The 121,896-nt window shown below is 39.0% G+C and overlaps 1 protein-coding gene across 2 annotated transcripts; it reads right to left on the bottom strand.

The window, feature by feature from the left end:
- Positions 1 to 21,929: 21,929 nt before the first annotated feature.
- On the bottom strand, positions 21,930 to 106,294 carry ATG5 (autophagy related 5). 2 transcript variants are annotated; one of them, XM_075046701.1, is made up of 8 exons: positions 106,213 to 106,294; positions 105,128 to 105,288; positions 97,920 to 98,047; positions 90,401 to 90,479; positions 84,313 to 84,475; positions 70,220 to 70,314; positions 48,697 to 48,814; positions 21,930 to 24,022 (listed from the first exon to the last, which is right to left on the bottom strand). In XM_075046701.1, the coding sequence occupies exons 2-8, from the start codon at positions 105,233 to 105,235 to the stop codon at positions 23,886 to 23,888; spliced, it is 828 nt and encodes a 275-aa protein (XP_074902802.1). In that variant the 5' UTR covers positions 105,236 to 105,288; positions 106,213 to 106,294; the 3' UTR covers positions 21,930 to 23,885. The 2 variants fall into 2 exon arrangements, with proteins under 2 accessions (XP_074902802.1, XP_074902803.1); XM_075046702.1 differs by lacking the exon at positions 105,128 to 105,288 and having other exon boundaries at positions 106,213 to 106,281.
- Positions 106,295 to 121,896: the final 15,602 nt, after the last annotated feature.

Here is a 121,896-nt window from a genome sequence, read left to right on the forward strand (position 1 = left end):
GGGCAACACGGTACAGGCCCTTCTGCTGTCTAGAGCAGGATTATCCCTATTCTGCTAGCGAGCACCCGACAGAGAGGCAGGCTGAGGAGCGAAGGGTGCAGACCATACTGGAGGCACAGTGCTTTCTAATCTCCTTCAAAATCTCAGCTACTTGCCCAAATTAAGGAGGCCAGAAAACAAGGGCCCTCCCTGACCCTCAAACTCACCCTCCTGAAGCAGCATGCACCCCTGCAAAACACTCTAAGAGCCTTGTCAGATATGAACATCCCAAATCTCAGTCCTTTGCCACTGGCCTCCTGCCCGCCAACTCCCTCTGCGCCTGTTAGCCACAGGGGAACACCTCAACCCCATGTGAGTCTGACTCCAAAAATACATTCAGGGATGGACCCAGCCACAGAGTTCAGCTACAGGTTCTCATTTCCCCCAGATTTCGGGTATTTAAGTCTGGGAATGCCTGTTGATGCCATTCCTAATGGATTTCTTTTTTTGAAATTAATTTTCAATGTAATTGTTTAGATTGATCTGAACACTAAGGGAGTGGTGTGCATCTACACAGAGGAAGGTATCCAAGTTTAAGCTTATCTTAAAAGACAGACTTTTTTTTTTTTTTTAATCTAGAACTTTCAGTACTTCAAGGCCAGAGCTAAGTTTTGTGGCAAGGACAGGGACCCAGGAGCCAAGACAGCTGGGTTCTGGTTTTGGTACCTCCACTAACTGGTAGCGAGGTCTGGAACAAGTCAGTTGACCTTCCCATACAACGCCCGACTCATTCGTAGAATAGGTACAAGACTGGTGCAAGTTGTGGTGTAAGACTAATATTTGTACCTTGTTTTGAGATCCTCTGATATGTAACAGCATGTATTTTTGTTGTTCGTAGAGAGAACAAGTTGTTTGTAGTCCTATCGGCAATATTGTAATATTTAGAAGTCCTCACTTATGGGCTACGACTACCCTGAACGCAACAAAAACTCTCTCTGCCCCAAGAAGCTTACAAACGAAGCACTACTAAAAACCCAAAAAACCACAGTGGCTAGGTGCAGAGCTTAAATTTCCATTTTCTCTCAGCATTTTCCCACGAGGGGATTGCATGTGAGAGCACACAACAGAGAGTCAGATCACGCCCGGTTCGGTTGCTCTGGCATGCCATTTGGCAATACAAGAATGACATAAATTAAAGTGAAACCTCTTCACCTCAGCCTAAGTGAAAATGTGAAGAGCAAGGGGGGTGAGGAGGAAGGGGGGATATTGATCCATATCTACTCAACAGTCAGACCAGTGGTGTGGTGGCAACAAAAGACATGCCTTTGCTTTTTCAGTAACTAATAATCTATAGAGAACCATTTCCTTTTCTGCTGTTAAGATAACACATTCGCCACCTCAGCTGCATGCAAATAATTCGTGCCTCTGCTTAACTAATTTACCTCTCCAGTGCAGACAGAAGGGCAGAAACCTCCCACCAGCATCGACCGATGTGCAACACTGAAAAAGGAGCCAGCTCACCCAGAACTTTCTGAAATGTTTAAATCGTTAGAGGAGAACTGCACCAAACGCTCTGCAGGAGAGACATGGCTTCATGAGATTAGATGGGTTATTTTTTCTGGTCTTCGGTCCTGCCTCTGACCCACATGTGGGTTGCAGGCTAGAACTGACATTATCCAAAGAAAAGCATTTGATATCTCTGTACATAGACCACAGCTGGTCAACAACTCATCCCAGATTTAAACACAATGTATTAGCTCTCATCTGTTGCCAGAAACATTACACGCTAGTAAAAGCCCAGGACCCAGAAGTGTGCTGAAACTGAGTGGGCCTTCACTTCACATTGCCTGGAAACAAACAGGTATCAGGTTGGACATGTGTCTGTATCTGATGGAAACCTTGTTCTAATCAAAACACTGATGCTACTCTCACTCGCTCGCATACGCACACCTCTCTCCCTGCATTAACGCAACGCAAGCAAGGTTGCAATGTCAAGCACCAAAAAGTTATGAAATGCCAGAATTAATTAAGCTTGTCCACACGTAAGCTTCAGGAGCAGTCCTTGCTTGCAGGATCACACACTGGTTTTCCCACAGGACTTTTACCTCGCTCAGCACACAAGGTGGGAGATGTCTGTCCTGCATGGGATGGGGCAGGGATGCCCTCCCTCTCCTCCTGACTCCATTGCTGGCCACACGGCTCTGGCCTTTGTGCTCCCACCCCACTCTCCAGCTGCGGCCAGTCGCTCCTCAGTGCTTTTGGTGGGCCCATCGGAAGGACGGCTGAAGGCTTCACCTTTGTCACTCAGCATCCTTGTGGGGGAGGAAGGTGGTATCCCTATGCATGACAGAAAAAGAAACAAAATTCAGGAGTTGCAAGTCAAATATTCTATTTGGGTGCCCGGATTTTCCAGGGCAGTTTATCCCAACTGAAGCATAATTTGACTATAGCATAGCTTATCCTAGCTTCAGGGGTCACTGTGGATCCTCAACACCTTCAAGCCGAGCACCTGAAACCTGAGAGTACTATACTTCACAGCCTGTGAAAAGTCGGATTAAGAGACTTGCTCCATGCTATGCACAACTGCTTGGGTAACAGCCAGTGAAAAACATGTTTCCCCTAGGCAGCACCCAGCTCCCTGGCTGAGACAACCCATCCATCTACCCCACCCCTTTCAACAGAGACCACCACCAAGGTGTGGGGTGTAGAGATTAGAGTCTCCTTTAGTTCCCAGTGCCAAAGGCCATGGGGAAAGGTAACATGCATCCTGTAAAGACCACGTTGTTATGCACATCCATAGGGGCCTGACTCAGCCTTAATTCTGGCTTTTCTCAGCCTCCGAGTGTCCGAGCTTGCCACCTCGGTGCTGTTCTCACAGGCTGCCTGGGCAAGCTCCCGGGTTTTGGAACGCACATGCAGTGGCAAGATTTGTCCTGCTCCATGGCTGGCCTGCGGTACATCAGTACAGTGCAGCAGGATCAGCGTTTTCCATGAATCAAGCCGCCAGCTCTGCTGCCAGGAGCAGCCTGTCACCCGTTATGTAGACTAGCATGGGTGGGTGGTGAGCCCCACGCTCTTTCTCTCCATTTCTGTTACCTTTCTCATCCTCCCCTTCCCAGCTCCCTGCCGGTGTTGCCAGCCTTGCCAGAACGCTGGCCACAGGGGAAGGTGGCCACTGGCTTCTTCAGCCTCCCCAGAGGGAGACTGTCTGGTGGAGGGAAGCAGTGAAACGCTGCCTTCTCTTTGGAAAACCTGGTGCCTTCTAAGTGAGGGGACCTATGCAATTAAGGTCAAGGGTGAGACGAAACAGTAAGAGGAAAAAAAAAAAAAAAAAAAAAAAAAAGAACATCTTTTCACAGTCCGTAGATGCAAAGTGAAACTATTTTGATAGATTCAGCTCTCCCACGTTGAAAGGCCCAGAGTTTCTCATCTCTGACTTTATTCTGAGGCATGAAATTTCACCCATGACTTGACAAACTATAACATCCACAATGCTTTGTGGCTCCTCAGAAGCCTGCTGCCACCCTGCCAAAGCTCACCTTTAGCGTTTTGCTGGGTTGATATTGCCAAATTATTCCCTTTTTTAGGGTTTCCCTTATTTTGACACATCTTTCTTTGCTAATACTTCTCCCTGGAGCTGAAAATCCAGTGATGTGGAGCTGGTGCTCTTGTTAGCACAGTGATGTCTCCATGGCTGGACACAGGCAGCCAGGGAAGAAAATAACTGGGCCTACACTAGCAAAGTGTCCCGTTTACTGGCAAGTGATCACCACCAGCTTTCCCGTGGATGCTGAAAAAATTGCTAGGCTGCTAATGTATACAAGAGCCATCTGCCTTCAGCCTCCTCATAGGGACTCACCTAGTTCAGCAGAGGGCAGATCCAGTTTGGCAGCCTGATTTTGGACAGTCTTCATCCACAACCCACGTAGTGGACATTTAAATCAAGACTGGTTTATGCAGAAGAATTTTAAATGTAGAGAACTGTGTTTAAGCATGATCTTATGAAAGCTCAGTCACATGCTTGACTTACTGAAGTTAGTGCAAAGGGATAATAATTCTATATTCTGCCTTTGAAAAGATGCAGTGGTTTTGCTCTATTCTGTTTTAGTAAAAAAACAATCTAACCACAGAGATGAAGGAATCTGTAAATGTTTCAGTCTGGACTGAGCATCTTTCAAAAGGAAATGGTCTACCTCAATTAAGTTGCAGAGGGGTTCAAAGGAGTGGAGGACACTCAGTAGTTTGTATCATACAAGGAAACAATCAAGGATTAAAAATCTATTATTCTGGGATTACTGTATGAATTTTCCTCCTAGCATTATGAAAGGTTTCTGTTTCCATGTTCACAGATCATCTTCTACAATGTTGTCTAAATACGTAGTACCTCATCCACTTGCTGTCACCATTGTCGCACCTTTGATTCAGGGGAGGTAAGAAGATAGGTCAAAAAAGAGGTAGCAGGTGATTGTACCACCTGTGAAATATTCATGCCTAATATGTTGTTTGCCAGAGTTGATGCTCAGATACTTAAGATATGTTTCCTGATTACTTCTCTTTCTCCCTCAAGGCAATTTCTTCTTTATCGTTTCTGTATCATCTTGGTCAGTTTTGGCACTGACATGTGTAGGAGCCCGTATATGCTCTGCCCTGTTTCAGGGATAACTAATGTACCTCTCTAGAATGATTTTAAAAAGCCAGGAACAGGGAAGAACAAAAACAAAAGCCAAATGAGATGCTTTAGAGACCTTTTGTCCTGGTACACGTAGGAATTAAATTGTGTTTGTCTCCTCTCCCTGCTCCAAAGACAGAGGTGGCATTAACAATGCAGAGCACATCTCTCTTCAAGCTCTCTTGCAGCTTTTAAAACATAGAGAGCAAATGGCAGATTTACCTTTCATCTCCTTTTGAAACTTAAGTTAGGCCTTATTGGTAACAAGTGAAATTAAACTGGTTGTTGCTGTTTAACTTCTCTGTGCTATTTCCTCACATGAATTAGTCATGATCAACTCTCCTTGGCAGTTGTCCTTACAAAAAACAGAACAGAGAGAAGGGTTAAGCACTCCCATACAATTTACCCAACAAATTTGTCATACCCCTTATATAGAGTTGTCCCTCCAGTTCTGCCTGTTCCCTAACATATCTGGCAGTTTGAACAATGTTGGCAATATTTGAGCAATTAGGCATTCCAAGTGGAAAGGTTAATATACCTTACCCTCAAATGCAGGGTGTGTTTTGTCTTGTGCCTTCAACCATCCTTGATGAGCATCGATTGCACAACAGCTGTGAAGTAGGAAGGTCTTCTTTCAATTTCGGTATGGCCTGGATTGTTTTGGTTTAGTAAAAGGCCAGTAGTCCAATGACTAGGATGGGACAAACACACCTCGACGTGAGTGCTATTGAGGCAGATCACAAAGAGGGAACTTCGTTGCTGTTACCACTATCCAAGCGTTAAATGCTTTGGTCATATTGGCACTGGTGCAAAACCAGGTAAAAGATAACCCATAAAAGAAACCCCTCTGATGGAGCTTGGAGTAGGATTCTCTGATTTGTGGTTTATTCCCCGCTTTTTTGGTTGAGCAGCATTCAGATCTCGGTTTCTTTTTTGGCCAGTTCTCAGAGACAGCCTTCTGAGAACAGTGGTTCAAGTCCAGTGGGAAGCTCTGCGCGGGAGCTGGCAGGGCCAGAGAAGTCCTGCAGCCTTGCGCCGCGCGGGACCTGCAAGACTGCAGTCCACCAGGACAGGGACAAAACTGCCTCCTGAGCCAGCCAGCCCAGGAGACGACATCCTCAGCCCAAACCATCGCCGAGATGGAAGAGCAAGCACGCGTTGCAAACGCCAGCCCCACAGAGGAGCAGCCCAGGTCGCCGGGAGGCCACCAGCTGCCGGACCAGGTGCCACAGCCCTCCTCGGCCGGCAGCAGGGCACACCCAGCGGCCAGCCTGCCCGCCCTGCCCGGCAGGGATGCTTGGCTGCATAGTCAGGACCTGGCTTAAGTAAGAAAAACAAATGTAAGCAGCAGAGAAGGAAGTTCTGCAGGTCGCGGCCCCCACCGGTGCTGCCCACCCACCCTGAGCCTTCACAGGAGGTCCGGGGCACGGGTGGATGAAGGTGGTCAGGTCTGAGACGCCCGGCTGCCCCCTCCTGCAAGACCTGGATGGGTGTGAACGACCCAACCTGTGCTTGGGTGCTCCTGCAAGGCCCCACAAACCTCACCGGGGTCTCTCATGCGGCAGCCCTGTACTGGTAAAAACTGCTGAGAATTGGGCACTCGGCCTCTCCACTTGTGGCTGGCGGTATTTCTCTGGCTGGGTGATGTTGATGTTCGTAATGAAGCTTTGGCAGAGAAAAAGAGACATGTTGTAACGATTAGCAGACTTCACATTTAGAATTTATCTCAGAAAAGGACAAAGGATAACTCGTCTCGATGGGGTTTTTGTGCAAGTTTGGGTCTACACTTTCCATTGTAACACCAGTCCTGGCCTTCACCATTGTCTTCCTCTTACCCAGAAAAACTTGATCATGAAAATAATGTTAGCTAGAAAATAATGGAACTGATAAGTCATTGCAGGCACATGTGTGTCTCATTATACATCAGTTCGGTTTCACTATATATTTTACACTATGTAACATAAATTTCACTATGCGCCACAAGTATTTCAATATGTGATAGTCAGAAAGTGGCAGTTTACACTAAAAGTTTCAGTATGTGGTAGGATATTTCAAATACTATAAATTCTCCTTTTAAATGAAATGCCCTGTGTAGATTAGTAAGAAATGCAGTTGGTTTAGTTTACCCAATGTGGTTTTCTTTCAGAACAGTATTTAGTACTGTGCTGTTCAATTACCATGTTTATTTTTATCATACATATTAATGGATGATTAAGTGAAAATTCATTAAACATACACCACACAGGACTCGGGCAACCCGAGTTCCGTTTCTTAGATCTTTTACCTCAACTCAACTTATACCATATTAACAAACACACTATATTTACAAAGACTATATTAATGAACAAAATAAGCTTTTCTGTGTGAGGCTTGTTATAGGTTTGGGTTTTTTTAAATGAATTCTCTTTGAGCAAGTAAAATTTGAGGGACCTGAAATCCCCTGTAAGGGTGAATTGTTAAAGCAAGGAGCAGGTATATCAAGGATCTGCACTGAATCACCATTTATTGCAGATGATCACTATTTCAGATGTAACCAGCAGCAGAGGAATCTGTACGGCCAGCATTGTGCTGCTAATCATGGCTTTGAATCTGTTGATCAGTTGACCCTACAAGTATCATGTTAATCAGGCCTTTTGCTAGCAAACCCCATCCCAGTTGCTGAAAAGGGGTATTCACTGTGACACTACTACACCAAAAAGCTCTGTCGTATATTAAGAGTTACCAGGTCATCATATTTTCACGTGACATCCCTCAGTGCCAGAGGGTACATATTACCTTTGAAAGATACTTGCCACGAACTAAGACCATATCAAAAACACTCACATGGCTTAGTAAAACCAAGGCACATCTGCAGCAAGGACCATCTCCTGCAACCTTGCACAAAGCTATACTAATGCTTCCAGACTGGCGCAGCAAAGCAATTTTGCCACATCCAGTACCCACCATCAGAACTGCAGAAAGAAGAAAAAACATTAGGCTAAGTTGTGGTTATGAGCTCTCCCTCATTCTCTTCTCCTCTAAATGCAAGCTACACCAAGAACAGCTCCATGCAAAGCTCTGTTTTATTCAAAAAACAGCCTCAGCAGAGAGCACAGGGCAACGCTGAACTCCAGCCGAAGAGAGGAACATCAGCCAGTTACCTCTGCTCTGGCTTCTGCCCCTCAACATATAATCACACAAATAATTTTCTAGCAATTTTTAATGGATAATTTCAAAATGCTAATGATCTGTACTCAAGTTCAGTGTTTAGGCCTCATCTACCCTGCCTCGCACTCCAAAGACAAAGGGTGACCCTGCACTGGCGTGACTCTGGGCAAGCCACTTACAGAGTTACAAAGGCCCTGGATTAATTAGAAACTGGGTCTTTAATGTAACTCCTTGCCCCATCACAGGCCTAGCAGACCTCGCTGGCTCCCTGCCAAATAGTTCAAGCACCTATTAACCAAGGAAAAGTTAAAGAGCTTGGGTTGTAACATGCTGGATTTCAGCCCAGCAGTTTCAAATCTCCTAACCCGCAAGAGCAGCTTATCTATGCTTGGAGGTCAGACCTCAACAAAGCCCTGTTAACAGGTGCGTGCTGGCACAAACTCAAACATTTGGCTCTTTGGATTACAGCAATTTCTTGGTTTCTTACAAGTGGGGCAAAAAGGGCCATCAGAGCGGCCAGTGACACACTCGGGGCTGGCCTGAGTCTGCTTATGCTAATTTATTTGGCAAAACATGTCACCATGAGTGCTTCCTTAGCTCACAGGAGCCGGAACTGAGTGCATCCAGTATACAGCTTGGCTACCCTGCTCTTCCAAAATCTAAACCCAAGACGCACAGTACTCCTTGTTTGTAGTTTCTACCTACCGTAAGAAACAAATTCTGCCAGAGACACACCACAAAGCAAAGCTCATGAGCTGCGTCAGATGTTTCCCAGTGACTGGGCTGAAGGAAATGGGAATGTTTGTGTCAGACGTGAGGCATGGGGACAGTCTGGAGAGCGGCGATTACTGCTTTCCTCCCAGACAGGGGCTGGGTGCAATGGGAGCTGCCTTCCTGTGCCCAGCCTGAAACCTTAACTGTGAGTTTCCCCACGTGCCTCCTTCGAGGCAACTTGAGAGCAGCCCTGCTGTCTGCCAGAGCGTCCCTGCGTTAGACCGGATAAAACGCGGGCTCATCTCTCCATTTGATAGGATATTTGGGATGTAAGGTTTTTAAGCACACGTCTGCTTTCCAGCATGACCAAACCTGAACTGTTCCTGTTCCTGTTTAAGAAAAAGAGAAGAGACAACAGCGCAAACTCTCCCATATTCACTTACTCCCATGTTAGATCTGGGCTGAGATATATACAAAGCAATGTATTTATGCCCTAGATTCCACTGCCGATACTGCCAACAAAAGCTAAATTACAATGATTTTCCTGTAGTCAGGTTGGTAGTCCAACAAGTTTTGGAAGGAGGGAAATATATTACACACATCCTCCAAGTCATCTCCTAAGCACTGTCAGGCTATAATTTTAGCTTACTCTTATTACTGATCATGTATAATTGATGTTGAGCCATCCTTTAGCCACCATGAAAGTTACATTATCTAAGCTGTTGCATTACTTTCACTAACTTGTCCAAAGTTTTTAGTATTTCTTGACTGAAAAGGCAGAACAGCAATGAAAGTTCACAAAATATATACCAACTCATTTATCAAATCCAAACCTTTTCATTTGACCTAATTAAGTTTCACTTGTAGGCTAAACCACATGATTTCAGGAAAAGAAATTGCAGTATAGCTTGCAGTGTTCGCTGTTGTGATTTCAGAAGCAGTTGGCATTGGCTTAAAGACCGCAGTTTTGTGTGTACTAATAACATTTAACAAAGGACTTTTCCATCTTTGCTGAGTGAAGAAGTAGGACCATTCATAGTGTGTAATTAAGCTGTTGAGTTTCCGTTGTTTTGAATGTGACCTACCTTTTTTCCTCTTTACTCAGCTATGGCTGAAGCTAATATCTGTTCATCAAAATCCTTCTGTTTTGAATCAACGCATCTCCATCTATGCAAATCTGAGAGGGGAAATGCTCACAATGCAGTTCATATTCCTGATAGCTGAAACATTCCCATGGAACATCTCTGCCATGTTTGCATTGTACGGACATTTCTCTGTTTGAAGTCAACTTCTACAAGTTTTCACACAGAAAATTTTCATCAGCCTCATTTCCTCCAGCTTTAGCAGCAAAACATTATCATCAGCATGCAATAGGCAAGAATCTTGCAAAGTGACACCTTAAAGAATAAAATTTGATAAAAAGGTTGTCTTGGCATGGTGTGAAAATTTTCCACATCAGCAGCTTCCTGCATTCTTTTCCGTTGATTTTTTTTCAAATCAGCCTTTCTTTCTTTCTAAAAAAAGAACAAGCATTGGTGCTTCTTTTAGCTCTGATTCATAACAACTGAAGATTTCAACAACATGCCGTGGCAAAGAGTATTCTGCTGAACTTACGGAAAGAAAAAGACCAGTTAGACCAAACCTTCTCATTCATTGCTGCAAGTCCCTGCCTCTAACTGATGTTCTCTTCAGGACAGGAGGAGCAGCTTTGCTTTGCTGGTAAGATTGCTTGAGAGTTTTGATGGGAAAAAGGCCTTTCCTCGATGTTTGTACTGTGGCTTTTATGCTGTGAGACATAGAACAACTGCAAAATTCAGCATCTGTTGAATTCTGCCTGTGTGGACAGGGAGGCATTTCTCTGTTCTGGAATTGGGGTTTGCAATACTGTTTACAAGGATGGCAAAAACCCCAGCTTTCGTTTCCAAAATACTCCGCAAATACAGAAGAAAGCCATGAATGAGACTCAGAGGTCACTTTTGCATCTTAAGCAAGACAGCCGAATAAAAAGAAACAGCTTGTTGATTTAAAGGAGTGCTGTACTCCTCTGCAGTAGTACAATGCATTTTACCTTCTGGACAACTGCAGAAAATGAACAAATCATTTGTTTAATGCTGGATTTATATACCTAAATATCTGCTGGTTGCCATTTCCTGTAAGCATAGGATAACGCTGAGGATAACACAAACTTTATTCTACCACAGTAAGAGAAAACAGCAGTCGAAAAGAGGGCAGTACAGAAAGGTGTACTGTAATCTGCAGTTGTCTTCTGAAGTTGGCATATTTAATCATTTCCTCATGTTTTATTTTTTAATTTTTAAATTTTAACATCCCATTATTTTCACAGAGCTGGCAGATCCAAAGAGTTGGAGAGGAACAGACCAAATCAAAATAACTTCTTACACGCAGAAGCATCAGAGGATGCCGCAATCCCAGAATGTGTTTAGGAAACTCAAGAGCTGGGGGAGGTTTCTGCTACGTGGGTCTTACGCCTGGGATTAGGCACTGAGGCACAGCCTTCAGAAAGGACATTGCTCAAAAGGAACAAACCAATGCTGGCGTAAAGGAACCTCACTGGTCTGGACAAATCCCGAAACATCGCAGCCCATGCAAAAACCAAGCATTATAAGTAAAAGTACTTTGAGTTCATTCCCAACAAGTGCCATCACAGATTAGATCCACACCTTCCTTGGGAATTGACATTTGACATTTACATTTATCCCTCAACTGCTTCTGTGGAAATAATCAAGAACACCAAAATGAAACTCTGGAATCAACCCAGATCCTCTCTGCAATCCAACTAGGCATATCCTAAACCCTGGGTGTCAGGAGAGGGAAGCCACACTGTCTTTTTCTTGTTCAGATAGCAATACCCCAGAGCATACTGAAAGCAATTATTTCCATCTGCCACACACAACCCAGAAACCTGAAATTTTTCTGCTAGTAGAAATCTAATATATCAGTGAGTAGCCAGAAGCAACATACTGCTTGCTTTTGTGAATGGTCACGATGTTCTGGAGATGCCAAAAGTGCAGTTCACTGTTCTGCTATGCCTCGTAGGGTGAATGTTCAGTCCTGGTCTCCAGACTGACTAGCATATCAAGCAACAGGTGGTAGAGAACAGAAGTACATAAAATGCTGACCCATTGCAGAAATTACTCTTTTCTTTCAGTCTGCAGTTGAAAAGTATTAGACTAGTCAATTTTTCCCCTTCTTTTGAGGAAAAGCTGGTAGCGACCCAATTAACTACTTGCAGAAAGAGAACTGCTTTAAGATTATGAAGTTCTTTGTGCAAACAGCCACTGTGTGTAATAAAAAGTAATTTCAGGATAAACATGTAGGACTTCAGTAGGTACAAACATCAATTCAAGTAGGGCAGTTGCCATAGTTCAGCCCACAAAATCCCCAGATGTTTATCCAGTCACCGATATTGAGATTATTGACCACTATGGACAAGAGCAGAGATGTCACTCCATCAATGCACCAGCACCCCCCCCCCCCATTCCTATATATCTGACTTTTAAGCTGCTGCATCCACATGTCTGCACTATCCACCCCCCCTTCCAAGAGGAGCACAGTGTTGGGTGGGGAGGAGAAGGGAAAGGGAAACTAGCTGTAGGCATCATTTCTGTAGCCTTTTAAGCCCTAACTATTTGATAAAACCAGGACAAGTTCAATCTCTTTATGATCAACTTCTGCAAAACACTCCAGGAAAAGCAAAGCGTTATTACCTGAAGGCACAACTTAACCTTTGAACAGCGTAACAATTTTCTTCTTAACCATAAATATAGGACTACATAGAACCATCTCTGTCTTCCATAGCTTGGCGAATAGCTATGAATGTTGTATCTTGATTAAAAGGACAACTAAGCTGATTCCCAATCATTATAAACTATTGAGAAGTAAGCATGCTGAAGAGGGAAACAGATGACCTTTCTTCAAATGACATGAATGAAGCCTGGTACCTGGCTCTCTGTAGCCAGGCATAGGCTCTGGATGCACCCAAATTGTCAGTCACCCAAGCTACATGGTGTGACCAGCCAATCCTCAGCAGTTAAGACTCAGTCCCATGCACAGAAGATGAGCTCAGATCAAGTTACCTGGCAAAGAGCAAGTTGCTGGTTTAGCAGGACTAGCAGAATTTTAAATAGAAGATGAGATCACATACTTTTTTTGAGAGAAGAGTCTCAGTAGCAAACACATAAAGCAAAGCTCTCATGTTTGCTAGAAAAGAGATTTTAACTGATGAAAAATCTGCAGTTACTAAACTTGTCACAGTATTCGCCATGAATTTCTCAATAACTGAGAAGTGGACTGGCTAGAAGCAGACAGGCTAGGCAGGCACTCTCCCATTGTTAAAATAATTGGGATGTCTCAAGATTGTCAATTAAGATAACAAACCAACTCTTGTGGTCTGATCTTGTTGAAATATTTTGGATATTCTCTGTTTCTGACAGTCCAAGGAATTCTATTATTTTGTTTGACAAAAGAGGCAAAACCAATAGATCTGCATGATGAATCCCCATATAATCACCCTCCAAGTCAGATCAAAGAGGAGCTTTGTCTCAGACTGCAATATTCACCCCCCCCCCCCCTTATTTATTGGGAGCTGCATTTGCCAGACACAACATTTTCCAGAAGCAAAAGTAAGATCCAGAATCTAAAATACTAGGAATGCCGCTTCCCTCTAACCATACATACTAACCTCATCCTTATCAAAGCAGTCAAGAAAATCTGAGGGTGCTGCATTGTTTTAGTTCAAATTAAACACGCCAAGCAAAAGATTTTAAAGATTTTATTTATGAGATGTGAAAAAGTTGCCTTCTACTCTCCAAACCATAGTGCTAAATACCAAAGACACTGTGAAAGGGGCGCCTCTATTATTCAAAAAATATTTGTGTGCTTTTGGTAGATTAATTGCATTTAACATTTTGGTTAAACACACAAACAAGCACAGCTTTTTGTTGCTGCTTCAAATGAAGCCAGAAAGAGAACAAAAGGCATTCAACTGAACCAATTTAGGTTTATAAACATATTAATTTTAAGAGCGCTATGTGTACACTTAAAATGAATTTAAAGCAGTCAACCTTTGCAGTACGATGCCCAGTTTCACTATATCCAAATAATCCATAAATCCAGATGCAAGTTGTCACAGACACTTCTTTGGAGAGCTTGCGAAGTTAAAAGTCAATGTTTCCTATTAATTAATAATTGTTTTCAGCTGTTTTGGCAAGTGATTAAAACAAAGTGTCTGCCTTTAATGTTACAATATAAAAGTTTTCTTCTTTAGAGGCCTAAGTGCCAAGCGGGAATTACCTCATTTGCAGGAAGGTGTCATATGTGATTGCTTGGAACATTTGTAAGCAAATAAGATGAACAGATATTGTACCTGCCGGTGCAATGATTTCCATACCGTGTCCATTAAAATTACCCACTGAGCAGTTTCAGAGGAACATCAGCTGAGATAATGAAAACAATACTTCTCATGTTAATGGAGTACCATACCATGAAAGAGTCATCCCATAAAGAAACTGTACAGGCTGTGCATCATTTACTAAACTGTGCCATCTTGTGAATTCAATATCACACGCCCTTTAAACTTTGCACTGCAAAGCATGATAGCACCTGTCCCTTCTGAGCTCCAAACCATCACCAAGATATTACTGACAGGCTTGCTCAACGTATCAGCGGATGGTTCAACATAATCGCAGTTCTGAGCAGCGCTTGTTCCACAGCAGGATTAAACTCAGTTTTGAGAAGGACCTTCTGCCAGAAGTAGCCTTCTAAACAATGTCTTTTATTCCCAAACTTCTGCCAATTCATTCCCCCAGTAAAACTGAAATTACAGTTCTCCTGGAAGCCAAATTTCCACATCTCTGCAGAGGAAGGACAGCAGATTTCACAGCACGAGCTGAGAAACTGCTTGCAAAGTGGAAGGTACTGACATCAATATAAGCAGCAGTAAATTCCCTAGTTATCTGCCCTATCTGAACACGAGACAGTGGAAGGTACTGACATCAATATAAGCAGCAGTAAGTTCCCTAGTTATCTGCCCTATCTGAACACGAGACAACTCATTGAGAAACCTTTCTCTTCTGCTGCATCAAGAAGCTTGTGAAGTGATGCAAAGTGCAGGATTTGAGCTCCTCTCTTTCTGGTACATCACGGGAGTTGCTGCTAGCTCCTCCTAGCTCTTGGCTTCTGCCTCTAGTTTTAAAAACTTTTAGGATGTTCTTCATTTTTTGAGGTAGGATCTTTTTAGCCTAGATAGCACACTTTATCTCTGCAAGGCAATGAATCCAGATAAAGCTGCAGACTGTGCTGAGCAAGCAACAATGCGGCTGTGCTCGGGGAGTGTATCAGTGACAGAAGAACAAGACTCAGGTTTATGTCAGCTCTTATTTTGGGAAAGGAGATTTTTCCACCAGTACACCACCTTTACTACACAATCTGAATGGCAGAGGGATACTTCAGCGCTCCAGGCAAACAGTGACCCACCAAAACACTCAGCAGAAAGACAGCATAAGCAGGAGCGTTCTCTTGTTCCGGTGATCCCATTTGCCATTGCAAAATAAACTCAAATAATTCTCGAGAAATTTCCAGCCATACCATTCACGCTTAATCATATCTCACTGCACAGTGACATTAAATAAAAATCCCAGGCACTGATTTGCTTCAAATAATTAGCACCAATGCTAGTCAACAAAATGATCCCCGTCCTAAGGTTACTTCAAATCCCTGAAAACCGTTTGATATAAATAACAAAACCACTCAGAAGAAATCCTGCAGGTAAAGACGAACAGTCAGATTCATTACTATTGGGTCAAGATGCATGTGTGGATACAGAGCATCTGGCAAATCCACAGTAATTATTCATTCTCACGTTCTCCCTCCCCAGCCAACGCCAGAGAAAGCACCCTGCTGCTCTCACAGACACGAGCAACCTGTTTACCCTGGGACAACAGGAGGTAAAAGTTCCCTATCTCGGGGCAGCTCTGAAAAGCTGACGCCCTTGTTTATTATGTGGCAACTGCGGCACATGCCCATACGTTAAGATGTTAAGGATCTTCTCCTTTATCGATGGTATCCACATTCATTTCAGCGTAGCAGCTCACAACACATTAGGATCAAAGCAGAACACCTAAATATGCTACAGTTCATTTCAAGCATATATTATATTAAAGATGAAGAATGTGGTTTTATCCCATCCAGACAATACCTTGCAGCAAAGATCTATTTGCTGATGCTGCACACTCGATGCCTTTGATTATTTCGGCATCTTCTAATGATGAAGAATAAACTCCCTTTAAAAAATAAACATTTTTTTCTTGAGCTCTTAAGCCTCCTGATACCATCAAATGGCATTTTGGAATAGGAGCCGCATGTGGTTTCGAAGCACTGTTAATTGCCTGCAGTGACACAAGCAAGGATTGACTTGGGCACGGGCAGGGGGAGGGGAGTTGTGCAATAGGCCTCTTCCATATGCCATCACACAATCTCGATTAGGTTTGCTTTTTCAAAGTATACAGAAAGCTGGTTACACAGACACAGCAAAACAAGTGTGAACGAAGGTAGGTATCAGCCTTTGTGGATACTTTAATTTACTTGAGTGCCAATTTTTAAAGATAATTTAATTTACACCCTGCGTTATCTTGCTGGAAACTTTCATAGTTACCATGGACCAAGTCTCTGCTAGAGGTGTGGCTCAAAAACTTGAAAGACCTAAATTTCAGAGCCCCCTGAAACGACAGCTGAAGAATTAATCATTACGCCCAGTAGCTATAGTTCACCTGCTTCGTTGTTCAAAGCATACAACAGAAAGGGAAGGGCTGCATTATAGAAAATCATGGCATCTAGTCTGGGGGAGGGAGGGAAGAGTGCGAGTAGCTAGTCTTCAGAGAACTGAAATATTTTGCCCCATGCCTCCAAAAGAATCCAACATGATTTATGGAGACCAGAGGGGATACAACTCCTGCTGTACCTCCCTGAGGAAGCCAATTGCAGCAGAACCCTACAATGCATTCAAGTTTCAGTAAGAGATAAAATAAAGACCAAATAGTTCCTCTTATTGGCATATTAATTAAAAGCACGCAATATATTTCAAGGAAATTGTAAGCTGACCCATTAGGATTGTGCCCTCTTACCACTGAAATAATTGAACACACAACCAGAAGTAGGACATCACTAGTTTCACTAAAAACTGACATGGTGATTTCTTAGTGAAGGACATCGGAACAATAAATGAAGCTGATTTTTTTAAAATTGCCACTATGGCTATTGTTCCAGTGATTTCTTCAACAGCTGTCAAGTATAAATTTATAGAAAATAAAACAAAACTGGATGGTTTGCATAAGGAAGCAGATCCCCCAAACTGGCAGAGAAGCTGCCTGGGTGGTTCAGCAAAAACATGCCTTAGCAGAAAGGTAGAAGTCCTTGTGTGTCTTCCTATTGAAAGGTATCAAGATGTAAAGTGCAGAAATGCTGATGATTAAAAATGACACATCCTCTTTCTACTGCCTATACAGCCTGATTATGAATAGTGACATATTTTTCTACAACCAACCCCAATATAATGGAATCTTATTCTGACTGGAAAATGAAACAGAAAAGGCTTGTGACCAAAACTGGGTTTGGTATTTATTACACACGTTGAAAATATATTCTGCTGTTCCATACGAAACATTCATAACAGTATAAAGTAAAACTTCAGAACCATGAAACAGTAATTTTCATGACACAAAGGCCCTTGAGTGACTCCATCATGTGTTCCCTGAGTAAAAAAGCAATGCCGATAATTCGGTTTTCCACAACACAACGCATTAAAAGAGTAACGTGAAGTGCTTGTGCAACCCGCGTCGCCATTTTGTGCAGGACCTCCCCATTCCCTGCAGTGGAAGGAGGCCCGGGCCTAGGGCCTGCTGCAGAGGAAGCAGCTCTGAAACACTTTTTGTAAATAAAGGCCTTCTTAAGCAAGGTGCTAAAACAGCAAAGTGAAACACACCCTCTCGAGTGTAGTGGTTGCTCCAAGGAGAAGGCAGCTATGGCAGATGGCGATGCCAGAGGTGCCAGACATTGGCCTTCACAGGTGAAAGCCAATACACCACCACATTCATGGAAAGGTGGAAAGAAAAGCACAAGGTGGGAGCTGTAAGACGGTGAGTGAATGAGAAACCTGGGTGAGACCAAGAATCCAGCTCTGTCATTTCACTCCCCACGAAGTATTGTTCTCTTGAGCCCCACCTTCACTGTTTTTGAATTCTTCTCATTTCCCTCTCCCCTCCTCCGCACCTTTCTCTGCCTGTTTTCCTACAGGGCTACCCAGTTTGTGGTAACAGCCAGCAGAAACGAACTCACGCCTCATGTTGAAGGAGAAGCCGTGCGAGAAGGGTCACGGAGTGCTCTCGAGATCGGGGTTTTAGTCACACGCACGGCACAGTTACTGACAGCAACCGCGAGGGAGAGACGGGCGCTGGAGAGCAAGGGGCAGGTTCAGCCTCATCTCTAGTCAGCTGAGGGCAAGGATTAGCTAAAAAAAAGAGAAGCTGCAAATTAGAGTCTGCAAGTAAGGGACAGAAGTGGTAGGATAAAATTGTCGCAGTGGAAATAGTGAACAAGCCATATAACTTCCTGGGTCACGGCGCACTTCGGGGCCCGAGGGCCACTCCCACAGCCGGGTCGCTGCCGCCCGCGGGCCTCGCACAGACTCGGAGAACTCCGAAATGAAGGAAGACCTGCTTAGTTCGCTCATTTTGAACGGGGGAAGAAATCCAGAGAGGGTGTGCGTACATATGGCTGATGAAAATCAAACCTCTGAAGTGCAGATTATCTTAATTACAGCTAGAAGAGCGTATAAGGTGCAAGTTTCAGACAGAGAGTTTCCATTCCGAGCTTTAATTCTGTAGTGATGAAAATACTCGTGAGTGCCTCTGTCTAGCTGAAAGAATTACACGTTGTCTTTTTTACAGCAGTTAGGACACTACTGACCCTAAGCAACAAAATCTCAATATGCACAAGGGGAAATAATATAGATAATCTGTATGAAATAGGACATCAGCAGCTTCCACACATTCACTCTCTCCACATGCCTTTCACTATAAGGTACCCACAGAAGGGAGAGGTTTAGTGAACAACGCCTTTTTTTTTTTCTTTTTTTTTTTCTTCCTCCCACCACAGCCCGGTTTTCTTTGAAAGAGGACCTAACTTCTAATAGGTTTTAAGACGTGCATGTGAACTTGCAAAATGCATTTGACAAAGTCTAGCAAGTGATCCTCCAAATTCTGGCTGATGCAAACTGTATTACATATCAGCTTTACCCTTTCCACTGTACAATACTCACAATTACTGTGAGCGCTAAGATGAGAATATAATGTGTGTTAGTAACTAGATCACACATTTGTTCCCACAACGTATTCATTTTATTGTATCTGTTGACCTCTATTAGTGAAATGATGCAAGGATTAAGGCTTTAAACATCTTCAGTGGAAAGTGCTATTTTAAAATCTGACGCATTTTGGCAGTTTCAAGTGCAGCAAAGTCAAGTTCATCCAACCTCCAACCCTAACACGGTGTTCGACTGCCTCTCTACCCTAAGTGGTAGGGTGTATTTTATCCATATAAATACTATTAAAACCACGTGGAAAAACATACCTTTAAACTTCATATAATTGCTAGTTATTTTATACATATAAAAACCCAAACAACACAAAACTCTTCGTGTACCTGTTTGCATAGTTGTAGTTGAAAGAAGTTTTGTATTCTTTTGTGTTCTTTAATCTATTGTTTAGAGAAACTGGTGTTTCATTTTACAGTTAAAAGAACTTAATTACTTGAATCATAGAGACATGAAAGGCAAGGGTAGGAAAGAAAACATCTCTCACTTTAAACTCTTCTTCCACAAGCTAATTTGATAGCATAACTTGAAAGTACAGAAATCTGAAATCTACTTCTGAGCATTTGAAACTTCACATGTTTTTACCTCTCTCTCAAGAGATATTACTCAGGCTTAGTGTGACATTTTGAAATGTCACCATCCCTGTCTCAAAACTAGATGTTTTAACACAGAATAGACACCTACCTGCTTTAATTCAGAAATCCATTCTCTATGTGATGTGATATTTTAAGAACCTCTGTGCATAGCCTTTCTCAGCCTAAGGAAAGAAAAAAAAAAAACAAACCAAAACCAAACTTCAGGAATCTCTTTCCTATCCAAACAAAAATGTCCTGCTAAAATCATTGGCTAAAGTCACTTTCCAAAAGCCTTATTATTCTGATACAGCCACAAATTTTGAATAAAAAAATATGGTGTGGGGGGGATATTTTCCCCTGAAATACACTTTTACCATGTCAAGAAAATAACATTATTTTCTCAGTAAAGGCAGAGTAATTTTATTTTCGCTGGATGGCTGAAGTTGGAAAAAGTGGTAGTGCTTGCCAGAGATCCACTCAATCTCCACATTTCAACCATTTGCAGCACCAGAACAATGGCACCCACGGGAACCCTCACAAACACTAACGCGGTTCTCTTTCTGGCATAATTTGATAATCATTGATATTAAACAAGTATGTAATCAGTTTTAACATCTATATATGGTAGCATATGAATAAATACATTCTGTAAGCTACTGCTAAATTTACAGGCAAACTAATATCTAGGTTCTTCAAGAGTTTCAAAACATTACATGTAAAAATGTTCTATCTGGAAAGTTATCTATGAAAGGGATTAATCTGTGCTCTTCTTGTCTAGTCCCTTGATTTGGTAAATTATCACTGGCAAGCTGTGAAATTTGTGTAAAACATTCTCTAAAGTGAGTAGTCATTTTTCAGCCCTAGAAGTCTTCTAAGAGTGTGCTAATACACTTGTACAATCAAGATGCAGATTTTCCTAAAAACTGAAACTGAAAAAACACCAGCTATCGTCAGTGCCATAAACAAGTTGTCACTCAGACATCACTCACCATATAAGGAAATAAAAGAAAAAAAGGCCATCGTTATTATGCAGGATATAAATAATACTGGAAGCGATTATCAAGAGTCTCCATCAGCTGATAGGTATCTGACTGTCAGAGCAAAACATGCAGAAATACAGAACTGAAAGGACTTTCCCAGTCCCTGACTCCAATGACTGCTATCACAGGCAACCAGCTCTTACCCTTTTCCTAACTTCACCTTCACATTGGCTTGCTCCACAGCTCCCAAAAATCTTAAGTGGAGAAGTAACTGCGTTTGAAGTAGCTCAATAGTTTTCCTTTCCGTAAGTTTATTAATGGCTAGTTCATACTGCATGTTCCTGTAGCTGATCTGTCCTTAAGATTTAACATTTCTGCACATCCCTGCAAGATTTCCCAATCACACCGATACACATACCCAGCAGTATTTGCATTTCTGCCACTAAGGCAGCACAGTCCCTATACCAGCCAGAATTTCTCCTTTCCGCACAGGGGTGTTCAGACCCACCCCCACTCCCCAATATTCCACATGAGAACTGCTGCTCCTGCAGGCAACCCCCCCCCCGCCTTTTTCTGCATTTGCCATACCTAATGCAAACCCAGGATTATAGGTGCCTTTTTTTTCCCCCCAAATAATTAATGCAAATTAATTTAAAACTAAAATAACAGATTTCTAGCACTTAATGAAGAGGCATCACCTTGTTTGCTGACTGACAGCGGGCTGTGACAGCCAGTGGTATCAAAGAAATAATTGGAAAATTAATTCTTTCTTCACTGAACATTCAAAAATGGAGGTAGCCATTGCCAAACAACATGAAATACAGTGAAGACAGCAACAAGCTCTGTATTTTGCTCTTTTTTAAACTATGGTTTAGTTGCTCACCAGATACACTTAAATTCTAAATGTAGAGGAGTGTGTGTGCACGTATTTCTTCCAGAAGTTACAGCATTTCAAAGTGAAGAAAAGTAATTAAGCCACAACGCAACTTCTGCTGCTATTGTATTCACACAGTAAGTAAAATAAATTACAAAAATGTTATTTAAATCAGGTAAAGCAAAGACGCCACTTCAAATTTGTGATGATGTGCTTTTGTTTAGATACATCACCCAACCAGCTCTTTAAGAAGTTCCTACTTATTAAGTATTAATTAAATGTTTTTGTCACTCCATGACAAAGATCCTTATTTAGCCTGAAATAAAGACAGACTCAAACTTTGTTTTATTTTTTAATAAAGTTTAAATAGTTAAAATAAGAGGAAAGAGTATGTTTTAAAGCCAAGCTATTTCCTTGTTCCATGCTAGGCCTTAAAAGTTGGATTTACTAGCGAATACGGGCCATGAGAAGAGAGCTGTATACTTAAAATGCTGGTGTAGAATATATTAAAATAGCCAGTGACTTACTCCAGCTTACCTTAAAACAAAGGAAACACAATCTTTACAGTTTTTTAAATGTACTGTCTCTTATCCTGATTAATTGAAAAATTATCCCTAAAAAACTTTTTTTTTTTTTTTTTTTTAATATGAAGACTCTACAAAATATTTGCTTTATCCATTGGCAGGACTTTGAAATTCTCCAGAATATTTAGATGTGTCTGCCTAAGAAAGTTTATAAATGCCAATCCAACACTGTAACAAAAATTCCAAACAGAACTGGAAATCAGAGTAACTCAACCAAGTCATCCCACTATAAGAATATTACATTTCACTTCTGCATAAACACAGATCAGCATGGTTTGTTTTGTTTTAAAAATTCTTCATGACCCGCAGAATACAGCATAGGTTTATTTCATTATTACCTTTTCCCTTCCATTTCCTTAATGCTATTTCCTCATTTACATGTAAAACACTAATTTGTCTACTGACTTTTTCTGCCCTTAGGGCTTTTTTCAGCCTCGATTCTACCCTCACCCAAAGAGAACATTCCCCTCTTGCTTCTTAAAGAGGTTTTTGTTTGTTTGATTGATTTTCATTTTCTTCTTTTTCAGATACAGGTAAGTGTCCTACCATAAAGGGAGCATGGAAATGAACGGGAATAGCACTGGGAGTTACCAGGACATTTGCAAGCCAAGACTTTGAGTAGAAACTTCAACAGCTACTATTTTTGAAAGAAAAATGTCATGCTTTCTTTATATTTGATAAGATTTGACATATATGATAATATGTCTACTATAAACACAGTCTTGTGCCACAAACAGCCACAAACTGCAGACAAAGCAATATAGCACAGAGTTTGATGAATTCAGTGTAACACACAAAAAAATGAGTCCTAGTAGCAGCTGCAATGGTAACAAACATTTAGAAACCAAAGCGATCCAATAACCTAAAAATACATCTGCTAAAATAAGCAAAAATCTGTGCAATGAGATTAGAAACTTCCAAATTTCAGGCTGATTGCTCAGGGACCACAGTAGAAAACTAAACTCAGATGTAAGGAAGTATTAGCTTGGAAAAGCCTCAGCTTTCCAAAATTCAAAATTATTAAAAAGCAATACATCTGTTCATCATTCTATGATTTAACTGTTTTCTAGTCTATGGGAATAAACAGCAGGATACAATCGTTTGTAACATCCGTTTACTTTTTTTTTTAACTTTTAAAACTAAATTAAGAAAATATTCTTACAGAAAAAAAAATTTAGATGAGCACAAAGAAATGCCATGACAAATCCTGAGACAAATTATCCTACATCATTGCTAGTCTATGAAAACTGGTTTGAATAATAAACATACTGGAGTATTCAGTGACAGCATACAAATCAAAAGTATTTGTAAATTATTAAGTTGTGCATGTTTTTAAATGACAAAACATGCTCACGGGTTTACTTTAAAATCTCTCACTGCTTGTTATCAAAGTTAAAAGATCATTTGCATACCAATACACATACTGTAAACATGAACTTCTCATTAAGGAAAGATGGGTTTACAGTAATTTGATCTTTTACAAAAAGCTATTGGTAACTGAATCTCTCAGTGTCTAACTTTCTAGAAAATTAAACCAATGTTTCCACTCTCAAAGTTGAAACACTACCACTTTAGGAAACAACCCTGTTTATTTGTTAATCAGAAATACAATCAAGTGGCATATTTCCATTTGCTCTTCGGCTGACAGTTTCGGCTTCATTATATTTTACAAGACAACAGCAGACTTGCAGAGGTCCCGTAAATTCTTTCATATCGCAACTGATTTAATTACAGTGGTGAAGAAAAGCAGCGGTGATGCAAAATAAGATCAGCCCAATTGCCCTTATCTGATGATAGGATCTCTCTTCCTGTTTGGCTTGCAGCAGTGAGGACTTCTTGGTTTGTTTCAGTTTTTTGTTGTTTTTTTGTTTTTTTTTCTGGTCAGGCTGCCTCTGTCAAGACCGACAAAAGCAAGAAGTTGACATGCCCTTATAATTCCAGCTTGAGAATGATCCTCATACCAATATAGCTGAGTTTCAATCAGTAGGTCGGGGAATGATACTAATGTGGAGAAAATTATCTGGATAGCTCATATGTTCGCTTAGCCACTGTATGGGTGTTTCCAGCATTGGCTCAATTCCATGAATCATCACTTGAGTCTTCTGCTCTCCATCTAATTAAAAGAAAAAGAGAAACCACTAGTACACCGTTCAAAGTTCACAGAAAGATTAAACATTTACTTATAGTTAATTTACGGTAGATTTAATTGGTGTTACAGAGTTTAACATTTAACAGAACAAAAAGCAGGAAATATTGGTATGGAGAAAGCTAAGATTTCCGTCATCTAAAACAGAAACTTTGAGTTAAAATTATTTCCAAGAAAAAATTGGGTTAAAATGAAACTTAATGAAAGTGCCACTCTTCTTTATTAGTTGCAAGTTTTTTTCTCCTACAGTGATCACAGCTTGATGTCAACACAGTTAAGGCATATCCATCTCGCCTGGCTATAAGCCATATGAATTTTACACAGATCATGCTTAAGATGTTGAGCTTCCTAAAACATACTAATGAAATTGTATTCTTAATACTGTGATCTCCTGAAAAAGCTGGACTATGTGTAATATGTCACACATATAATACATGTAATATTCCTGAAGTAGTTTTGTTTTGCTAAGAATAATTTACTTAAGTCTCTAGCAATATTTCAGAGTTACTCAGAAGGCTGAGTTGGCACCAGCTTTTTCTCCCTTAGTTTCATCTTTTGGAAAAGCTAAGTTAGCAAATGATTCCCAGTATGACAAGATTATTTTCTAAGAATATTTCAATTTTTTTTATTTATACTTGTCCCGGAGGATGCAAGCACTTTGATCCTTTGATTCAAATGATGGGAACCAGCTAAAGCAACTGACATAACTGTCATGAAATGAACTAAAAAAAACAAAAAATGAAAATTTATTTCAGAGCCTTGAGATGAGAAGAACATCTGAAATATGCTCCAAATAATGGTTAGGGGAAAAAAAAGTATGCAGTGACCTTTTACTGTTTTTATACTATACTCTGGCTTTCTCACATGGACCTACCACAGTGAAATCCACATTCAGGGCTCAAAAACATAACCGCCTTCTCTAACTGGCATTTTATGCCCCCCTCAACCATCTGTATCACGGAACAAACCACGATGCTCCCCAAGAGTTGCATGGAAGAGAGCAGAATCTAGAAATGAAGGTACTATTACTGGCTCTTTCATACAGCTACCCCAGTTGTAGCATAATTACTATTTTATAACATCGATAAAATCTTATTTGTTTGGTAAATAAAATGATTTGACAGCTGCCTGAAGAAGTCTGTATTATAACCGAGTATTTATACCAGCACAGGCTAAATTAAACTAGGAAGAATCATCCTTGAATATGCTGTTGACTTTATGCTAGTAATAATTCTTCCTGCAGAAACAGACAGTTATGTTTGCCTAAAATAAAGCATTATACACTAGTTACATGTTACCTACATATGGTATCATATTCTGTACAAATTATTGATTAAATATATAAAGCTTGATTCTCTAAATGGCATAGTATACACATTATCACACTAAATTAAGCATAAACAATTGCTGGTTTCTGGTTTTATTGCAGATAGGTCAGAATAACACAGCACATCATTTAAAAATAAACTTCTGGTATTTCCAACCAAAGCAGGTATTTACTGGGCTGCAACATTACCAGTCAGATTGTCAAGAGTATAAACGGCAAAAGAAAAGATCTCAGAAACCAAGTTTTTACATTAAGAAGTTACGGAACATCTAAATATTTTTAATATTAAAAGTAACTCCCAAATATATGTATTTAACATTTTCAAATTAAAATCTATCTATGGTATTCTATGGCACTCCATAAACTGGCCACAGAGTTGGTGACTTTTTTTTACATTTCATAATATTATTTGATTTTCAGAAATTTGCATACACAAACAGATGGAAGAATGCTGTTTCAGCGTTAGTACTGTGCTAGCCACCTATACATAGCTGACTTCTTAGCAAAAACTTGCACAAAAAATACATTAAAAGCTTTAGAACCTCAGTATCATTTTCTTGTCATTGGAGGAAAGGCTTATAAATGATAAACACTTTCTTTGGCTCTTCTTTTACTGTGTGACAGAACATTTTTGGATGCATCCCTGCTCCCTACCCAACTTTGTCTCTTTCTCATACAAATCTTTTATTCTGTTCCTCAGCAAACTGAGAAAGTCTCAGAGGTCAATGAAGAATTTACAGTTTAATTAAAGTCTAAATCTCTGCATTAGCATTGTTTGTGCTTTAGTATTACCTCTGACAAAGCATCACTTCTCCTTAATTCCTTTTCCCCCTTGAGGCTTGACTAAAGAGATCTTATCTACCTATTCTGTGTTTACTGTAGCCTTCTCTCACAAAATCCATTGTTTTTACTTTAACATTCTTCCCTCCTTTTGTTACTAGGGACCATAAACTCTCACTTAAGTCACATTTACCCAAACTTTCTTCAACTTTCATGTTTCAGTAACTTCCCTATTTTGAATCACATACAGAGTCTTTCTCCTATAGATGGCTCCTCCGCTTTATATAGCAAAAAGTTGTCAACAACAAATACACTAAAAAAATTACTGGAAAATATTCTTGTTTTCTCAACAGCTGTCTAATTTGTATCCACTATTACCACTGTGATCTGGGTTCTGTGTGATTTGCTAGCTATCATGAAAGCTTCATCCACCTGGTTTATAGCTATAATAGATTTACGTAATATTTTTCCTTCCATTACTGTTCACAGTCTTAAGAGTTGTAGCTTATTTTGTATGCATCTTGACACACCAAGTGCTGTCCTCTTCTTCCCCACCCCATATTCTATGATAACAAAGTCTTTTTAGACTGACAAAATGTCTCTATAAAAGTGTACAAGTTGCTAAACACAACATACATTTAAATGAGTGGTATAAGATTTAAATGACTTACAAAGAAGATTAATGCCATTCTATGTCATTGAACGAGGTCTATAAAAATTAGGGCAAATAATTCTGCTCATCAGTAGTGCAAGGGGTCTGGACCTGATAATATCATTACTGTCAATACCCATTTTACAATATTCAGTAATGTAGTAAAGAAAACAGGACTTCCTTAAACCCAAGAAATTCAAGTTCTCCAGTCACCTCACTAACTTTTTTTTTGCTTTTAAAATCATGATAGAACTGATTTACATGTTAGCTATCATATAAGCTAAAGATGGTTTCTTTTACTTTGTTGCAAATTAATCTCGGGAAGAAGTGGAAATATCAGAAAAATAAAAGTATAGCAATTCATGTTTCGTAGGAAGTTTTTATAATGTGTGTACGTAGTAACTATTTACTTAGAGTATTTTTATACTACTGAAGTGATGAACGAATAAGAAATACTGTTCTAGCTTTTCCAAAAAAAAAAAAAGCCTCAAAACCAATTAAGTCATCTCCTATCAGAGTGGTTGTCCCAGGATTAAATGATTTTTCTTCGCTTTCCTTGTGGAGATCCATGAATATAGGAGGCACTATAGCCTCTGAAAGTCACTAGTGGCAAGTGATAAGTACAGTTTACAAAGTTTTTGGTAAAACTTAACAATATTCTGTCTCCAGAGGGCAGATAACTATTTTTACATGTTGTGTACAAAGAAATTTTTGAAATATTTCAGATCACAATTTAGACACTAACTCAAAGGCTGCAACACTTAAAGTAGGGACCTGACCCAGGCTAAGAAATCATACCATGTCAAGTCAGAAGAGTTTCCCAACTCTGTATAGAAAATGGAGAGAAACAGGCAGCTCTGAAGTGAAGGTTTTAAGAGGTCTGCTTCTCTCTCATCTATAAGGTGCCTCAGTGTTCCTGATCAGGAAAGCACCTTGATCCAGGCAAAGAAAGTATTGGCAAAGGACTCTCTTTTGCAGATAGGCATCTGCTGGAAGGAAGCAAGAGATAGTGGCTGTTGCATCTCAACAGTCCTTGAGGTAGTGGCTCAAAGACCTCCTCAACCTGAGGCAGCTTGAGTCCACTCTCCCTTCTTTAAGGAGAATGCCCTAGCTACTACGGTATTTGCTGTTGCTAATTCCAAACTTCCTCTAAAAACTCTCAATGTTCAAGAGTCAGCAAGACACAGAGAAAGAACAAAGAAGAGTAAATCTGTAGTCTTCAGAGAAGGCAGGAAGATGTGCAATGTCATGGTATCACGTGGTAGGTTTTTCTATTTCCTTTAGCTATATAAGTTATTGCTTGCAAAGTAAACCTCTCGATATTAGGAAATAAAAGAATTTAATTAGCTCATTCAGCATCAGTTCAGATTGTTACACATACCTCTGATGCAATCTAAATACATTTTTCTACTGAATTATCTTTTTATTTCAAAAGGAAGAATTAAAGATAGAGGGAAAAGATTGGTTTTGAGACAGATTCAAGTGCCTAAGAATAGTGAGAAGGCACTACTTCTGGCAAAGGTACATATTTCAGCCATTTTCCGCTCAGATTAGCACCACAATGATCACCAATGCTGCAGCTACATACTCCCTTTCACCTACACAAGATTGGCTTCTCTAGCTAGACTACATCTGTGATGCACCACTTAAAATTCTTTAGTAGGATAAAATACCTCCCTTCTGATTTGTGGCCTTTAGCAATCACCTGTCAGGACAATTTAGCTGGCTTAAATTCTTTCACTGATAGACAATATAAGATATTCAGGATTTAGCAAAAATGGCCGTGGAGTACTTCGAGTCCTCTGTATGGAAGTCCTCTGGAGAGCAAGTCCCAGAACCTGCCTGTAGGATCAAAATGGACAATGCAGAAACCACAGCTTCTTACTCAGGGCAGCACCACTTGCAAAAGTGGCTTTAAAACCCTAAAAAGGGCAATAGAACCCTGTGCTCCAAACTAGGAGCAAATAACGCACTACTTGCATGATACAAGGCTGCAGGACTATAGTGGACAAGGATCCTAAAAAGTATAAGGAGTAAATATAACCAAGTATCATGCAGTAGCCGCCTTATGAATCATGTAACAGAACTAGTTTCCAGCTTTTTCAGCTGTGAAGTGGTCCATAAACATTTGCTTGCTTATCTTCAGATATGTTCTGGATTAGATGATACTAAAGGTATTCCTGACAATAGGTTATACCAGACTGTGGGAAAACTCATCTTGGGTCAGCGTTACAAGGAGCAGAGCTCTCCTTTTGTGGCTGTGGTGCAGCTGCTTTCCATTCCACCCCTCCTGCTCCTCGGATTACCAGGCAGGAGGACAGGCCTTTAGGTGCACATACCCTGAAGCAGCCGGAGGACTCCTTGACAGCATGTGCTCAGCAGCTGGTGTCTCGGACATCTCTGAATCTGAAGAGACACACCAACATCTTCACCGGGAAGATTTTCATCTGCCTCTTTCGGATCTCTTAGGAAATTACTTACAGATACATAGCTTTCAGTAACGTGCTTCACTAAGTTTGTTACTGACAGCTATTGCTGACTCAATTTTTAAAGGGTAAAGCCAAAGCTGGGTGGGGCTAAGTTCCTAGCAAGCAAAGGTGAAAATTTCCTTCTTGATAGCTACAATTCTGGTCTAGCACAGAGGATCATATATGAAACTATGTGCAATTATTTACAAAAGACTACACTACATTAGCAAGCAAATTCAAAGACTATGTTCTAACGTGTAACTACAGGTGGTAAGACAAAAGTGGACAGTGGCTGAAGTTACCCTTCCCCTCTATAGGCACCTCAGGTTGGATATTCTAGGACATACAGAGAAGAGACAGCCCCAGACAAGCCTCATAGCCTAAAGAGGTACTCCAGTGACTTCTGCACCAGTAGTAGAATATAAGTAAACAAGCACTTGATGAACATACTTCACTTTTTGCACTTTTAAAGTAGGTAACATCTCTAAATAACCCAAAACCTCAATGTTGTCAGTAATGGTACAATTTGATACAGGGATCTTTTGACTGCTAGTGCTGAAACTGTTGAATAGCATCTAGCTCTTCAACAGCAACCTGTCCCAAACTGAAAACAGCTCCAATGTCTGATATTAAAATTGACAATGACTGGATACCATTCACAACAAAACAAGCTTCACAATTATTTTCGTTGCATGTGCTAAAGTCACATGTGCTCATAAAATATCCATAAACTTCAAAAAAATTAAGCTAAGGAGTATTATGAACATTTTCATATCACTTTTGTAATATTTACTTTAGCCAGATAACATATCTTTTTAAAATTATGGCAAAATATTGCTTTGCTTAGTGAGCAAGCTTAGCTACAGAATGAATTCAACCCATCTATAAATCAAATACTCACACATTGCTTTTCTTAAGTATCTTTTAAAAAAAAAAAAGTTAAACCATATTATTTCAGGCTTTTCCATTCATAAACTCAAATCTAACTGGAATATTTCTGCCATCAGTTTCTGGCACATGTATGTGTAATATCAACCAAAGTACAGAAACATGGTGAGATGTTCAGATTCCACAGTAATGATTACCTCAATATAAAGGTCTCAAATACTAAAACAAACTTGTATTTTAAACAAATCTTACCTACTCAGCTGAGTACTAACAGGTGCTCAATACTTATGCAATTTTATGGGAAGTACATACAAAAAAAGTTGAACTTGGTCAAATCTCTTGGCCAAATGATCACTTACTCTTTGAATGAACTCAGCACAAGTACTTCAGACAGTGAACACAAGTTCTCTTTACTGATACAATATATTTTATATTTAGGAAATGATAGCTTCAAGTTCTAGGGTGACTATACATTCCATTGAGCAGGGTTTTTTTTAGTTAAAATTTTAAAAATAGGAATAAAATCTTAGTATGAGTTTTCAGAAGCTTCATACTACCCTATTTCAGCCATTATATTCCAAGCCTTCCTTACTTTCTCTGAATTCCACCCTATTGCAATAAAGGACCCCGCTCGTCAGAGTAGTAGGCTTCATTGCTAGAAGCGACTCATTTTCCACAGCAATCTTAGCATACTTTTTGCCTCACTTTAATTGCACATAAATTACCAAAATCCTTATTCCCTTCATCTCCCCTAATTTGGAATAATTGTCAGTTTAAACAGAAACACAGATGATATATTGGATCACAATCAGCAAGACATGCTGTTCAGCATCCTCTGACCAAGAGCAAGAACACACAAAAAATTCTGCAAAGCTGACTTTAAAATCGCCTAGCCACAACAAAAGGTTCCTCCGACCTCAAAAATGTAGAGGCTGATATGTGACACAAAAGCACAGGATTGACTTTTCCTTCCTGCCTACATATCCTGCCAGCCGTAGGGAAAGCCACTGATGCTGATTTCAGGTGAAGAACTCGCACGCAGAAATACATGGTCGATGCATCATTCAGAACAAGTCTTCTTCCTCAAAATGATTCTGTATCTGGAACAAACATTGTTCCAAACACACGATGTGGTATAGAGAATAAGAACGTCAGTTCCTGGATATAATCTAACTTCCCAATATGAATATAAGTAAACAATCAGGTAGATCTGGTTAACTGGCAGCAAAAAGAGAATATCTCTCATTTTAACCACTGGTAGTAACATGAGTTCAATTGCTCAAATTGAACGTCACAGTTTTCCTAAATCTGTGTTCTGAGCTCTGGATATTCTTGATATCTACACAGATATCCCACAGAGCTTTTACCTATGGTAAGTTCCTGGCCTCAAAGACAACTAATGGTAAATAAAATCCACAACTTTGAATTTCATTTAAAAATATCTTTTAGAAGGAATGTTAATTCTTAATAGGTTTACCGAACAACTTCTTACAGATAACAGAACAAGAGTGCTTAACCTATCTTTTCTAAGTCATTATTTTGATGTTTTAAATTCTTCTCCAAAATAAACAGTTCAAAACATCAGTCTCTCTCCACCCTGGAGTGTTTTGGCATTCATATTAAGTGTCTCAATTTCACCCTTAGAGTCCCTTGATGTCATCTTACTAGAGTCCCTTCTAAGAACTATTGCTTCTTAGTCCAAAATGCTATAACAGAACTAGACCTGTATCAACCTCAGTGAACGCTGTTCTTGCAGAGTACTTGACTACAAAAGCCCAGCTCCAGGCAAGATATCTCAAGTATTCCTCCATGGTGACACTGTCATGAAGTCCATACTCACCGATTTAGCTTTAATTACTGCTGTTATTTCTTTACATGGTTTTGACACAGGCCAGTTGGCTGATCTCTACATGATCTTCTTGTGGCATGAACATCTCCTACTTGAGTTTAGACATTTGTGACTTAAAGGAGAGAATTTTTTGTCACAGTTCTTAGTACGATTAGATTCCCTGGATTATATTATATTCCAGCACGGTCCTAGCTTTCTCTATCCTCAAAATGCAAGTAGATGAATATTCAACATTATCATCTGCATTAAGTATCATTAAATACTGAGATAAAATAAAATACTTGGCATCACTCCTATTCATCATTTTCTTCTCCATGCAATTTTTCCTCTCATTATTTCCTATCATCTTCTACCTCAAGTCTACCCTCAGGTTAAATAGCCACATTTCTGAAATATAACAAAAAAACGCGGATTAAACTAAAACCACAAGCAAAAGTTCCTTACACATTGGAGCAGCTTATGAGAATCTGGGTTACATTTCTAATCTCAAAGAAGCCAGAAAGTATGTAAACAAACTAGAAAACTTATTTCTATTCCACTGAAAAAGTTTTTAAAGAAAGTGAATTTGGCCTCAAACACCAGCAAGTCCAGGTTGCCTGAGCAGACTACTTTTAACAATTCCCCATGCAGTCTAAAACAGTTAACAGTGACAGTAATGCTATTTAAGACAACCAAGGGGATTTCTCCTTCTGTAAAAGAGTTCATGCAGCTCAGTGGAAAAGCAGATAGACGATGGAAATGAAAGCTTTACTTCACTAAACTTTGTTGGTTTTATTTATTTATTTATTTTTATTCTTGTATATTTAATAGAAGCTTTTTAATGGGGTTGTTGTAATAAGTCCCAAACTAATTTACTGCAGAACCCTAAAATACTTTTCTTAAATATTTAACATTTTAGTAGTTAAAAGGTTTTAGAAGACCTTACAATGACTGAGCCTGAGATGCCTCCTATCAAACATCTAGCTTCAGGCAGGAGAAAAAAAAAAAAAAAAAGAAATTTTATAAGATGAAACTCTCAGGAAATATTCTTATACCCCTTCTTCCTTAGCATCGGTGCCTTAGCCTCAGCCCTGAATCAGCAATAAACTTGTGCTAGTTTGTAAAAGACTGGGATTAGCAATTGAAGCTTATAAAACAATTTCCTGCAATAGGTTTAAGTTTGGCTATACACATGTGAACAAAGTGGCAAAGTTCAAGGCAAATCATGCTGCTGTTCCATGTAACTGGCAAGCACACAGCACATTTATATATACAAGGAACAGGCAAGGTGTGCATTAAAAGACAAGCACTTGAATGCATGACAAATTGAGCCCAACTCATCCATGGTATGTTTTCCATTGCTGAGGGAGAGCTAAATCACTTTTAGGAGTTGTGTAGCTTTTTTTTAAACAGCAGGCATCTTGACTTACAATAAATTAACACTTTCATGCATCATGCCCTTAAGTAGATTTGAGGTTTCTTTTCCCTCTAAACTGTGTGCAGCTGACCTTCAGAAAATAAGGCTACCTCTGTATACAGCTAGGGAGCTAAATGTGGTCAATATGGTTCTTTCTCTATAAAGACTGGTATAATGCAAATCAATCTGCTGTAGAAGACCTCTTGTTGCTAATAGTTTGTGAGAACTTTTATTATGTCATTGTTTTCAAAATACTGTTATGCCAATTAAATAGGAAATTCTCTATACAATCATATTATATATTCCCTATGCATATGTGCATTCATACACTTTTAAAGGTTTTTAACGGCATTCTTGAACTTTCAACCTCTATTTTACTTCATTTTCAAGTTACTATAATTCACATCATGCCTGCAAATATTCCTTGATTGTAATGACCGTCCATCTTTTATAATGAACTTTTCAGCTAATCAAACGATGAACTATTCCTAGCGAGGCAAAGCAAAGAAGGATTACTGTTGCTGCAAAATCATTGTCAATACAGAAAAGACCAGCACATTTACTTGTTTTCATCAAGGCATGATGCTAATTGTTAATTTATCTGCCCAGTTTAATAAATCAAATTCAAAAGTGGACATTTGGACATAATTACAGTTTAAAAACATATGCCTGAAAAAGTGATAAGCGATATATACAGATCAAAGGCTTAATGTTTGCTATTTCATGTTGTGTACCTTCCCCCATTTAACCGGAGAAAAATAAACTGGTTTTGCCTTTTTTAAAATGCTACTTCCAGCAAAATTATTATGATATTTAACAAAGTAAACAACTTCACAAGCAAACTATACATAAATATGGAGATGAGTTATTTAATTAACCCCAAAGTATGGACAGTTTTGTTCCATGTCTGACAAATTCTTCAACTTCTGCTAAGCTGATCAGTAAAAACTCAGCTAATTGAATCCATCGATGTGAAAAACCACAGGCTCAACTCTGTATTGCATACTTCAAGCTGAAGGATTTCTGCTTCAGCCATGGCGGTAATAGTCAGTGGGGTCAGGTCAAAGAGGGTTAAAGTGAGTCAGGATATAGCCAAAGGAATACATCAAACACTGATTTTAAAAGGGCAATTAATCTTAGACAGAAATGTTTCCTGGGGAATGAGATCTCAATCTTAAGAGCACACTACATGATGTAGCAGTAAAAATGTACATATACAAGCTTAGAGAGCTTTCATCCTGTGATCACAAACAGAAGGGGAGTGCTGTTTATCAGAGAAATACAAACCCTTGCTAAAATACTTACATTAGCTTCTTCCGGGCCCTTACTCATTGAAAAATAAATTCTTTAATGAGCAGGCAATAGAGTTGGCACACATGAAATATTTTTTTCTGTACAGGTACTGTAAGTTCTCTTGAACAGCTAGTCGATTAAAGTATTTAGAGATCTCTACCACAGTTAAATTAAACAATTTAGTCTTGCAAAACTCAGGAAAGAGTGGATAAAGAAGTAATGGAATACCTGAAGGGCTCTTTACACTGAACAGTAACTTTAAAAAAATAAAATAAAATAACCCTCCCCACAAAACACCTACCTGTTCAGAGTTAAGATTGGAAGTGAATTTTCATCCAAAGTTCATTTTTGTTTTTCCATTCCAAAATACCAAGAGAGTTCGCTTCAAAGCTGACAGATTATCATATAATCTTTATTTTTAAGGAGAGTTTGGCTAGTAACAAGTTTTTTTTGTTTGTTTTAGAGTTCAGAAAGTATCTTTCCACTTTACAGCAGAAAAGTAGATCCATAAAACTTATAACACATATATACAGCATTTGCAAACGGAATTTGCTAAGTTAGTATCATTAATTAGTTAGCAATATCACTAGGAATCATTAGCTATGTGGACAAAACACTGCAGGTACATAGCTCTGAAATAAGTTACAGCTAATTTTGCTGCATCAGTTTGCAATTTAAAGAGAGCTGGCTTTGCAACCACCCTTCCACCTGAGGATACTGATCCCCAACATCACAAGTGGCAGAATGGCATCTATTTGTGTATCTGGTCCATACATCTGGCTTCTTTGCTTAAATTGCCAGTGAGTAAGAGTTTGCATTAAGAGCTTGGACTTAGTGAAGTTTCCCAAAGTTTAGATACCCGCTGCATTTTGCCATTGTAAGTGTAGTGATGATACCATCAGGAAAAAGGGCAAGGAGCACAAGAGGCATTCAAATCTTCAATGACTATAGCACCTCCGTGCACATGCCAAGCCACTGCGTAAGACTTGGGCTTTGACATAAGGAAAAGTTTTACCTCTATTTTCTTACAAATATTCTCCAAATTGCTACCAGTGCCAAATAAGATAGAAAGCACAATTTATCCACTGAATGTGAAGTTATCCAAATCTCTGATTAAAATGATATTCAAGAAGGGGACAAGGACTACTAGCAAGTGCTGCTGAATCCTTAGAGAAGAGAGTAAGACGCAGCAAATAGTGTTTATTAGTGGATTACTCTGCTTTACACAATGGGTAAGGCTGCTACTTTTCTCCTAATTATTTTTTGTAGGTCCTTTAGTTTTGCAGGTTGTCTTCTTTTTAGCCCTGTTAAAGGTATAGATATAGCTCATAAAATGGACCAGAACCGACTCTCTGGACCTCAGGGCAAGTGTCAGAGCACAGCTCGTGTTTATTCAACTAAATTATCTCCCTTTCCATATTGCTTACTGAGAATAGTCTGCAGACTGTTAATCCATGAACACTAGTCACATTTTCTGGGAGAGTATTAATTGGCCTAGACCAAAATTATGCCAGAGAACTGCTAATAGTCATACAGCACAAACAACACATGTTCAGCCCTCTTTTATTCAGTAGTGTAAATAAAAACACTAACACCACAGTGTCTAAATCCAGTTGTGCACTGCAATGTCCTGGTTGAGAACTTCACGCTGCAAGTCTTCACAGGGGTTTACTGCTGTCTCCTGAAAGCTTTGGTAGACCCACTGAAGTCTCCAGTTACACTTGCACCAGTTACAGCACTAAAGGCAGCAGTGATTACACAGCATATGAATGTTAACAGGATGATGACCTCTACCAAAAAAAAATTAATTTTGGAGCACTCTCACATTTTCTATGGAACTAATTGTAAAAAATATCCTGTAAGTTGATATACTTTGTGTACCTTAGCTGTTGCTGACACGCTTGTTTCTGTGAGCGAGGATATATGAGAAAGTAGAAGAAAGGTTTTGTTTGGGTTCTTTTCTGTGAAGTTTTTGATGGCTCAGTCATACTGAGTGACCTCTGTGATCTTCTTGGGACGAGACAGACTGATTTAGATCAGGATTCAAAAAAATCCAATTCTTAACTCTGCTACTGACCTCAGTGTGACCAGGTACAAGCCACATCACCCCTCTGTGCCTCTAATTTCTCCTTTCTTTTTGTCTCTCTTCAATCATCTTTTGTCTAATTGATAAATTCTGTGAGAACACATTGCAATGTCCGTACAGTGCATAAAGAACCTGAGGTCTCCTCCTAAAACACAAAAAATACTCCTTTTAAAACTGAAAATTCACCACAAACAAAACATTTTGTCAAGATGCTTTGATTCCAACAGTTTTCCTAAAACTCATATGCACTGAGAGAAAATTTGCCCAGTTTCTAGTAATTTTCCACAATCTTTTCTTGACTGCCTACATTTTCAGATCCATAGCACTCCATCAGGGATTTGGAGGTACGACACTGATGATCCCAGGAAGTGCAGCTCTACTGCAGCCCATGAAGCAAGACGGCTCTAGGATTAAAAATCCAACCTCTCTTCTGCAGAGAATTTTAGAAGTGCTGGCTTGTGATTTCCAAACAGAATAAGCTAAATTTTTTTAAAAGTTATTTTGCTCTGTAGAGGATTTTACTTTCTCCATTTCATACTACGTTAATAATAGACTTAAATAACTCTTGTGCCTCAATAAAGTCATAGGCTTTCTTACAAATTTAAAGAGAATAGTCTGGAGTCTGATACTAATAAAACTTATTGGGTGGCCAACAGAACAAATTTAGCTGAAGCTGAACAAACTTCCAAAGGCTTGTCCGAGAAACAGGATTATTTCCCTATTTGTTGTACCTCTTCCTACATTCTCCCCTTTCGAATATGAATGTGTGTGCATGCCCAGAAACCACTTCTAAGTCACAAAGAAAAAGCACGTTACTCTTGTGATATTAGGAAAGTTGGTTAATGGAAGAGGAAAGACTAGACTAGAATAGACCATTTCAGTTGGAAGGGACTTACAATGATCATCTAGTCCAACTGCCTGACCAATTCAGGGCTGACCAAAAGTTAAAGCATGTTGTCAAGGGCATTGTCCAAACGCCTGTTAAACACTGGCAGGCTTGGGGCATCGACCACCTCTCCAGGAGCCTGTTCCAGTGTTTGACCACCCTCTCGGTAAAGAAATGCTTCCTAATGTCCAGTCTGAACCTCCCCTGGCGCAGCTTTGAACCATTCCCACACATCCTATCACTGGATACCAAGCTGTAGAGGGCAATGAGGTCGCCTGTCAGCCTCCTCTTCTCCAAGCTAGACAAGCCCCAAGTCCTCAGCCGCTCCTCGTAGGACATTCCTTCCAGCCCTGTCACCAGCTTTGTTGCCCTCCTCTGGACGCATTCGAGGACCTTCACATCCTTCTTAAATTGTGGGGCCCAGAACTGCACGCAGTATTCAAGGTGAGGCCGCCCCAACGCTGAATACAGCGGGATAATCCCCTCTTTTGACCGTCTGGCTCGGCTGTGTTTGATGCACCCCCGGATGGGGTTTGCCCTCTTGGCTGCCGGGGCACACGGCTGACTCGTATTGACCCTGCTGTCGACCAGCGCACCCAGATCCCTTTCTGCAGGACCGCTCTCCAGCCACTCCTCTCCCAATTTATACTTGTGCCCAGCATTACTCCGTCCTAGCTGCAGGGACTGGCATTTAGACTTGTTAAGTTTCCCATTTGCCACTAGGAAAGGGGCAGAGGGCTCGCAACCTACCAAACGGATAATCTTTGTATAGCTGATTGACGTAAAGTTGGAGCAATCCTTAAAACCAAGTTATGCTTGCTGTTTCCTGAGAAATTCTATGCAGAAAGATCACAACCAGCTGCAGATCCCCATGTTTTTTCTTTTGACAGCAAGCAAGTCAGAACATTCTGTCTACACAGAAGCCCTGATTATGCAAAGAGCTTTCTTAGAAATGAAGATGGCTAACAAGAAGCCATATAAACAGCACAGCTGCCACACTATTAACTCTCAGATTATTTGCACCTTTCTGTGTAGTCATGACAAATTAATTCTATATTTATTAATTCTGTGGTCATGACTATTAATTCTGTAATCTCAAGACAACCTCTGGACTTCCACCCCTTTTGATCAAAAAGAACTACTAAATCATAAGGCATGCAATTTGCAATTTTAATACAGAAAAAACAAAAAATCTTTTCACTTCAACTTGAAAAAAAAAAGCAGCTGGGGCAGGTAGGTGTGTGGGTGGGTGTTAAAAAAAAATCAAAAAATCGGAAGTCAGACAGATGAAAGGCAGATGCAGAAGGATAGTCCAAGCAGATGGCCTGGTTAGGAAAAGATAACAGGCACAAATAATGACTCACGCCAGAAAGGAGATGTACATGATGACCTCCTCTAACATGGACAGCACCATTGAGTCAAGGACACAAGGAGGGTGGAATAGCTTAAGTAGTGGTTTGAAGTTCAGTTCTGACCTGCAAGATGACTCTTGTAGTAGAGGAGACAGTGGACTAGAATTCATATCAGTCATGAGCTTTTAATCATCTTTTCATATGCCTGCACACTACAAGACCTCTAACCCTTCACAATACTGTCATATCCATGTGGGATGAAAGTGTGGCTAATAAAATGCCTCAAACTGACTGGGGCTAGTTATACTTCTAAATGTAGGTGGCTTGGAAAAGTATTTCAACACTGTACCTCCACAGCACTGAAAAGCAGAGACCAGCCTGCAGAGAGCACAAGCAGTCAGACTTACTAGCTAGACATGGGGAGCAAAAGCTTCCCAAGTTTGCTCACCCCCAGAGCAGCAAGGACTGGGATGGTGCTGTGCTGCTCCTCTCCTTGCTGTGCAGCTCCCATGGTAAACCCAGGTCAGGCTAATTCTGACCTCAGACAGACCAAGCCCAGTTATATTTCATGTCAATTCAAAGACATTCACACTGCATACATTTATCTCCTTCTATTGCACTACTTGTCACTTGCATCAAAATTAGGAGCCTACATAGCAAATCTAATCTAAATTCAATTTTCTGTTTGACTAATTTACTGGAAGTCAATACTTAGAAAACTGAGGGAGAACAAAAACAATTAATATGTAGTCTCTCATACAATATACATTACAAAAAGCTGAGAGTTAATTGAAAACAGTTGATCCCTAATTTTACAAAATCATTCAGTACAGCAAGTCTTAAGAGAAAAATCCTGGAAGTCTTTTTGATCCTTGTTTTATTTCTGAAAGAATTAATGACACTGCTGTAGAAAGAGGTCAGTTCACACAGCTTTTCTGAATGAACAACAATGCTGTGAAAACTGGGATTGATTGATAGCCTACTGTTTGCGTCATTATGTCCAAATGTTTACCATTTGAGTCTTCAAGGAAGCATGAGACAAAAATCAAAACAAGTTTTATGAAGACTTCAACAACACTGGCAAATTAAAATTGTATCCAGAATTGTTTAGACATGATAGCAGTGGAGGAAAACTGTTTCCTTCTGTATTATACAATTTCTATCTTTGCATTATGCAGTGTCTTAAATTTCTGGTGTGGAAGAGGAAAGAAGTATTTCCCTCCCTCAGAACAACTCTGTTTTCTATCATTTTAACCCTTTGCCTCTTCAAAGCATTCTGTTGAACTCAACACTGTTTCCTCTTGCAGTCGCTGCTCTGTAGTTATGTAAGATCATACTGTGTTCATCCCCTTCTAGTAAGATGAGTCACCATTTCTAAATGAACTGTTTACAATATTAGGATGTTCTTTTACAGGAACCTCAAATGTCTACTAAACAATTTTTTTTTTTAAATCACTGTGAATTATTCACTTTTTTTTCAAATTGGATAAACACTGAAGTTCAGAACTGGTATCACTACTTCTGGAAACAAAGGCCCCTTAACTGGCAACAGGAATACCTATCAACAGATGCATAAAACTGTGGGGAAATGCAGCATGACCTCTCTAGCAGCAACGGATAGATAACACCTAATTTTATTTATCTGTCATAAACAACATTGTTGCTGTAAGCAGGTAGCTTAATCTAACTAATCTCAGTAAGACAGAGGTTATTAGACAGTAGGGAAAAATAGCCATGGTGCTGTCTCCTTCAGGCACAGATAATTAATTTTGTTATTTAGCAGTTTTGGGAAGAACACCCATAAGTAATGTGTTCTACCATATCCACTATGTGACCTTATGCTATATTTGCAGGCAACAACATCATCTTAACATCTTCTCTTCCTTACCTGCGTAGAAAGTATAACTATGCAGTCAGTCTAAGAGACCACAGGCAATATCAAGCTTCATCTCAGCCTGTTCCTCCATAATACACTAAATCTTCTCACAAATAGTAATGACTCTTGAGTTATTTAAAAGACCACCTAATTTTCTGGAACTGGAACTACTGCTGACAATTCCACTTTACCACACAAGAACTGTCAAATTAAAGGATCAACTTTTGTCTGCGCAAGTGGCATCCACAAGCATAGGAAAAAAGATCAGACAATGAGTTTACAAGCTGTAGCATGAATAATCAGAATAATCTGATTCTAACCCTGGAGTCCTCATGACTGGGTGTTTCATATTAAAATAAAAAAGACATCTGTCATGAGCTTAGATTCAAAACTACATGATGCACAGTCTATGAGAAGTGAAACAAGGACTTTGGACTGTTGGCTGGAAAGGACTTTTTATGATTTCAGGAGTGTAAAATGGTGAACGAAAAGGGGGACACTGGACAATTTTATTCTGGACTTCCCTGAGTAACCAGGACATTAGTCTTCTTGGAGGACATCTGAAAACCAAGAGATCTAAACTGGGAAATGGAAGAATGTTGATAGAGAGGCATGGTCCCTAGGTATCTAAATATTTTAGATTTTTCATATCCAGTCGTTCAAAAAATTATTGGAAAACTCAAGGGAACTGAAGTAGAAGTATAGGAAATGGAATACCACAGGACAAAAGGATGGAAAGCAAGAAGAAAGAAGTAAAGCAGAAGTGACAATGACTAACTACTTCCCTGAAAATCTAGATCTATTTCTATGAGGAAATCAGCTAAGGTTTGAAAAACTACAAAAATAGTTACACAAATTATAGTGAATTTAATCAAAGTAGAAGAGCCAATTTTAAAGGATGCAAAAGCAGATATTAAAAGAGTAACAAAGGACAGCAAGAGTTATGTATGACTAGAATAGAGGTATTGAATGAACATGATGCAGGGAAAAGAAAGGGAACAGCTGTAGACCCACTGACACGAAAAAAATAAGATGGGTCAACACAAGTTGGAAAAAGAACTGAAAAATAAGTGCCACTCTTCCATGATGCTGGGATTAAGATCAGAAATAATTAAACATTGCCCAAAACCTAAATGACTAGCTTGCCTCGATTTTAAGTATGAGCAACTAGGGATAAACAAATGTAAAAACAAAACCAAGCAGACACCCCCCCTCCCCCAGACAGGATATGATCACAGCAGAGAACTAAACACAGTTTAATATGCTCAAATTGCAGAACTTGCAAAGTCTTACTTTAAAATACTGCAAACTGAAATGAAATTGCACATCTTCTAGTAAGGATTCCCAATAACTCTAGGGGATCAGGAAAAGTAGTCCACAAATAGCAAGCGAAGTATTATCTATACAACCACAGAACTCCCAAGTTCGATTTCAACTGTATGCAGCCCTTAGACAAATTTCAGTAAACAATAATAATGGAAATACAGAAAATAAGTACTAATAAGCAGCATAGGTTTACCCACAGTATAACTTCAGACTGAGGCATCTGTCTTTCATTTATGAACTGCTGTGTAACTGATAAATTACAATTTATTATTGCAATAACTAAAAACCAAATAATAACACGCCCAAAAGAGATTACAGTAGGCTGCAATACAGAGGAAGTGATTACTGGATTAGTTTGTGTCTGAGAATATTGATTTTAATATTTATTAAACATGACAAGTAGGACTTCACTGCTTGCCAAACTTCATGACAACACAGGAGGATAAGAACAAAAAAAAAATTGAAACAAATTAAATGCATCAATATTAAATGCAAGGTGATACACTTTCTGTGATGACTTGGTCTTACTATTTCTGTTGTCACATAACCACAGCTGCTGCCTGTAAAGCAGCTAAATAGGCACCAAGGAAAAAGAAAAACTACTCAGCTAATGAGAAAAATATCTGATTTAACACATTTACTTTCTAAATACTCATTTAGACAGAAAATTAGAGAGGGTTCTATTAGATCAGTTCTAACCTAGTCTTCCAGAATAAAGTACTGGACAGTATTACAGCAGGAGTACTGTAAGGCAAAAAAAGAGCATCTTCCCTGCATGTTGTCTCAACATTGCATTATTCTTAAAGATGTTTGCTACTAATATAAAGTTAGCCATTCTCCTTCTTGTTCTAGAGGAACACGATATCCTTTACAGTCAAGGTAATGTAATTGCCGAAAGTTTTAAGAACTATACTGGCTTCTTAACGCTTGTTCTAATTCGAAGTACTGCTTTTCTTCACACTTTCTGATCATTACTAGTTATGTATAAATTACTTGATATGCATTTTGACAAATGGGTTCCAAACTGCTATAAACTCTGCAACAACTCCACTGCAGTGATTAAGGATACAAAAAAATCAAGCTAGCACTCCTTGCAGTCTGAAGTGTTAAAGGACAGACTCCAAGTAGAAGCCACTCTTTCCTTTGGTCTAACAATGCCCATGACAAAAAGCCTTCAACTTTTATCCATCAGTTTTCCTCTGATGAACAGTTTAAATAGATGAAACTATTCAGCAATCCAGAAAGGTGAGCACTGTACAGAATCCACCAAGCAGGATAATATATACATAGTTGAATAAAGGACCAGTTTGAGGAGGGAGAGGAAAGTACAGGTTGGGATAATAACTGCTCGAGTAGTTATTTTTTAGAGCAATTCAACAAACAATAAAAGCCTTGAATAAATAGTTTCATAAGCTCATTTAAATAAAATGCAGTATCTAAACAGTTACCCACAGTCTGTAACAGTCCAAAGTAATATCAACACAATATTTTACAAAGACCATTTTCACTATCAGTGTTTTAATGTCACTATTCAACCTGTTCTACTTCTGACAATGTTCTTTACATGGTGTTTTCAACAATCAATGTATATATTCAATCCACATATATATTTTTTTTTTCATTGAAATATTTTTTCTCAGCACAGTTAAAAGAGAGACTTAATTATATCCACGTTTCCTAAAGCAAAGGCATATAGACACTGTGGGTGGTTCTTGAAACCCTTCCCTCCCTCTTCTTGTGGTGGTCCCCAAGTATCTGGCAGCAGGAACAGCTCACATATATGGCTACAAATGCTGAGTCTGAAAATTGTATATGCTGTGTGTTCCCACGGCACAAAGCTCAGTTATGGATGTCACCATAGACAAGCAATCACCACAATTACCATGAAGCTTCCAGTTGAGTGAAAAGTCATTGGAAAAAGAAAACCATAGAGGAAAAACAAACAAACAAAAAAGGTAACAGATGGAGAAAAACAGAAAGAGAAGCTCATATTGATTGTGTTGCACTGACAAAAAGATGCAGCTAATGTCACCGATGCATTAATTCACTAAAGGGGGGGGGGGTAAAAAACAGTCTTGGAAAAATATCTACATTTTTGAAAACAAGAGAGAAAATGGTTGAAAACAACTTGCTTCACCAATATCTATTATGTCTTTAAACATTACCTTTGCTATAAACATTACCTTTGCTACTACTTTTTTTTTTCTTTGTTCAGAAAAATTTAGTAAATCTAAACTTTGATAACACTGAATAAAGTCTGAAAATCCAGATGTGGAAAAGACTTTGCCATCATTTTCTAATACACCTTTGATTATGTATTCTATTTTGTTACAACATTAGTTTAATGCCTTGAGCAGAATAAATATAAACTGTAGATCAAGACAAAACAAGTTTACAAGAACAAAAATTAGAAGATACCAAAAAAGGTCCAAAGAGGATGGTTTTAAATATAATGAAATTCAGTCAGTCTTGATCACAAGCTATTTTTTTTTCATAAACTGTTTCATCAGATTTTCCTGTGGAAAGAGACTGTCTTATCATCATTTTATAGATCACAAACTGAAGTCAAAGAGACATTATGGCCAGAAGTATCCATTTTTTGGAGGGTGGGAAAGAAGAATAGTAATGAGAGGCCTAGAACTTGACTTCAGACAGTGCCTGGTGTTTGCACACTCAAAGCCTCAGAGTTCTTGCTGATTCCAAGTACAAGTGAGCAAGCTGTTCAGCAGAACACACTCACATTGATCACTGGATTTTTCTGGTGCTCCTTGCTATAAAATGGGTGGTTTTGTTACACTCAGCTTGCCTAGTATCACATTTGAATGAACTCCCTAGGGGAGAAAGAACTGAATTCAATTCCCAAAGGCAGTATTCAGCTGCCTAAATTATAATACTTCCCAAAGTACCTTAATTCCCCATCCGTCATTTCAACAATCAGGACAATGATTTTTCACTACACAGCCCTGACACTAAAATATGCCCAGCCTGGGCAGGAAGACAAAAGTCTCACAGAAAACAAAGGGAGATGAGAGATGGAGAGTGATTATAAGCTGTATAATGATCAGTGTGCATATGTATGGAAATTAAGATTGTACAGGCAGTCTACAACTCTGACGCCTCCTAAATTTCAAGTATTCAACTTCAAATGGATACAGCTATTTTAGAAGAAAAACATTTATGCAGCTTCCCAGGTTTCCAAAAAATGCTTGCAAATTAAATTCTCACATGCCCCTAAAATGAATAGAAACACTCAGCTCTACAATCTCCTCTGCATTTTGAGCTGATAGAGCATCTACTGACAGAGGAAGCTTGTTAAACTCTCAGTGAACCAGCATCAGAGAGAAAATGAGTTGACTAAGTGGGTTTCATTGAGACTTCAGCAGCACTGACATGCTGAGGTTCTGTAGTCTCAGGAGTCTAGTCCACTTGCTGGGAAAGAAGGAATTATGTCCTTGTTATGACTGCTAACATTTCTATAGGCAAAACTCAAAAGTGGCACTATGCAGTCCGGTGAGTTAGTGTTGGGTTTTTTTTTAATAGCTCAAAGGTGTAGTAGAGCATGAACACTTAATATGGGGCACATTACATTTGAATAGGGAATGAGATGAGTGGATAAAGCCAAGCAAGAGAATAATCAAAGTTCCCTTATTGGCTAAGTTGAATCATCAGTGAACAAAGTATGATGAATTGAAGCAGTCAAGCCTAAACCACTGCTGCACTTCACACCTCTTAAGTACACTAACCTTACCTGTGCATGTTCTTCAGCAGTAAGAATCACTGCTGTCATGGGCATCCATCTTTTCAGGTCATTTTCCCTAAGTCTGATCCTTTCTCTATCATCTCTCCATTTTGTCCTGGTTCTGCTTCCTCCTGATCTATCTCCTAGGTCTTTTTTCTTTCCATATTGCCATGCTTAATCTTCTACCTTGTATTCCTGTCTGGGGTACAGTCTACTTGTACAGCAAACCCTGAACAAGTTTCCCCCAGTCCCTTATATGACTATCTCCAGATCCACCTGACCATGTATCCACTTGCATCTTCTTCTGCCAGTGCAAACTGCCCTTCTTTTCAACTTTGGATTCAATTTGTTTCTCCAAATGGGTCCCCAGACCATCCAAATCACTTCACCAGCAAGACATCCGCTCCCATTCTTTCATGGATGCCTTGCACAACCTCAGTGTGTGATCCACATGCAATATGCTTCTTTTTCTCCCTCATCATTTTAGTATCTCCTATCCCACTTAGTCTGTCCAGGTGTTCAGTTATGTCAGTTTTTGGCTTTTGCCCTAATCTCTTTCATCCTGCCTCATTGTTTATAGTCGCTTTCCCCATCACATTTAATGACTCCCAGATCTGTCATTTTCTTCCAAATTACTTGATCAGTCAGTCTGCCTCCACCTCCACTGGCTCTATGTATCAGTATACCTCCATATCTCCTCAAGAGTTCACATTATTTTCTGCATTTAGCTCAGACGGCTTTCCTTCTGTTATCTACCAGAAGGCAAGGAGAACACTCAGAATATAAGAACAATTGAACAACGCAACAATACAAAGCTGTGTTACAGGAGAAATTCTGCATAATCCTAGATAGCTTACACCCATGTGAGGGATCAAATTTATTAAACTCTAAGTCTGAGCAAGTTACTCAGTAGAATCTTAGGGATCAAAACAAGGCCAAATTTAAGCAGATTTATACAGGAACAGAGAAGTATACTCCAATACAAGGAAGCCCTTCTGCCAAATTTCAAATCGCTCCTCCTAAGTGTAAGAATAGTACCTATTTTAGTTTCTTCCAAGTAATCAGCATTTTTTGCCCCCATTGAGCAAACAGTATAGGGGTTTTTTTTAGCCTTTAACAAAAATGAACCAAGCAATTAGCGTAGCACATTTCTATTCTGCTATTAAAGGTTGGTGCCTATGTCAACATCTGAAAAGAACGCCTACTAACCAGAAGCATCAAGTAACTAGTACTCAGATAAAATTACATTGCATTCATGTTTTTGATAAAGGCAGTTACTAGCACATTCCTCATCTGCAGCTTTAGCAAATCTACATAAAAATTATCATCCATTACATCCTGGAATAACTTTTGCATAAATGCTTTTTGAGTTTCTTTCATAAAATTTGTGCTCGACTGCCTTCCAAGTCAAAATGCACCATTCTTCTTAACCTCCCCTTTTTTTCTTTAAATTCACTTTGTACCTTTTCACTAGTGTCTGTAGGATCCTCACACTTAAGCATTTAAAAATGGTTAAACTTGCTTGTGCTAACATTCAAGTATCCATTTGTACCTTGCTTTATCTTTTGGACAGTTACTTGAAAGCATTACCTAAAATTACTCTCTAAAGTTTATAGCAGCTTTAGGAAAAATGGACACATGGCTAGCAACATTCCATATTTTTCTTACCTTTTTTTGGTTTTGGAAATTGTTTCCATGTGTTAACAAGTATTAAAGCGGGTAAAAAAATACTTTGAGATTTCAGTTGATTTCTAAGATCACCATACATAAAGAAATCCACGACAACTGTTTGATTTTGAATTACACAACTACTGTGTACAACATCTTATAGATTATTATGCTGATTTCAAATTTAGTGCTTTACGGTCAAAAGGTGCTGATACTACATCAGTAAATTCTGTGCCAAAATCTTCTCTAGAATATCAGACATTTCTTGAAACAAATTGCAATTTGTTGACTGAAAAAAAAAGTTACCCATTTACAGGAACTGGTAAGACAACAGGAGGAATAAGATGAAAAATGTTTCACATTAAATTATTTTGATCTTCATTTGCAGAGTTCCAATAGTTGTAATCTTTGAGGCTAAAATAACATCCAGAAACACTTATTTTTCTGAATAAATGCTGATCAACAAATGCTACTGTATGAAATGATATAATGCTACATGAACTAATTGGTGTCTTGTCACACAATACTACTTAGTAACAATACAGAAACTACTACATACTTATAAAAATCACTTTCTTTTCTTGTGCATTTTTGAAGGTTAGGCTTCAACAGGGAAAAAAGTATTCTGAAAACATCTTCAATTTCTATCAATTTTGGAGTTTTACACATGAAAAGTTTATGCAATATAAAATTAAAAGTAACTTAAAACTTCTGTTGACATTGCCACATGCTGTTACTAATAAAAACATTCACATTAATTTTCTGCATTTTTTAAAAATATTCTTAAAGCAAAAGGAGCACACAAATTTTAAAATAAAACTTCCAGAGACTAATTTTTCATGAGTGCCTAAGGACTCAATCTTATCCTTTCCAGACACTGCAGGTAATGTATAATGGGCATGCTAAAGGGCCAGGAAGGAGTGAAATCAAACTCTGGTACTGCGACATAGTTCTACCTCCAAAATCCCCATATTAAAAAAAACAAACCCGACCCACCCAAACAATAAATCAACAGAAAAAATTATCTTATTGGACAAAAGTTATTTCTACAGTACCTTCAGAGGCGATAGCACTAGGACACACATCTTTTAGCAGATCTCCCAAAGTATGCAACTGTCCTCCTGAAGCAATTGGTCGAAATAGCTTCTGTATAAAAGGTCTCTCTGTTGTCGCCTGTTTTAATAACAAAATTAGCAAAACCAACAATTTAAAGACCATGCAAATATGTAGTATTACTATTTGAGACAGGCAGAAGACAGGACAGAACAAGAGGTTGCAGCAGAAGAAATACCTGGCATTTCCATTTCTTCTTTTTTTCCCTTGCATTCCATTCATATCATGAAATGCAGGGGAATTTGTTTTTTAACAATTGAAAGTTGAAACTCCAGAAAACTGTGAAGATAATTTATAAACAGTGTCATGGATATAAAAGTGTTAAATTCTTTTTTTTTTTTTATTTAAAAAAACCCCTTCTGTTATGGGAATAGGATCCATTTGAACAAAACATTTCAATATATCCTTAATTTAATTAAAACAAGCAGTGAACACAAACTTAGAAGCTCAGTGTAGGCCTATGTTTTGCCTAGTCAAAGCAACACTGTAACAAATATCCAATACCTTCTACAACAGTCTATCTTCCTCCTTTTAGAAACACATCAAGCACTTTCAATGGCAAACAAGTACCCTTATAGCTCAAGCCAGGTGAATTTTTTTCAGTAGATTTTATGTTGAAAAATTCAAACTATTTCAGCCACGAGAAACAGAGTACAATTTAAAACAAACAGACAAACAAAAAGCTGTTGTGCTTTGACAGACAACCTAGAGTCTTCTGCCTACTTAAGGAATTAGTCAGCTGTAAAGAACATATATGCCTCAAGTCTGCTACAGATATGCACAGGAATTCAGAATTACTTCAACTATGGGTCCTATGATGATGTGCAAGATCTAACAATTTCCTTTGGAGATAAAAAGAAAGCAAATCAATTGGCAGTAACTACTGCCAGTCACTGTCCACAACATAAGCAATAAAACTCCCAACACTGCAGAAGAAGCAAAGTAGTTTATAGGATCTATAGATGCACTTATTTAAGAACTGTGGTTATGTTAAGGTAATCCCCTTCTTTTGAGTATCTGTATAAGCAACCCCAAGGTCAGCAAGCATCTGATATTGGAAGGACAGGAGAAGTTTTCTTCCTGACAACCTGACCTCTCCTCCCAAACTGGGCACTTGAGCCAGAAAACAGAAGTTAAAAACATCATTCAACCAACATAAAAATTTTAATCAAGCTCTAAATTGTTACTGACAAATTTCTGCTAGCAGCTAACTCCAGAAAGCAGCTGATGTGGCCTGCATTATGGGTGACTGGGCTCCAGTAAATTACACTTTCATCACATACGACTAGAAAAAGCAATACAAGCCACTGCTCCTTCCAAATTTAGTTTCCTACCACTCGGAAAGTGGTTCCTGTCCTACTACAGTAACTACAAAATAGAGACAAACCAACACAACTCAACATCAAGAAGTATTTTATCTCCTGGTAGAGGTTTTCAGGGAAAAAAAAAAGCGAAGTATAGTAAAAAATTTGAAAGTTAAAAATTAATTTTGAAAGGAAGTTACAACGTGGTCTCTGTCACCTACCTACATGAAAAGCCACAGGCAGTAGATTAACCATGAAAACTTAATTGCCATTCACCTCTCAAACAGCAGGGCAAGGAGTCTTTTCATAAGAGTGGTATACTACCTCAAAGTAATTCCAGGGCAGTACAGTGCAGAACTGTTGACACACAGCTACTTGTTACTTCTTGCCAACAGTGTCCAAAAATGGAAAAATAGTCTTTTTCCAGTTTTTCTTATGAAGACTGATCAGAAGGAGCTGACTAGCTGCTGTAGTCAATTCTCTATGGCCTCAGGGTAGCAGAAATGTGGATACAAACAGTGCTAATGAAATGTCTGAACATTTGAAAAATGATGGGAGGCATACAGCCAGCAGGATCCACTTCAGACAGATCCACACTTGAGAAGTGAACTCTGGCACATTATATTGAAGAAGTGTACCTCAAAACCATTTAAAAAAAAAAAAAGAGATAAAAACCTAAAGCATTGTTACAGCCAAAACAATTTTCTATTGAGTTTATTCTAACAAAAAAAAAAAAAAAAATCAATTATTCACAGAAGTCCGAAGTGCTCACCATCTGAACTAGCGGAAGTACAAACAAACACCAGAAGAAGGATGCAGGCAAAGGTGATTATCATCAATAAATTTGAAGATAAGAATTTCCCAAGTGCATAGTACAGTTTCTCATTATTTATTAATAAATTGCAATGATTTTTTTTTCCTAGTTACCATAATTTAATGCCAAGAGGGAAAAGCCAAAGATGTATTTTCTAAAAACTCCCACATAGCTGCTGACTGCTGCAAAGCAATATCCTCAGCTGCTGTGATGAAACATTACAGAAAATGAATTCAACTTTATATTTTAAGTGTTGAGCAATACAGATGTGGTAATGTAAATAAAAATCACTGGTCTCCATCAATGTTAAAATGATAAAAGTAACTGCATATTGTTTATACAAAGATTGTGGTTCACAAATATAATCCTACAAGCAGAGTATTATCCCAATATGCTTACACTTCTTCCCTCCCAAGCAGCTGATGCTTTATGCATTAAAAGAGTCAAAAGTCCCATCCTACAATCTAGAATGTTTATAGAATAACTTTTCAAAGTATCTTAGACATATAGGAGCATAAATACTTTTGAAAAATCTTACCATCACCCCTTCTGAAGTGTGGTAGCTAGTAATAAGCCCAACTTGACTACAGCTTTCTACTCTAGTATTTACTACAACAACACATGAAGGAATGGCCAACATGAGTAATTGCTTACATAATGTTATGTACAGTATTTGCTTAATCAATCATATGAAACAGCACTATCTGTAATCTAACCCACAAAGACATCACTGCAAAACTGTTAACTGACAATGATATTAAATAATCTACATCAGGCCTAAAGCATGTATGTGTACAGTATCCACCTTTTTTTTCTACTAATATTATCATAGCTTCAAGAGAATATAGCGCTTAATTATTTTATTTTACAGTCGAGCCCCTGTGTAGCTGGAGGTGTTCAAAAGGCACCAGATGCATTTACAGGATACAACAGGTGAGAGTCAATCAGTAATTGCTGATGACAGATCTACAAAGGGAATGTCTTTGAGTATATGAGCACATGAAGACAATCACCTGGCCCAAAATTTGCAATGCATTTTACACTGATCATGTCCACAATTTAGCATCAAATTTTTAAGAAAGCAAATACTCAACTCTAACATATTTCCTAGAAAGCTGGACTTATTTTTTGCAACTGAAATTTCTCATTCTTCTATCCTACTACATAGCACCACAAATCTTGTGCTTTGCAGAACAAATGAAGACTTTACTCTTTAAAAAGAAAGTTTAAAAAATAATCGTGATAGGAAAGTGACAGTGAAAACAAAATTACACTACAGTGAGAAAAAATAGATTAAAATTACCTATTCAGGTATACTGGCATTAAGAAGAGTTATAGGTAAGAGGAAATTTTAAGAGGCCCTTTAAGGCAACATAAAGCCTCACAGAATCAGAGACAAGCTATATAGTTACATACTCTGCTAGCAATCGTAACTCTTTCTTCCCTATCATCCTGCCAAAAAAAAAAAAAAAAAAAGTCAGCTTGCCTGGTCCTTTTCAGAATCAAAAGAACATCAAACACTGCATGAAATCCACAATTTAATTAGTCAGATATTTTATACAGGATGCATCTTAAAATGAAAAACATAACTCATGAACTGCTGGGTTTTAATCTGGAAAAATCACAGAGTTACCAATATTTCCATCTAGAGGAAGGGATTTGTATTTTCTGCCTAAATACTCTGCTCCTACTCTGACAGTACTCAAACAAATAAAAGTTACCATACATATTGAACCCACAAAGCAAAAAAAGAATTCCTTCCAATTCCCACATGTGCATAAACTGGCAGCCTAAAACTGTAAAACTTCAGACTTCCCTACATACTCCATCATATTTTCAGTAACTTGTCAAGGTCATAGTCTCTGCTGTTTTGTAATGAATCACTTTACACTAAAAAAACCATCTCATAACTTAAATTTATTATTTTATTTAAACTGATTTAAACTCAACCAAGAACCTTTAAAAGTAATAATAAGAATTTGCATAATAAAGTAATTTTATATAAAAAGAAAAGTACAAGAAAATTAACTACTCCCTAAAAATAAAATTAATTATATAAATTTTATTAAATATTTACTCAAAAGTACGTTTTCCCATATATTTCCTAAGATGTCTTCTACTTTGTAGAAATGTTTTCAATTAAAAATCTCAATGCACAATGAAAAAGTGACTAACTGAAAAGATGACGAACTGCTGTAGTCACAGAACCATCACAATGCCATCTCTGTCTGAAAGCAAGATACTGCAAAGCCCCATCTGAAATACTGCTCTTTCACTGGTGCTGAAACGCAGTTTTTCTGCTGGTATTTCTGGGTGTGTATCTTCGGCTTCTTTTTGCTTAGTATTAGACCAGAATCACTGAGCACTTCATTGTAGAAAGGCACAAGCAATGTTTCTGTGGTTTGGGTTTTGGGGGGGTTGGTTTTTGGGGGAGGGTTTTTTTTCTGTTGTTTCCTTGTTTGTTTTAAAAAAAGACTGCACTCACTGGAAGCTAGACAGGCAGGTTATCAGACTGAAAGATTAAATGGAAGTGGCAGCTAAGACTGCAAGTCACCAATAAACACAGGTAAGAAAGAATTTGTGTCAGAATGGGAAAGAACTATTTCTGGGTGTGTAGAAAAAGCAAGTTCTGAGGACCTAGCCTAAGGTAGCCCTGCTAAACTTGCCCTACCTCCTGTCCCAGGTTTTATGATTTTAAAAATATTATCTACAGTTGCTTCAACTGCTGCATATTTTGGACTTTCATTCAGAAACTAGTCACATATTAAGATGGGTTACTTGGCTCTTAAGTTCATTTCATATATTCTGATACCTGCAGAATAAAGGCCAATAGAAACATTTGACTGGCTTCTGGAAAAAATCACCAATGAATAAAAAATAACACATCGGAGAGAGCTTTTACATATGTAAACAGCTAACATTAGATGGCCAAAACAAGCCAGCAAGGCAGTCTATGCAACAAATAGCATCAGCGATGTATGAAGGAGAAGAACATTTGAATAGCAGGGCAAACATTGACTACCATCAGCTAGAAAACAGGTGACTATAAAGTAAAGAAATCTAAGAGCAGATTTAGTCCAACTCGCGTTGATTATTCTGCATTATTGGGATGCCTGCAGGCTACATAAGCTGGTGATCACAGCAGATAATAAATAAAATGCTTTATAAGTAAAATTGTGTGTACGTAGACCTCTAATTCTTCCCCCACCATTCAGTGCTGCTGTTTTAGGCTTGCTATCTCCAGTCACGCTCTTCCTTAAACAAAAGCAAAAGTAAAAACCAACCATTTGCTTTTGCAATGGCCAGTGTAACTCAAATAGATTAAGTCAATTTTATAAGTTAAATTAAATGCTGCAAAATATTTCTGTACAAATAACTGGCCAATACCTATAGCAGTCCTTTTTTCACTTTCCTGCATATTTCTTGTTCATACAACCTATAATATTTTGAAGTATTAATTTATGTTCCACCTATCAAGACAGCTTAAGCTTATGCTAGGATAACAGAAGAATCTACTGTGATACTCTCATCCTAATTAACTCTACAACAGAGTAAAGCTAAATATATCGATATTGCTTAACTGATACTGGTAAGTTACTCCTATTTCATAATTCAATTAATAAAAGCTTACAAAAAGAGCTAGGCAAGCATATATTGAAGCTAGGCACAAACTTGTGATGTTGAACTTCAAATTCTCCCTTTCACCTACATTTGTAATCTCAAATTAAAAACCAGAGAAGACACTGCATTACTTAAATTAATTTGTTCTCCTATGGTCCGATACAATTTTTAACTTGTGTTCTTAATCTTAAAATATTCCCCTATTCACAATCACTGCTATTTCCCAGCATACCTTCCAGTTTATGCTTCTAAGTAAATAGGTTCTGAAAGATTTGTGCGTCAGCTGGAGTCTCAGTATTTTACTTCAAAAAATATTTCAAAAAATTATTATACTCACTTCTTCATCAACTATTTTATAAGCAATCACTTCGTGCTTCAGTCAGGATAACCTTGAAACAGTATTTTCAAAGCGTGCTAAGAAACAATACACTTGTACACTCTAAGGCTAGAGATTCAAGTTACAGCATAACTTGAAATCCATTATTTAAATTCCCAAACACAATGTCAAGGTAACTTCATTTCACTACTGAATTATAGTATAGTACAGCTATGCACAAACACTACAATCCAGTAAATTAGCCACAAACCTACAGATTTAATTTTTTAAATTATGTAAAATAATCCATGTTTGTTACTTACAAACTTAAATTGTGTCCACTTCCCCAAAAATTCAATAAAAGGTAATTTATTCATTTGAACACAAATGAAGGAAGCCTTTTCTTAACAAGCTGCCATTTCTCAAAGAGCAGTTTGAAAAGCAGAAGGAAAAAACCCACATTACTCTCTGATACAAGACATATTTAAAGCAAAAAAACCTGTTTGATTCTTACATCTTTATCAGACATTTGAGAAAAAAAAAAAAAAAAAAGGAAATTATGTTTCTTTCCACTTCACATCTTGTATGATCGCAAACAAGACTCAAAAATGGTTACTACGTCAGACAGAACTACACTACCTATGATCCAAAGACAACACTTTGAGATTTTTAAAAGCCAATGTGAGACACAGAGATCTTACACCCCAAAAACCACCTATTAAAGCAACTCAAAGCAAGTTACATGCTAGAAGCAAAATACAAGACCATTTAAATAAAAATTCTGATACAAATAGATCACTAAAACAGAGCAAGACTTCCCATGGACTCTGAAATTATTATCACAAAGATTTCCAAAGAAGGAAAATCATTGTAGTCACCATGTATCTTTGTTAAATTATATACAGTTTAACATTGTGTTTTACCACGATGGATGTGATAAAGCCAAACATGAAACAAATACATTCACTGTCCTCAGACAACTGGAATTACAATACAAGAGAGAAAATACAATGTTAATATATTGACCAACTAAAACCACCACCAACAAAGAAATCTAATGTGAGAATGCTGGTTCAATAAATGCCTCTAAATATCCCTGGATCACTTTTTCTTATTAGTCCAGTATTTTTTCTGTGCTGCAATGAACATTGATCACTGTCCTTAAAATCACTGTATTATTCATCACAGACTTGCTCCAAGCTGTAGTTATAAAATTCAGTTTATAGGTCTTGTGGTAACAGCAAAACTGACTTCTAGAAAAACAGAAAATTAAGCTGCTCAGAATATTCATATTGTTTTATTAAATCTTAAGAAGTTATCTGAATTTCTGCATTAAAAAGTATTAATTACCACCCTCTATTTCCTTAAGTGATTATTTTACTTCAACATACCAAATTCAATGCTATCAGTCCACAAACTGGGGGTGGGGTGGGAAGGACAGAATCTGTAATTCTGTTATTAAACCATTTTAACTGACTTTTATCTCTCTTCCCTCCAAAGATTCTGTAGGAGCTCTTAAGCTGCCAGAATGCAAGGAGTTTCAAGAAAAGCTGTTTTCTCACTTTCAATGCCCACAGGTTCACAATGAAACAATTCCAGTGTGAAAACAAACACAGACTTCCAGAGAAAGATGGGCTCAAGTTTATACCTCTCTTTTTGGCTTAGTTTGCAAGAAGGACGCAAGGTAACTACTTGGTAATTGCTCCAATGCCCAAGACTCTGTAACGCTCTTGACTAAGTCTTTAAGGGTCTGTTTGCAAATCACCGCTTTCTGATGACAATAGATACACAAACAGGAGGAATTTCAAATGTTGGTAATATTTATTTACTAGAATACTGAAACAAGGTATTTCTATCAGCTTGTCCCACTTAGCAAAATTTAAAAAAAAGTAAAACCAGCTTATTTCTACATGAAGCCTAATTTACAGCCGCAGTGCAAGGTTGCCTCTGCCACTCTAGAGCACAGCTTTTTACAGTAAGTGGAACTTTCCAGTGACAAAATGAGAGGTTACATTCAGGAAACTCAATGCTCAACCAGGATCAAAATGAAACACACTAAAATACCTCTTTTTATTTTTATCTATTTATTTTTTAAAAAGGACATGGTCCCCTTATTTTAAATAATTTCCTTAGGAGTACTGGTTACACTGTTGCCAGCACATATAATTTATCCTTGCCAATTTATTTGCCAGAAGCAACATACAATTCTCTTAGAAAGCGTATAAGTGTAGTTTGGACTAAAGAAACTCTCAGCAGTAGACCTCACAAACTGATTACTCAGATTTAACCTTTATTTTTATACCTTTACAGAGACTCAGCTAAAATCAGTAACTGCTCTACTCAGCTAGCCTTCATTTGAAATATTAAACCAGTAGGTTGTAAGAGGCATCCACAGAGCCCCAGTAAAACAAACTAAATGAAAGTTACAACTCTCTTCCTCTGCATTTCAAGCAATGTCCCCCCACAAGCAGTTACTGAATATATGAGACAACTGGCTAAAGTTAAACTCAAGAAGAAATACATACACAGACTGAAAGAAGCTTCGAAGAACTCACTCTTCCTCAATCATCTGTTAAAAACCTATAAATTTCAACTCTTTCGTAAGGCAGCAAGTTCACCCTTGACTTTCAGCTCAACAAGCTGAAGTACACACAAACACACACACAAAAGGAAATGATCTCTTGTTTTATCCATTTGAGATCTGTCACCTTTCAAATTTCATCAGTACTTTTTGAGCTTCTATTATGAGAGGCATAAAACACAACAACATGATTTGTCTTTATCCTGTAATCATTGCTCCTCTCCCCTCCTTCAAATCTTCCAAGCTATGAAGGGCTTCTCCCAAACACCCCATGGCTTTATTGTATACCTTTGATCATTTTTCTATTTTACTTACTCTCCAAGTTGCTAGGACTGAAAAAACATTACAAGAAAATCAAAAGACTATTTCTAGTGTTTCTTTAATTAGTCTCTGCAAAGTCATCCAATAGATGCTCTAGTTACGATTTTGTGTGCTTTGATTAAGGCTGGCACTGCTTTTGTCAGCATTTGGGATTTTGAACTGCTTACTTGCAATGTCACATCACTGTTCAGAGAATCAAGTACATCACATTACAAAATAGAACTAATTACATTTTTTTAATAAAAGAACAAAGTAAAGGTTTTATATGTCCAATATGTAACTAAAAACCGTAAGATGAAAAGAAGTTGTATAAACATGCTCAGCACACCTATCTAGAATTACCAGAAGAATTGACTCACTGACAGGATGTGATGTGGGTTGCAGGACTAGCTATAAAGTCAACATACAGAATAAATCAAATGACTTGTTTTTCCCATAATATATTTTAAATTGCTCTAATAAATGAAATATTTTCAGTGGCTGTAAAGATTACAATATATATATATGATTACAACATACAGAAAAAAAAAAAAGGCATCCTTTCACTTTTTCTTGAGTTTGTATTAGGATTTCTACAGTTATATGGTGAGAAGGAACCTTCTGTTTCCTCATGAAGTTAAAAGTCTTTATGGTGATGAACAGGAACTTTATACTCCCTAATATTTTTAAGAGGCATGCAAGAAAAAAAAAAAAAAAAGAAACAGACTGAACTTTATACATTCAATTCACACTAACAGCAGTCACATAAATAGTAGTGCAGAAGTATATAAGTAGATTGAAGTTTAAGATAATTCTATGAATACCTGTATATACGCTTTAATATGGTCATGACAAATGTGTATTTGGATACATCTTTAAAACTTCTTACTCCTAAGATTTGAAATAACACAAAAGGATAAGATAGGAAAATACCATAAACTGTTAAAAGAATATTGCATAACATGAATGACATACAAACTTAGTGGATCATTTTTCTCCTATAGAAGAGTGTATCCAAGTTACCTCAAACTGATTTTCTTACATTTGCATACTTTACATGATCAAGAAAATATAAACTCGTGGTCAAAATTATAACCTGTACACATATCAAGTAAAGTGAAAATTTTGTTATTCTTGAAAGCACTCTTAACAGTATTACACAAGCTGGAAATCCTTTAGTTTTTGAATATTAATGATCACTGTTTTAACAGTAAGAACAATTACACGATGTGTTCCCCTGGTGGAAGCTTTAACTTGTTATGGTCTGTTATGTGGCAAATGTTACATCAAAAACTGATGCGAGTAATACTTAATGCCAGAATCAACTAGTATCCAAGTCAGGACTGTAGTCAAATTAAAGCTACAACTAGAATTACAAACACAGCTGAAATAAGGTTAAAATTTTATGTAGCAGGGCTTATTACAGTTATGTCTACACAATAACACTGAACAATTTTTGGTCATGAATGGTTAAGGACTATTCTCCTAATCACGTGTGGGCAACAACTCATGTCTGCCTTGAAGCCTTTCATTGAACAGAGCACACTGTATGAAGCAACTACAGTTCTATCCTAACTTCCTACACAATTAACAATAATTTAGCATTATTACAAACTTACAGAGAAATATGGCAACTATTTCTGTTAATTCTCCCACACATGTTGTTGAGGACCATTACTTGCTTATCTTTAAAAAGATTAAAGAACCATTTAAAATACCACCCTTTTCCATATTATTTGAACTGGCAACATGCTTCCTTACAATCTTTTAGAAAAAGCTTTATGTAATAGCAACAAAACGACTTCTTACAACATGTAAAACATTTGAAACTTAAAGTCCTAGCACACGTTCTACTAATCTGAAAAAGATATGCTTAGTTAGAACACACCCTTTACCAAATTCAAGTGATTAAAAATTTAATGGGTTGGCTTAATTGTAACAATTCAAAATAGAAGACATTGCTTCAGTTTCTATAACTGTTTCTAAACATGCATCATGCTGTCCACATTCATTTTGTGTCCGTGTCAAACATGGTCACATCATATTGCATAGGGGCATAAAGGAAAAAATAGGCAAAACCTTCTCTCGGATCCTTCTAGAAATCCTAGATTTTAGCTTTGTAGCATCAAGTAAGAGCCTCTCACAGAATTCATAAGAACAATAGTTCCTAACGAACAATTTCAGCTTCTGTGGATTGACAGAACATCTTTTTGGTCTTCCAAATGGCTTTTCAGCATGCTAACATATTAATCACAGAATCCTAGAATGGTTGAGGCTGGAAGGGATCGCTGGAGGACATCTGGTCCAAATCCCATACTCAAGCAGGACCACTTACAGACAGATACCCATGTCCAAGCAGCCTGTGACTACCCCCGAGGATGGAGACTTCACAACCTCACTGGACAACCTGTGCCAGTGCTCAGTGACCCTCACAGTAAAAAAGCATTTCCTGATATTCAGATGGAGCCTCCTGTGTTTCAGTTCGTGCCCACCGCTTCTGGTCGTGTCACTGGGCACCACTGAAAGTGCCTGGCTCCTTCTGTGCACAGAAGATATTTGTAAACATTGATGAGATCCCCCGAGCCTCTTCTTCTCTAGGCTGAACAGTGTCAGCATTCTCAGCCTTTTTTAATCTCCTCATATTAGATGTACCAGTCCCTTAATCATCCTAGTGGCCCTTTGCTGGACTCTCTCCAGTAGCTCCGTGTCTCTTCTGTACTAGGGAGTCCAGAACTGGACACAGTACTCCAGGCATGGCTTTACCAGTGCTGAGTAGAGGGGAAGGATCGCCTCCCTCGACCTCCTGGCAACGCTCTTAAAGCCCAGGATACTGTTTAGGCTTCCTTGCCATAGGTCCCACTACTGAACTCCCTGTATTCTTTTAATTCAAAGGCTATCTAGGAGAACCTTCACATTTGTACATGTAGACTCTTATAAGATGTTCAGAGATTGTACTCTCTTCCATCTGAAGTGGATTTCTCTGTTTTACAAAAAGTTCTTATTGTAGAACCTCAGTCCCACTGGGTACACTTGAGCCTACTGTGTGTAAGAGTGGTTGCAGACCTGTTAAATTAAGATAGGCCATGACATAATTACATCCCTTTAAAGTAAGGTATTTTCATACTGTTGTTTCTGAGCAAGTCTGCAACTGGCTGATAAATTCCATTGCTGTTGGGAAATATGGATTATTTAACAGTAACTCTTCTTTGAATTGAAATGTGTTTTATGTCCACAGAAAATATTTCCTCTGCAAGCTGCCAAATCATCTATGGAAGGACTGAGTTTACTCTTTCTTCAGTTCTCAACCAAGAATTTAGTATTTCTTCAAGGTTTCTGTGAGAAAACCGTTGGACAGATGATGGGTTGAGAAAGTACATCTGTTCTTCAAGGTGTGTTAAAGAACACCCTTAAAATGCTCATTATGCTGTGAGTGACTCCAAGCAGTATTCCTTACAGATCACGATCACTTGGAGAATGATTCTATAGTCCCTTGTTAAATGAAAGCTGAAGCACCACCAAAGCCATTGTTTTGGTTTCCACAACATGACAAAAATTAACAAATATATGAAGAATCTTGCTAAAGTCTGCAAGATGGCCACTAATATTGCTAGAGCTAAAGCAGACTCAGCCCTAATCAATACTTCCTTATATCCTGACCAACTTGGACAAGATTCTTAACTGAGTATGTGGTTAAAAAAGCTGTGTTGAAGTGGCCAGTGCTCTGCGTTTTGACAAACACATGAACTCTCCTAAAGGACTGTCCCCAGTCAATGTCAAAAGACAAAGCCCACAACACACCAAAAAAATGCAGCAAAGCTTCAGTCTGGGATGCATGCAGTTATAGCCAAGACTCTGGCAACACAGCATCTTGAATATTGACCTGGGAAAACCCTAAGTATTCAGGATTGTCCAAAACACAGTATTGTTCTAAGTAGTGATATAAGAAGGACCATCTGTAAGAGCTTGTATAGTTTGGCCCTTTGGGTTTAAAGAATTGCTTGGAGCTTTAATAATAGATAATAGGAACATGAAGACACTAAGAACAGACTCATTCATTCAACAGATTCCCATAGAGGAAGAAGATTTCTCACAGAAGAGGAAGGAGAGAGACACTCAAACTGCTTCTCTAAATAGGCATTTTATTACGTACCATCTGCGGTACATTTCTGACACGGAAGGAGTACATATGTAATACTATGAAAGCTACCCAGTGTCTGTGTTGCAAGAAAAAGGGAAAAAAGGTTTGAAAGGTGGTGATGATCCAGCTGCTTTACAGGAAGGGTCTAAGAAAAACATATAGAGTTCTGGGCATTGAAATCAAGAGGCAGAATGTACCAAAAAAAACCAAAACCAAAGGTTTTTAGGACAACCTGGAACAAGCGTTATCCAAAGCAGATGTCCTGTTATACCTTGTGGGTCATTTTTAGCAAGAACATATATTGCCAGAAGTTCCATACCAAAAGTTGCAGAAGTACCCCTCACAACCACTTTCATGTCAAAATACCTAACAAGCATGTCTGAACCACATTCTGGCTGTAGCCTGGTCTTTCAAATGATCTGTTAAATTTGCTTGTGCAGGGACAGTAGCCCTATATTCTCTGAACAACCGAATTTGCATTATTTAACTTCAAGTGAATTGTACAGATCCTAGAAGCAGGAGAAAGGCAATACTCAAGAGAGTGGTAACACACAGAACAGACAGCAGGCAATGGTCATAAGGCCAGAAATAACAGAGACTAAATAGAAAAAACAGTTCCAAGAGACAGTTCTGTTGTCTTTGTCTTCTCAGTGATCATCTAAAATATATGCATGGCCTTGAAGTATTAAATCTCCTTCCCAGAAAAGGATTCATATTTGTAATTGGTAAAATATCAAGGTATCTGAAGAGTCAGTGACAACAAATCAATGCTTTTCACAGCTGTAGTGTCTTACATGCATATGCAGACCCAAGTCTCACATAAAAGTAAGAAATTGAGTACTGACTACCTATGAACAACTTAAGATATGGATTTACATCCACAAAAGCAAATATTTCATTGTTTGCTTAAGAGCAATGAATAGTACAATAATTCATACAACACTTTCAATCTACTTAAAAAGCATTAAATGCAATAATTTTCCTTATTCTATAATAACTAACTAGAAGAAATTCCTATAGTCAAGGATAGCAAAATTTCAGAAATATATATTTGTTAACTCATAATGTATTCCTAGAGTACGGTATCATACCCCACTTTCTTAGAGGTTTGTTCCGTTCCTCACTTACCTGTGTACAATTTGCTTTCAGTCTTCTGGAAACTGCAAATAGAAGTCTTGGTACTTTCCAAAAAACTGAACATTTTCTGTATTTTCTCATCCTCAATTTTGTGCAAAAGTTAACCTGCTTTATTTACCTATTTTACTTAAAAATAAGTAAAGGAAAAATAAGATAGCATACTGATACTGACAAATCAAAACAGGTACTGGTGTGACTTTCATCTATGCAGAGTTAACTTTTTGCATCATCATCATAGGCTAAGGTTTTGTTCTAGTTTAATTCCTAGGCAACTGGCACTGCATACGCTGCACAACCACAGCAACAACCTTCAAAGATTACATTCTTCATCCCTCTGAAGAAAAAATTCCATACCTACTTTCCCCCTTTTCCTTAATGCAAAGCAGTTCACCAGCTGGGTTGTGGGGTTTTTGGGGGGTTGGGGTTTTTTGGGTTTTTGTTTTTCTTTTTTGTTTGGTTTTGATTTTTTTTTTTTTTTTTGCTATTATGTCAGAGTGCAAGAGACAATCTCAGAGGAATGTGGCTCTGGATTGCAAGTTTCAGGTAGCAAAAATCCCTCTTGCTACAAAATAAGAACCTGACCACATAATGAGGTATGTGGTAAAAGTGGCAAATCAGTTTGTGTTGACTAAACCAAGTGAAACAGAGAAGTAAAATGATCAGCTTTAATGATCAAAAGAAAGGCAGCAATATACTAGAGCACTGCATTTGAATTACAAGATCTAACAGTAACTCTACACAGACGTAATTCAACTGAATTACTGCTTCATTCATTGCCTTCATCCCAGCTTCTCAATGTATTCATATTCTTAAGAATTAACACTCAAGGTTGAGGTGAAAAGTGCAATTTTTTTTTTAATTGCATGCATATATTAACTTTCATAACAAATTTAGGATGATATATACAAGAGTACTACCTGAATAAAAGAGTTTGGGGAAATAGAACCACAAGAATTAAAACCTCATGGTTTAAATAAGAATTTGTAGCGTGAGCTTTACATAAACTTATTTATATCCAAGTTCATCATCATAAGACAATTCAGAGAAAAGATGACAAATTAAGAGTTTTATACAAAATCAATTTGCTAAAAAAAGTAACTACCAATTCATGATTAGGGAGTGCATAACACATTGGTAAGATTAAGGCATTTTGAAATTAGGAACAGAAATTTTTTTTTTTCCCCACCAGAAGTGTTCATTATTTCATTGTAACTCAAAATGTATTTTGACTTATCTTTTGCTCACACACACAAAAAAATCTATATAACTGTTTACACAAAGTAAATTTATTAACTACTAAAATGCTACTGGTTTTTGATACACCTAGACTCTTCTAAGACTATCTGATAAGATAAAGGATTTAAAACAAAATACTACCTAGTTTTCCCCAATACGCAGAATCCAGTATATTGCTGAATTGTTTTAAACTAGTCATAATGTGATTCAGAACCTCAAGAAACTATTTTTCATACAAACAAAACTATTTTATTCTTTGTATACAAGCTACATCTACATTCAACTCAGAAGGATTACTGTAGCTCCTATTGACAAGCCTGAGCTAGCTTAAAACTATCCAGCTTGCTAACAGTTCCACCATGGCTCAGAGAAGCTACCCAAATCGAGGTTTTATAGCCCCATGTCTTCTGCGCCTCCTTCCCTGAGCACTATGCAACTTTTACAATAGCTTTGAACTAGGCAGATTGACAGTTTTACAGATAATTTGGGCACATTTATGTAAACTTTAGTCACATCTCAGACAACTAATACAGTTTATAATCTCAGATTTTTTTTTTTTTTCCAAACTGATTGACAGCCCCCATCCTGTACTGAGATTCTTAAAGGTACAAGGCTGATTTCGCACATGGGTTCCTTCAGTCTTTTAAAAGAACTGCATGGACATTCCTTAATAAAAAAACATGTTAAAAAGTCATCTTTAACAGCGTCAGTTTGAACTAGCCCTTTTCACCTTGCACTTAGATGGAACGGAAAGGCTTACACAATTATGGAACCTCAACTGTGGTGACAGTGACCTTCAACTCAAGGTGGCAACTTCTCAAAATGCTATTACTCTCAGCACAGAGCTAAGCAATCAAGTTCAGAAAACAAGTATTCATAGCAACTATGGATCATGCTGCCCACATGCAATACTTGATAGAAGGTTTGGTTTGGTTTCTTTTAGTAACAAGGCACTAGGAAAAATATTTGCCTACCAACGCTATTAAACTTTCAAAATCAAAGCTTTATGAATGAGAAGTAATTTAAAACTGGTGAAAGCGTGCTAGTGTTTCTTCAGTGCTGAACCATCAGTTATTAGAATAAGTCATTTTGGGTACTCAATGATGAATCAAGAGTCTGTTTTTTTCTTTTCAGCACAGAAATTCAGCTGAACACAGCTCTGTTACACAAATCAAACATCATTTCACATTATTTTTCTATTCATTCAAACTTCCTCTTGTAAAAGAAAATTTTTAAGAAATAAATTGATCTATTTTCAGCAGGTTCTTTATGAAAACATCATTTTTATTAAGAAAAAAGTTAAATAAGGTATTACGCACAGGTCTACTCAAGAGCATTTTGCACTAGCCAACAAGGCACAAACTTGCTGTGTTGTGTTGCCCTCTTCAGGTCGACAGCATTTACATTTGCTAGTTCTTTTGCTTGACGAGTCATTGCATTTCAACTTCTTTAATAAAAATTTTCAGATTTGCAGTTTTAAGTAGCAGCTAACTTTACCTTTATCCCACCAGTGCTTGAAGTATTTTTGATTAAAAACCCTACAGAAATAAACTTTACTTTTGGCCTCTGTGTCTCCCTAACTTTAATACAAACTTTGAGTATTATCAAAATATCAGCTAGTGTTTGAAAAGATGACTAAAAAAACAACTTCAGCACTGGTAAGCAAGTCTCATAACAAGAGGCTTAAAGAGCTCAATTGATTCAGCTTACCAAAGAAAACTGAAGCTGCTGAAATCACTCAGTAAGTGAACTTGGAGGTTAGAAAGTCAGATGACTTTAGAGTGGTGGAAGGCAAAACAAAATCTAGAAACTGGAGTTGAACTCAGACAAATTCAGCCTTGAAATGTAGTGGAGGCTTTCACCCAAAAAAAAAAAAAAGATTTTAATAACCTATTAGCATAAAAGGATGGATTTATTATTACTGGAAAGCTTTACAGGTGGACCCAGTATCTTTCCAAAGATCAGTTTTTAATAGCAAGAGAGAAAATAATAGTAATATTATTTTGAGTATATTAAGTTTTGATCAGTTTTTGAGTAGTTGTCATAACATGGGGCAAATTGTGATGCTGATTTACATACTTGTAATGGGTTTTGCAATTGATTATTTGAGCTCTGCCAATTAATATGGAAATATGAATAAAATGGTCTTGCATTGCTTAGGAAAGGGCCATGCTTGGGCTTCCGATTCATTTACTGAGCCAGATATTAATAATGTCTCAGAATATTTCATTTCCCCCTTCCACCTTGCTATTTTTAGAGGACAGGTCATGCTAGACATTTAAAACTATTTAGACATCTCAGTATTGCAACTTTGACAGAAAGAGCAAAGCGTTAGATTTAACTGATGTATTATTAAGCATAGAGAATTTCACTCATGTTACTAAGGCAGATAAACATCATAACAATTTGTAACTGTACGATTTAATCACAGTATCTTAAGGGTGTTATGATAGGAAAAACCTGTTCAAAGCTAAGACCTACTATGTAATTAGACAATAAAATTAATAACCTAATCAAAACCCTTAGAAAATAGAGGCAAAGGAATGCTCATTCCAGTACCATAGCATGTCCCAGGACCCAAATAAGGGAACAAGCAAACAAACAATCCCATATCATCCCCTTTTTGGGTTGGCAAACACCCAACAGCCAACCTGCCTTAAGCCAAGTGCACCTCCAGGAAAGCTCAGAAGAGCTTGTCATTAACAGCTTTAATGCATTTTCTTTCACATACTTTTGTAATTTTATTATCAAGAATGAAATACTATTTACAACTTTAAATCCTATATACTCATAAGGCAGACTCCAGAGGAAAGGAGGAGACTGACAGGGAGAGAGCAAGCAAGAAAAAGTGGGTGAGCGTTGACACGTGGAGAAAGCAAGATACCAAAACTTGGGGGTGAGTGCAAACTAGGTGCACAATAACTGAGACTCAGAGTGCTCCCATCTGCAGTGTAAGACAGCAGACAGTACCTCATCAGGGTAGTCTCTATCAGCACAGAGGCTCCTCTCCAGTGCCTGACTAACATGCCCCGTCACAGCACCTGGAGCCAAAGACTGATGAAAACCTCCTGACATCTACCAGCCATATAGTTTGTTCAATTAGAAAGTGCAAAACTAGCTGGTCTTATAAATATGGGGAAAAAGTCCTCAAGCCAAACTACCTCTAGTACTGTACAAGAAAAGCAACACTCTTAAATGCATAATATACTCAAAATAATATTACTATTATTTTCTCTCTTGCTATTAAAGAACAAGTGAAATAAGCACTCTATCCAACAGTACTATCGGACAGAAAGACAAAAAAGTTTTTGTGCAACTGTCAACTGAAGACAGCAGCTTATACCTTTGAAGTGATGAAGTGGGGCACTTTTTTTTTTTTGACACATGTAAGTATAAGTGTCACAAAAATATAATCACTATTTTTAAACCATCCCTGGTAGGAGTTTCCACACCTATGTCAAAGGTTTGTCTGGTGCAAGTTCTATACGACACAGTTTAGACTATGACAGCTGGTAATAAAATCTCCAGGATCTCTTGGCTAACTTTTAAAATTGTAAATGAGTTGTTCCTTAGTGATACTCAGTCTTTTTCTTCATCTTCTACAGTAGATGCCAGGATTCTGGTCCAATCTTAGCTGCTACTCTTAAAAGAGGAGGTGCTGGACAAGGGCTTTTAAAATTACCTGTGGTTAGTTTAGTTCTGACTTACCAAGTAGAACGTTCATATTTTTGCCATCTCTTTCTCCCCCACACACCATCAGATTTGGATACCACACGAGGTATGATTCATATTATTCTTTAGAAATGTATTTTAATAGACAAGCTTTACAATTGAAAGAGCCTTTGAGTTTTGAAAATATCAGACCTTCAGTGAAAAGCATGTCAGATCACTTTATTGCATGCATTTTTTTTCTGCAGCAACTTTTCCCAGTCACATTTGATCTTTGCTCAGACTGATTTTTCTTAGTTGATATCATAATCTAGTACATTTCTTTGAAGGAAGACAAATTCATCCACCTCATACTGCCAAAACACAATCTAGGCAGTTCCCTTCACAGAATTTCCTTCTAATAATTTTGGGGTAATGGGAGGTATGGAGACTAAGATGAGGAACTCTCCCCACCAAAGGCAATCCCTAGTAATTCCCTGCCATCCATCTGTATATCCTTAAGCATCTACAAAAACACTATGTGAAAACACATAGGGAATAAATATCCACTGTAATACAAAATCCAAGCTAAACTGGCTTTCAGGTATTTATGTAGGGATATGCAAGCTGACTTCTACGAGCACTAATGGAAATTAAATGCAATCGGGGCGTGTTAAATACATCTTAAGAATACTTTTGAATCAGTTACTCCAACATATGCAAGTCTGTCACTAAGTACTGTAAAATTATGTTAAAACTACAGGAATCAATTCCTTGCTGAGAATCCAATTATAATCTCACCCTTCCTAACACTTTTTGGAAATTCCTTTACATATACAGACTTTTATGATGAGCAGTAATTGGTACACAAACCAAACAAAAAAGCTAGAAACACCTGCATCCACTTTCTAAAAAAGAGGAACATTACTGAAAATATTTAGAAATATTAAAAGCAGCATTACTGAAAATAATATACACCAACCTTCTTAAAGGCTGTCTCAGCATCATCTTTATTTGTGTTTGTTCTTCTATTCTTAGTTAGGTATTTTGGGTTTCAACTACAGCAAGTAAGGTTTCCAGTTGAAAAGATAATGAGAATAAGGATAAGTACTACTGGCTAAAGGGATAGATACTACTGAATTAGATTTTTTTTTTTTTTAAAAAAAAGCTTTACTAGCATGAAATCATGTGATATCATAGAAAATTTCCCTCACGGCTTAAAGGTCTGTACCGTATTCAGACAGCAAAACCTCTATTTCGCAAAGCCATTTACGTGATTTCTATGAAAAGACTTAAAAAACCCCCACCTATCGGAGAACAAGAAAACAACTTAGTTACCAACCAAACAAAATGCTGTGAGTGAACTACTTTTCCTGATAGATACTTTTTGATACTTACACAAACCTTACCATCTGCTATGATCTCTGACAAAATAACTGACTTCCGTTCTCAATCTAGGTTTCACTATGACGGTAAGTGTCTTATACCTAACATTAAAAGTTACTTCAGTCCCATTGCAAGATTGTATGGGTTTGTATGGTCATCAAAACCTGTTATAAAGTAGTATCAGACTATTTAGTAATATGAATAAAGGACTTTTGTTTGGTAGTTACAAGTGCAAAACTTAAATATAAATAGATGAAAATGTTTCAAAGACGAAACAAAGCAGAAATGTTTAATTTATGGAGAGGCTACATGAATTCTGTGTAAGCTTTTAACCACACTTATCCCAAACTTCATCATTACCTTAATGCTATAAAAACTAAGGGGACATCAAAAAATTGTAAGGATTCCAAGGAATATGTCTCCCAATAAACTCCTGAGAGAAACAGAGCACTGGTGTATTAAAACAGAAAAAATATTCAAAGATAGTTTTGGATTGTAAAGTACACAATTAGAAGACAAAGGTAAGACCTAGATGCAAGACCTATGCCATTACTTTCACCTTATAATGCCAACAAGAAAAGAAGCCTGGTTGACAGAAAAGTGTTGCTCCTGAAATGTTCGACTTAAACCTTTCAGAGGGCATTTTGCATCCAAAGCAGTCTTCATAGTTAGCAGTTATTTTTAATGACAGAATTAGCTTTTGAAATAAAAAAACCAAAACAACCAACAAACAATCTACACCAGCCTCAGCACATTCTGAAGTATTACATACTTACAACACAATGAATGGTAATTACCTATTAGAATAAATACACTCTATTTTGTCTTTGCTAACTCATACAACTCAATGTTGAGCAAAGATAAGCATACTTAGTTTTACCATAATGTTAGAAAAGGGAACGTATAATTCTGAAAACAGATTATGATATATGACACTTCAGTAGAAGAGTGTGGTAAAAGTGGTTTTATTTCATTGTGTCTTACCTGATAAATTCTAAATGGGATGTATCGAAATCCATTATCTTCTGGAGGATACTCCATGAGTTTTCGATTTATTGCCCAAAACTGCTCAAATTTATCTGAGAAGGTAAAATTAGATTTTGTTAACATCATATATTCTTTTGCAGCTAAAAGAGGTAAATGAGACACAATTGGAACAACATGAAAACTTTTCTTACAGAACTTTGACCTGTATGAATTTATTTTCCCCACATTTCACTTCCCTATTTAGCCTGAAGCCAAAGGTAAGTAATCTGCATTCTCCTATGAAAACAGTGATGTGGCAACCTCTTGAACTGAAAGAGAAGGCAACTTGAATTCGTATCGTATCTCCCACTGTTAGGGAAATATTGGGCCACAAATTATGGATTTCATTACCTCAATTAACAGTGCTTGTTTCTCTACCCCCTGCTGCTACTAGTACACAATGTCTCACAGTTTGTTAAAAACATCTAATTGTTCTTAACTATAGATGAACAATAGGTGTGAAGTATAGAGAAACTAAAGCAGTAGAAAAACTTCTTGATGAGTTTACATTTGGATATGTAAATCTTAAAATAATCTGCAACAATGTTTGATACAATCAGAAAATATACTGCCAGCTTCATGACACAACCTGAAAATAAAAGTCTATGTTTGAAACACATTTTTGTTAATATTATCCACGGAACTAGGTTTAGTAAAGTATCCCAGGGCAGCACACCATTTCATCCTGTTCAGACATCACAAGAACTGAATAGTTTATTGCGCTTAAAATGTATTAAGGACAGCATAGGTCTAGAGCAGTAAAGTCTTTTATACATGCAAATCAACTATTCAAATCAACCAAACAACATATACCAAAAGTTACAGAAAGGAACATCAAGAGCTAAGATGAATAAAGCCGCTGCTAGCCTTATTGGGGAAGGCAGCTTTAGAAGGGGAAGAGCAAGGGACAGATTTCCTTACAGGCCCTAACTCTGCAAGACACCAAACACAGCGGATGTTTCTTCAGAAGGAACACACAGTCTCCAATTTTCCCTCCTCGACACAATGTTCAGCCGAGTCTGAAGAAGCCTGGAGGTATAACCATTACAAAATTCAGCCACCCTGAAGCAAGGTAAAATTCAGAAATCTATTCACGGAACAAAGGTCCTTCCCACTTCCAAAACTGCTGATAACAATTCAAGCAATTGCAGAAAATTAAGAGTCTGAGATTTGCTTCACTCCAGCATAGAGCACAGATGCCTGTCAGTGCGCTAAAAAACATAGTTAATACATATTGCAGGATTCGTAACACATTGCTTTTTCTGACTGAATGTGACGCAAGGCAGGAACTTCCAAGAAGCCATAAACAAACTCCTGCCGGGTATTCCACAGGAGCATTTCCCGATACTTATCTCGGAAAGTACTTCCGCAGCCTTGTTTCCCAATTAGCAGCAAGCCCCTCCTGACAAGCACCCACCTGAGCTGCAGTCAGCACCCCCACAGAGCAGCTGCCCGCGGTGCCCCACAGCTCACCCGCGGGGACGTTCAGCAGGCGGCAGCGACCACCCTGGAGCTGACTCTACCCAAGCAAGCCCACCGATTGAGGGGTTTACTCTTCCAACGTCTGACACGCAGAACCACCGCATCCTCCTCACGAATGCCGTCAGCGGGAAGGTGAAGATTTAGCACACTTCCCTCACCCTCGGAGGCAGCACGGAGAACGGCTTGCAGCTTTCACTACAGACTGTGTGGACAGGCATCCTACAGTAGGCACCGATCGATTTATATTTCAATTACCACTTCTGACTATCAACTCAGTTGATAAAACTATTCATTACGGCGACACACAAAACAAAACAGTTAAGGCCTACTTAAGCTAGTGAGCTCCAGCAGACTCTTAAATAAGGAATCTACATATTTGGAGACATCCTACCTGAAGAAAAAAATAAAACAAACATTAACTTCATTTACTTGTTTAATGCTTATATTACAGTAACTAGGAAAGTTGGGTGAACAGCTTACTGTCCTCAAAATTCAACAGAGATGAGCAACACACCTGATGGATCAAAAGAACAAGAAATTCTTAACAAATAACAGACTTATGGTAGGAGCTTAAGTATAGGCATTGGAACAGGCTGCCCAGGGAAGTGGTGAAGTCACCATCCCTGGAGGTGTTCAAAAAACACGTAGACAAGGCACTTCAAGACATGGTTTAGTGGGCATGGTGGTGCTGGGTTGACGGTTGGAGTCAATGATCTTAAAGGTCTTTTCCAACCTAAACGATTCTATGATTCTATATTGTCCCTTGTGGCATATATGGCAAACAAGTGAACCTTTGAAGGACAAAAAAAAGTGAAACAGTGGTAATGTACAGTTAACTCACTTCTGTTCTTCATTCCAGCTTCCTCACCTCCCAGAAATCATGCAGATGATCTTATTTAAGGCAGGTAAATTTACACTTCTCAGTTATTCTCTGAACGCTCAGACAGCGCTCAAGACAACTGACTGTTTTATCAAGATGTTTAAATTTCTAACAGTTTCTGTAGTTTCTAAATATAACAGCAATAAATCTGCAAGAGTTGAATGATGAACTTGTTGCATTTTGTAATCAAGTATGTTCTGTCAATCCACCTGATATCCTGGGGAATGAAAAACTTTCTAGTAAATTAGCTAGACATAATGGAGTCAGACATCTTAAGACACATCTCCATCATGTGTACAGCACTGTCTGAAGACATCTAAGCTAATTCATCCTCATAACCTTATACCACTGTCCTCCAAACATCTTTCCACGGATACAGTATTTTTACTACAGGAAACTCAGTTTGGTGTTAAAAAAGTTAACAAAAATTTTTGAAGTGAGCAAAAGGCTATCCAGTTTGCATACTGATACATAAGACCTGTAAAGAGCTTTTATTAGCATTAGGAGCACTAGCTGAATACCAGAATCCTAAAGCTCCAAAATACAAAAATCCAAAAATAACTGCTTTCACAGAACCCTTAAGGCTCAAAGCTTAAATGAAACAAACAAAACCCCCAACATCTGCCCCCAATCCCCTTGAAAATATAAGTGAAAGGATTCATTATTCTCCCATTTTTGTGTGTCAGTACCTGCTATTTATGCAAAACAGACTTAAGGAAGCTATTAATGCTACAACAAGCTATAAGAATTAATTAGTGCTTTGGCTAGACAGAACTTAAAGACAGAAGGTGCTGGCCGAAAGTTTGACAATCAAAACAAGACTGAGTTTTCATCAAGCCCGTAAACAAGGAAGAGTACCTATCAGCAAAAGCACTTTACACACTCATCTCCCTCCCTTGTGGAAAGCTTATGCAGTCTACATGATATCTAAACTCCTATAATAGTCAAATCTGATTACTTTTGTTTTCCACAACCCACCTGTTTTTAAGAAAGTGCTTGACCGATGTGTTAAAGAGTTTCTGTATTAGCAAAAAACAGTACTTGCAAAAGGCAGATGTTCATATCTGAATAACAATATTTAAAGTAATGGCAATAAGATTCGAACAGAAGTGAGATTATTGACAGTATAAAAGTTTCAAATGACTCTACTAATCATATTTCTTAAACAAGAGAGGATGGTTGCTATGTAACTTTGCCTAAAGTAAAATATAAAAACTTTCCTATTTTATGTCAAAAATCAGAAAGTTAATAACCAAATACTGGAGAGATCCAGTTGAAGCTAAGTTGATCAGCTAAGTCACTTATATTTATAAATATTCATTTATTAGAAATGCAGTCACTGAATGACCAAACAGACAGACATTAGCCTTCAGTACTACAGATGCACAGAATCCAAGGAGATCTTTGAAAATATCTATTTACATATATAGAAATAGTATGAGTTGGCAAAACTACAAGGACTTAACGTCATCCATAACAATAATCTCAGTACACAAATTCATTAAGCAACAAATTAAACCTCAAACAAATTTACGAATACAGTGTGCCACATTATGCATTAGGGTTCAGATATCTATCACTGAAATTGTTCATGCCTTTAAAGCGACCTTTAAAACAATTTAAAAAAAAAAAAATTGTTACAGGGGAACACTTTGAGAGTTGTTGTTTCCTCCATTAAGCAAGACTGCAGATCCTTTAGCAGTCATTGAAATTAATCCAAATTTATAACTCTTGTGTTAAGAAGTTGTTGGTAACACCAGGCACATTTTGTTGTTAATAGACAGTAACTGCTGAACATTTTACTATTAAGCAGTATTAACTGAGGATTAGTCTAGGCTGAAATTTTGAAGGCTGGACCTCTTTCTCAGGCTGAGACCTGGGGGCAACGTTCTTCAGACAACCAGAAAAATTAGTTTCACTTGCACTAGCGTCTTACAGTCATTCTCTGAAACTCAAGTACTGTCATGCTTCAACCAACTTGAAATTTCACATGGATCTTGATGTTAGATGCGTCTCTTCCACCCACCTGACTCTATGAAAATGGCAACCAGGATGGATCACTGAGAGGGTAAAGGGCACTGCTCAAGTGCTTGAAATGCAACATATGCATTTCAGTGCAGCATAGCTTTAAATCAGCTTACACAAAGAATATGGGCAATTATCACAGAATGAGAAATTATACCTACAAGTAACTTGCAATAAGACGCAGTGGTCACAGCACATGGCCAGTTAAAATGGAGTTCCCACTGTAGAACAGTGGGCAAAGAACTAAAAAACCTCACCCTAATCTTAAAATTTATCATCAGAAATATCTTAATAATAAGGATTTATTTTGTTTCTGTATTTGACAGTGATGCAACTATCAGAGTAGTGACTCCAGAATCGGATCTATTTCAAGAAGGCTGAGGACAGGGTTTAAATAATGGAAAGAATTAATGCAAAAACAAGGGAAAAATTGTTTAAATGAAAAAAGGAAATGGTAATTCATGGCTTTTATCTTCCAGTATCTTTTTAGAAAGTCAAAGAAGTGAACAAACAGGTGTAGCCCTCAGGGTAGCACACAGGCATGATTTTTTGTCTGGACTATTCATGCTTTCTTCTTAAAGCCATCTAGTTGCCTAAATTAAAAAAAAAATGCTTGGAATTGAATTGTATCACTAGCTCTATGCAAGCAATACCAATTTGCAGCTTGCATGAAAATGTGTCCAATCCTTAAGTCTAAAAACACAAAACTTTTGTTTATTCTCAGCGGTTCACCACTGTATAATAAACATATGAACCATAAAAATGATGCACAGGTCTAAGTACTTGGGCAGAATCAACCATAGCATTAAATAAGAGACAAAAGACTCTCCAACTGATGAATCAGAACCATAGAAAAACTTCAGACTGGAAGTGCCTTTGGAGGTCAGGCTTTGGAATAAAAGCTCTGCCTCAAAAAAAGAGCCGTCTACAAATGTTAAATGAGTTTGCTCGAGGCCTTGCCCAGTCAAGATTTGACTGTCTCCATGGCTTTCCATTCAACCACTTTCGCTCCCCCCACCCTAACAGCCCATGAGACCTCCTCCTGCCACAACTCCTAACTGTTTTCCTTTGTAATTGCCCAACTCCACTGCCAATGGAGGCACGTCTGAGAGGAGTCTGACTCCATCTGCTCTACGAGCCTTCCTTTTAGGTAGCGGAAAGCAGCTATTAGATCCATCTTCAGCCTCCTCATCTCCAAGCTAAACAAGGCAGCTCCCCCGCTCTCTTCTAACACAGCATATGCTCCAGCCCCTAATCATCCCAGCAGCACTCTGCTGGACTCTCTTCTGTTTGCCCACATTTCTTTTGTCTTGGGGTCCCAAAGAGGACACAGCATTCCCAGTGCAGCTTTACGAGTGCTGAGCCGAGGGGATGAATTACTCGCCATCTGGCTATATTCTAGGGGGCACAAGGGCTAAAGCAGCTCCCTGGTTAATCTTCATTTCTGCAACACCACACGACAGACTCTTCATTCAGCTCGTTGTTCACCATTACCCACTTCCACAAAGCTGCTTCCCAGTCATTCCTTCGCCTGCCCCCGTATATGGGGTTTCTCCTGTCCCTCGTGCAGGACTTTGCACTTGCATCCCAGCTCCGGGAAGCTCCTGCCTGCCTACTGCGCCAGCTCCTCACGCTGAACGGCAGATCCGCACGCCTATCAACTGCTCCCACCAACTTTTTCTTCCAGTCGTAAATAAAATCACCAAGGGTTTAAGCTGTCACATACATATAATCAAATAAACTGCACTGTACAGAGAGCTACAGGTGCAAGTCAAGGATACAAAGTGTATTTTCTTAACATTAAAGCAAGGATATTTTCTACTGACTTCTGCTCTAACAAGCATTACATTTAACTGCTACAGCCAGAAAGGAGTCTTCTCAACATTTAGTATCAATTCTACTTCCACATTGTTTCCAAGAAGACTAAGACTCTACATGCATACATAGTTCTGCTGACTGGTGAGCAATTTTAACCAGTTTTATAAAAAGTTAAATTTTGTGCTGTATGCCTCAAGCATGAAGCAGCTTTGTTGATGAAAGATAAATATTTTAAACACTTCAAAACTAACATATCGTGCTATTCAGAAACAGTATTTACAACGGGTTATTCTCATTTCTCAGCTATTTAAAGACCTGCCTCTAAACGACTTTAGGCCATCTAAACTCATTGTTCTTATACAATAAACCCACAAATAATTACAATTATCAAGGACTTCAGGAAGAGTCTGATACGTATTTGACTCTTGCTGACTACTACAGTTCAGTGCCAGCCCTTCTGAGAACACAGTTTGAAATACTACTATGGCATAATTAAAATGTAAGATTACTTTTTTTCTTTTGTATTTTACACATTGCCACAGCCACCCTAACAGTTATTAACCCTAAAGTTAAAGTATTCTTGCTGTTAAACGCTTAAGTTACTTGGGCATTTTGACAGATCATGGTATATAATACAAACCCACAGCTGAAGAGGGCACACAAGTTTACTAGTCTTTTCAGACTATCTTCAGGCACAAGGAACTATCAGATATGGAGAGATAGGACCTTAGAACTGTTTTGACTTAATGCAAGTGACAAAAACTAGCTACAGAAATATGTGGAAATGTTCTTCACATCACAGATAGCAAAGTAACAACATTCCACATGAATGCACACATCTGAAGTAGTCATAATTTTGCCTTGTAATTACACAACAGTTATTACCTGAAATATCACCACCGCATGATGCGCCCATTAATCTTACATACCCTCCAAATTCACATTCAGCTAGCATGTTATTATATAATACCGCAGGAAAGCAGTAGAGGTAGTAAAATTTGAAAGTGAAAAAAAAACAGGCTTTACTCGGCCTGTCCATGCTACACAAGACATGGAATCACCACAAAAGTAAACACCATGCTAACTAGCTCAAGTATTATTAATATTCAAGTACAGTGGTACAGGCCTTAAGGTTGGCTACCTAGGTCCATCACTCCCTTTTTAGTACTATTATCATGTAAAAAACGTAAATCAATTTAACTCTGCTTGCCTATGTGCATTATAACAAATTTCCAACAGCAGTGTTTGCAACCAGAGAACAATTAGGAGAAACTTCTTTATGTATAGTTAGCTGTAAATTCTCATTTAAAAAAATATTAATTCATAAGCCACACTATAAATTGACCTACAGATGCAATGCAAGAAAAAAGGGGGGATTGCTCCCCTAATACTGTACAATTAGGTTTGAGATCAGTGTATTTAACACATTTAATTTTATGCTGTAATTTATCCGTTATATTTTATAGCAAAGCAGTGTTCTGAAGATAAAGATATAAAAGCATATTGCTTAAGTTTTGCAGGTTAGCAGGACATTTTGAAAACTGTATGACAAAGCAGCATTTCATGCTTCAGATTATGTCAGACCCAAAAATGCCTTTCCCCCTGTCTTCTTTCAATATACACAAGGCAGCCATACCCTACCAACATTCTTTTCACTTATTAAACGTACTCACGAAACAGAAGTTTCACTTTAAGTACACTGCTTCCTTAACACCACCTCCCTTCATTTCTAGGTCATCAATTTATCTGGAAAAGGTTCAGGGGGTGGGGGTGGGGAATCATCAAAATGGACTACTTTCTTTCGTTTATTCAAATATGAAAATGCATACATCCTACCAAATTTAAGCTTTCTGTGCAGCCTAAAAGCAGCTGATCTCAGAAGGCATTGTCATTTAAGCTAAAAAGAAAGCTCTGATAACTATTAAACAAAAATGTGTAATCCACTTTTGAAACACATAACCCACAGGTTGTGTAGGAATAGAGCAGCAGGGCTTGTTACAGACTAACCTGAGTAAGTCAAAGGGAAAAGGACCCCTGACAATTTTACCTATCCTCCAGTTCTCTGGTCCAACTCTAGATAGCCTGGGTATTTTAATACCTTCTTTGCCTCTGATTATGCTCTGTTTATATACATGAAAATAGAGCAGCATATCTCCATATAACTCACTAACCTACTTTGCCTGCCCCATACTATGCCTTTTCTAAAATACAGCTTTTCTTAAATGTTAAGGAACCTTTATATTAATGCATCTGTAAAATTCAGGAGTTTACTAGCAGAAAGGAACTTAGAAGCATTCCAAAATGCAAAGCAAAAAACCCTCAACAACTAAAGAAAGTTAATTTTAAAAATGAAGTCCATTTTTTAGAGACCGTATACTCTGAAATTTAGTTAGACCTTACACATCTGTCAGGAAATGACATATTTTGAGGGGGAAGGGGAGGAAGGAAAGCAGGAGGCAGTAAAAAATAAAGGTTCTGCACCACTTACACCTAAGTAAAATAGATTTAGAGAAATACAGTCAAAGATTCTCTCAATCTGAATACAAGTATACTAAATATCTGAAAAAACTACAGAAGACAGGAGGAGTGAAGGTAGAGAGCCAGCTTATCTGTGATTCAAGCTGCAGATGAAAGGCACACCTGCTTCAGTAGGAAGCCTGGAAGGTGGCTATATTTCCGAAGAAATGGTAACATTCCAGGAGGAAGAGAGTCAAAATGAAGACAAAACACAAAGCCCTTGAAACTGCAACAGGTATATAAATCCAAACTCTCCAATATATATGAATAGATTATATGGTTGGCAGATTACCTGGGCCAAAGATGCAGACACCTCCGAGCTTGCTCCCTCAGAGTTTGACAGTTTTCATTAGACATATGGACACCTAACACAAGATGGTGAAAACACCAGAAAGCATGTTTATCTTTCCCTGTCAATCTATCTCTAGGCAACCTCCTCTCACGGTGGAGACTTCAGTATAAAGTAGCATTGTGAGTGCTGGGTTACCTTTTGCTTTCCTCCCTTTTCTGCCTTTGTGGAGTTCATGTGCCTCCTTCGAGATGCACTGATTCTCACCGGCCTCGCAAACCCAGCAGCTCTGCTCTGCCCCCTTGTTGACAGCAGAGCGGAGAAAGCCAAGGGGGGAATTCAGGCTGCCATCAGCTCACCGCCTTCGCGCTGCGACAAAGGGCAGCTATGCAAGTAGGCACCGGGCCAACACAGAAGAGTAACAAGGCAAAAGCCAGTTTTGGGGGGGGTGACAGTTTAGAATCATGACGCTGCACCCATTCAGGTGGGAGCATTAGTTCAGTCATTTGTGCAGAAAGGGTAACAAAGCCAGTGAACACTGCAGAACTAACACTGAAGTCTAGGTCACAATCCATTACCAGAAAAAAAGCCCCACAACCAAACCCCATACAAAAACCACTACCACCAAAAAAAAAACCACCAAACAACCCTGGGAAGGCCTGCTCTGATGCATCTGATTCATCCTGCAGGTCCAGCCTGCCTGAACCTAGCCCCAGCTCAGCACCAAAACAGTGCTGGGCTGACTTTGTGCAGAGCTATTTGAATCTGTCTACTCCACACCCCCCCGGGTTCCATAACATTAGCAACCCCAATGTTGGGTGTATGCCATGCTATCTTAACTCCAGAATAAGCAGGTATTGACACTAATTATAAGAAAACTTGATGCGTTTCCAGAAATTTTTAACCACCAGCCCAGGAAAGTAGTGACTTGGGTTTTTTTTTAATACTCTTTTAACCAGTACACACATTTTCAAAGCTCAAAAGGATTGTTTAGTCTTTCTTCACAGTTAACTCAATCTCCACACATAGAACATGGAAAGATATTACCATTTTGGTAGTGAGACACTGAAGAAAAAAAAGATGGCTTTGTGATTTAAAAACTAATGGCTTTTTCATTCATTCTCCTCTTAAATTAGGCAACATGCACTTAGAAAATCTTCAGGAATTTAAGTTTCAAATGATTAGTTGAGATTACTGTTCAGCTACCAAAGCATGCTTATCATCTTAGACTAACGTAAAGAACAGCATCGCTCCCATCAGTTCTCTGCAGAGAAACATACATATCACACCTAAGTGGGCCATATATACACAGCACAGAAGAGATGCTGATAATGTATGACACCACTATTTCTTTTTGGCAGTTCAAACATTTCTAAACAGGCATGTGATAACCCAGAAAAAACATGACTTCTGCCCCTCAAAAACCCAGGTCTGGTTTTGATACAATTTAGAAATAAATGCAAGACAAGACAGGCCTGATTCTGTCAGTAAGACAAGAAAGAGATCACATGCATTAAAAGATAAAATATTGCATGTTCCAAATGTTTGCAGGGTTTTTCTCCTTTAATAAGAACAATTCAATATGGCCACTTTTGGTAAGCCCTACAGTACGAATAAGCATTACATTCTTTTTTCATAATATTTTCAGTAAAATAATGACTTCATTATATTTTATAATACATAAAGAAGCCTTAAAAATGGCTATGAGTTTTTACTGTTTATCTCCCCCACTCATCTATCAGAAATACCAAGTCTAGTCTTCACCGGTTATAAAGGATGCCCGTGAAAATTTCAGGGTATGGTTGCTTATGTCTCTCCACAACTCATGAAAAGCAGCTGTGTTGAATCTAAAAACCCTCCTTTATGAGAACCATTGTGTACTGAAGTTATAGATATTAATTCTTTGAACCATGCAAAAAATACAGCTGTCCCCCTAAAAAACAGTTGAGATTTCATTTGTTTGATCCTGAGTCATCACTAGGCCCACAGTCTTAATGTTTCAAAGCTGAAAGCCTTTATTTTTCCACAAAAAAGGCAAGAAGAAAAAAACCACCCACTTGAAAATCCTCTTTATCCATGATTAAAATGGCCATAACACTATTAAAGCAAGAACAGTATTAACATTTTCCATCAAGAATAGTATTAACATTTTCCATCAATTCTGACCAAAGAATTTTAACAATTCTTAGAAGGGAACGGAGGTCAATATAGCTACATAGCCTGCCTTTATCGCTTCCCTACCACAGGTTAGACATCCATGACACTGGTCAAAATTAGGGCAACACAGATGTACCTGTCCCAAAGAAGTGTTTTAGCTAAGAAATAGCTAGTTTATGGACAAAAATTGGCTAACTGAAGTTTGAAGAACAAGCAAAACCACAGCACAAGCAACAGACAGTAAAGCATGTTTACCTTCCTGATTTGGTAGCAGATTAACACAAAACCAGAAATGCTGGGAGGAGGGATGTAAAGGTTGTTATGAATACTTACCAGCTGTAACCAGCACAAGATTTTGCCACAAATTCACTATTACAGCTCTTCCCCTAAAAGTCATCTACAAGAAACTGAAAAGTTTCTCATGCTACCTGTTCAAACACTTCCTTCTCAGCAGAAACATTCACACCTGTAACTGGTAGTTACATTTCTCCAAAAAAAGCAAAATTGGATTTTTTTTTCTTTCAAAAACTTAAGTTTAATACATAGCCTGTAAGTATTGCTATCACTCGTTAAACAAATAAAACTTCCTATATTTAAGAACTGAAGAAAATTGTTTGAAGTTTCACAGAAAAAAAAGCCTGCAGATGTATCATTACTTACAAGGCAGTTATCACAAATGCTACTTTCTTTTCTTTTTTGTGGTCATTCATTCTGTTTCACAAAGAGGTTTAAAATTATTACATCTCAAACGAAAGCCTATAAAAACATATTGAAAGATACAACATGCTTAAAAAGACTTTTCTTGGTTTCACAAGCTTTTCTTGTTTCTCTTTTATGAAGAGCTGAGAAATTAAAATTAGCATTTGAAAGTATTGAAGAGATTGTTTAAACTTCTCATTTAGGTGTCAGATTCCACAGGTGCGATTTCTCATTAAGTACAGTGAAACCCTGAAATCAACCTTGCTAGACAACGTCTGTTCTTAACATTATAAAGCAAACCAGTAAAATTCTGGTTTCCCTACAACTGAAGATACTCTTAGACAAATAATCAACTAAACGATAGAGCCCAAGATAAGCACGGAAAGAACACACTGGATATCTGTTCTCTTACCTTACATATTGAGGTTATCAAGGTTCTGTAACTTCTGGTTAAGAAAAGAACCTTAACTCATACCATTTAATTGTGTGGTCAACTCTTCTGCCATTATTATAACTCATGTTAGAGGTCTTTTAATTTTAAAAAGCATTAATAAAAAGAGCACATAAAGTGCACTGCTGGGAACACTTGGGCACTGGGACTAAGTGACCGGATTTCTTGTTGCAATAAAGCTAATAATTCTTGAAATAGTAAACAAAATTATGCTGGCACAGCATTTTGTTTCTCTTGAACTAAACTGCTTGCAAGACAGCAGAATAGTTTTTTCACAGAATTATTAAAATTGCAGTTTAAATTGACTTGTAACAACATAAGCTTTAGGCAAACATCTATTTTTATACTGATTCTGGCTTCCAGTGGACCAGAACTCTTTATTTACTGCTAATTCACAAGTGAATATATTATCAGTCAGTTTGCTGACTAATACTTGTACAAAACAGAATCTTTCAAGAAGTACTTTGAATTGAACCAGATAAAATGCAATTTCTTGATAAATTTTGCAGGTACGTTTGCATCCCTCAAGATCTTACCACTCAAATAGTAAATTAAGATAATCCCTCAATTTCTAACTTCCCCCAATTAAATAAAAAATAGAAACCAGAGTTTCTAATAAGCACTCAATCTTCAAAATTACAGTAATACCTTTATTATGAAAGGCAGTACCACTAAACAACAAAAAAAATTAGAAAACTCACACACTCACTAAATACACACATTAAACCCAAACTAATTTGGAACCTCACTGTCTAAAGCAAAACACATGCCTGAGGTCTTCTTGCATTCAAAGCTTCTCCTGTTTCATTTAATTTTGTTTAAACATATGGGAAGATGTTAATTCTAAGTGTTTAGTATTTTGCATCTCAACACAGAATAAATATCTTCATGCTTACAGCTTCCGTAAAATAAATTTACCAATAATAATATAAATGACAGCTTCAGGAGATGATGAAAACACATTGAAAGTGGTGTTTCCACCCATTGCAAATAGCAGTTTCTGAAATACTTTCAAAGCTTTTCAACTTACAGGCCTCTAAGAAACATGGTAAGAAAGAGAAGACACTAAAACCAAAAGAAGTTGTATTTTGCACTGCAATATAGACTCATGCCATCTGTGCAAAGTAAGAACACTAATTATTTTCGAACATCCTGTTCTGAATTATTTTACTGACTTTTTCAAGTCAATACATATCTATGCAGAAATCTTTGTGAAAGCCATGGTAGTATCAGCAATAAAAAAAAAAAGAAAAATTGCTAGAGAGGAAAGTAAAGTTATTAATCTACTGGGCAAGTTTTGAAAGTTTACCTATATTGTTTATCAGTGACAATCCTTAAGCATTAACTAGAGACAACCTTTTTTACTTTACGGTTCGAGATAGTTAATACTGAACAACACTTACACCCCAGGTGCCCCCCAAATAAAGAACATCAGTTGCACAAGAGTACACTAAACAATATTTATCTATTTATTTTGGGTTTTTGCTAGTTTTGGTTGTTAAAACAGAGTCATGACCCAATTTAGTTCCTTGAATAACTCAAGCCACATTTAGATTAGCATATAAATGGTGACTTTAAAAAAAAAATTTTTTTTTAATCCATCTTTTCCAAGACAATAGACTAAAATTCAGCAGAACAATGACATCTCATATCCTGTACCATGACTAAAATTTGAAATTATATGTTAGCATGCTAGATGTAAATATAATTAATACTTGATGCATTGTATTTACCATTCTGTAATCCCATCCATAGTTGCTTATGATCCTTTTTTTGCATCTCATTGATGACTTGACTTTTGTGCTTTAAAGCATCTGCTTCTTTTATAGAAGCCATAAAATGAGCTTCAATCACATCCTTAGAATGGCAGTGTAGAAGATCCTTTTCTGGAAAATTCTGCAAAGAGAAAAGATAGCTCAAGAGAAATAAATGTATCACATACCTTAGAAGATGAAGAATAAATGGTAATTTTAATCAGGTTTATATTTATACAAAGCAGCACCCTGGAATCTTCTACTCTGCTGACAAAAAGGTTTTGCAGTGAAAAATGTTTCATGAAAAATAAAAGTTGAATAATTTTCTGTAAAACCAGAAATTACTCTAAATCATCTAACGTCAACTTGATAAATACATTTAAATGCATCAGTGGATGTATTTAGGCCCTTGCATCCAAAATTCAGGAAATGAAGAGTTTTAACATGTTTTCAAGCAGATGTTCAATTCTCTGGCAATGAACAGGAGAAAAGGGGGAGAAGTGACAAGCACGCAATTCCTATTGACTCTCAGTGGCAGTTTAGCACCCGTTTCTATGCAGGCGTTTGAAAAACGTTTCCTCTAAGTATCACCATCCACATATATGAACTATAGCATGCATGCCACTTACAAACATTTTTCCTTAGAGATATTGGAAATCCTTGTCAGCTCCAACTTTACCTAATACATGTGCTTATTGACAGCTTGTGTGACATGATTCTATACCCCTTTTATTTGGTTAGAGTTGGCACACTGCATTCAGCATTGCAGATGCACAGTTACCACTCCTCAGGTAACTTTGATCCCCTCAGTAGGTGACAAGTACCTTTCCCAATTAATTTATTAAGGAATTATAGTAGCAAATCCTGTTCAGGTACAAAAAAATATTTCTTTGGAAATTAACTATTTAGAAGTTCAGCACTGTATAGGTATACAGTTAGGGTTGTTCCTTCTCTGATTTTTCTTTTATCAACACTTAGTATCACTTGCCATTTTACAATAACACAAGCATTATCACAAATTCATAGTCTTCAGTTTTCAAAGTTTTAAAAACCCAGCATGTTTTATCCCCTCCTTATTCATCTTCTTTTCACAGTTGCTTGACTATGCTGAACAGTGCAAACCCCCAGAGCCAAACTAAAGTGGCATCATTAGTACTCCCCTTCATAACAAGGGCTTGCCACTTATTTTTATACTTCAATTCTCATCTATTATTCCATAAGAGGACCTTTCCTCTTAACTCATTACAAATTGGCTATTTAAAAAAGGCTTTTGTGAGGGACTGTGAAAACCATTTTAGAAATACAAGTACATATAATGGGATATTTTTCAAAGGCTTTTACAACATAGTTAACATGTCACAGTAGGAGCAATATAATGCTGGAAAACCCCATATCTTCCCTCCTCCACATAAAAGCAGGAAAAATAGTGAAGACTGCCTCAAACTATAGGAACTCAAAATATCCAAGAACCACCAACAGCTGGCAGTATGAAAGGGAGCTGGGGATTTCCTTACCTGAAAGGAATTCTGAGGACAAGAATGGTAGTTCCCTCCTCATTAGGTTATTGAAAAGGGTTGGAAATTAAATAACAGAATTTCATATAGTGACTCCTCCTTATGACAGCAAACCCAGACTCTGGAAACTGTGGATCAAAACGATGAGTATCTTCCAAAAACAGGAGTATGAAGGGAAGAGAAGACTGCTAATATCTTTTTCACTGAAGTATACATGGTTTGGTATTGAACACACAAAGGGAGTGCTGTTGTTACTTAGGACTGATGTATATGGAGCTGACTAGAAATCTAAGGACAGAGATAAAGCTTGTTTCTCCTATGAGGATGGCCAAGTATAAAGACATTAAAGAGGACAGAACAGAAAGGAGAGTTCTTCTAGGGCAGACCTCACTCCTTTTCTCTCCTACAAAGCTGAGTGTCAGCATAGTTGGCCCCAAGATGAATGGAAAACATTACTGTGACTGTTACTTGCCAGCTGACATCTGTATAGGCCTGTAAAATACTTTTAGAAGTTTAACTTACTTGCTCAAATAAAAAAAGTAAAGTCTGGTAACCAATCCAGAAGAAAAGAACAGTCAGAAATAGCATACTTCAAGATCAAAAAAGTTCTTTACATGCAAGAATTCAAAGTGAGACACTGGCATCCCTCAAAAAAAAAAGATGAGACAGTGGAACGTACCTAATGTCAAGTAATGTAGAAACCTAGAAACTGACTTTCACAGTTAAACACTGAAGTTTAGCTAAGTTTATGAAAACAACAGTTTTGCTACAACAACTGTTTTGTTACACATACATCTAACATTTTGTTACACATACATGTAAATATAGAACTGTGGGGTCTTTTTTTTGGACATTCTTGTCTTTCTACAGGTAGGCATCTCCCTGCTGACTTCCTTCCAATGAGTTTTGAATTACAGGGTATGTAACTCCCCGGGGAAGTGTTCCAGAGAACATGCACAGTGTGGTCTGCAGAATAGCAAGGAGATACTTAAAAATGGTCAAAGCTAGCTACACTAGCGAAAAGAATCTAGCCACAGTACTTAACTACAAAGGTGTGGCATGATTAGTTTTCCCAGCTTCTAAGTGATAACACTGTGGAAGACCAGAAAACACTCCTACATTCTCGGTGCTGTCTACTATTTTTTTTAGAAGAAAAACACTGACACATTTCTGTGCAGTACTGTGACTAGAAGCTGAAGAAACCTAAACCATGAAAGTGATAACTTGGAAAACAACACTGCCGCATCTACAAAAAGCATATGAAAGAGTTTCACCTATATGAGACTACCAACAGAAAATACGGCATCCCCATTTATAAACTAGGGCACAGAATAATAAGTTTTATACTTAAATATAGAAGATGTATGCTTGTATTTTTTTTTAAAACTCTACTTTCCTTCTTTCTACTTGAGGAAATAGTAATCAAATGTAAATAACTTTATTCAGTTCCCTGAAGAAAGAGAGAATTGTAAACAAGCTGGTAGTCACACCTGGCTACACAACTATGAGATTTACAGAAGGTTTTAACAGAACCCATAAGCAGCTTGAATTCAAGTACTCTTACTGGTGATGTCTTACTCCCTCCATGCTCTGTATCTTTGAAAGAAGTTATCAAGGGTTGACTCTGATTTTCTTAGAAAGCTCAAGCAGTACTGGTTTTGTTTCACATACCAATAGACAGTTGCAGCATAAACTTGGTCATAAAAAAGTAGGTATCATCTGTACAGACAGGAACACTAAATGACCTCTCACATAAAACTGTTCCAAAACCATTGCAGGTAATTTCAACAGTCTGGTTTCATAACTCCATTACACCCATATTTATCTATCAGTTCTAGTTCATAAAACATCTGTTTATGCTGTGACAGTCTAGTTGCATTAGGCTACATTTACAGAAAATTACACCACATAATCATAGAATACCCAATAATAAAGCATTAAAAAAAACATACGAAGCATATCCAGTGGCAGGGGGAGCATCCATATGTTTGTGTTTAGTTACCAACAGTGGGTTTTTTTCAAAAAAGATTAATTTTTAAAAAACCCTGATTTATACTTCTGGCTTCCACTATGTCTCCTAACAATTCCACAATTTATCCATATGCTACATGGAAAAGTACTTCCTTTTCACTCCACCTGACCCAATTTTTAGCTAAGAAAACCAAAAAGATAGCTGTTATAAAAAAAAAACAGATGCAGTCTTTCCTCCTCTACATCAGGTCATGGGTGGAGAGGCAAGACACCAGCAGATACAGGCTTCAGCACAGGGAGAACATTAGCCTTTCCCCTGGCACACCCAATTTCCTTTCTTCCAATAGTGCTACCATTTCCAGAGCAGTTCACCACCTCCTACCTACTGCCCGAAATCTGGAGAGCTGGTTACCACGCTGAGAACATGCATAGTGCTAAGCATGCTGCAGAGTAGCATGAGATGAGCTTAACAGGAAGGGACAGTTTCCCTGCTCCCTGTAAAGCCACACCTGGCTAACAAAAGCAACTTCCCAGACTACAGCTTCTCATGATTCTCAGACCTTAGTACTCAGTTCAAGCTCATCCTTCTACAACTATTTAAGGCAACCGTATTTCAACTTTACTAGACATATAGATGCATGTTATTTTATTGCATACCAGAAGTACAAATGAATAAACCATTTCTTCAATGCAAACTGTGTTTATTATGTCGTCTGCATACATAACACAGGAGGACAGTTACAAGTAACTGTCAACTTTCAAACTTCTGCTGAACAGAAATAAACTTTGTTTAAAGTTAAAAACATGAAAAAAGAAAATGGACGGGTGGAAAAAAAAGTTGAGAACATCTGTAAAAAGTGTTTTTTAAGGTATCTGTTGTGGACTGCATACTTTGGTAAAAGAAAGGAGAAAGCCATGACAGCAAAAGCTAAACCCCAGAAAAATCTAATACTGTTCAATTAAACCAATTAAAAACTATGGCTCTTTGAAAAAAATAATCCAGGCATAAATCCCACACCTAAACTATTTAGCTGTAATAAACTGTAACACATGAAAATGTCTTCAATATCTTGACATACTTTGATATATTTCAGTTACATTTTGACTTTAAAGAGGGGTTTATTTAAATAAACTTTCAGATTACATCAAAAACACGAAGAGAGATTAAACAGGTGCTTATCCAAGGCATTATATTTTTAAAAACTAAATTACATCAGCTTTTACAATAATACTGCCTTAGCAGTAAACTATTTCTGCTGATCTTTAATGTACACCTTTGAGACAAACTTAAATTAGCTGATCTTTTGGCAAGCAGCAATATAAGGACATTGAAGTCAGTTTACATTACTACATGAAATTGAACATCAGCACTGGGATGCTGCAACTGATTTCTCAAGATGGCTCTACTTTGGGATGGCAACATTCACACACTGCCACTGTTAATCTCCCAGAGCTCTCAGAATGCGTAACAATTAAATCATGATTTATGAAACTAGACACCCTACAGTTTCTTCAGAACACTCTGGAAGTTTCTTCATCCCAGCTTTCTCTGACACAGATCAGAGAGAAGTGTAGCAATTACAATGCTTTCAAAAACATCCCCGACTTCATATTAATTCAGTCATTTTAAAAGTTCCAACATGTGGAAATACATATCATAAGAATGTATGATTTCAGTGCACACTTCCAAAGAGAATCAGACAACTACTGGCAGCAAAACCTTTTCTAAAACTCCTTCAGGACAAGAATTGTTTGAATGAAAGTGTTCAACACAACTGCTTCCCAGTAACCTTTTCACTTCATCTCAAATCTCACACAGTAACGTCAAGCTCATTAACCTAGCGTTTTCCTTTGGATCAGTTTTCTTATTGCATTGTTTCTTTTACAATGGAGAAATTAAAGTTTCAAAGTTAAATACCATGATTTCTAGTCATGATTTTGACTTGAAAACATTCCTGGGATTATCGTCTCAATGCATTTCAGAGTATGAAAGAATCCTGTACCAAAGTACTCTTCTGAGCAAAGATCAGTAGTGCTATGAAGTCATACCTAATGGTTTTACAATGTGTAATCAAAATAATGTCTCTCCTGTGACTAAGCTGTCACAAGACCAAACTCATTTCACTCAGTTCTCTAAAGGGGACCCACAAAGTGTAACAGCATTCCCTGCCTTCCAGGATTTCTACAGTATCTCATATCCATGCTCATGTGCCTAGAAGGATGAGCACTTCTCAATCTTCAGTCAACTCAAGCTGACTGAATTAAAAACATCATACAAAGTTCCCTTATATCCACTCAATTGCACTGAGGTAGTCTCATAACTTATCTTGAAAAACAATTTGGGATTTTCAGGGTATAATAGAATCATTTTCAAAGGAAAGTCACTTGAAAGCATATATAATCTCATAGAAAACAGCTGTAGCTTTACAGAAAACTCTAGATGATTCCTGAAGAATGAACATTTTCCCCTTCAAGTCATACAATTCGCTTATTTATAAAACAATTCTGAAACTTTTTCCTAGCTTCCAAATTTCATGTAATCCCATGCTCACTTCTTAACTAAAGGTGTACTTCAATTTTACCTTGAAATGTACTGTGATGCTCCAAGGAAGGGCTGTATTTGATGCATGGAGATCAAACAGCAAACCAATTGGGTAATGCCTAAAAATGAAGGGATACTAAATGAACATAAAAGCTGTGCATTTAATTCTACATATAACAGTTAACGTACCTGCATATACATGAAAAAAATTAGCTGTTTGACTCCCACAATGAACATTCATTATTGCTTATTCAGAAAGTTATATAGGCAGGTATAAATGACTGACAGTTTCTGGCAGAATCAAGTCTGGAATTCACATGTTTAATATCTAAACCAGTGGTGTCTAAGGTGTGCCCACAAAACACTGCTAGTTTTGTAACAGCAACAGTAGCCTACTACTGCTCTGTGGAATCCTTCAAATCAGTATTTTTAGTTAAAGAGCTTGATAATGGTAGGAATAGCTGGTCCAACAGAAAAGTATAGATGCTTTCAGATATTTAAATGCCACAGGTTTATACCACATTGACCCTTAACATCTCTTCCCTCTCTCACCTGCCTGATGTCACTGTGGAGAATAAGCAGTAAAGTGAAAAAATTACATATCTGTAAAAGGCCTGAAAGAGGATAGATTAAAATGAACTCTGTACCTTTACTATCAAATTAAGAAGAATATAAGGGGAGGAAAAAGATTAATTGGAGTTTTGTATTTTAGTAGTATTCTGGATTAAAGGAGTTACACAAAGAAGCTGCTTCCTCCAAATATTCACTTCTGTCTTATAGCTTTGTCTCCTTTAAATTCATTACAAAATACAGCCTCCAGCAATATAAGGAATATGTATCACATACACAAACTTCCACAGGCACTCTAAAAAAGTCTTTCTGCAACTTTCTCATAAGCAGACACTGGCAAGATTTTTGATAATTTTTTTTTTTTTGCATTCAGCATACCAAGCTCCATTCTCTTATCTTTCAAAAATCTTAGCTAAAAGAGCCTTCCCAGGTTTTCACCCTACAAAGAGATAAACACACACTTAACTGTAAACTCAGTAGCTTCACTGAATTAAACGGGACTGATCACAGGACACAGAGCAAAGCACACAGGTAAGTTTTGAAAGAGTTTCTGGAGAGCCATAACCAAGAGCATTGCTCTAAAAACACCTGTGCCAAGCCAATTTCCTGACCTGCTAAACTCTCACACAACAGTGCTTTAGCACCCTCTATGGGTAAGCTAACCCCAAAGCTAAGACAAAGTCACCACAACAGCAAAATAAAAAACAAAACAAAGCAGTACTGCAATTCTCGAACTCACCTACTGCATTTGTAACTTCTTAAAGAATAGGGGAAAATATCAAGAAAGGATCTAGAACTGTGTTTTCCTGACAAAGGGAATAAAGAATATAGATAATGCATATCCAGATTTATCCTGATTCACTGCTAATGCTCAAGTTTTTACCAGTAAGACTTTTTACTACTAACTGTCAATCGTGTCTCGAGTACTTCAACAGGGATTGAGCAAGAGTTCCGTGCAAGAGTGGTTTACCAGATGAGCTAGTAATAAAAATCAGATTTCCTTTGATAATTAGATGAACATGAACGACTTTCAGTTACTTTCAGTTTATATAACAAAAGATACAGCTACCAAAAAAAAAAAAAAAAAAGCATCAGTTCTTGGCCTCCCCCTCTATTTTCTACCCAGTTTAGATTAGAAAATGAAGTTTATGTACTCAAGCCTTCTTCAGTAGAATCCTTGTGCTTTGCAGAGTTACGTTTTTTATTTTGAAAGAGGCCAGCCCTGAATTCATTTTGTTTCATAGCAGAACACGAGATTAATGAAGACAACAGACCACAAGACAAATTGTTTTCTATTCAGAAGTACAGCCTTCCATTAAGAGGAAAGTTTACAACAAGAGTAAAGCAATCCTGAGATAGAAGACATGTCCTGCTTCAAATTCCAGTTCTCACACACTGGCATTTAATCTGAAGCCAATAGAAGCCTTAAGTAATGCCTGTACATAATCCCGTGTTTCACTTATTTTTGAGATATAGGTAGCATTTTTTAAGAGTCTGGAAACAATAGAACTCCATACAACAATACTAAAGCTATTCTTTATATTTCACTCGTAATAAAACCTGGTTTCTTAACCAGGATAGAGAATTAAGGGAGGCACAAAGAGAGAAGTTGAAAAGAAAAGAGGAGCTGCCAATCTGCACATCGAATAAAAAAACCCAACAACCCAGCATTCACTCACTCCACTCTTAAGTGTTATGAGCCACCTTGTGCTATGAGCCAGTATTCCCTCATTAAAGATCTTGCTTCCAGTGGTACTGCTGCAATGCTGTTTCTGAAATTCTATTTGAAAAATAGGCATTGCAATTAAAGAAATACACAACTGCTCTCTAGAACCTACAGTAACAGGAGAATTAAAAATAAAAAGAATTCAAAAACCCAAGACAGCCTTTAAAGATTCCCCTCCCCCGGCAAAAGAGAAAACAAAGAGAACAACAGCTAAGGGAAACATCCAGCCCAGAAAGGTATCATTTTGAAAAAATATTATGGGATTGTTACAATCAAACTGGTCTTAACTGGAGTGGAAGCCAAGGACAAGCAGACTGTGCAGAACTTTTTCAAAGGAAATAATGGGAAAAATATCAAAGGGAAAATGTCTAAGAGACCATAAACGGTTTTTTACAAGTTGCTAGAGTAATGATTGGTTCTGGAAAGTCTTCAATCTATAGAAGTGTAACAGCACCTTGACTTCCAGCCATTGCCAGTTTATTACTGCTTTTATTATTATACAGAAGGTGGTTTCAGAGTGTGAGAGAAGTCCTGAAAAACACCACGTTAAATACTTAAAATCCTTTTGAAAGTGACAGGTGGGACAGTAACGAAAATTAATTATTACTTCTCTAACAATTTCTTTCTGAACTCAGGACAGAAAGTGACAGCATGAGTTGGTAGGTTGTTTTCAGACCAGGATAATTTACTGTGGTAATTCAGTAAGACTTGTCACATGAACTGATAAATCCAGGACAAAAAAATCCTATGCTCCAGAACTGTCTGGGGTACTAAGTGTATCAAGTGGCCAAAATCTGATGACTAGGTATTTCTAGGAACAAATATCTTACTGAGGTAAATTTTGGCTGCATTGGAAAATACTCTCACCTTTTCCTTTAGTATTCAGTAAGAAATAAATTTTTCTTAGATCTTTTAAGCAAACGCTAGCATTTTCAAATAATATGTCAGCTATGCCTGATCAAGTGGTGCTTTGACCTTTTGACTTCCACTGATTCCTGATTAGGAAGGGTCAAGTATCCATCCAGTTGGCACTAGAGAGACACCTATGCAAGTACCAGGGCACAATCCACAGAAAGGAGACAGAAACTCTGCTGAAGGCCATGTGCAAGGGCTGAAAGAGGATGGTAACAAGCTATAGGGTGTCATCCCCTAGCATCTGCTGAAGAAACCATCCCTGGCACATCAGAGGCCTTCACTCAGGCAGAGCTTCTGAGAGAGGATGCAGGTCTCCAGGTCTCAAGCTGCCAGGAGAGCTTGGGACCTCTCCCGAGGACTGGGGCAAACAGAAGAAGTGTCCTTCCCTGGAGAAGGTATGTGTTAGTGGAGGAGCTATATCACCAAGTTAAGTTAAGGAGCTGCAGGAGGTCAATGGGCTGCACAGCGTCAGGGAAGATAAAAAGACATTGATGGCATCTTCACTGAGACCTTGCAGAGATGAGAGCCTGAACTCCCAGCTGCACAGAAAGACGGTCCACAGTCATTGGAGTGGTGAATGGAGACTCGCAAGATGGGGAAGACCGGAGTCTTGCAACCTCTGACAAGAGAGGGCAGGCTCCTTCTCCACCTGCAGTCAGTGCCTCAATGGCAGACAAGGGGCTAGAAGTTCTGAGGAAGCATCAGAGCAGCCTGAACAGCACATCCACACCAAGAGGAAGCAATCATAGCGGTAGGAGACTCCCTCCTACAGGGGATAGAGCCCTCCCTCATCTGCCAATCTCACTTGCTACCTGCGGAGGTTTGCTGCTTGTTAAGCAACTGCAGACAGACTGGCAAGGTTTGTCCTGTGCTTGGATTATTAGCCCTTGCTGTTCAACCACATGGACACAAATTGTAAGCGCTGCGAGAGAGCCCTTGAGCGTACCAAGAGCAACTATACAGCTCCAGGGGCAAGGTGGCATCTCCACAATTTCGCCATTGAAGGAGAAAGGCTCAGAGAGGCATGAATGCTGGTCAATAACTGGCTGTGCAGCTGGTGTAACATCAAAGAATTGGCTTTTACAGCCACAGGACTCTCTTTGGGGATAAAGGACTGCTAGGAAGAGATGGAATCCACCTAAGTGGGACAGAACTATCTTCGCCTTCCAGTTGGCCAGCCTGGTGAGGACAGCTTTAGACCATAAACAACAGCGGTGTGAATAGCAACCCACAGACAAGTAGAAATTAATGGACATGGGTGGAAAGCAAGTGGTGAAAGGTGACAAATACAAGGGAGATCTCAAAATGATAAAAGAGGGTAGAAGATAGTGTACTACAAGTGTATGTACATAAATGCACACAGCTTGGGAAACAAGCAGGAGAAACTAGAGCTTTCACATGCAGTGACGTAACTGTGACAGTGCTGGGCTAGCTGAGATATGGTGAGACAGTTTGCACAACTGGAATGCTGTTGTGGATGGATGCACACAAGCTCCTCAGGAAAGACAGGCAGGGGAGATGAGGAAGAGTGTTGTTTTCCATGTGAGGGAGCAGCTTAGATGTATGAAACTTAATGGGACAGACAACAGGTTGGTTGAGATCTTGTGGTTCAGGATCAGAGGAGAGACTAGTAAGGGCAACATCACGGTGAGTTTGTTACAGATCATGCGATACAGGCGAGGAAGTAGGTAAGAGTCTTCTTCGAACAACTCAAGAAGTTTCTGCATCACAGACCCTGGTTCTTGTTAATCTCTGACATCTGCTGGAAAAGCAACATGGTAGGACACAAGCAGTCAAGATTTCTTGATACAGGCATTAGATGGACCAGAGCTGACCAGCAGCTGAACCTGTTACTTACTAACAAGATAAAGTAGTTCTGGATGTGATAATCAGTGGCAGCTTTGACTGTAGTGACCATGAAATGGCAGAGTTCAAGATCCTGGAGAGATTGATAAAGGAGAGTCATCAGAATACAGACTTCACTCACCACTTCTTCCTGGTGCCCCTGCACAGTTCAGGCTCAGCCACCTCAGATGCATCACTGGACAGAGCTTTCAGTCCCTCACCTGCAGCCAGAGCACTGAACCTATCCTGTAGTTACAGAAATGCAGGCGGAGAAGGAGCCTTCCTCCTGTTGCCAGAAGTCACGAGCTTCCAGCCCTTCCATATCTTTTCCAAACCAATAATCACAGACTCTGCCTGCCATCTCCTTCAATGTAGCTGTAAGTTTAGGTTCCAGTAGGTGCAGGGTCTCTGAGAAGACTTGATCCATATCCTTTTGTGGTCTCCGATGCTGCAGTCTGATGACCTCTTCCTGCAGCTCCTCAGCTTGGTGACACAGACCCTCCCCCAGCACACACCTCCTGCAGGCAAGGAGACCATCTTCCCCTGCCCCAACAACCTCCGTGGCGGGCCCCAGGCCCCTGTTAACTCCAGACCTGGAGAGCTTCATCCTCCTCAGGAGCTGCAGACCATGAAGTTGAAACTACATTTCAGACTTCCTCCAAAATCTCACTGGAAAACAGAAGAGCTGCAGCTGAAGAGAGATATGCTACATGCCAACCAGGTATAAAACCGCACAGACTGTAAGCCATATGACCTCACAGCACAAAGTAAATAATGAGAATAAGCAATATTATCAGCAAGTTCTACTTGATTCTGAATGCAAAAGTTATACTTGAAAAGGTTAGGCATTAATACTCACTATTCCTTCTCTACAAACTACTAGCTCAATCTAATTCTCAGTTCTGGTATTTGGGTCTTCCCTGGAACAAGCTTCAGCTATTTAGGGGATTACCATTCTCCTAAAATAATGGTTTGCAGATAACATTTTCCTTAGAAAAGCAATTCCACTGAAATCAGTGGAGCTGTTCTGGCAGAATATGCTTAGATTTTCTGAAGGATCAGAGCCTTAATTAGCAGATCATAATTACACTATTCATTTTCATTTCAATGTTCAATGAGTTTACTAACTTCACTTAATTTTAGAATTATAATTTGTATTTTTACTCTATACATATACTTTTTTTTTTAATTATAGTTTAAACATCATGGCGTTTGAAAACTTAACAGAAAAAAAAGACCTATTTTTGTTTGAAGTAAAAAGCCTCTTCCCTTTCTTGTTAAAACTTCAGTGAAAACTTATAAAGCGTCCTCCCATTATCTACCCAAGATTATAAACACACTGGGATAAACTTGGTACCTTGCTGTTTATTTAGACAGTATCCATGACTCAAAGTCAATATGGCACACCAAGAAACCAATCATTGTTAAATTCCAGATAATTTAAATAGATGTCTAAAGCTGGTTTTGCCAGTCAGTTATGAAAAAGTGAAAAAAGCTAGGTTTTATGCTTTCCTATTTACATATTTTCAAGGTTTACACTCGGTTGGTCTCAAAGAAACAAAAGACTAGAAGAGATCTACTGCATCACAAAGTCTAAAGGGACTCCATGATGCGATGCTTGCTAATCACAAGGCAATCCAGGCTCAAGAAGCTAAAACAGTCTCTGGCAGTTTTCTTTCCTATTATGATACAGGAAATAAAAAGAGATATAAAAATATCTTCAGCATTCAAAATACTAAATACTTTCTGGAGAGCTGATGCTATCTATACAGAGCTAGCAAACATTGCAGCTCTCAAAACATTTTCTTTAAAACTCTTTATGGTAGAAATAGAAAGAAACAAAATCTGATGAACAGTATTTATGAAAACTAAGTGAATGAAACAATGTCAGTCTGATTCCCCAATCTCTCAGGAAGAAAAAAAAACAAGATACCTTTAATAGACCATATGACAGAACGAAAATAGAATCAACGGCAATTAGTTCAATAAAGTTGAACTGAATTCAACAAGAGCTTGTGAAGCATTAGATGCAAGCACATATCACACCAGTGAAAGTGAAGGTTACGCGCATGTTTTATTATCTTTAAGCATATATCCTATTTGCATTCAGACTCCAGAAATAATACTTCCTATCTGCATTATTAGGCATCTTTTAAGAAGGTACAATAAGCTAAACAAAGATTTATTTGGCGATTCTACTGCAAGAAATGGTAAAGCCAAAACCACAGGCATTTCATATTATAGTAACAACTAGAACAAAAACAATAGGTGCAGCACCACCTCTGCCTTATACATATAGTAAGTATGAGCAGAATAATCAAAAACATGTTCAACATTAAACCTTCTTCTGTTTTTCCCAAACAACATGCTTTTCTTACCCCCCTCCACTTCTGCCATCTTTGAAAGCCAATAGAGTGATTAGTTTAGGAAAAGTACTGACACTGTGCTGAACTTGGTAACTCTTTAAATGATACATTGAGTAAAGGTACAAAGTTAAACTCACCATTTCAGTGGTGTACCTTCATATTCAAACCATATTTCACTAACTTCCTCTTGTCTCATAACTTTCTGGAAGTGTTTCTTTACTTTGTCTGTTACCAGTGTCAAGTAGCTTATCCTTGGCAAAAGCAACTGAAACAAAAAAAATCATAGAAACTTTAAGTAAACAGAAAATTTGCTAAATTAATAAAAATCTGTAACAAGCATGCATTTTCATAACCAAAATTCAGTCAGCATTCTCCCCCCCTCCCACTTTAAGGTAAGATGTCTTTTAGACAGTTTCCTTATTAATGGTCAATGAAAGGCTATAAAATTATGTACTCAAAAGATGCAGAATAGCAGCATCAGATAGACCAACACAAAAGAAGTAAAAAATTACGTTCTTTATTCTTTCAATGTGGTGGAATTTGATTTCTGCCAAAGAATGAAGCTTCTAACCTTCTTCATATGAACAGCTAGGAAAATTTTTTAACTTATTAAATATAATGAGCAACTGTGTATCACCTATTATTTAAAAATGGAAATTCTTACAAAATTAAGAAGAATTAAAACTAGCTGCTTAAGGGTTTGGTTTCCAAGTGTGTTTTGTATTTCCAATAGCTGGCAATTTCCATTTTCTTTGCACTGGGTTTGCCAATTCAACATGTTAGTGGAAGAATCATAGTAGCCTTGACTATTTAACCTTTGCCCAGCTACTAAAATCAGGAAGAAAACTGTCAACATTTTATCAGTTGAAACAAGACACCTTCTTCTAGCTTTCTAGTATACTATCTTTTTTTCCTCAAGTGTAATGTTATGCACTATCCAAAACAGAATACTGTGTTATTTTTACTTGCAACTCACCTCCCCCCTTTTTTTAAAGTCTTGTGCCTAGTAAGAATGGTTAAGTAGACTGCATCAGTGTACTGACTGATGACTGTATAGTACATTTACTTAAGATGAATCAGTCCATAAGCTTTAACGAATAATGCCTTTCAGTATCCCAATGAGAAAAGATTAACCTCCCTGTAAAATAACATTTAGCTTTGGAGTAGACATTTTAAATGAATCATATTCTTCCTGTAAAGTTATTTTCACTTCCTAATTATTAATAAAATAGATGGGTCTAAGGAATAAATAGAAATAAATTATATTTTGCATACTTAGAGAAACATTTGTTTTCCAGTGTTCCTCATAACCAGTGTTGTTTCTTAAAATATTTTCTTTATAGTATATAGATAATGCTAGGCCTTAAGTGAATGTTAATGGTACAGCCACCACAAACTATGTAGGGATATATTATGCCTGACAGAAAACTTGATCTCTGCTGCAACATTCTTCCAGAATCTCTCCAACAATTAGACCACACTTTGATACATAAATTAGATAATATTTTGGCCATGATACTAGAATTTATTTATAAAGATCAGATTCACAAAGAAGTATGGAGAGTAAATCAAGAGTAAGTTCTTATGAAAGAGAATTGATTTGGTACCATATGGCTTTCTTTTTCCATCTGTTGCTCTTATTACCATCATCATATTGTTTCTACCTTCTTTCATAGAAGTCTAATTCAGCAAGGTAATTAAACATAGCCTTCAGTTTTAAAAGGTGAACAATCTCAATAAATTCAAGTAATATACACACTCAAGTAAGAATTGTTTTGTACCTCAATGACTTGAATGAGAATATAATCTTATCCTTTATTAACATAATTCCACATATGTACCGTGATTGTTCTTGAGACAGTATAGTCCAGGCTATTCCAATCAAACCCAAATATTGTTGGTAATAATTGCATATTATTTCTGTGTGATATTTACAGTTAAATTAATGCTGGTATATCCTGATGAGACCCATTTGGACTGCTACAAAAGCCAATATTCAGCATGCTGCATGTGGCACAGCCATGCAGGAATTGACAAATAAATTAAAGCATTATTGATTGCAACAGTGTTTGACATAACCCTTTAAACTGCATAACTAACTACCTCTGTGAAATATTTTACTTCAGTTTGTAGTGTGGAAGAACAACGCAGTTTCTATTCCAACACAATTAGAGATCACAGACAATAACCAAACAGCATTTAACTGAATTTAACAGAATGTGGCCAGCACTCCCAATGAGCCTCTTTGGAGTACAAAACCCAACTGTTTATCAGGTTAACAGGGACTGCCTGTTTTTCAGAGATGCTGAGCATTTGCAGCACCTACTGTACTCTTTTTTCGGTCTTCCCCCTCCATGAGAGACATGAAAGGATCCAATTCTATCACTTTTCTAGCTTTAACTATCCTAGAGATTTACAAGTATACTAATTCTGTTAAGTGAGACCTTTAAAAGCATAGTTTAAAGACATTTTCATTTTGTTACCCTTTTAATATCCATTGTCCACCAGCTGTCTACACTCAGTGAAAGATACCAGTTGACAAAACGTATTTACTCCAAAAATCCTGTAATTTTTAAATGCAATTATTGAGTATTTCCAGAGGAAAAGTACTAAAAAATATTTAGAAAAAAAATCCTTAATGTATTTAACTATATGCTGGGCTTTAGTCAATCTCTCTGTTTTATAGAGGCCTCTGTATGAAAACCAAAATTCTACACAGCGGTTCACCTTCTAGACTATTGGGCACTCACAAGCTTCTCCAACACTCTAACAATGTGGCAAGGAGCCTTCCTTGTAGGTACAGCCATGTTCACCAGAACGACACTTCTCCTGCAAAAACTTTTGCTACTGACTCCTAAACCAGTCCATGCAGGCCAATGAGGCTATACCCTTTCAGCCTTTGGTTATCCTACAGGAATACTTCTAGATGTTTGGAATGATTCAGTGATAAGAATAATAATTCTTGGTTTAGGGCTGTAATACCTAATTAAGGAAAAAACCCACATGATCATATGAGAAGACATCCTAATCCAAGTTCAACTCATTCCACTAGGTCAGATTTGTTCAACTGCAGGGGTTTTGTTTGGGTTTTTTTGGGTTGGGGGGTGGGGTGGGTTGTTTTTGGGTTGGTTTTTTTTTTTTTTTTTTTTTTTTTTTTTACAAATAACCTATCAGATAACCTATCAGCAGACTTTGTGCTAAAGGTTAGAACAATGCTATGAAAATCCAACACAGCCAACAGTGCAAGTAAAGCAACAACTGCAACCCGAATGCAGGACTGATAAATCACTACTACATAATACACTAAAAGACAGAATGCCCATCATAAATTAAACGACCTACAGTACTGCATGGGCAAACATGCACACAAGATAGTATCAAACTTTTTAATTAATAGACTGAGTGCATATTTACCATAGACTCAATAGTTATCAATTTAAATAGTGTATGAGAGAAAATAAGTAATAGGAAAGTGCATGATATAACACAAAGAATTAAACAGAAGAGAATCCCAGTTTTGATTCAAGTTGTCTGGCAACTGACTCTGCAATGCTGCCTGCTGATCAATGGCAGACAAGTATAATGCTTGCCGCTCACTATGCTGCGTAACAAAGAAACCTGAATGAAAAACTGCACTTTCAGTTGAGCTTTGTGGCTCAGAGGGAGCACATCTGTCTTGTCCCCTAGACAGGACAGACTTGTAAGAAGATTCAAGAGAAGTCTAAAGCAGTCAGTGGGCAAATTGCTTGTAAGTGTCAAGACTGAGTAAGGATTCCTGAAATGTTAAGTGAGGCTGGATGTCTTTCCCTCCAGAAACCAGCTGTGTAAGTTTTCTCCCACTTGGTATAAAAACAAAAAGCTGGCATAAACTCCCTTAAAGTAGTCAGAGTACATGGTATAAAGCCAAGTAGATGTTCACAACCTGTTGCAATGGTCAGTCTGACCATTGCAACAGTAATGAAGACAAGATAAACAAATTGCTCAGTACTAACAATTTAAAAAATAACATTTCAGATTATGAAAAAATCTAAAATTCATATTCACATATGAATTCTTAAGTCAATGGCCATACCCAATGTAATTGTTTAATCCTTTTAAAATAAACAGGTACTAGTTATTAACAGACATAACAATAATCAACTGCTTTTGGTACAATTTCTAGCCCTAGCTTTGAAAGAAATTGTGAAAAATATGCACACAAATTCATATATGCTCAGCTTATACCAGAATAGCTATACAAAACTGCTGGGGGGGGGGGGGGGCAAACAAATAAGATTAGGAGTTCTCCTCATTAAATCAAGAAAACAAAAGTGAATCGGCAAATACACTACCAGGCAAAATAAATCCTAGTAGGCTAGAACATGCCATCCCCAAAACTGCACAAACCACACCACCTTCCTTTCGCATACTGTATATTGCTACAGTATTTAATCCCAATAAACAGGAATGCTTTCTGTAGAGGTTAAATGAAATGCAAGGAACTCCTAATGCCTAAGTAAATGCTTGCAATATATCTTTGTGTAAGAAGAGTACCTCTCCAGCTATCTCCACAGGTCTTGTTGCAGAGCAAAACACCATTTTACATGTAGAACAGATGATAAAACAGAAAAATTCTAGATTTAACAGGAACTGGACTGGTCTGATCACCAATGTATCCAGGATGAAGAAACAAAGCATCCTAACAAGGAATGGCTTTACGCTGCTCACTCTTACAGACATCTTAATAAAACAACCCTTTTGACACTGGGGAAGCTTAAAGAGTGGCCCAGTAAAGGCTAGTCCCTTGGGCAGAGTATCATTCTAAGACCACTTCTGCTGTAATTTTGTTCTTTACACCTGACAAATCTCAGCCAATGAGATTTACTCTACTTCCTGTACACATTTTATTTCTAACTGTTGTTTGCACCAAGAGGCAGACAGTGGAAGATTTTAAAATAAAAATCTTAACAATTTTAGGACTAGGGAAAAATCAGACAGTTCAGCAACAAAGGTAGTTCAACCTAGCTGCTCCCAATTACACTTTTGCTCCAAACACAGGCATTTCTAGGAAACACTCCAAAGAAACTTGATGCATCCATTTCCAGTGTAACTGCAGAAACCTACCTGGCTTGACTACAGGAAGAAATAGGACAGTGTTCTACCTGAGCTGCTTAGTCTTGATGTCACTACTCTTTCCAAAAGATAGACAAGCTCATTTTAAATTAGCTCTGCTACATCCACACAGTGCCATAATGCAATACATGCATGCATCGCTCCTGTGCTGTGCTAATACATCTAGCAGACAAGGGTCTCCTGTCACACCACTCACAACAAACTGAAATCCATCACACAGGTTCTGGGTTGTTTTTCTAACCCCTCACCCTCCAGTTCTATGTCTTCCTCCACCTTCATAAAGCAAGTTCCTCAGAGCAGAAGTTTTTTTTTTCCCCTCTTAACATAACAATGCCAGTATTTCCTTCCCATGCAGCCTTCCCATTTATGGAAGGCAGTCTGGAATAGAGAGGTTATTACCTATATTAACACGCATAATAAAAGGAGACACAAAGCTGAACAGCTGGCATCAAGGGCTGAGAACGTTCGCTACATACACTTCTTTACTTCAGTTTTAGGGGTTTTGAAGGTTTTTACTTCAATTTAGCTCCAGTTTGATCCCATACACTAAATGCCCATTAGCAGCTGACGCACATCTTCTGCTTCAGCTTCACGTGAAAATGATTCAGCTTGTGGGCTATAAGACTGCTGTGTGATGCAAACCTGGGCACAATAAGTAGAAAGGATGAAGACTTACTTCAAAAATGCACTCCAGATCTGGACAAAAACATTAACATAGATGCACTCTGAAGCCCTGAGAACTAAACCATAATTTAAAACCTTGATTGCTATTCTACCTTTTACTGTTATAAATCCTTGGTCCCTTCAAGAAGCAAAGCTATAATATCAGTTCCAACATGACCTGAAAAAGGAAGAAGCTAAAATTTTAGAATTGTGATCTGTGAATAATCAGTGATATAATCAGAAATAGAGAATTAAGCCTTGAGAATTTTTGTGCACACTTTAAGCAGAGTAAATAAAAGAAACCCTACCAGTTTAAAACCATCTCCTTGGCTTATAAAGTTGGCCACACCGTTAAGGTACCATGGTTTCAGGGTTTCCATGCCGATGTTAAACAGATCAAGACCGCATATCTCCATACTTAAACTCATACCTTTCATGTAGCTCTTATACAATATATATATATAAAGTCTGAGAATTCTCGATAGCTCAGATGCATTTGGCAATAGGTCAATGACATGAAGTAAAATTGCTTGTTTTACCAGTGGTGAAACTAAAACATAAAAGATGAGCACTATGATTACTGAACGAAAAGCATTAATGCTTTACTAGGTTTCAAAACCCCACTGAACACACATGTAAATCAGAAACTGATGACACAAAGATGCTATTAAACACAGAAAAAAATATTACTATCCAGTAATATTTTCAAAAAGAGTAGACTGGGATATGACAAGACTTTAGGATTTCAGAATCACGTAAAAATTCATAGTACAAGATTTTCCTCCCACATACTTGTTACGTTTCAAATTTACGTTTCACTGAATCAGCTAGCATTCTCTATCAATCAAATGTCTATTAGGTGCTGAAAGAATGAAAACTGCTGAGTACACCATAAATAAATACCACATGACTATAGAAGGCACCTCCATTTACAACTCAAATGCATCCACCACCCTCATTTTTATCATCAGCTAGCAATCCAGTTCAGGCACTGTACCATTAAGACATCATAGCTGCTTTTCCTACATCTGAGCTAGATCTCTCATGGCTGCTAGCATTTAAAGAAAAGAAAATGAGCAGAAGTCATCCATTAGCAGAAATACTGAAGCCAGTGTTTGTTATGAGTTTGTGTTACACAGGTGACCGATCTTAGTGTTTAAGACTACAGAAAGCCCTGACTGAAGTTATTTCTATAGTAAGGTGACATAAAAGTTCTCTCCTTTCCTTCTGGTCACTATCTAAGAAGATACAAAGTCATAAAGAGGTTAGTTCTTTTACCTAATTACTTGCTGACTTTTCATAATTTTTTTAAGATCTTAATTATCTGCGATAAGTTTCCCTCACTGCTAAAACGAGCTTGAAGTTTTGAACCTGCTGTGAAGAGAGACGGATCATGCAGCATGGTCATATGGTTTACTTTCAGAAGGTACCAGGAATAAGAAGAAAAAAAAGCTTGTGGTTTGGTGTTGGGTTTTTTTTCCACAACACATAGTAGCACACATGATGAAAATGAAGGAAACAAACATAACCATGGCATTGGACCATCTGTGACTACCTTCGTTATACTCACATAGTAAGGTTCAGCTTCCCTTTCAGTTATCTCATCCTGATACAGAGTGAAACAGGTTGGTATTCGTCCAAACCACACATCTCGAAGTACATCTTTGTCATCTGTCATTCTTCCAATGGATAGTGAAGCACATGTAGAACAGTTTGTTTCTTCAGCTAGAACTGCAACCCCATTCCCCCAAAAGGAAACGAGTCAGTAGGACTGCAAATAAATACACCTTGTTCAAGGTTCTCCCGCAAGCACGAGCAACGCCGTCACCGAGACGTTAAAGGCACCGGTTTGTACAAAGGACGGGACGAGTCAGAGCCTCCGAGTTAACACTTTCCCAACTACAAACACACGGTGGATGACGAGTAAACGTGTATTTTCGAAGCCTGCCGCACGCCCCAACCCCAAAGGCGAAGGGGCCTTTCCCGTTACCGCCTTGCAGTCACGCCGCAGCTCCGCCCCCCCCCCCCCCGCCGAGGTCCCGGCTTTAACGGCGGGCGAGCGGCCCCGGACCCGCGGACAGCCAGCAGGGCCGGGGGCCGCAGACAGGCAACGGCGGGGACAACGAACCCAGCAGGGCTCTCGCCGGCGGGGCCGCGGGCCGGCCCGGGGCGGGGGGGTCACCGAGGCCCCAAGACGGGCCCCAGCATCGCCCACCGCCGCGCCGGCCCCCGGAGCCGCCCCGCCAGCAGGCTCGGCCCGGCGGCCGCCCTCCGCGCCCGCAGCAGCGGCCCGGCCAGGCCCCGCGGCGCCTGTTTGTTTGTCTGTCTGTCCGTCCGTCCGTCCGTCCGTCCCTCCCCGGCGGCCGCCCGAGGTGAATCAGCAGCGCACGGCGCGGCGGCGCTCCCGCCTCACGGGGCCGAACCGAGGAGCGCTACGGCGGCAGCCCCCGGCGTGCTCTCCCCGGGCAACGGCAAGGCCGGGGGAGGGGAGGGGAGGGGAGGGGGGGGCGGGCCGCGGCGGCCCCGCCCCAGCCCCAGCCCACCGGGGGTGACCGGGCGTCCCGCGGGGGGGGTGGGCCGGGCCCGGCAGCCCCGCCGGGCCGGGGGTATGGGGGGTGTGCGGGGTCGGGTGTGGGTAGAGGACACAGCCGTTACCTCAGTCGCGACCCCCGCCGCCTGCCTGCCCGCGCGCGCGCGCGGCGTGCGGCGCGCCAGGCAGGAACTGAGCCGCGGCCCCGCCCCCGCCGCGGCCCCGCCCCCCACCTTCCCCGCCCCCGGGCGCACGCGCTCTCCGCCGCGCCGCTTCCGCCCGGCTCCTGGCTGGCAGGCTGCGGAGTCCGTCCCTCCCTCCGTCTTCCGCCCCCAGTCGGCGCCGGAAGCCGGAAGCGAGGCGGAGAAGGGCCGGCGGGGGAGGGGGCGTGGCGGGTTTGAGGTGTCTGGGCGGGAAGGAGGCGGAGGCGGGGCCTTAGGGCGGGCTGTGACGGGGCCTCCCCCGCCGCGGCTGCCCCGGGCACCGAGATGGCGGTGGGGACGGGTCGGTCCCGCAGCCGCCTCCCCGTCGTCCCCTGGTGCGAGGGGGCGGCCGGCCGGCGGCCCCTGAGGGCGCTGTCGGAGCTGCAGCGGCAGGGCCGGAGGAGCGGGGCCGCCGGGCTGCAGCTGGGCCGGGGCCCGGGCCTGGGCCCGCTCCTGAGGCGACAGCGGAGTCGCTCGGCCCCGCTTCTGCCAGCGCGGGGCGAGGGGGGGGCAGAGAACGTGAATGCTGCGAGGTTTGGGTGCTCTCGGGCTTAAAGGCTCTTCTGAGGATTTTGAGTGCAATCTAACCGCTTCAGCTCTCAGTTCTCTCTTACCCGATTGTTCTCTTTTCCTGTTCTTCATGTGGTGGATTTTATACGCCACGATTTTATACCGTGATCACGGGAGGGTGAGGAGTACCTGCCGCCACCCGGGACATCTCCTGCAATACCAAAGCACCGTTCTGGATCGGTTTTTATCTGCCCAGTGGGTGCCAGTTCACGGTGAATTCCACCTCTGCATGTTAAAGGAAGGGCATCTGCAATTCTGCCACTCTGCAAATCCCCGTCTCGATGTCCTACAGCTGTAGGAGCGAACAGGAAGGACGGCACTCTGCAGGTGGGAGGGAACATCGTAATTGCAAGGAACATCTGTGTCATGGCTTCCTTGCTAGTATGTGTCACGCACCAGCAGTTGTCACAGCCGGGTTCTTCTGTGGCAAGACGTACAACTAGCAAATGCATTACAACTGCTATTTTGGCAGTTAACATTTGAAAGAAAACGGATAAAATGTGTTTTTACCTGATGTGGGTGGCACACTGCAATTTCAGTAGGGCGATGTTCTTGCTATGCTGGCTTGTGGCCACCAGATGTCACGCAGTGGCCACTGCTGCTGAAGGTGTCTTCAGGACTTCAAGAACTACAGTTATAACTGACTGACTGCGGGCTTTATCCAAACAAAGACTGACATTTTAATGAATTTGTATGTTGCTGATTCAACCGTATGATTCCGGGAATTTTAGTATTTTTTCAGTCATCTGAAAGATTAGAGAAGGCTGAAGGGCTTCCTTTATTTTTTCCAGTTTAAATAAGCTTGTCATGATCACCTCTTTTTGATAAAACATAATGTTCTGAACACGAGCCCTATTATAAATTATTAGAAAAAAGTAACTTTTTTTGTCAATGCTCTATAAGCAAAAAGTTTAGCTGTGGCAATTCTGTGATTTGGCACATACATGGTGAAACTTTCCCTATCTTCTGTCCAAGGGTTTTTGTGACACATTAATTAAAAAAACAGGTAAACTGGTGTAAAGCTGGAGTAAACTTCATATTTGGTATGGTCTACCCCAAAGCACAGGGAAAGATAACCCACAGCACATGCTACATTGCAAGGGCTTTAGGCTCTCAAGTGACCAGTTCCCTTATGCTCCTAAATGTAGGCAACTTGCACTGACTGTGGGTGCACGTATTGGGCAGCGCCTCTAAAGGGCATGCCAACGCTGAGGTGATGGAAGGGGAGGAGTTCCTCCAGAAGTAGCCCCTGTGCACTCACAACAGTTTAACTAGTGGGGATGGTGTGGAAATTACTGTCTTGCAGACCTGGAATGGCAGAAACTTATGAATGCAGAAGGATGCTTCCATGGAGACCTGTGCAGAACTGATCCCACAATTACAAAGGCATCCAACCCACAAGCACTGGTCATTGCTATAGGCTTCTCTATGGATTTCTGCAAGGAACCCTCCTGACGCTGTTACAGGTTCATTGAAACTGGTCTGACAAGGATGCATTGACTAGTGGAGCTGCTGTGAGGTGCCAGCACCACTGCAAAAAAAAAGTACTTTGCCCTGGTTACAACATTTACAAACTTTCAGAAAGCTTTGCACATATGGGTTTCCCTACAGGAAATCAAGGAGAACCACATGTTTATTCTTTGCCCTTTCTTCCCATGAGCACTTCGGTAGTGCTGAAGGGTTTGACTGATCATTGTAGCGGCATCACTAAAGATAATGCCAGCTTCTCTTGAAAAGAAAATGGCCCAGAAACATCCACTGGCACAACTGCTCCCGCCGATTTTTTCTCATGAGCAGGAAGAATTCTGCCAGCACTGCTATTAGCAGTAATACTGATACTGTGTGTATACTGAGGATATGACCCGTTCTTGATGCTGCCTGTACTTGCCTCCTGAGGTCTTGCTTAACCTCTACTGCTATAGCTCTTGAAGCACACCATTGGCCAGCTAGACTGTGTAATCAGCATTCTGTTGATTACTAATGACAGCTACCAAACAGATTAAACATTTACGTTTGCAGTCTTCTCTCATGTATAGTATAAGGAACATAGGCACCTGTCTCAGGCATATGAATTCCACTCCATAGGCTCAAAATTGAACATCACTGAGTGCCCAAGTCTTTTGCTGGATCTAGAGAAAAGATGCCAAGTAGAGAATAAAACACAGTTAAGTTGTAAAGTGAGTTAACTTGCTATTTAGAGTACCTTCCTATGTAAACATCCTAGCAAACTGCTGATATAGTTACCAGACACAGATGCAGCAAAAACCATTGTAAAATCTGTGTGAGATTATAAAGACAATAGTTCTATAGGCAAATGAGGCTCTGCTACTGAGATGAACTTGATTGTAGATAAATACATGAGATGTAATACATGAGAGTAACTACTGAAGTAAATGCCAACTTTGCTATTAGTATGACTATAAATAATGAATCTGAATTGAAACATTAAAAGTAATTGCTAGGGTGGAATGTCAAAACAGGTACAATAAAAAAGGAATTATCTCCTTTGGCATATTGTTTTCCACATTGCTATCTAATGCTTCAAGTTGCATCATCACTCAGCAGAATGGACCAGTCTAAATTGGAAAGGGAAAAGCTCAACAAACATATTTCCAATTCCAAATATCCTCAAAGATCCCCCATTTTAAACGTCATCATCAGACAACACACAGTGAGTCGTTGCCTAATGGCACCCAAATCAAAACACCAGTTAGTGAGTACATATGGAATGTGAAGATGCTTGTAAAGAACAAGATTATAATTAAAGATGCATTTATTCTAACAGAAATAAGAGAAATGGAACAGATGGTTTACATATTTGTGGGCAGTTATGTTTTTGTGTAATGGTAATGAAGATTTGTAAACAGAATCACCGTATAATTTAGGTTGGAAGGGACCTTTGGAGTCCTTTCCTGACCTCTAGGCCAACACCCCTTCTCAAAGCAGGAGTAGCTACAAAGTTAGATCATGTTGGTGAAGGCAAATAATGCCAAAAAAAGTTGCTGTTCCTGTAAAGTTACCTGAAATAAAATGTGAAATAGTATTTCCCTGTATATTTTGCTGTAACTGGGATAACTGATATTCGTTGCTTTGATCACATGGAACAAATTTAACGCTGCTTTCATAGAACTGGTATTTTATGGCACCTACATGTACACAAAGTCAGGATCATTCATATGTATAATAAAAAACCCTGGCAAGTGGACAAAAAATTCCTTTTACTCAGGCCTGGCTCCTCCTTGTGCAAAATCCTGATTCCATTAAATCAATGGCAAAACACACAAAGACATGTGAAACTTAACTTATTCCAGTGTTGCTTTATTAGAAACTGATCAGCAAGCACCATGGGTGTTTTCCCTTCATTTCCCTAACAGTTTTCAATAGAAAGCAAAACATATTTTGTTTTGATTTCTTAGCTATTGTCTTTTGAGTATGTAAACAAAAGCAGATTGTGAGAATCATTAATGTACACCTTTTAACATGCAACAGTGAGTAAGAGTCAAATGAAACTCATAATGCTGCTATTTATATCTAGCTAAATAGTACATTGTTGCATACTCCCAGTGAAGAATTAATTTGATTAATTACGTGAGAAGCTGATTCATTCATCTGAGACATGTCTGGAAATATTACAAGATACAAGCACTAATCTAATGCTTCTGCACCAGTATCTGATGGCACTTAATGTTTTCCAGATACAATTTTAATTTTTTTGTTTGTGGAAGCAAAAAACCCACTCTTACCTGGATACACTTCTTTCATGCCCTCTTCAGCTACTAATATTTGCCTTCCATAACAGGCGAATAGGTTTGGAAATATTCTAGACTGTTTTTAAACTCTTTCTTGTCTAAATAACTGAAGTGTGCTGACAGCTCTCCTAGTTTCCCCCCAGTGTAGTTAACTCTGTTTTACTTTGTTGATTTCCTATTTTAATTCTAACTTAAAATTCCTAAGTTATATTTCAGAATATTGAAATAATGTTTTATTGCTAAAACAAGTGACTGGACATTAGGAACTCCAAGTTCTAAATCTGCTACTTATTATTTACCTTGAACAAAATTTCTTGTGTTTGCTACTTTGTTGTAGCCCCATTAAGACATCTTGGTCTTACTGAGGAGGGAGGGAAATGCCATTTTTAAAAATTTCTCAAGGAAATACTTCTGATTTGTAATAAAATACAGGATTTCTCTATTCCAGACAAAATTGTTTTTGTGGTGTGACTGGATGATCTTCAGCAGTTTTACCCAGAGAAAGAATTTTTCTCAGCGATTCCAAATTCACTTTGATCATTTTGTAGTAATAAAGTCTTGATAACTTCAGTTCTGAAGCTCTGATATATCTTTGTTTCTCCATTAATGAAGTGCAATAAGGAGGTTTAAATTTATAAAGACTTTTTAGTGAATTTAAAATCAATATTGGATGTGAGTTCTGTTTTTTCTCTTTGTTGTATTTGTACAACGTTTGTTATATGAGCTAGTTGTTAAATCACTCTGATTTCTCAGGGAAAAAAGTAAGCATACAGTGCATATAAAATAGGAGGGTGGATGTTATCGTTGATGGGGAAAAAAGTAAAAATCTGAAAGTCTGTCTGGTTCCATAAGAAGTATCAGTGGCCTCACCAGTGCTGAGTGGGGGAGACAAAATTCCTTCCTTTGACTTACTGGCCACACCGTGTCTAACATAACCCAGTATATGCTTGGCCTTCACTGCTGCACAGGAGTTTGCATTTGCCTCTGTTGAACTCCATGATTTTTCCATTGGCTCATTCCTCTCGTTTGCCTGTGAATGGCAGCTCAGCCCTCCACCATATCAATTACTCCCTCCTCCCAAGTTTGTATCATCCAAAAACCCAACAACTGTGTGTGTTCCAGCTCATTGCCCAGGTCGATGATAAAAATGTTAAATGGCACTGACCCTAGTATTGACGCTGGAGGAACACCACTAGTAACCAGCTTCCAGTTAGACACACTGTGGTGGGTTGACTACAGCTGGATGGCAGGATCCCACCAAAGCTGCTCTATCACTCCCCTGCTCAGCTGGACAGGGGAGAGAAAATATAACAAAAGGCTCGTGGGTCAAGATAAGGACAGGGAGAGATCACTCACCAATTACCATCACGGGCAAAACAGGCTCAACTTGGGGAAATTAGTTTAATTTATTACCAATCAAATCAAAACAGGATAATGAGAAATAAAAACTAAATCTTAAAACACCTTCCCCCCCACCCCTCCCTTCTTCCCAGGCTTAACTTTACTCCCGAGTTCTCTACCTCTTTCCCCACAGCGGCACAGGAGGATGGGGAATGGGGGCTGGGGTCAGTTCACCACACGTTGTCTCTGCCGCTTCATCCTCTTCAGGGGCAGGACTCATCACACTCTTTCCCTGCTCCAGCGTGGGGTCCCTTCCACGGGAGACAGTCCTCCATGAACTGCTCCAACGTGGGTCCTTCCCACAGGCTGCCGTTCTTCACGAACTGCTCCAGCGTTCAGTCCTTCAGGCACAGACTGCTCCAGCGTGGGTCCCCCGCGGGGTCACAGGTCCTGCTGGGACCCTGCTCCAGCGCGGGCTTCCCACGGGGTCACAGCCTCCTTCGGGCATCCCCCTGCTCTGGTGTGGGGTCCTCCCCGGGCTGCAGGTGGAGATCTGCTCCCCCGTGGACCTCCCTGGGCTGCAGGGGGACAGCCTGCCTCACCATGGTCTTCATCACCACGGGCTGCAGGGGAATCTCTGCTCCAGCGCCTGGAGCACCTCCTGCCCTCCTTCTGCACTGACCTGGGGGGCTGCAGGGCTGGTGCTCTCACATCTTCTCACTCCTCTCTTTTGACTGCTGCTAGTGTTGCACGGGGTTTTTTTCCCCCTTCTCAAATCTGTTCTCCCAGAGGCACTACCACCATCACCCATGGGCTCGGTCTTGGCCAGCGGCAGGTCCGTCTCGGAGCCGGCTGGAACTGGCTCTGTCGGACATGGGGGAAGCTTCCAGCAGCTTCTTACAGAAGCCACCCCTGTAGTCACCCCTGCTACCAAAACCTTGCCACAGAAACCCAGTATGACCTTGAACCATTAACCACTACTCTCTGAGCCCAGCAGTCCACCCAGTTTTTCACCCACCTTGCAGTCTACTCGTCCAGGCCACATCTCCTCAGTTTACCTACCACTATACTATGAAAGACTGTGTTGAAAGTCTTGCTTTAGATAAGCTACATCTGTAACTCTCCTTCCATCCACAGAGCCAGCCATTTCATCATAGAAGGCAATCAGGTTGGTCAAGGATGATTTAACCTTGATAATTCTCTCCTGGCTGATTCCAGTCATCCTTCTGTCCTTCACGTGCCTGAAATGGGGAGGACTTGTTCCTTAGTTTTCCCAGGAGCTGACCAGCTTGTATGTCTTCCTTCTTGTTTGTTTTTTTTTTTTTTAAATATTGATGTAACATTTGCCTTTTACCAGCAACTGGGGAGTTTCCCAGTTGCCACAACCTTTCAAAGATGATAAAGAGGAGCCTCACAAAGACATCAGCCATCTCAGCTTCTGTGGATGCATCTCATCTGGTCCCATGCCCAGAATTACTTGAATTCTCCCTAACTTGATCCTCCTGTATGGTGGGTAGTGCCTCATTCCTGCCAGTTTGCTACTAGGCACAGAGACCTGGCCCTGCCAGTAAAAAACAAGGCAAAGAAGACATTAAGTACTTCAACTTTTTCTATGTAGTTTGTCACTAGGTCCTTTCTAGCTTGCCTGCACTATTTAGCAGTGAGCTTACATTTTCCCTCACCTTTCTTTCAAGGCTGCTTACCTGTAGAAACCCTTCTTGTTACCCTCTACATTCCTTGGTGGTTTCAACCCCAGCCATGTGTGGCTTTCCTAATTCGACTCTTGCATGCCTGGGTGATGCTGCTAGATTTCCTGGTAGCCTGTCACTGCTTCCACTTTCTGCGTACTTCCTTTCTGTGTCTAAGCTCAGCTAGAAATTCCCTCTTCAGCCAGCCTGGCCTCCTGCCATATCTGCCCATCTTCTTCTGCAATCATGATGGCCTATTCTTGTGCTTCAAGGAGATTTTATTTGAAGATCAGCTCTAATGGGATCTTTTTCTTTCTTGGCTCCCCAGGGATTCCTGCCTACCCGCTCCCTGACCAAGCTGAAGTCCACTCTCCTGAAGTCCAGGTCTTCACTCTGCTACGTACCTTCCTCACTTCTCTTAGCGTCTTAAATTCAACCTGATTCACTTCTTTTTAGGCTTTAATCTCCATCCTCTGATGAACCTGCTTAAAAGCCTTTCTCAGTAGGTTAGCAAGACTGTTGGGAAAGATGCTCTTGCCTCTCTTTCTCACGCTGGTGCCATCACTCCCCACCAGTCCTTGATCCCAGAAGACAATCCACGGGCATAGAAGCCAAAGACTCTGCCTGTAAAACCAGCCACAGTGGCTTCGATCTGCAAGGTATATCCTCTCCTACTGAGCCTGTTTCCTTGACCGGTAGGGTCAAAAAGGAACACCACCTTGGCCCCTTTGCTACAGCTTAGAGCACAGCAGTCATCTCTGACCTGCTCAAGGTCTCTTTTGGAAGCAACACTTGTGGCCAGATGGGTAAACAGAAATAGATAGTGATAGTCCAAAGACCCCATCAATCCTTCCGTGGTGTCCCACGTTGGGGCCCAGGATGAGCAATCAGCTTCCTGACAGCAGGTCTGACCTGCAGGTGGGTGCTCTGGCCCCTAGGGGAGGGAGTCACAGCCACTGTTACCCGTTACTTCATCCTTATGGTGCTGGTTCCGGCCAGTTTGGGATTTTCATTGGATACCCGTGGAGTCCCCCGTGAACTTCTCTAATTTTAGCTGTCCCCCCCAACTTTCTATCCCATGTAAATATTACTGTCTTGCTACATATCATAGCTCATCAATAAATATTTTAAATAAGAACCATCTTATTAGAGATGTTTAAGGAAGTCCATTGCTAGTTTCATCTCATATTGATTATTCTTACTCTTTCTGTTGGTCTGTGACAGCTCCTTTTTTCTCTCAACCTGTAGGTATATAGTTTCTTGATAACCTTTTGGGAAGGGCATGGTTATAGAGACTGAATAAATTTCAGCTTACTCATTCTCCTTCATCTACTTTTTGGTAGACCAGCTGGTAGATAACTCCCTAATTATTGTTTATTGACGGTAGAAATTCACTGACCTGCATTCTCACAGTCACTCTCTGTGCTTGTTTTAAATATTACATCCTTATTCTCTGTGATCGCAACTGATTATTATGGGAAAAGCAAACGCTGACGAACAGCTCTGCCACTTCATGCTTCTACTCCCTGGGACTGCCGATAACTGGTTTGCTTCATAAGGCTGTTTCAACACCTCCTCTTTCGGATAACTTTTCATGGGACAGTGCAAGGTTTAGGTTCATCTGAGAAGAGGACAGAGCCGATGGCTGCACGGAGCGGTGCCGGCTGATGGCATTCACAGGGTCTTCACACAGACAAAAGGGCTTTGTAAAATACAGGAGGAAGAAGTGACTGGTAAGCATAACTATGAAGAGACAGTTTCAATTTCCTAGTAATGCTCCTGTATTATCTGCAGATATATAGGAACAGTTATGCTTTTAATTACATCTGGTCAGCTTAATGTTTAATTGCAGATTCTTTAGCAGCTAACTAGGTTACAGAAGACTGGATAGCTCTTGGATTTGTCACAGGACACTCATATCCCATAGCAATTTAATCAGCTATGCTTACGTTTCAGTCTTTAGCATTTTGGTTTTAGACTAAATTGCTGAAGATAGAGACCCGCCTTCCTGCATGCTTGTACATTTCCCAGCTCATCTGTTGGTCACTATAAATAATAATAAAAAATAACTGATAACTATGTAATTAATTTCCAGGGCTACTGATTAACTAATATACTTGGAATCTCTAGAAAATAATTCATTTTAAATTTCATGGTAGTTTCTGCCTTCCTTCTAAAAAAACTAAAAGAGAAAGATTCTATCCTAACTTAAGCCATGCTGGCTGAAAGATTTCTATGAGAATATGATGAAAATACAATAGAATGGCATTGCTGATTTAGTTAAACTTAAATTAAAAATTATACTCTAAGGTGACAGGTTTCCAAATTCATTTCAACCTAGAGAAAATTCAAATTTAGATCAGGATGCAAAATAAGAACATGAGATACTGTTTAGCTTTTGGGCAACAATAAAAGTGTAGCAGTACTACGCACAGCACATTAACTTGTGGAAAACTGGAAAGCAAGAGAAACAAAGCCATAAAATGTTAATCTGGCAATCTATACATTTCAGCAAAGCTATACCTACTCAGGAAAATATAAGCACATCTTGATATTAAGCAGTAAATTAACAATTTGCCACTATTATATTCCTAATGCCTCATTATTATGTTAATTTTGGTATTTTTAATTGAATTGACCTATGGTCTTATTAGTATGCCTTTAAATTGTGACTACAGGAGAACAGAGTGCTAGAATTAACATTCTTTTTTTTTTTAATCAAACTCCAAAGGAGCCTAGAATCCCTGATGCACAGAGCAGCACAGTGCTGCCAATCAATGGCATCCTGCCTTCATGAGGAGCAGCATCTCCCACCTCCCACTCAGTATCCATCAGTCTACAGTACCACCAAGATGGGAAAGAAAAAGAAAATTTGCCACAATGTGGAATGTTCTTTCCCCTGAGTAGCATCCACAGCATTTGTTTCACTCTAGTTATAGAGTCTGTTTTCTCATAGCTATTTTATCTTCCCCTGTTACAGTTTCAGGAAGGAAAAAACTACTTATAGAAAAACCTCAGATATCAAACAAATGCCATAGTGAACCAAAGTTGACATTAAGGGAGCTGGTATGAAGAACATAGCATACATACAGTGTTTTACAGATCTTAGTGTTCAGCTTGAGACCAGCCACAGAATCGTTATGTAAAATGTACAGAGGAAATATTCATCTTTTACAGGGGGGCAGAAGAACACAATACTTGGATACTCAGAGCAAGACTGAAGTGGGTTGTAGGTGTTGTCTTGGCTTTTTACTGACACTGCACTTCAACGAAAGGTAGTTATCATTAAGACAAAAGTAACATCGGGTTGTCATTAACAGAATGACATGTAACAGAGAAGGAAACCCTCAAAATAAATGTTTTCTGTGGGACAGGTTTTTTTTTTCTGTGAACTGATTGGAGAAGGAATGAAAACTACTACCATGGCTGTATTAGCAAGAATAAAAGTGATGTCCTACACTGGGAAATCCTGAACATTTCATAACTGAAATCTATTTGGCTATCTGCCTGGACTCATGGGCTGCACCTAGTTGGCATTAAAATCACACAGAACACTCTCACTGTTAGCATCACGATGGGAGTATTATGTGGAGGCAGTAACTAATGCAGAAGTAGTTCACTTCTACATTAAAAAAAAAAGGATGGCTGTGGATAGCCCTGTAAAACTCCATGTTATAGTAAAAGATCACACGCTGCACTTTGGCCACCTTGTGGGACGCTTTTAATGGGCAAGCGCTGAAGTTATACAACCCCATGAACTACGTACATGACTCATTTTGTTTCCTTCCCTTGAGCTGTACAATTCTAATGCAAGAGCCTCTTTAAAGGCCTGAAGATGGGTTGCAGGACTCTGAGCAGCTGACAGGAGGTGTGTGGGTAGCAGGGGGGTCTATATGACACCTTCCAGCTATGTGAATATATATGCGACTCAAAGGCTCAGATAAATTGTTTGCATTTTACAGCAACAACAAGAATAAGGAACCGTGCTAATGTTGAATTGAATAATTGAATATGCTAATTTCCCATTACAAATTCTATCCAATCCTATCTGCTGTGGACTACTTAGTTTAAGGAATAAAAATCTTACTTAGAGTATCAATGGGTTCAGCAGAACCGTCTGTGAATAACCTGATTACAAATTAAGCCAAAGTTATCAGAAGAATGAAGGTGAAATCTTGACCCTGACGAGGGTCAAATGCTTTTTTGACTTGATCTGATCACTAGCACCTAAGAGATGGGCATTGCATGCTTTCGACAGAGGTACCAGCTCACAGATGGAGTTAACTGTCAAAGATCCCAAATTGGACCACGATGGGAATGAGACACCTCAAAGTGAGACCAAAAGCATCCAACACACAAAGCTAAAGTACTGCCTGAAGTAATCATGCAGTGTGTACAAGTAAGAAGAAATTCAGAGCAGGAGGTTATGCAAATTCATCCCCACTCCAAAATGTCCCCGAGAGCCTGAGGTGCCTCTATCTACTTCTGCTCCAGCGCCTGCGTGCTCACCTCTGTGCCTCCCCAGGCAATCCAGCCATACGGCTGCCAGACAGACCACGGTAAGTCATGGCAACTGGCACGCCAGTAACCCTGACCAAGTGAAGACTGCCCTTTGAGCCTGATTGACGTTTTGCCCCACCTACCAGGTGCGTAAGGCAATCCCACAAATTCTTCTTGGCTTCCAAATTTACTTCTTGGTTGAAGCTGAAATACCTGGCTCTTGCTTCCAGATTCCTTAGTCCTAGTCTCATTCAATCTCTGCTTGCTATTTTTCCAAAGTCTTTCCCTGCGTCATGGACTTGCTGACCTTTGTGGGGTTTGCCCTGCTATTTGTTTTAAGAGCCTCTTGGCTTCTCTGGCTTCCTACCTATTGCTGTGGCTGCAATTCTGGCTGGCATGTTCCTGAGCTAATTTCCTAGCCTTGGCTTTCCCTGGTCATAATAGTTAGTTGTGTTTTCCATTTTTGATTCCAGGCTGTCTTTAACCACCAGAAATGATCACCCAAATCCCGCCATGTCTGATAATTTACTGAGGATGTGTATTTATGCCTTTTTCTTTCAAAGCATGGAGTGGGACTTGCTCCTTCTCTTTTCAGGAGTAGCCAGGGAACCTCTAGTCTTGTTGGGCCAGAAAGAAAACATTAGCGGTGATATGACTCTGAGGTAGAATGTCCCCTTGCAGGTAGGGTATTCCTGAATTAAGGCTACCATTTCCATCACTATTTCTACATCGTACCTTGAAGTCTTGGGAAAAAATGAAAGCCAGTATGGCATTTTGTAGAGAGCCTGCTATTACTATGTGTGTTAAACAAGACCGAAATATGCTAACCACAGGGAGTCCTAGCAGAGATTTAGGCCAAGCAATACCTAGTTTTTAGCTCCTTGTCAGACTTAGGCAAGAAGCAGGCACCCAACACTCAGCCCTGTGAAGACTGCGGCAGTTCTGGGAATGTGGAGAGGTGAATCCCTAAGTACCTGGGGCACTTTCAAGAAAAACAGGGAGGCACCCCTGGAATTTAAGTGCCCGTAGGGTTAGGTGTCAAATGAATGTGGGATTTCAGAACCATACTTTGGATCTTACGTGTTTTATGTGGGACGCAGGCAGGATTTTGGTCCCTGTGTACTTTATTGCTCTTTTATCACCAGCTCCAAAGTGTGGGAATCCAAACCACTCTTCATATATTCTGACAGTGAAACACCTGAATCTCAAATGTTCGCTTGCATGTACTGTTTCTGGAGGAAATTTCAAACCCCTGTTGTATCGGAAAAGAAGATAAAACATTTGGTGACAAAGTTGATGATAGTCCATTCCTATTTTTCTAGAATTTGCTTATGGTCTTTAGACTGTTTTTTCACATATATTGTGCCATATATTGGAAGTTTTATATTAGAACAGTGCTTCTGTTTTGAAACAATAAAAAGGGAGGATCAATGATTTGAATAGTGTTATCTCAACCGGTGTGTTATTTAGTTTCTGTAACAGCTTCACAGATTTTGAGTCTAAATTTGTCTGATTGTCATTGTAATTCCAAAATTAGCATGTTTCTGTGGTTTTTTTGTAAATCTCACATACAGTGTGCAGTGAAGCTAGGTGGACATTGAATATAATAAAGTCTAATCTAGATACCCAATCATCTTCTTTTTCACCATGTTGGAATGAAACCAAACAGGAGAAGGATAATTTGTTGCATAATATCTTTCTGTGATATGAATTACTATGAACTGTTGCAAAATTGTGTTGGTTCAGATAAAAGCTAGACTGACTTGTTCTGTTGCATGTGTCAGGAGTGCTGACATAAACATGACCATATTTAAAGTTTCCTAAACGACTGGCTAATTCTAATGAGTTTCCATCTTAACTAATGGTCTTAAAAATGCCTTTCCTGAAAGGAGAGGTCCAAGTCTTCTAAATAAGCCTAAGAACAAGTACTGCTACAAGTACTGACCCTCCACAAATCTGTTTGGATCAAGATCACGTGGTGTTCTGATACTGCCATATTTAACACCCAGACTTTAATTCTGGCCGAAGTCTGAACGAGTATTATCAACCAAATCTCCTTCACCTACTTTTGTGTATCAGGATATTGTAGTATATGTTAGCACTGAAGAACAAATGCTGGATACCTCAAAGCCGATGTTCCATGCTTATTTTATATATGTGTCACTGCAGCGAGATACTAACTCTGCAAGTTTTCGAGGTACCCTATGATGCTAAAGATGATCCAGACCCTGCCAAGATAATCTAAAAGGATTTGAAAAGATGCATGCCTTGCACTTCTCCTTTTTTCCGTTCTGTGATTTAAACTGTATGTTTTCAGGCCATACATGTCTTTTTTCGGTGTGGAATGAAGTACCACAGGTCTGCTGAACATACCCTCAGCTGTCTGGCCTGCCGAGAACTGCGGGTACCTAGTGGGTACGGTGGCAGAAAGAGGGGACACTGGGACTGCAGTGGCCCAGGTTCCTTTCTCCCCAGTGCTGTTTAGCTGAACTGGCTCACCAACACCAAATTATTCACTTTTACTCTGGCACAACAGAATCCTGATTGTAACTGAGACCTAAATGGAAATGCAGTACACATACTTGGTAATATATTTATCTGGCTTCTTCAATGGTAAATGTCATAAAATGCAGAGGTTATGCCAGTTGTGCATCTCTAGTCAAGGAAATAGAAAAGAATAATTTTAGGCTAAAATAAGAGGTATAGCTATTTGGATCTTTACAGTGTATAGCCAGTGTCCAAAAATCCTATCCAGATACAGGAAACAGGATCTCCTGCTTTGTTCCTAGCCATCCATCAAGGACAGCATGCTACCTGTCATCAGGGCTCCCGTCTGTCCTTGCAGCTACTTGAAACCCAACTGGACATGGTCCTGCGCAACCTGCTCTTGCTGACCCTGCTCGAGCAGGGGGACTGCACCAGACGACCTTCAGAGGTCCCTTCCCACCTCAAGTATTCCGTGATTCTATAATTTCCATGCTTATATAAATGGCTTTACTGAAACTGACATCTTTTTCTTGATCCCTTGCACATTTCCTGAGGGTACAACCGTCTACCTTTCCAGTTCTGCCCAATTTTTGTCATGACACATACTTAATTTTGGGAAAAATCACTTTCTTCATTGGTTAACCTGTTTAGTTAATCACTAGCCAAGTAAATTACACACCACTCAGGAAAAGAACTGAATTTGCCCCCCCCAAACAGGTGTACCTATTGCTTTGGGTAAAACAGTAGCATAGGTAGGGCTGGAGCTGCTCAGCCAAACCCCTTCTGCATTTTGTCTTCCCCCGCCTTGCTCACGTCCTTGTCCTCGGGCCGCAAAGCCCCCAGCATTAATTTATGTCCATCTCAGTTTACGTAGTGGTTGTCAGTTGTGGGCTGATTCTGACCACTTCCTGACAGCGAATTTAAAGTTTTTCCAGCATACAGACTTCCAACATTTTTATTGTCTCATGTTAGCATTTTTAGCAGAGAACGCTAACCTCCATGTCCCATCAGTGGCAAGCAAAATGAGAACAAACAAAAGACCCTAAAAGCTCCTTATGCCTGATGAACGCACGCTTGTTACCTGCAGTTTAGGACTGACGGTACCTGTCAGCGCAGAACGGTCACTCTCCTAAGGAAAGCCGGAGGAGACCCTCGGGGTCATTTACGAGAAGGGTCCCAAAAGCACCGGGGGACTCGTGGGACCACCACGTCCTGGCGGGGGCTGGTCACGGCCCGACCTGCCACGACCCTCCCCGTTGCGAGCCGGCAGA

This window comes from Buteo buteo, chromosome 15 (assembly GCF_964188355.1).
Source record: "Buteo buteo chromosome 15, bButBut1.hap1.1, whole genome shotgun sequence".
Classification (NCBI taxonomy): Eukaryota; Metazoa; Chordata; class Aves; order Accipitriformes; family Accipitridae; genus Buteo; species Buteo buteo.

Excerpts from the sequence above, each read along its gene's own strand:
- ATG5 (XM_075046701.1), bottom strand. The coding sequence starts at position 105,235 with ATGACAGATGACAAAGATGTACTTCGAGATGTGTGGTTTGGACGAATA. Across the intron at positions 70,315-84,312 it reads ATGGATGGGATTACAGAATG|ATAAATTTGAGCAGTTTTGG; the intron begins GTAAATACAATG and ends TTACCTTCTCAG. Across the intron at positions 24,023-48,696 it reads TAGTGCTATCGCCTCTGAAG|ATGGAGAGCAGAAGACTCAA; the intron begins GTACTGTAGAAA and ends TCTTTTAATTAG.